Source organism: Oryctolagus cuniculus, chromosome 4 (genome assembly GCF_051225735.1).
Source record: "Oryctolagus cuniculus isolate XC-2025 breed Fujian yellow rabbit chromosome 4, ASM5122573v1, whole genome shotgun sequence".
NCBI classification, from domain to species: domain Eukaryota; kingdom Metazoa; phylum Chordata; class Mammalia; order Lagomorpha; family Leporidae; genus Oryctolagus; species Oryctolagus cuniculus.
In genome coordinates, this window is record NC_142870.1 from 17,731,161 (window position 1) to 17,875,339 (window position 144,179).

At 37.3% G+C, this 144,179-nt stretch overlaps 1 long non-coding RNA gene across 1 annotated transcript; it reads right to left on the reverse strand.

Moving 5' to 3' along the window:
- Positions 1-62,140: 62,140 nt before the first annotated feature.
- On the reverse strand, positions 62,141-120,010 carry LOC127494009 (uncharacterized). Its single transcript, XR_007924776.3, has 2 exons — positions 119,875-120,010; positions 62,141-62,496 (listed from the first exon to the last, which is right to left on the reverse strand). It is a non-coding gene; the product is annotated as an uncharacterized LOC127494009 (long non-coding RNA).
- Positions 120,011-144,179: the final 24,169 nt, after the last annotated feature.

Consider the following 144,179-nt stretch of genomic DNA (forward strand, 5'->3'; position numbering starts at 1 on the left):
TCTACAAAATAAAGTGTCTAAATTTTGTTACTTACCAGCATTACTGTAGCTCTGATTGAGATCATCTCATCTCTGCTTCATCTTGCTCTGTAATTTTGAATGCTGCCCTCTCTGCTCCTTGAAATGGAAGAATTACATAGAGAGTAGCTATTTCCTCACAGACTTCATTCCTTCTACTTCCATAAACTAACCAGCATATTTCCTTTGAGCTTAATCTTTACTTCTACTTCTCTATTCACTAAATATGAACCTTATTCTGAATTAGAGTTTTTTTTCAGGATACCAAAGGCACTTATTTCTTCTACCACCCATGGACTCCAGGGGAACTGACACTCAGGTCACACCAGAGTGATTTCATTGTAGAATATTTATTATTCTCACGGTCTGATTTTTCTTCATCTGCTCTCCAAATTAGTACTACTCACAAAACAGTTTCAAAAACATGTGGTCTACATTGATTTCAAGATACTGTTATTCTTGTCATTCTTACTTTTTTTCTCTTTAAATCATTATCTTGTTCTTTTCATCAGGTGTTTTAAATACACTCTCAAATAACTGTCAGTGCCCCCATTCTCAGAGGAGTCAGTTTCCTTCATCTTCAAGAATACTGAAATAATAAGACAAGAGCTATTTGACATCTGTTGATTCATTGCATAAACATATGTTGAGGTCCTGCCATATGTCAAATGCTAAAGATGGAAAACTCTAATGCATGGGTTCAGTTCACTGTTACAAGTTTCTTTTCTGGGAGGAGAACTATATAAATAGTAATTTTGATTTAGGATGTCAAAGATTACATCTGTAGTTCTTCTTTCTCCATTTTCAAATTCTTTTTACTTTATTTTTCTCCCTGTTTGCTTCCTTCCTAGAAGAAAAAAATAATCTCTCCTTTATGATGATGTCTGCAGAAGTGATAGATAAGCCATTGTCACATAAATACTCTGTTATCTTGATCCAAATGGACATAAAGTCTATCACTGTATCCTCTCTTTCAATCTACACACAATCTACACATACTATTAAGTCTTAGGGTAAAATTTTTCTTGCCTGTAAATGCTTATATCTTGAGCATTTTAAAATAATTCTGTTCACTTTGAGCGTAACGCATTGGCTGTGCAATTAAAATCTAGATTCTATCCTCCTAGTTAGTGAAGCTTTAATCTCCAATTTCCAATTTGATTATCTTTATTCCTTCTTTTAAAAAATAAAAAAAGGTTTATTTATTTATTTGAAAGTCAAAGTTAGAGTGAGAGAGAGGGAGAGACAGAGAGATACCTTCACTATGCTGGTTCACTTCCAGATGGACACATGGGCCAGGGCTGAGCCAGGGTGCTGCCAGGAGCCAAGAGCTTCATCCAAGTCTCCCATGAGGATAGCGGGGATCCAAACACTTGATCCAGCTGCTGCTGCTTTTCCCAGGCCATTAGCAGGGAACTGGATTGGAAATGGAGCAGCCAGAACATTCACTGACGCCCCCTTGGGATGTCAGGTTCACAGCAGCTGCTTTACCTGCTATGTCACAGCACCGGCCCCTCTGTATTCCTTCTTCATCTTCTCTGAATAACTGGTTTCATTAAATTACTTTTTTAAAAAGATATACTTATTTATTTGAAAGGCTGAGTTAAAGAGAGGCAGAGAGAGAGAGAGAGAGAGAATCTTTCATGAGCTGGTTCATTCCCCAAATGGCCACTCTGTCTGGAGCCACACCAATCCAAAGTGAGGAGCCAGGAGCTTCTTCCTGATCATCCTCTTGCATGCAGAAGCTGAGACACTTAAGCCATCCTCTACTGCTTTCCAGGCATAGCAGAGAGCTGGATCAGAAGTGGAGCATCTGGGACTTGAACCGGCGCCCATATGGGATGCTGGCACTGCAAACTGATGCTTTACCTGCTACGCCACAGTGCTGACTCACTTCATGAAATTCTTTTAAATCCTTTTTCTTATTTTGTTCCTGACAGAAAAAAGATACACACCTTTCACTTACTGGTTTTAATGCTTCTTTTCAGTGAAAAAATCTTGACATTTCCAGCCTCCTACAATTAGCCTAATCTTGCTTACTATTTGCATTTAGTGCTACCGCAGATCGTTATAACTTGTTTATATTTTAGAAAAAAAAATATTGTGTTCAAATAGATGATAAATAAAGTTCTAGACTATAATAAGTTGTTGGATTTTACCCTTTGAATTTCAAAGTATGGTGAGGTGAATATGGGAAATGTCCCTTGACAGAACGTAGTTGAGAGGAGTTTCTTTAGACCACATTTAAAATAGGACTCCCATCACCTATACCACAGATCTGATGAGTCACTTCATTGTGGTGGGGATGAGATTATGAAAATAACTTGTTCAGTTAATTGCATAAGTAAATCCACTAAAATCAGGTATTTTTTCCAAAAATAAATCTTTTATTTAAGGAATATAAATTTCATACATTTTGTAAGTACAATTTTAAAAATATAATGATTCTTTCCACCATACCAACCCTCCTAACTATGCTCCCACACCTCCTCCTCCTCCTCCCTCTCCCATTCCCAATCCCATTCTCCACTAAGATCTATTTTTAATAACTTTATACATAGAAGACCAATCTATACTAAGTAAAGAGTTCAATAGTTGCATGAAGAAAAAAAACAAAACAAACAAACAAACAAAAAAACCCTGTTCTTCAAAAGTCAAGACAAGGGCTTTAAAAAGTCACTGCCTGTTGGGGGCTAAAGCTGTGGTGTAGCAGGTAAAGCTGCTGCCTGTAGTTTTGGCATCACATATGGGTGCCGGTTCAACTCCCAGATGCTCCACTTCTGATCTACCTCTCTGCTATGGCCTGGGAAAACAGTAGAAGATGGCCTAAGTGCTTGGGTCCCTGCATCCACGTAGGAGACTCAGAAGCAGCTCCTATCTCCTGGCTTTGGATTGGCATAGCTCCGGCCATTGTGGCCAACTAAGGAGTGAACCAGCGGACAGAAGACACCTCTCTCTCTCTCCCTCTCATTACTAAAAACCATAGTTGGGGCTGCTGCTGTGGCGCAATAGGTTAATCCTCTGCCTGCGGTGCTGGCATCCCATATGGGAGCCGATTCTATCCCACTGCCCCTCTTCAAATCCAGCTCTCCACTGTGGCTTGGGAAAGCAGTAGAAGATGGCCCAAATCCTTGGGCCCCTGCACCCACGTGGGAGATTCAGAAGAAGCTCCTGGCTCCTGGCTTCGAATCGGCACAGCTCCAGCCAGTTGCAGCCATCTAGGGAGTGACCCAACGGAAGGAAGACTTTTCTCTCTGTCTCTCCCTCTCACTGTCTGTAACTGTACCTCTCAAATAAATAAACAAATAACATAGTCAATCTTTATGCATAACGTTCTTTATGCATGTAATATTTAGGCAAATTCTTTCTGGAAAAAGGTATTGGAAACTACTGAATAGATGGCAGAAACCCTCATAAGTCTAAACAAACATATACAGACACAGAAGCTGATATAAACAGAAACAAATACGCAAAATCTGTTCTCTTTAGATTCATAGAAAACTACAATTTGTGGGGTGGCATGAAATCCAAAGGATCAATATGGAGACCTCTAAATGAAATACTAACAAAAAACACATTTTACTAGGCATTGAAATAATTACTACCCACAGTTAAGTAGGAATCACTTATTGGTATATTGTTCGATTTTAGTCTGAGTCATCTCCTTAGATAGTCTCTCTTCCAATAATTCTTCCTAGATCTCCTCAGATCTAAATTAGATGCTTCACTAACGTACTTATACAGCCACCTGCACTACCTTTCTATGCCCATCTGAATACCTAAAATTAAAACAACTAACAATTTCAAGTGTTGGCTATGATGGGAGACACATGGAAATTTCAATTGTTGCTTCTGAGATTAGGATGTGTTACATTTACTTTTGAACGTTTTATACATTTCTTATGGAAATAAAGGCCTCTCCTATAACCATGTAATTCCCACACAAAAGACTGAACAAAAGGGCACACAGCTGCTTTCCACAAAATACTGAAAGCCTGGAAATAACCTTGATGTTCATGAACTAGAGAATTAACAGATTGTGTAACAGTGTTTCATATTGAAGAATGAACTACCAACGCATACAATAACATAGATGGATCTCCTTAGCATTATTATGATAGGGATGAGATATTAACAAGAGAGAGCCTACAATATGATTTCATTTCTATGATATTGTAAAGTAAATCAGAGATTTTTGGGGGCTGGAGGTGACAGCAAAGGTTGAATGCAAAGATTTGATGTCATGTGTCAAAATGCATCAAACTATACTTTTTTAAGATGTATTTATTTATTTGAAAGGCAGAGTTATAGAGAAAGAGAGAGAGAGAGAGAGAGATAGAGAGAGATCTTCCATCTGCTGCTTCACTCCACAAATGGTTACAATGACCCGGCTGGGCCAGGATAAAGCCAGGAGCCTAGAGCTTCTTCCAGGTTCCCCAAGCACTTGTACCATCTTCTGTTGCTTTCCCAGGCACATTAGCAGGAAGCTAGATCAGAAGTGGAGCAGCCTGGAATTGAACAGGTCCATATGGGATGCTGGTGCTGCAGGCTGAGGCTTTAACCCACTGAGCCACAAGGTACACATTTTAAAAGCTTTCATTTTATTATTTGTAAATTATACCAAATTTTATAATTAAAATATTAGAAATAAATTACTATCACTGCATACCAATAATTCTATAGATAAAATCCTTACAATGTTGCAAGGTGTCTGGCGCATAACAAATCTTCCCAGGAAGACGAATCAATTCATTCACAGGCTTTTATTGGGCTTCCGTTCCCGGGCGAGGTTCCCGGTCCCAACAGAGCAGGGGCAGGGGAAGTTGCACATCAGAGATTGGGAGAGCTCCTTTTATAGATTCAGGGCATGGGAGTTAAAGGTTGAGGTGGGTATGATCCTCATTGGTTGACCTTTAGGCACACGCAGTGACCTTGACAAGGACTTTCTTCCCAGAAGGGAAGTAGGCCTCTCCATTCCCGGAAGTGTAGGCCTTCCCTCCTTGCGGGTTCCAAAGCTACCAGATGTGTTACCACAAGTAATAGATGCCAAAAGTACAATAATAGCAGCAGTTGAACTTTAATGTTGGTCTCATTAAAAAGAAACGCAAAAAGTACAAAAAAGGAGAGTTACCTTTTTTTTTTTTTTTTTTTTTTTACAGGCAGAGTGGACAGTGAGAGAGAGAGACAGAGAGAAAGGTCTTCCTTGGCCATTGGTTCACCCTCCAATGGCCACCGCGGCCAGCGCGCTGTGGCCAGCACACCACGCTGATCCAATGGCATGAGCCAGGTGCTTCTCCTGGTCTCCCATGGGGTGCAGTGCCCAAGGACTTGGGCCATCCTCCACTGCACTCCCTGGCCACAGCAGAGAGCTGGCCTGGAAAAGGGGCAACCGGGACAGAATCCGGTGCCCTGACCGGGACTAGAACACAGTGTGCCAGCGCCACAAGGCGGAGGATTAGCCTATTGAGCCGTGGCGCCATCCCAGGAGAGTTACATTTTAAGACACTGTAAAGGATAACTACATGAAATAAATACTCATTGAAAATGTATTTATGATACTGAATTTTTTTTATTAAAATTAGTTTAAAAGAAAAAAATAATTACTGAGATTTTAAATATAATCTAAAGTCATTATTTGAGGATATAGTCATTATTGATATATATTGATATATTGATATATCCAATATAGCTAATTAAAAGCAAAAATCATTACTAAAATTGTTCTGTTAGGATTTAGCAGAAGCATAAACACAGAAAATGCTGAAATTTATTGTATGAATAATAGAAGAAAATATCTGTACTCAAATAAAAGACATAAAATAAGCAAATCTTTATATGACACATAAAAATTTAAACAAAGATAATTATCAGAATTGTGAAGATACTTACATAGATTTTGAGCATATTGAAATAAATTTGAACTATTTCTCGAATGTTTCAATATTACCAAAAGACCCCATTTTCCACTAGATTTATTTGCATTTTTATGGTGGATAGATTAAGAAAAAGAAGATTCTAGTGCGAAAGCTAAAAGGAAGTTATTTTACCAAGAATATAAATGAACTTGGAAAAGAGTTCCTCACACATCAGATAAGCACACAGCCTGCTGTCATGTTGCTTTCATCCTGAAGGGGAGCCCAGCTACATTGGGCTGGACTTCTGACCTACAGAACTGGTATGCAGGGCCAGTGCCGTGGCTCACTTGGTTAATCTTCTGCCTGTGGCGCCGGCATCCCATATGGGTGCAAGTTCTAGTCTCGGTTACTCCTCTTCCAGTCCAGCTCTCTTCTGTGGCCCGGGAGGGCAGTGGAGGATGGCCCCAAGTGTTTGGGCCCCTACACCCGCATGGGAGACCAGGAAGAAGCACCTGGCTTCGGAACGGTGCAGCGCCGGCCACAGCGGCCATTTGGGTAGTGAACCAATGGAAGGAAGACCTTTCTGTCTCTCTCTCACTGTCTATAACTCTACCTGTCCAAAAAAAAAAAAAAAAAAAAAAAAAAAAAAAAAAAAAACAAACAAACCCACCTGGTACATAACTAAACAGCAATAGAAAACAAATGTTCTATTTACTTGTTGCTAGTCATAATCCCAGAGGAATATCTTTATGTCTTAGTACAATAAGGGTATCCATCTGGAAGAATGAATAGTTTAATTTTTTTTTCTTTTATTTACATGTATTTATTTGAGAGACAGAGAAATAGAAATTGGGAGACATAGATTGATGGAGAGTGAGAGAGCAAGAGAGAGCTCTTCCATCTGCTGATTCATTTCCAAAATGCTTGCAACAGCAAGGACTGGGCCAGCCTACACCCAGGAACTGGGATCTCAATCCATGTCTTCCACATAGGCGACAAGGATCTAACTACTTGAGCCATCACCTGCTGGCTCCCATAGTCTGCATTAGCAGGAAGTTTGAATGAGAAACAGAGTTGTGGTTGGAGTCCATGCACTCTGATATGGAAGGGAGCATCCAAGCAATGTCTTAACCAGTTGACCACATTCACAACACAGTTATTTTTTTAAAGTCATGAACAACATGAAGTAAAGTTAGAATAAAAAAAATTACAGACATAAGTGAAGGTATTCTATCATCTCAGTGATTTATAGTTGGATTTTGAATGACTTTAGAAAGTTCATAGACAATTTGATTTATTTATTATTAATGTGTGATTTGAAATTCACCAAAATTCACAAAGCAGAAGTCTCTCAATTTTGAGAATTAGGAAATCAAGTTAACCACACACTAATAAAAGTCACAGTTGGATTGCATATTTTAAAAAAATGTAAGCCACAATAATCAAAAAGACTATAAGCTTTGAACTATCAATGGCATTCTACTTATAAAATATAAGAAAACAATGGGAAAATGAAAATTTCTGCTGCCAAAGCTTTTAAATAAAATTTAAAGATAACTAACAGTAGAAAATATTTACAAAGACTATATCTTTACTCCAAAAAGAATATTAGCAAACTTAAATAAATAGAAAAATGTTGAAGTTCAGGAATAGGGTTCTCAGAACAATAGTAATGGAAATGGGTACAGATAAAATAACAATAAAATAAATAACAGTAGTTATGTTATGGAATTGATAAGCCTATTTGTTACAGTGATAGTATTGAGCTAGTTGCAAGGTATGGAATTTGATTCAATAATATTAAAATTCATATATTTTGATAAAATACTTGAACTTCTAGGAAATCTATCATAAAAAAGTAATCAGAAATGTGAAAATCGTTGATTCATTTATTATATTATTTATATCAAAAAGATGCTGGAAAGAATCTTAATCTTTTTCTGTAGAGAAACAGTCAAATAAGTTATGTTATAACCAAATAGTAGAATATTTTATAGGCCTTAAGGAATGCTGGGAAAAAATCCAGTTACATGGGGGGAAAATACCCATAGTTTATTACATCACAGAATAGATGCAAAATTTGGTAGACAATTAGGCAAAGATAGCCAAAAAAAAAAAAAGGAACTGAAAGGAAATGCCTCACAATATGATATAATCATTTCTAGTGAGAAAGCTAAAGGAAATTTTTTCTTTAAATATTTTTTCCTTAATATTTTCTTTCTTTCCTAGTATTCCTGCAGAACACAACTAATTTTAAAATCAGAAACACCTCTATATAAATCATTATTTCAGGTGTTGCCTCTGCTCTTGTTATTAAATGTGTGATTTAGTCCAGGAGCATTGTCACCACCCAGGGAACCTGTTAGAAACTCAAAACCTAGCCTTTTTTCCTATCTGGCTAAAAAGATGGGATTCAGCGATGAAAGCAACTCTACTTCCAACTCTGCAGCTCTACCATAGGGAAAGCAGGGCAAGTCAATGACGAAGGCAACACTTGAGATTCCGCCATGAAGTGAGTGCAGAGGGATGCTTGGTGGTGTTCAAGACAACCAAACGTTATCAAGAAGATCAAGGAACCTTGGTTCTTTAAGGGTGCTTTGGGGCCAGATTATAGAAGATTGGCTTGAACTGATTAACAGCTTTTCTTTCCCCTATCACTCCAAGAATGATGCTGACATTGATGTAGGTCAATATCAGATGGAAATGATGTGAAACCTTCACCATATAAATGCTGATCATCTGCATGTGGCTGGTGCCAATGCACATCCTATGGCTCGTTTGTCATCTGGGCACTTCTGGATTCTCATGTTGAGTTATCAACATGCCATTGAAGAATCCATCTTCATTTGTGAGTACAAAAATCCTGTCCAAAGGTCTCCCTCACTGCAGGCAAACTGAGAATGATATTTCTCCCAAAGCATTGGAAAAGGCAAATCTCACCTGTGAGCAAATGCTTCACAGAGTGCCGATTGCTGCTAGGAATTCACTTCCAATCAATGTCCTAATGTGGAAGCTTGAGGCAAAGTATACTGTAGCAGACAAACACAAACTTCCCCATCAAGCTAGCAGCATCATTTTGGAACGAATTTACAGTGGCTGATGGAGACTGGATGAAATAAGCCAAGACACAGTTAAATACAATACATGCACCGGGATACCACCAAACAGCAGCTGCAAAAGTTATCAGTATCAGTAGTGTGGCCAGCAGGAGAGCATGCAGGTCCTGGAGGAGGACATGTCAAAGCTCTTCAAACCACTGCAGGCCCTACCAGCGTGGACTTTCTGTTCATTGCAGGCCAGATACTGCCAGAACATCAAGGAGTTTGCTGCCTAGAACTTAGGCAAACTCTTCATGACCCGGGTTCTTCATGAATGCCTTCTTTTATGTATGTATGTATGTATGTATGTATGTATGTATGTATTTTTGACAGGCGGAGTTAGACAGGGGGAGAGAGAGAGACAGAGAGAAAGGTCTTCCTTTTTCCGTTGGTTCATCCCCCCAAGTGGCTGCTACGGTGGACGTGTTGTGGCCGGCGCGCTGCGCTGAGGTGCTTCCTCCTGGTCTCCCATGTGGGTGCAGGGCCCAAGGACCTGGACCATCCTCCACTGTCCTCCCGGGCCACAGCAGAGAGCTGGCCTGGAAGAGGGGCAACCGGGATAGAATCTGGCGCCCGACCAGGACTAGAACCCGGGGTGCCAGTGCCCTTCTAATCCTTTTTCTCTTTCCATGCCTTCAGGAACTCCTAGGACCCATATGTTGGGTTATTTGCTAGTATCTCATAGATCTCCAACCTTGTTTTTTAGTTTTCTAATTTCTTTTTTGGCTCTGACAGTAAAATTTCCAGAGATTTGTCTTCTAGTTTGGGTATTCTTTCTTCTGTCTCACCTACTCTCTTGTTAAGACTTCCCACTGCAATTTTTATTGAATTCTTCATTTCTAGTATTTCATTCTGATTTCTCTTTATTGTCTCAATTTCATGAGAAAAATTTTCATTTAGTTCATGAATATGCTTCTGATTGCTTCTAAGTAATCTGATGATTAATTTTTTGAATTCTATTTCTGGCATATCCTCAATCTCTGCATCTTCATCGTCTACTATTGATGAGATGTAGTGTTCTTTGGGGGACTAATAGTGTCTTCCTTATTCTTAATTTTCTTCTTGTTTTTTGGCATTTGTGTATTTTTTTTAATTGTTTGGTGACTTTTATCTTTGGTTTGTGTCTTTGTGGCTTTGTGCAATGTCTATACTTTCAGTGAGTACCTAGAGGTGTGTGCTGGGTGTGGCCTTGTGCTCCATTCGGTGTTCCAGGGTGGCACAAGTATCCAAAGCCCTGTGGGGCTTTGTAGCTCTTCTCTGGTTATCTGCATGGAGGAGGTTGTTCACTTGTGTTGTTATGACCCTCCCTTCTCCTCACAGCTGCGAGGTGCCCCGGTGTCAGTCCCTGGTGTGTTCAGCACTCGTTTGCACTGCTTAGTGAACTATACCTGTGATCTGTGGAGTCTTTCCTTTGAGTATGATTCCCTCGTTATGAGTTGCTACAGGTCTGCTGTTCATGGGCGGGTGCACAGTGCCCCTGCCTACTGGAACCTAGTTTACATCTCAGTGGTGGTGGGTGGACACAAGCTTTCCATAGGCAGGGCTTCCCTTTGTGATATGACATTTGCCTGCATTCAAAAATATAAAAAGAAGTAGTGGAATGGTTTCCTTTGGCCTGCTGCTGGTCCTTGCAGGGTTGGGGGGGAGGGAGGGAGGTGTGCCACCTCCCTATTTGTTCATTTATTTTTTTCCCCATGTGAAACTTCAAAAGCAGTTCACCAAGCATTCCCTCCAGCTGCTATCCACAGCTTCATGGATCCGTGGATTTCCCTCTCACCTGGTCCACTGGGGCTGGTGTACTCCTCTCCAGATCCAAGCCTCCCCCTCCCTTTTTTTTTCCACATCTCTGCTCTTCTCGCTGGGTTTCCCCCCTTGAATTCTGCATGGTTTTAGCTCAGGCATGTAGTTTCTACCATTTTTAAAAATATTAATATTGCCCCACGTGATTTGGACCATCCTGTCTCTATTTCGCCATCTTGGAACCCCATCCTTGACTTTTATAGAGATGTTAAAATGAATTAATCAGATGACATGCGATCCTTGACGAAGATTATGGAAGAAAATCGTCATCTATGATCAACTATTCCAGTAACATTCACTGATGTTCAATATTTGGTCAGTTTCCTCACAGGAATAAAATCTCATGTCTGCTCTTAGTTCTGATCTCAAACTCAACTGTATCCACAGCAATCTGGCAATGCTTATGATACTATGATACCAACTGGGAGATATAGTCAGTTGTACAAAAAGTATTCAGTAGAGAGTTAGATTAAGCTTGCAACAAAAGACTGGCTCTGCCTGTTTGTCTGCAATCATTTGACTTAATAAAGTATCTTATTCACTACACAGTATGCCAGCCATTGCATTTTAAAGAGATAAATCATGTTCATTGGTGTAGCATGACTTTCTGTGTTCTTGAAATAATAATAAGGAGATTGATACAGCAATAAGACCAAATATATCAGGGGAATTTGTTGGAGTTTGGGATATACTTAAGCATGATAATGAAGTTTTAACTGCTATACTAATATTTTATTTTTGACTTAAATAAAAAGTGACATTCAATTGCTTTGTGAATTAATGCATTTAGTATATGCTGTAGACGTAGAATATGTACTTGCAGGATAGTGATTATATTTGGACCAGATGGAGTTTTTGGGTGGTCTTCAAAGTGAAGCCTAGTATGAGATTCAGAGCAATAAGGGAACTTGAAGTGTTTCATAAAATCCATGAATCAATACTATGTGGTCTATATTATGCTAAAAAAAAAGCTCAATATTTTATAGAGCTATCTAATGCACGTATTATTATTTGGCAGGCAGAAGCTCTGTTTATAAGAATCCTAAATGTACTACTTCAAAATATTTTAGACTGTGAGTTAAAACTTGAGTTTCTAATCAAGCTGTTAAAACTAGAACAAAATGAACTTGAAATTCAATTAACAATAACTTAGATGTGTATGTCAGATTTATTTTTAATCCTGTAAAGAAAAAGTAGCTAAGTTGATATAAAACTTTTCCAACAGTTATTCTATACCCTTTATTCTTAATGTAACATTCATAAGAACATATCCATGCAAGTAGAAATATATATAATGATCACAGAATATTTATTTAATAACTATGGAGCCACACCATAAATTTTTAGCTTAAAGAATGGTAGTAGAAAAATTTATCATCATTGCCAGTTTTGTGTTTAGAATCCATTTGTAAACATGTTTTTAAAAATGTTTTTAAAAATGAATAAGAGGATTATTATTGCCAAAATGTCTGTATTACTTAAAACTATCTATAGATTCAGTGCAATCCTTATCAAAATATCAATATTATTTACAGAATTAGAAAAAACAATTCTAAAATTCATATGGAACCACAGAAGACCCAGAATAGCCAAAATAACCATGATCCAAAACAGTCTAATCACAGTATATGAGTGCAAACATATACAAAGCAATAGTAATTAAAATAATACTCTAATTCATAAAAACTGACACACATTAATGTAGCAGAATGTAGAACCCAGAAATTCATCCACGTTCATACAGCTAACAGGTTTTTGACAAAGGTGCCAAGAATATGCATGGGAGAAGGGCTAAGTTCTTTTAATAAATGGAGTCTGGCAAAACAGGATATACATATGTAGAAAAATGAAATTAGAACCCTACTTCTCACCATATATGCAAAAGAAATCAAATACATAAATGGAAAATATGAAATTGCTAGAAGAAAATAAAAAGAAAACAGTTTAAGATATTGGTGTAGGCAATGATATTTTGGGGATAAAACCCCAGAATCACAGGCAACAAAGTAAAGTAGACAAAGAGATTATATCAGACTAAGAAGCTTTTGCGTAAAAAGGGAAACAATGGATAGGATGAAGGGATATTCCACAGAGTGGGAGAAAATATTGGTAAGCTCCTTATTAACATTCAGGATATATCAAAAATTCAAGAAATCGTTCTCACCCCCCCAAAAAAGTTGCAAAATGAACAAAGGACCTAAATAGTTTTCAAAACTATAAATACAAATAATCAACAAATATATAAAATGCTAAATATTGTTAGTTATCAAGAAAATGCAAATCAAAATTACAAAGAGATATCACTCCTGTCTAATTGGCTATTACAAAAAAAAAAGAGAAAAATACAGAAACTAACAGATGCTGGGAAAGGAATGAAGAAAAGTGAACTCATATACTGTTGGTGAGAATGTAAATTATCACAGCCTTTTAGAAAATAAAATAGAGAATCTTCAGATAATTAGTAACGGAACTGTCATAGGATCCAGGATTCCCACTACTCTGTATTCATATACAAAAGACATGAAATTATTGTCTCAGAAAGATACCTGCTCCCTCTTGTTTCTATCAGCATTGTTAACAATAGCCATGCTGTGGAATTAGCCAAGGCCCAGCATCAGATGAATAAACAAAGATTGAAGTTATATACAAAATGGAATACTATTCATATAGAAAAATAAAGAAATCCTGACATTTGCAGCAAAACGGGCAGAATTGGAGGATATTAGGTTAAATGAAGTATGGCAGATACAGTAAAACAGTATGTGGAAACCAGCCAGCTAAATCCAAACTCAGAATGGCGTTTACTAGAGTCTCTGGTTAGGGGGCAGTAGGGAGGTAGAGAGAAGTGGAGATAATGAGTACGAAAAATCAGAGTTGGCTGAAACAATACATTCCTGGGGTGAAACTCATAGTGGGGAGACTGTAGTTCACAATGCTCTAATATATATTTTATTTTTATTTATTTATTTAAAAGTTTATTTATTTGAAAGTCAGAGTTGGAGAGAGAGGGAGAGATTCAGAAACAGAGAGACAGAGATATTTTCCATGCACTTTTTCACTCCACAGATGGCCACAATGTCTATAGCTAGACCAGACTAAAGCCAGGCTCCTGGAGATTCATCCAGGTCTTCCACATGGGTGCAGGGAGGGGCCAGTACTTGGACCTCTTCCACTGCTTTCCTAGGTGCATTAGCACGGGACTGAATTAAAAGTGGAGCAGCAAGCACTCAAACTGGCCCCCATATGGTATGCTGTCACTGCAGGTGGAAGCTTCAACTTCTAGGCCACAGTTCTGACCCCTGCATTTTCACATATAAAATAAATGATAATATTGTTGTATGTGTATGTGTAATAACACAAATATTAATTGGAACACAAATTATTCAAGTGTTTATATTATAACTAGTGTGAAAATAAGCCATCATATTTTGGCTGTATCTATATTTTTGTAAATATTTTTCTTTTAAGGCTTAAAAACTTGTTCAAAGCTCTCTAAACCACAGTATTAAGAGGGAGAACAACTGAGATTATAATCTTACCATTTCTAATTAGATTAAACTTTTGTAACAATAGCAGCAGCTTTGCAAAACAATTATTTTGAGATAGTATTATCTACAAAAGCTTGAATAATATAGTGTATTCTCTGAAATCATAACCTAACATGTGCTGTTTTAATGTTATAACATTCATTTATAACCCATGAAGAATAATACACATTTTACAAAATGTGCTTTACTTTCTGTATTAGTGTATTTCATTTCCAGCATATTTATTCTGTAGGCTACTTTTCATTGCTTATTTTATTTCCTGAACGTATTATGCATAGTATACACATATGGAGTTATGTAAGTACTCTTCCAGGACTGAACGTTATTTGATCTTCATCAGCTAATCCAGAATGTCTGACTCATGATGCCAAAACTTTCCTGCCCAACAGCAGCTACCAGAGCAAGCAGAATTTTAGAAGAACTAATTAGTTCCAGGAAAAATCTATTAAATGTTAAGTTATCAAAATTCTCTCATTATCCATGCATATTGCTGCATATTTTCTATTTTATTTTTGCCAAGAAATACAATCTGGATGAATTAACTTGTATGTAATAACTTCAGTAAGATGTTTGAAAAATTTAGTTATATAAAACAGACCATTTATGCAAGCTCATGCTTAACAATGTGAGTGTTAAACAAAGACAGTATCAAATAATGTGTCTTAAGCAAAAGTAGTGTGATTTACCAGTTAAATATAATTAATCACTTAACTCAGGTTATGGTGAATATTTTAATAAAGCTTAAACTGAAACCATTGGGAAACACTTATAACAAAAAGTGGTGTTTATTATCAATGGATCATTCATTTTGAAGACATTTGATTATTTTTTCCTCTCTTAAACTTGATATGGACCTAACCTGCTAATTTCGAATAAATACACATAGATTTAATGTGCTTAAAAAAATCTTGAGTAAACTTAAATTGTTCCTTAAATATTTGTATTGAAGAATTCATAAGAAACTATGAATTTGGCTGCCTATGAAGGTGAAGCAGCATTTGAAGTCAGAGGGAAATTACAGAGTTTTTGTTTTGTATCCTGATAATTATAGCTCATCTTTTAATTACATAGAATTTTAAAACATAGAAATTTAATTACATAAAATTGTAAAACTATAACTATTAAATATACCATTCATATTCCATTCATATTTTACTTTGGTCCTTAACTTAAAAAGTCCATTGATTAACCTGGAACAGTGCACAATAACTAGAAAAGGCAGGATGCAGGCAACTACCCTGGTGCTAAAAGCCTCTCCCTTCCTCTCCCTGTTTGCTTGTACCTTGTAGATACCAGGAAACCTTGATATTGGATAATGCCACTCACCATGTAAGTGAAACTGACAATTTGATTCTTTATGTTTTCACACACAAACACACACACACACAAATCATCCTTCAAACAGGAAATTTCAGCACAGGGAAGAATAATAAAGACAAAAAATAACAAATACTAGCTAAGTATACTAGCTAAATACTAGCTAAGTAGAGAAAAAGGAACATGAATACACTATTGATGGGAATGCAAATTAGTACAGCCATTGTGGAAAATGGTAGAAAGATTCCACAAGAAAATAAATACTACTCAGCTATGTGACTCAGGTATAGCATTTCATGGAAAACATATAAAGAAAATGAAATCAACATGTGAAAGAGATATTTACAATGTCATGCTCATTGCAGCAGTATTCATAATAACAAAGATACATAATCAACCTGAAAGTAGAAAATATGGTATATACACACAAAGGGATATTAATCACCCATGATAAAAATGAAATTCTGACAATTTTAACAAAATGAGTGGAATTAGAGATCATATGCTAGGAGAAATAAACCAGACACAGAAAGACAAATACATAAACACCACATGTTTTCTCATATATGGATTTTAAATATATATGTATTAAAATATATATATCACATTATTTGGCAGATTTTATACTTTTTACATAACAATTCTCCCTTCTTTCTTCATTTCATAGCATTTGTCTTGAATTCCACATGTTGTGATATTCCTATATTCACCCATGCTTTCTATGTATTTATATTTTACTGGTGCATATTTAATTTTCTGACTTTCCAAATTTTATATTTCATAAAACATGCAGCTTTGTTTAATCAGGGAAATCAGAGAAAAACCAGGAAGTAAATATGAGAAAACTTTTCCTTCAAAATTTAAGAAGGTAACTATAAGCGGAAGATGTAAACACAGAGAACCAAAAATCCTCCTCATAGCTGGCAGGATTATAAACTAGTAACAGCAAAATAGGAAGTACTTTTTTTAAAGATTTATTTTATTTATTTGAGAGACAGTTACAGAGAGAGGTAGAGACAGAGAGAGAGGTCTTCCATCTGCTGGTTCACTCCCCAGATGGCCACAACAACCAGAGCTTCTCTGATCTGAAGCTAGGATCTAGGAGCTTCTTCCGGGTCTCCCACGTGGGTGCAAGGGCCCAAGCACTTGGGCCATCTTCTACTGCTTTCCCAAGCCATAACAGAGAGCAGGATCAGAAGAGGAGCAACTGGGATTAGAACTGGCACCCATATGGGATGCCGGCGCTTCAGGCCAGGGCTTTAACCCACTGCGCTGCAGCACCGGCCCCAGGAATTACTTTGATAACAAAAATATCAATGCTCCTAGACTTACAGTGGGCTTACATAATGATATATCCATTATAAGTAGAAAATATCATAGGTCAAAAAATGCATTGAACACACCTAACCTACCAAACAACATATCTTAGTTTAGCCTATCTTTAATATGGTCAAACATTACATTTAGCTACCATTGCGAAAACTCATCTAATACAAACCTATTTTATAACAAAGTGTTGAATATTCCAAGTAATTTATTGAGTACACTATTGAAAATGAAAAACAGAATGGTAGTATAGTTATCATTTACATATGGTTTATGTATGATAAAGCATGGTTTCTACAACATGGATATGCTTTCATACTATGTTAAAATGTGAATATCCCAAGCAGAAACATTCTGTCAGCAATCTTCTGTGTGGAGAAAGATCTACAAATACTAAAAGCCAAATACAGTTTTTGTGTTTATAGGCATATAGCTTTGCAAATACATTACTTTTCCATATAAGGTGGTATGCTAAGATTTTAATTGCAACACTTTTGATATAATATAAAATTATAAATTATTGAAATAATTTATATTGCAATAATCATTCAGAGAATATATAAAAATTCTAGTATTTTCATGAAACCATGATTGGTAGTATTTGCTGACTTCTATGGTATAACTTTTCTCAACATGTTCAGAGTTAGACAGTGAGAGGGAGAGACAGAGAGAAAGGTCTTCCCTCCATTGGTTCACCCCCCACAAATGGCCACTACAGCTGGCGTGCTGCACATATCCGAAGTTAGGAGCCAGGTGCCTACTCCTGGTCTCCCATGCAGGTTCAGGGTCCCAAGCACCTGGGCCATCCTCCACTGCCTTCCCAGGCCACAGCAGAGACCTGGATGGGAAGAGGAGCAACTGGGACTAGAACTCGGCACCCATATGTGATGCCGGCTCCGCAGGCAGAGGATTAACCAAGCGAGCCATGGCGCTGGCCCCAACATGTTCATTTTAAAACTACAAACATGATATCACTAAATACAGAATCCAAAAGAGGAACATGGCACCACAGAGATGTAATAGACATAATCCAAGAGTATAATTTTGAAACGAAATAAAACAATTAGAAAGGGATGAACTTAAGTATTCTTTAACTTCTTAAAAAAACAGAATTAATTAATTCTGTTTATATTATTTATTTATATTAGAGAGGGAGTCAGTGACATGAAGTCCCATCAGCTGATTGGCTCCAAAAATATATAGTGACCAAGGGATGGGCTCAAAACTAGAGCTAGGAGTCAAGAATTCAGTTGTTGTCGGCTATGTGCATAGCAGAGACCCAGCTACCCAATCTGTCACCTGTTCTCACCCAGGACACACATTAGGAATCTTGAATTGTGAGCCAGAGCTAGTAATCAAACTCAGGCAGTTTTATACGAGACACGGGCATCTCAAGTGTCTTAATTAGCTCAAATATGCATTTCCTATAATTTACTTTTTAATAATACATTCAACATTTAGCTTGTAACATTTTTGGAAATATAACAATTGGCTCTTTTAAGCCAGTACTGGTTGTCTACAGCACACAACCAATCCATTGCCTCTTTATTTCCCATGGGGATCAAATTCCATCCTCAAGACTCTATCAGCCATAATTAGCTCCCCGGCCAGGGAAGAGGGAGAAACACAAACCCATTCATATCCAACAGCAGGAATCCAAGCAGAGGATAATTTCTGTTTTCTTGTCTCATTGCCATTATTGTGATTTGCTTGATAGCAGGAAAATCAGAGGCATAAATGCTCCATGATTGTGCAATTATATTCATAAGCTGGGGCACAACAGAGCTATCTATCTATCTACCTACCTACCTACGTCCTATATCATCTTTCTATCTATCCTTTTATCATCTGCCAAAGTTGCTGTAATTATTCTGAGTGGCCATTATGTGTTTTGATTATTAGCAAATCAGAGCTTGTATTTCTCATATGTATGTCACATTCCAAGAATTCAAATGGTGTCAATGTAACTTGTAAATTCCTTTGTCCTAACAAACTCTGCTAAGAATATGTCCAACTATAAGTATTTTGTTTGTTTTTATTTGAATCCAACCATTTTCCTTATAGAATTTGTCATGCAAATTTTGGGCATGAGGGCCAGCTCTGTGGTATAGTGTGTAAAGCAGCCGCTTGCAGTACCAGCATCCCATATGGGCATCAGTTCAAGTCCTGGCTGCTCCACTTCCAATCCAGCTCCCTGCTAATGTGCCTGGGAATGCAAGAGGATGGCCCAGGTGGTTGGGCCCCTGCACCCATGTGGGAGACCTGGGGGAAGCTCCTGGTTCCTGGCCTCAGATCAGTCCACCTCTGGCCATAGCAGCCATTTTGGGAATGAACCAGTAGTTTGAAGACCTCTCTCTCTCTCTCTCTCTCTCTCTCTCTCTCTTTCTCTCTTTCTGACTTTCTGCCTCTGCCTCACTGTAACTCTGCCTTTCAAATAAATAAATAAATCTTAAAAAAAATAAAGCTTGGGCATAGGCACAGCCTCTTGACATTATTTGAGTGACATAATTATTTAAGTGGTGATAGAGCTGCCAGTCTTAATGAGAATTGGAAACACCTATTCATCAGGATTTCCATCAATACAGAAAATTGCTAGTAATATTACCAATGTGTTGCTACATAAACCTTTCTTTTTTTTTCAGGATGATTTACTTATTCTATAATTAATTATAATGTAGCTGTGGTAATAACATTTGTTTGATTCATCTGGGTGTTTCCCAGTGATACAATGCAAAGTATCAATGAAAGAAAATTTTTATTTATTTTTTTTAAGATTTATTTTATTTATTTGAAAGACAGAGTTACAGAGAGAGGTAGAGACAGAGAGAGAGAGAGGTCTTGCATCCATTGATCCACTGGTTCACTCCCCAGTTGGCTGCAACAGCTGGAGCTACACCGATCCAAAGCCAAGAGTCAGGAGCTTCTTCCGGGTCTCCCATGTGGGTGAAGGAGCCCAAGGACTTGGGCCATCTTCTACTGCTTCCCAGGCCATAGCAGAGAGCTGGATCAGAAGAGTAGCAGCCGAGACCAGAACTGGTGCCCATATTGGATGCCAGCCCTTCAGGCCAGGGTGTTAACCCACTGCGCCATAGCGCCGGCCCCTGAAACAGAATTTTTAAAAAAATGATTCCTCCAACCACAAAGCAGGAAGTTAAGTCCCTTTAAAGTTTTAGTTTAGGATAAGTGGGCAAAAAGTCCTGACAAGTACCATGCTTTGGATACCATTTAAGCATGGCTTCCAAAAGTTTATGTGTTGGAAGCTTGGTCTTTGCTAGTGACATAGAGGTGATGAAACTTTAAAAGACATAGTGTCTAATACAAAATAATTAGGTCACTGAGAGTTCCATCCTCATAAAGGACTAGTGTAGGTCCCTCAGGATCTCTGTTCCTGTTAGAATGGGTTTAGCCTTGTGATGCCACCCATCATTAGGCCATCACCAGAGTTGAACAGATGTCAATACCATGAACTTAAACCTCTAGAACTATGAGTTAAATAAACTTTTCCTTTATAAAGTATGCATTTCAAGTATTTTGTTATAAAAGTAGAGAATAGACTAACACAACCAGCAAGAGCAAAAGTCCATTTGGTGAAATTATGTCCTTTGTTTCAGTTATAAAATCATCCGAAAATTTGCCTGAGTGGGTTATAAACACACTCAGGAGAGCTCTTTTATTTTCTTTACCTGGTTAAAAAAATGGTCAAAGAGGTAACAACCTTCTTCAGGAAATTTATTTCCTCATCAATTCAAGGAAATTATGCTGTAACTCAGAAGCTGATTTGTGTTTTCCACCGTAATTACAAAAATGAGTGGTCGAATGACCAAATTCGGATACAGTTTAAAGTGCATAATGGGTTTTTTACAATTTGACTCAGAATAAACTGAGAAGCTTTTTATGATGGATTGAACTTAGATCAAAATAAATTGATAAAGAAAAAATCCCTTTAATTTAAAATTAAAGATGTCATGAAGTTCATTTTTTCTTTAATTATAACTAGAGGGAAATGGATCACACAAGTCCTTCAGTTACTGGGATGCACAAGTATTGCTATAGACCAATGGTTCATGAAGTTCAGCATGGAAGGTAATCACACAGATGCTGGCCACCGTCCCTGGACTTTTTGACTTCAAGCATCTGAGGTGGAATCTAAAAATTTGTTGAAAATGCCAATTATAAACAATATCATATTGAGAAGATATATAATCAAACAATATGAACATATAAATACATGAAAATTATCCAATTCAGAACAGTCAGTGTGTGTGTGTGTGTGCTAGGAAAACTGACATGGAAAGATTATATGAAAATTTTAACTCTATTAGGAGAAAACATTTCAAACAATTCAACTGAATTAGTTGACCATTAACTGCTGCATCACTGTTTTTATTTCGTATGTCGTGAAAATTTACTGTTTTTAAAGGGTTTATTTATTTATTTGAAAGTCAGAGAGAGAGAGAGAGAGAGAGAGAGAGAAATATCTTCAATCCATGGTTCAATCCCCAAATGACCAAAATGGACCGAGCTAGGCCAGGCCAAAAACAAGAGCCAGGAGCTTCATCCTGGTCTCCCCCAGAGATGGCATGGGCCCAAGTACTCAGTGATTTTCTGCTGCTGTCCAAGGCCATTAGCAGGGAGCTGTATCACAACTGGAGCAGCCAGAACACAATGAGTGTCCCATGGGATGCCACATAGCAGACGGTAGTTTTACCTGCTGCATCACAACACCCATCCCCATAATCACATTTTAAAGAATAAAACTAATAAATACTAAATTAAGTTTTGTGTAAAATTAAGTACTATTAATCAGGTACATTCTATTAACCAACTATGTTAGTTTTAAACTCATTTTTAATTTTTAAAATTATTTTATATCAAATAATTTAAATTATATATGCTGAAAAACTTAGAAATCCTTCATAAACTATACAAATAATATACTAAAGACAAGCATTGATGGTGACTTTTCTATTTTTATTCATTAGCTTACTCAGCAAATATGTATTGATTAGTTATTATGTGTCATAAACAGCTATAGGCACTGAGTATACAATGATAAAAAAGATACAAATCCTGACTTTAAGAAACATACATTGTATAAAAGTAATTTTCTGTGTGTTTTGTAACAAGAATAACAAGCAAATGGTACCTCTAAAGTTGAGGTCCGTAATAAAAGAGACAAGTAAATTTGAATTAGAATTAAATTTTAATTTGAGCCATGGTGGATGAAGCCACAGCCTGCGATGCCAGCATCCCTATGGATGCCTGGTCGAGTCCCAGCTGCTCCACTTCCAATCCAGCTACCTACTAATGCACCTGGGAAAGCAGTGGAGGATTGCCCAAGTACTTGTGTCCCTGCACTCAGGTAGAAGACATGGAAGAAGTTCCTGGCTCCTGGCTTCAGCCTGGCTCAGCCCTAACCATTGCAGCCACCTTGGGGGTGAACCAGAGGATGTAAAATATCTTCCCGCCCCCCATAGCTCTGTTTTTTCAAGCACCACTACTCTATTTTTTTCTTCCAATTATCTAAATCAGTCATATGTGACATTTTTCTTTCCTCTATGACCTTCTCCTTTACAGATACAACATATTTCCTGTGGCAACACTAAACAGACACAGTGATTTCGTGGTGGTGGGTAAAGTTGCTTATATGGCTGCTTCCTCATCAAACAAATATCTCAAGAAAGTGCACCCTTTTATCCGGGAGTTAATGAGCTAAATAAGTAATAAAATATTGTTTTTACAGATTCCTTAACTACACTGATTTTTTACTTGACAAGTATGTTTTAGAAGTATAATTAGTTGCTAGCATAGTGTGTACCCCCAAAATTAAATAGATCAGGCATGGTCCTGGTTTCAGACAGCTTAGTGGGCGAGGAAATATGGAAATGGAGAAGCTGAATAGAGGGAGGGGCTCTGATAAAAATAACACAATGGAAAAATGCTTGAGAAAGTTCCAGGTCCAGTAGATGAAGCAAGGATTTCGGGAGAATGTGCTGAGCTGAGCCTTCAAAGGCAAAGAATTAGCAAAGCAAGGAAATCAGGGACAAGGTGAGAGGCAAAGACAGCAACAGGGAAGGTCCTGCAATGTTTGCCTTCGTCATATTTGTGACCAGGAATTTTGTGTGGGGTGTGCGTGTGTGTGCGTAGTGTGTAATGTTCCTGGCAGTTTCTATTGAGTCCCAACAACTAAAAACTTAGTTCACAGAAAATTAAATCACTTACTTGGGGTCCAGTACTGCTCTAGTTGTGAGGTATTAGAAGGTGAATGAGACATGGTCTTCTTTTCAATGACTTTATAGTCCCATAGGAGATTTACAATTGCCCTTTGCTTTAGGGGAGCTCAGCAAATAAATTTTACTGGGCAAAACTCATAAAATAGTCCAAGTACTTTTCTTGCTCTTAAATTTTTTGTTTTAGTGTTATGAAAACGCAGTTAAAGATATTACAGTAACTAATGAATACATTTGCTTTTCCTGGCAGGTCAAGTACTTCCTTTTTTTATACTGAGTTTACCTATTAAAAGATTTTGGATAATTTTTTGTAGACTTTTAGTATACTGATTTAACTGGATATTACCTGAAGAGAAATTAAAAACAAAATCAAACCAAACCAAAAAAAAAATAAAATCTCTGTTTTTCTCCAACCAAAAAATCTACCAATGGTCTCCTCTTTCTCACATATAAAATCATATTTCAAAACATACTTGAAACAATATATGTTGGCTATTATTTGTAGTTATTTTAAATTTTTTGGTATTAATAAAGATGATATTAATTAATTATAAATTAATTAATAATATTAATACAGACAAATGGTAAATGACTGAAAGCTAATCTTCCTTTGTTTTTATCTAATTTCATATAACCTAAAAAGTAGTAACAAAAGAAAGATCATTCACCCAAATATGTTATAAATTCATTTATAAGAAAACAAATCATCTATGTTTATGATTTATAACACATACTCCCTCTTTTTAAAAATTGTGTTTTGTCAGACTATTATATTTCACAGAAAAAATACGGGTGATATTTTAAAAATTTTGTTCTAAATCATTGTGTTCTAAACAAATCCTATAACTCCTCCTCCTGGAACAGAGGAGGAGCAGCCAGGACTCGAACTAGCACACATATAGGATGCTGGTGCCACAGGTGAAAGCTTAGCCTACTAACCACAGTGCCCTACTATGTCCACTGATAGCCTGAATTAGATCCTCATCCTCTCTCAGATTATTGTTCACACATGAGCGTTATATCTCCATTCTCTGGCTTACCTAGCTTGTCTTGTTCTGCTTGTTTAGCCAAGGCATGGGAATTAACTCATTAAAATGTAAATGTTTGGGTGGCAGCCTGTGGCCTGGGAAAGCAGTAGAAGATGTCCCAAGTGATTGGGCCCCAGCACCCATGTGAGAGACCTGGAAGAAGCCTCTGTCTCCAGTCTTTGGTCTGCCCACCTCTGGCCTTTGAGGCCATTTGGGAGTGAACCAGAAAATGGAAGACCTTTTTTTTTTTTTTTTTTTTTTTGACAGGCAGAGTGGACAGTGAGAGAGAGAGACAAAGGTCTTCCTTTGCCGTTGGTTCACCCTCCAATGGCCGCCACAGTCGGCGCGCTGCGGCCGGAGCACTGTGCTGATCTGATGGCAGGAGCCAGGTACTTATCCTGGTCTCCCATGGGGTACAGGGCCCAAGGACTTGGGCCATCCTCCACTGCACTCCCTGGCCACAGCAGAGAGCTGGCCTGGAAGAGGGGCAACCAGGACAGAATCCGGCGCCCCGACCGGGACTAGAACCCGGTGTGCCAGCGCCTCAAAGCAGAGGATTAGCCTTGTGAACCGCGGCGCCGGCCCGGAAGACCTTTCTCTCTGTATCTCCCTCCACCCCATAATTCTGCCTCTCAAAATCAATAAATAAAAATCTTTTTAAAGACGGAAATGTTTGAATATTTTAAAGAATAAACTGTGCTTCCTGGGTTGTTTTGCACTTTGTATTTCAAGCAGTGGACTCAGTTATCTTAAGACCTGAAAATGTTGAATCTACATATGGTTAATCCTGTTTCCCTGGTACAACGCTATACATGAAAGTTGTGGGTTTTATAGACTATTCTTTTGTATCTAACTCATTTTCTATCTTTTTCTTCTTTTCTATTTCATGTTTGGGGGATTTTCTGGCTATGATTTAGGGTATATGCTCCTACTGTCATAGCCAATGCTTTGTAACTTTCCCTCATTACAAAATCAATACACCGTAAGTTCGTTGCTTACATATTGGTGAAAATGATACAAGCCTTTTCTCAAATATTTAGAATCTGGGTATGAAAATAAATTTTGTATTATTATTATATCTCTTCATACTTCTTATGTAATATTCATTTGAAAATGGAAGTTTAATATTTTTAAAGAAAAGCATTTGGAACCCACAGAATAATTTTGGATAATAATATGCTGTCATATTTTGCCAAATTTCAAAAAGAAAAGTAATAATATGAGAAATAGATTTATTTTCACTTTGACTCAGTGTTTTGCTTTCATTGTGGTGTAAGGCTAATGCAATTTTCAAGGACTTTAGATATTTATTTTGTGTACCTTCCCTAGACCAAACTGTAACCTCTTTGAATTTTAGTACTTTATAACAGGAAGCAATTTTGCAGCAAAAGGAACTGGCTGGGTTTACAGTTTCTCCTTAGTGCATCCCCTTCCCCACCTCCATCCTTTCTTTCATCAAACATCAATTACCCGGAGTTCACACAATATACTACTTGATTTTTCTTGTTATGATACCTTCTAGGCACAGAAAAATAATGATTTTCCTCCTAAATGTTCTGTTATAGAATTTTCCTTTCACAAAGCATTTATCTATGTTCCCTATTATAGTGATTAAATCAGTTTCATGTGGTGCCAACCAGAGGATCACTTCTCTCTCTCAAAGAACTATTGTAAACACTTAAGCACATTTATTTATATTATTCCTACTGTGGAAGGCCTCTTTTATGATATCTCATGCTAGGGTCACTTTGTCATGTTCCTGATCTTTATAGGTACACAGATTCTTTCATCTTGATCCAATACTTGCTTTAGTCAAGGATGATTTGATTTTTGACTTGGGTTGTTCACACTACAGCAGTAACTGATTTATCAGGATCCAAACACTCTCCCTGTCATCTTCAGAGAGTTGCCCCACATCCAAATTAGACTACATATCAGATTATAAGGTCCTCTATGAATATGTGGATTCAAAATTGAGTTCCCCTGATAGCCTTCAGCTCTTTAAGGAAATCCCAGACACACCGCCTGCTAATCCTTTCTCCCCACTCCCTATAAATTTTATTTAAGCAGATACTTTAAATATATTTTAAAAGCATTTTTCTGAACTTTACACCTTGAACAGAGTACTACAATTAGCAACCATTGTGGCACTGATTTTCTAGCTTATTTTAGGATATCTCAGGGAATACTACCTCCCATTGATCACACAAACAATCCATTCTGTTGAAGTCAATGACTTTCATGAAAGACCTATTTTCTAACCAGATGGAGCTTGCATTATGACTATATTTAATATCACTTTAACATAACAAGCCTACTTAATTAGTAGACACTTATCCTCAATGGATTAAGGATATTGAAAACCAGAGTTCAAGTCTAAGTTTTACTATTTTTAAGTCTGTGACTTCAGGCAATTCTGCTACTTGTTTTCTGTGGCCTCAGTTTCATCATCCTTAAAATTAGGCTAATGCTACATTAATTACATCATGGAGTTGTTATAAGAAGTAAATGTAGGGCAAGCATTCGGTATAGGGGTTAAGACATCGCCTGGGATGCCCACATCCCATATCAGAGTGTCTGGTTCCTATTCCCGTCTCTGCTTACTTTTTCAGCTTCTTGCTTCTGAGCATCCTGTGAGGCAACAAATTATGGCTCAAGCAATTGAGTCCCGGTCGCCAATGTCGGAGATTTGAACTGAGTTCTGGGTTCCTGACTTTGGTCTGACCCAGTCCTCTTTTTTGTGAGTTTTTGGACAGTGAACCAGTAGACAGAAGAGCTCTTCTCAGTCTATCTATCTGTCTCTGACTTTCAAATAAAACAAAGAAAAATAAACAGAACCTTTTTTTAAAAAAAGTAATTGTAAGAAATAGCAGTGTCTGGTGAAAAATGAGGACTCAAGGTTTGTTAAGATATCAATTTTTTTAATATCAGCAAGTGTGAGTTGTTCGGTCCTTTTGTACTCTGAGAAACAGGTTGAATAATTATAGAGCTTTCTGGGGAAATCATAGTTGAAGTGTACTTTGTTAAGGTTCTAATCCAGATATATCTTTAACATTTAATTTTTATTTATATCACAATGCATATTTTTACAGTGTGGAAACAAAAAATATCAATATCCAATATCACATGGAATTTTTATAACATACTCATGCATACTTAGTAATGAGTTCTTTACATTTGATTTTTTTAGATTTATGTATTTATTTGAAAAAGTGACAGTGAGAGAGGAAAAGACAAAAATAAATCTTCCTTATGTTGATTCACTCTTAAATGCCCCAACAGCTGGATCTGGGCTATGCTGAAGTCACAAGCCAAAAACTTCTGGTCTCCCAAGTGGGTGCCAGTGTCTTTTGAGCCATCAGCTACTGCTTCCCAGGCAAATTAACAGAGAGCAGGATAGCAAGCAGAGTAGACAGGGATTGAACTGGCATTCCAATATGGGATAGGGATGGATCATGTGGTGACTTAACCCACTGTACTACAAAGCTCTTCCCTACACTTAAAACTATTACCTAATTGAAGTTAATTATTTTATATTGAGCAGGTGTTTCTGTTAGATAATTTTTGGTGTGGAAGTATGTTTTATAATAGTTAAGGCATGGCTAGAATTGGATTTTGTTTTTTCCTCCTCAAATCAAAGATTTGCAATCTTCACTTTTGTTATCTGAATTTTCACAATCAGTGCAATTTGAAGAATATATTCAGATAATAGTATCGCATTTCAACCTCATTCCTCTATTACACTGTTAACTTTTTTATCTTCAAATTCCCAAGTAATAAAGAATTGTTTCTGACTTTTTTATTAATTTTAGACTCACTTGCAAGCACTATGACTATCCTTGCAGCTGGTCCTTGGATGAGTTGTGTTCCTCCAGTTATGGTTTCCACGGAGTTGTGGTCTTTGATTAGTCATATTTTTATTCTTATATCTCTATAATGTATAACATTATCAACATCCCCTGCTTTGGATATTCCTTTTTCTTAAACTTGTTGACATGAAAAAGTTGCTTTTTTGTGTCAGTTCTCAGGGAGCTCTTCAGCCTTTTGCTCGTTCTCTAAAAATGAGCATTCATCAATGTTCTTTTCTTGGTGGGTTTTCTCCTCGCAAGTCTCCAAATACTCATAATTTTATCTATAATTTTCCAGCTAGTTGTCCATGAAAGGGGAGTTGTAGTTTAAATTCTCATTCCAGCTTTTGATATAATTCCGTGATGTCCAAGATGCCTCAGAGATAGCCCACATTTAAAATAGCATAACAAATCTCATTTGTCTCACAAATCTAGCCTATATATTTTATATTCCTATTTGTATTCATGACATTATCATTCTTCCACTTGCCAGATTTTGAAAACTAGGTCACCACTAACACATGTTATTTCCTCATACTTCCAAAATAATATCCACAATCTATCTCATTCAGTACATTGGCATTCATTGACTCTATGCCTTCATCTTCATCCCAATTTACATCACCCTATATCAGACTCCAATTGTCACTTTGCCTTCTGCTAGGATAATCTCCCAACTAGCTTATCATGTCTCGAAGACTTATAAAATCAAAGATGGGGGGCATTATGTGCAAAGACATACATTTCTTTGGAAATGTAGAGTTCATTTTTGACATTTTTAACCAGGAAATGGTTATGCAGGTAGAATAGTAATAAGATCTGAAAGGTAATTGGGGATAAGGTCTTGAATCCTGGACTACTATTGAGAAGTACTGTGATGCCTGCATCCCATGCCAGAAATCAGTTCCAGTCCTGGCTGCTTAGGTTCCAATCTAATTTCCTGCTAATGCACTTGCACCTGGCACAGCTGCAGATGGTGGACCAGGTATTTTGGGTCCCTGTCATGTGGGAAACCTAGATCCCACCCTGCCCTGGTTGTTGTTGGAATTTATGGAATAGAGCAGTGAACCAGATGATAGAAGACCTTTCTCTCTCTCTCTCTCTCTCTGATGCTTTCAAGTAAATAAATGAATAAATTTTTTTCTTTGTTTTCCCTTTTCAGTATCGGACCCTTTTATTCTTAGCATTCTAACAGCACGTGTAAATTTCCAGTACAAAAATGCTCCACTAAACTCTGCTTTCCAAGGTGGCAGGGGTCACTCCTTGGAGGCTACAGTAGTGGCCACAATCACATAGACTTTGTGGGGGCTCTGAACTGAGTGCATGGCCAGATTCCGTCTCAATCTTTCCACCTATCTAGGAGACCTTGAGACACCAGTTGCAGTAAGTGTTGTTCTGAGGGAGGAAACAGTGTTAACCGAAGACCCCTAAAGATATCCAAACCCCCCTGGAGAAAGCTTTGTCCCTCCAACCCCAGGAGTCCTGGGTGACAAAAGCTGATGTCTGATCATGAGGCAAAGTTGCTGGCTGCCACCTCAGACACCCACTGGGGCAGAAGGGGACCCCCAACCCTGAACCCCCCCACACCAGATTATGGGCACCAGTGAGAGAGGTTACTCACTTGGCTTCTTTTAAAGATCTGATTGGCTGTGGCTGCTGATGGCTGGGGAGCCAGGCTGAGCGCGAGACAGTCCTCAATGCCGGGGACTGAAGGAGGGGGATATAATGTCCGCACCGGCGGCTTAGGAGCCCAGTGCTCTGCTCCTATGAGGCGATGGTGGGCGTGGTGTTGGCGGGCGGGAGTCCTCCCGGTCCTCCAGGGGGGAAAGTCTCTGGACCATGAGGCCTCTGGGTGATGCCAGGCCAGCTTTCCATTCCACCATCTTGATCGAGCTGAAGATGCTGGCCAGGTCGCCTTTCATCTCCACCAGGATCTGCCTGTGGTGCAGGCGGGCACTGAGCCGCATCGCGCTGTTCTGCTCAAAGCGGCCCAGGATATTCTCCTGAGCCAGGATGGTGGCGTTGACATTGTCGGCGTCCACCATTCTCGGAATGAGGCTGAAGACCCTCGAGGCCGAATCCCCGGGGGTCCACGTCTTCAGCCCCCTCCAGGGCCTGCACATCAATCTGGCAGCCTTGCTCATGCTTCCTGCATGTGCCCATTCCACCCTGGATAAATCTTTTAAAAAGTAATATTTGTGAATATTTATCTCCTATGACTATTCTTTCATAGTAACTAGAAAAATGCTTTTCATATTTTACATGTTCAAAACGCTGTATTTCCTTCAACAAAGGAAAAGGTTACTAATATGTTAAATTGCTAAAATGCATTGTCTTTATTTTATAAAGAATCCAGGATATGGAAATGCATATCCTTTTGTTTCTGTAGATCATTTTGTAAGCATTTAAACAAAATGCAAGCTTTATGCTTTTCTTGGTTATCACTAAGTATGTTTATATACATCATTAAATATATTACATACATACATATATATATATATACATATGTAATATATTAAAAGATAACTTATTGATTAATTGAAGGGGCTTATCTGGTGCCAGAGTTTTGCTTTGCTGTTGAATTCTTATTTTTGTCTTTGTTCACTGAACATTCATCTCTGTATATTTGAAAAGCTTTCTGAACCCAAAAACTTCTGGCAACGAACTCAGCTCTCTATAGCCCTATTTTTCATCCTATAGGGCTCATATGTTTATAATGCACTGATTCAAATATATGTGGCTTTTAAATTTAAAAAAAAATAAAGGTCATACATCATAGATGGATATTCTTCCCATGCCTGCCCTCTTGTTTCACCCACAGAGGTCTCTTGTGGTTAGTGATGTTAATCCATTCCTGTGGTTTTGCAGTCAAAAGGATAGTGTGCAGCATGTCTTCTGGTTTACAACAAAACGGCTTATGGTATTCTTTGGCTTTATGCTCCTTGGGCTTTCTCCAGAGAACAGCATCCATGAGAAGGATTTGCTTTGTTTTTCTAATTATCAGCAGCTGGATGAAGCAGAATCCAAAAGTGGGGGGGGGGGACAATATGGAGAACTTCAAGTCATGTTACTAACAGGTGCTTCCAAGGTTCACATTCTTAAGAAACCCCAACAGTAAGATGAGATGAACTTTGAGCTGAGCTCTCCCTAGTGATAGAGGAAAATCATCAGTAATCTGCATACAATAACTAATGTGTCTCTCTTCTCAGCCGATTAACTTGATTCAGTTCTTCAGAAGGCAACTTTGAGTCAAGAGAAGGAAAGCTATGCTAACAGAAAGCCTACAGGGTAATTGCATCCTGGCTGAGTTTGTAAATCCTCTAAGCCTTTCATATCTCTGTCCTCAGCACCCATGCAAACCTCCAAACACATCACTTGTGTATACAACATGTGCACATAGTCACTAATAACAGTGTCTAAATAGTTGTGATGATATGTAAGCTCATTCCTCTGTAACCTGATTACATTACAAATTAAAAAGACTTCACAAAGTGTGCAGAAACATGTCATGAAATAGCTTCTTTGGCTGATCCTGAGTGTTAAGACTCATCACGTTATTTAGAAACTAAGGACCAGCACTGTGGCATAGTAGGTTGTGTATCCGCCTGTAGCATCCCATATGAGCACTGATTCACGTCCTGGTTGATTCACTCCCTGCTGATGGCCTGAGAAGGCAGTGGAAGATGGCCCAGGTGCTTGGGCCCTTACACATGCATGTGAGACTGGAGGAGGCTCCTGACTCCTGGCTTTGGATTGGCTCTGCTCTAGCCATTGGGGTCATCCAGTTCACTTCTTAGTATGACAGATTCATGCAAAAATCAGATATTCTTCAATATGAGATCATTCTTTAATAAATATAAACATGTATCAAATTATAGTAAAATCATGATCCTAAAGCAGTTATTGCTCTCATGAAGCACTATGGTTAAAATTTGGACAATGTTGTATTTGAGTTTATATGAGGTGGGTGGACTAGTCTTCTGGCTTCAGTCCTCAGGAGAGTACTTTTACCAACATGTGAAAATCTGCTACTTTATGGGGACCCAGAGTATGTCAAAGGTTAATGAGTGGGGATAGCATTGTGGCATAGTGAGTAAAGCTGCCACCTACAGTGCCAGCATCCCCATATGGGCACCGGTTTGAGTCCCAGCTATTCCACTTCCAATCCAACTCTCTGCTATGGCCTGGCAAAGCAGTAGAAGATGGCCTAAATCCTTGGGCCCCTGCACCCTCATGGGAGAACTGGAAGAAGCTCTTGGCTCCTGGCTTCGGATCGACGCAGCTCTAGCTGTTGCGGCCAATTGGGGAGTAAACCAGCGGATGGAAGACCTCTCTCTGCCTCTCCTTCTCTCTCTGGGTAACTCTGACTTTCAAACAAAAAAGTAAATCTTAAAAAAAAAAAAAAAAAAAAAAAAAAAAAAAACAAGTTAATGAGCGTTATAGAGAAACAGAGGCAGTTAAGTCGTGACACTCCTCCTGGGTGGATGTTTGGCCTGACCATTAAGATGCCTGCCTTACATATCAGGGTGCCTGGGTTCCATACTCAGCTCCAGTTCCTGACATTGGCTTCCTGACAATGAAGATTCCAGAAATTGATGACTCAAATTATTGGGTTCTTGCCTTTCATGTAGGAGAGACCTGTATGGAGTTCCAGGCTCCCACCTTCAGCTGGGTATTTGCAGGAGTGAATCAGTGTGTAGGACCTCTCTCTTATCTGTTTTGGAAATAATTAATTAATAATAATTATTATTAATATTAATAATAATAATAAATTTCAGAAAGCAAACATTCATCCCTTTGACTCACATTTACCCTTATTCCAGTTCTCTGAAAAGCTATGTCCTAAAGAAAAGGGGAAGAGATAGTTCAGAGCTAGACTTTGCCTCACCTAGTTTCAGAATGTTGTGAACATGTGAGTCTCAGCTCACATCCTGGCAGGTTTAACAGAAGTTGATTTTTTACACCAAATTTGACATTGTTTTAAAGGGTATACATATCAGAAATTAAAAGTCATCGAAACATCTTGGAAACAATCAAGTGTGAGAAAATGATGCAAAAGGAAGAATGGCAAAGCAGAATTGAAGTTAGTAATTGCAGAAAAATAAAACACAACACTGAGGTTTTTGCATCACTTCTCTTTCATTCCAATGACAATGAATTGGCTTTGTATTGACAAAACCTGGTAGAGTCCTGAAAAATTCTTAAAAAGGTCACGTATTTTTTTAAACTTTAGTAGAACTATAAAAAAAAAGACTTAAAAATTGTGTGGCTTTTTTTTTTTGACAAAACACAAAAATCATCATTACTGGAAGATTAGGTCTGAGTCCATTCATCATGCAGATTTTAATATCAGTATTTAAGTCTTGGCCCCTCACATTTTCTGAGTCAGCATCATATGTGAATGCATCCTCAATATAAGCATTATACTTGTTACTGTTATTTTTACTTGCAACTTACAAAGCATAAAAGAAAATATCATGTACTACTCAAAAATGAAATAACTTACGATTGTTGTTTCATGAATTTTCCCTCTTTGGAATGCTTGTTGGGGTTAGGGTGTGATTGCAGTTGGGCACAATATCAAATTATGATTTTTGCTAAGATCCCCATTTAACGTCTGTGGTGAGGGAAATATCATGGGGCAACAGGTGGAATACACCACTCTGGACATCTGCTTCAACTATTAAAGTGTTGGTTTGAGACACAGGTTTCCACTTCTGATCTAGCTGATTGTTACACTCCTGGAGAGCAGAAGACAATGTCTGAAGCACTTGAGTGCCTGCTACCAACATGGTAGACTTGAATGGAGTTCTTGGCTTGGGGCTTTGGCTTGGACCAGCTGTGGCTATCACAGTCACTTGAAAGGTGAACAACCAGATGGAAGATCTCTGTCTCTTCTCTCTCTCTTCTGTCACCCTGCCTTTCAAATGAATAAATAAATCTTTTTGAAAGTCTATACTATATAAATATTGATTAAATAATGTCAACAGTCTCAATAAATATATTTTAAATTTAATCAGGATGATTACTCTATGTATAGATGTCATCAATAGGTAACTCTCATACCAACATGCTATCATCAGTTAGTAGTATCTCCTAGGAATGAAACTCTTCTGTAGGGGCAGGGGTTTGGCTTGACACTACTCAAGATGTCCACGTGTCATATCATAGGATTTGGATTGGATACTCAGCTCTGATCTTGACTCTAGCTTCCTGCTAATGCCACCCCTAGGAGACATCAGGGATGACTCAAATAGTTGGGTCCCTATCACTCATGTGGGATAACTGAATTAAGTTCCCAACTCCTGGTTTTAGGCCCCTGTCTAAAGCTATCATGGGTATTAGGCAAGTGAACCAGTAGATGAATTTTTCTTTCTCTTTCTCTCTATCTGATTCTCCATCAAAAATATGTATTTTTTTAATTTGTAGACTTTTGTCACTCTAGGCCTGATTCATAGAAGCTATTTATTAATACAAATGGTCTTCAAAAAGTTTACAGAAGATAGCCGTATAACTGGTGTAGCAAATTAATCTGTCACTTTATCTCATGTCAAAATGTCAAATTTGAGTCCTGATTCCTCTGCTTCCCATCCAGCTTCCTGCTGATGCATCCTGGGAGGCAATAGATGATGGCTTGAACCCAGGCCACTCATGTAGGAGACCCCAGTGGTGTTCTGGGCTTCTGGGTTCAGCCTGGCCCAGTCCTGGTTATTGCAGGAGCTGAGGGAGTAAACCAGTATATGAAAGATCTCTGTCTCTCTCATCCTGTTCCAGTAGTTCTTCCTTTCAAGTAGCTGAAATAAACATTTTTTAAATGATCATGGAAAACACAGCATGAAAAAAATCATGCATTAATTTCAAAAACTTTCTCCAACCAAATAAACGTCATTTAATTTCACTTTTCACAAACCTTTTAAAAAGTACTTTATACAGGAATTTATCAAAATCTTGAAAAGCTAAACATGTAGTAGTTCAACTGGTCTATATATAACACTTACAGAGATAAAATGCATTTCATTTCATCCAGATTTTGGGAAAGGGAGATCCCTTCACATTTCTCTTGGCTTTGTGGCATCTATATAATCATTTCAGATTCAAAATAGTCTCTATCAGAAATCTAGGACTTCAGGACTTTCTCAATTCAAATTCTTCACACCACCAAAATTACAAATGTAATATGTCTGAATGTAAATGTGTCTAGAAATAAGTCACAGAACTAATTAAGAGTACATACATCAATATACTAGGCTATTTTAAGCTTGTTTACAGGTATAGTGTGTCGTCGTAAACTGTGAGAACCAGCAGCCAACATTTATAGTCCTATCAGCATTTTGATGCACAGGATGGCTTTGAAAATTCTTATTTATCCAACTTTTCCTGCTTTTACACATTTCCAAATCTCTTTTTTCCTGCTATATTTAGGCCATTTCTAGCAGCCATTCCATGTTTTTCATATTCCTCCATCAGCCATTTCCTTTTATCCCAGTTCTTCCTCCTGATTTACAGATTTTTCCACTTATTTCAGCTGTCCTTATCATACTAGCTCTGTCCCTTGAATGACTCTGTTTTTACAGCCTTTTGTTCAGTGGTTAGCTAACCAGGCTCACTACTCCTTGGGCTTTAGGATCTTCTTGGTTAGTGAACTGAATGATCACCATGTTTTCTTTACCTCAGCTCTAATGAACTGTATTTGAACTACAGTTTAGCTCTTCCTTTGGCTGTCACTTCTGTCCTTGAGAAGAGTCTTTATTTGAGGGTTCTGGTTAATCAAAATGTTACTGTGCTTGACAAATGGTCTAATATAAATGAACTTGGCACTTCAAAAGAAACATAATTATACCTTCGATCTGATGTTTGTAGGATTAAAAAAATGCATAAATGAAGGCCAACACTATGTTTTTTTAAAAAATTCAATCAACCAAATCAAGGCTGTGTTTTCTTTTTTTTCGAAGGCTGAGCTCTATAAAACACACATGATTCTTTGCCAAACAATCCTTTTTTTTCCTTAATTTTTAAGCCCATGGGTATTTCAAGGGAAACTGAACCCACATGTTTCTGATTCATTTACACTTAATTCATTAAATTGTTGTTTTGTAAGAGTTATTTGATGTCCAAGGGACTTATGAGTCTTTTTATATGACTTTTTAAAGCCATTTCCCCTCAAAAACAGGAAGTGGTATTTTGCTGAAAGCTCAGACTCCAAAAGGGTTGGATTTCATATGATTCACATAAAGCTCACCAAAATGATTGTATCTCTCCAGGGTCATCTTTGCTCTGGGAGAGTACCTGAAGCAGTTATCTGAATAGACTATGTGTTGTTAATTAAATTCCAGTTTTCTCAAAAGGATTCTAAAATCTCTCAATAGAAACTTCTGAAGTCAATCTTTATGAGGGCACACAAAATGAACCCATTTAAGTCAATATTTATGTGAGTGTAATGTTATTAATTAGGACAGATAAAGTGTTATAGCACAGACATTTAATGTGTGACAGCTTCAGGAAACCACTGGAGTCTGTTTATAAATCCCTCCTTTCCCTCATCTCACCCCACGAAGGGAACTTTGGATGAAATGGGGCAGGAGGAAAGAGATTGCAACATTGCAAACAATTAAGCAACAGAAAACTTGTGTTCATTGACAGTGACACACACTAAAGAATTTCTTGTTCTGGCTTTCTAAATTAAAGGGAAGATTTTTAAACCAAAGACTATTGAGATAACAGGTGTGCAGTCTGTTCTGTGTGACAAAGAAATGTTAAAATACTTGATAAATGAGTTTGCACCTCATTTATCTACCCCTCTGGTGCTGAGCCAAGTGTTGTCCTGTAGTTCCCTTGAGGTCCAGAGCAGCATTGCAGCTTTTAAGAGAAATCAAGTACTGATGCCAAATCAAAGTAGTCTTCTGACTGGCTATTTTCCAGTGAAGCCAAATCTCATAAAGGAATCCAAGTATCACTGAAAATAATCCATGGTACTATCTTGGATCATATCTTCTGCAATCAAAATGGAAGCTATATTGATACAAAAATCTATAGAAAAGTCACTCATACCCAAATGGCTTGATCTATCCAAGCCTGGGTAACAAATATGAGACATTAAAAGGCTTCTAGTATTTACATTAACCAAAAAAAGGAATTTTAACATAGCTTGATTAGTTTAAATTTTGAACACTCCAAAATAGTTACTCAATGATGATAAAATCATCACTGTATGTGCCCGTGCCCACAGTGTCAAGAAATACAAAGAAAATATGACCTTACCCCTAACATATTAATTAGAAAATTAATTAAAAATAACTAATAAAGAGATCCAATGAAAGAATGCTAAGGCTGTTTTTAGTATACGCTTTGAAAGAAAAATTCTTATGCCACATGGTAAAAGAAGGGTTAGGTGAGTAACAGGGTAGACCTCATTAGTGTTACTGACATATGAAAGTATCACATAGGTGGGAAATAGTGCATCATTCAAAGAATTCTGGTGGATATGAGCCAATGTGGATTCTGATGTATTTATGGCTGTGTATCTGTCATTTTATCATTTTTAAATGATGGCATACTCTGACAATGCTTTATAAACACACACCCTGAATGACTATGGTTAAAACAATATGACATCATGATCTCTTACAAATCTAAAGTTCACTGGATGGTTGTTTAGATGGTTTTGTTAATCTGCTTCAGTCTTGATTCATCTCTTCTGGGTTTGTTCCTACATCTAGGTCAGCTGACAGGTTGTCTGAGGGCTAGATGGTCAAGAATGACCTCGGCTGGTATGACTCAATTCTCTGTGTGGTCCTGTAACCTCTAGCAAACTAGCTTGGGCTTGGTCTCTTGGCAAAAGAGGAGATATAAGAAAGGAAACAGAAATTATGAAGGGCTATTTTGATGCTCAGCTTGCATCCCATACTGGCCATGTGAAGTTTCTTGGCCAACTCTGGAGACTAAATGTGAGACATCTATACAAGGAAAAGCAGAAAGGAAGGATTTAAGGAGATATGAATGTAAGCCACCAATACAATGGATTTATCATAATTATCCTAGAAAAATCATTGAAGTGTTTCCCACAAGGAAATCCTTGCCCTGACTTTTTTTTTTGTTGGTTAGCATAGTAGATGGTATGTAATGTCTTTGATTATCATCTTTTTGTGCTCCTCATTAGCATTTATTAGATCACTTTTTTAAGTTACTAGGAAATTATTCCTTTCATAGATCCTTTTTTTAAAAAAGATTTATTTATCTGAAAAGCAGACACAGAGGGAGGGAGCAAAGGAGGGAGGAGGAGGAGAGAGAGAGAGAGAAAGAGAGAGAGAGAGAGGTCTTCCATCTGCTGGTTCACTCCCTATATGGCCAAAATGGCCAGAGCTGAGTCTACTGAAGCCAGGACAGGAACTTCTTCTGGGTCTCGCAAAAGAGTGTGGGGCCCTGCCCAATGACTTGGGCCATCTTCCATTGCTTTCCCAGGCCATAGCAGTGAGCTGGATTGGAAGTGGAGCAGCCAGGACAGAAACTGGCATCCATATGGGATGCGAGCACTGCAGGCAGTGTTTTAAACCCATTACATCACAGTGCCAGCCCCCATAGCTCCTTTTTAAAGACATTTTTCTTGTTTGATCTACATTGCAGCTCACTTTTTTGTCCCATTCTCATTCTCAAAGCTCATTCCTTTACATGAATCACATTAAGCAAATATCCTTATTAGACTGTTGCCTGCTCTCTGAAAGGCAATGTAGCTTTTCATTTTCATTCACATTACTTCAACATTTAACTAAATTAGGGGCACAGAGTAGAGTTAAACTGATACTGGAAAGTATGGTGAGGATTTGAAAGGCATGAAGACCAAAAAGGGAAACTTCAGAGAACGGGAGCTATAAATTGGAATAGAAAAGAATGAGATTAAATAGAGAATCAAGTTGTGAATATATAGAGGGTTGTAGAGAATGAGTAGAAGTGAAAATCCTAGAAAGGGAATAAAATAAAATGCTTGAAGTAGAAGAGGAAATTATAAAAGAGAAAAGAAAGAAATGCAGTGAAGTAGTAGAAGGGAAACAGAGACAAAAATTAAAGCTGAAGTTGTGTTTCCATAAAGCCAGAATACTTGAGTCACTCCTTGGAAATATAAAAATCTCTAACTAAAGTGAATGCATGGATTACAGTAATTAGAGAATCCACAATGTTCTGCCACAGCGAATTATTCACTAGTAGGATTGCATTAAACCTTGGATGTAACTTCAAGTAGCAAGCACTAAAATTAATGTTTTACAGAACATCTCAGCACAAAATTTGCATAGAAAACTGCTAACTGATGTAGATTTCCTGTAAGTGGAGAGGGATTGCCCTTCTGTGCCAACTTTGTTTTTTCTGACATCAACATATGCTCATTATCTGAAAACCATAAATTCACTATATAAACATCAGCATTTGTGTGTGATCTTGTTCTCCACAATATCTTATGGATGTGACTTTAATATTGATCCACAATTTTCATGTGTGAAGAGAAAGTGAACCTTGAAAAAGAGTGAGAATGATGAATACCACATAATTCTTGTAGTGTCATAATAGTTTTACAGTTATAAACATTTATTAATTTCTAACCATAATCAATTTATCTCTAAACTCTGTAATAAATAAGACTACATTTAATAGAAGGCACTTATTGGAGGATTAGAGTTTACTGAAGGTGAGAGGCATTAAAATAACTGTAATCTCAGACAACATATTATATTAAATTTTGTAAAAGGGATACAAATATATTTCAATAGATACCAGATATTTAGAATGATTCAAAGCAGAACTATTAGAGATGACTCTAATATAAGGGTTAGCATGTGAATGATTCAAACAGGTATGAGTGAAAAACAAGAAAAATGAAAGGGTGAACAAAAGCAGACAAGTAGAGAGTGAGGTGAACAAGAGTGGGTAGAAAACAGATCTACCAGGAGATCATCTTTGAAGCAAATTGGAGCCACGCTGCTAAGACCATGAGTGCCAGACCAAGTAATCTGAGTCAGTACAGAGATTAGGTCATGGGAAAATCACAAATCCTTTCAAAAACACTTGGCATGATTGCATATTTATTTTATATGCACATCTCTTCAGTAACACAGAAATTCTTTAACCAAAAACTGTGAGTGTGAAAACTGCAAGATTGTTCAAAAATTTGATGCACATTCTGGGACATGTCTAATACTTTTCATCAATTTTTTCAAAGAAACACAATTCAACAGTTCAATAAGCATTGGGATCTGTTGAGGGACAATGCTCCTGGATAATTCCAAGCTTCTGCAAGATTAGACCTTGCTAGAACAGACAGTGGCACCTAAATTAAAGATAATTGAACAGCAAACACTCCTCAGAAGTTAAAGATATATTTCTGGAGGGATATGGAGATTTATTTCACTGGGTGTCTTTGTTTATATTTCAGGATTTAAAATAGTGATCCTTGCCTCTACTCCTAGAGAAATTGGTTTACATCTGGAACAAAGGTTTCTCTCTCTCTCTCTCTCCCTCTCTGTCTCTATCTTTCTCAGAGAAGGTTAAAACATGCTAGGTTATGCTAGTAAGTCCTATATAAATGCAAATTTTCAGGATATGGAGATCTTTTCCTATAGTGTATATCTCATGCAACATCATCTGCCTGTCATGTGGGTCCCACCACATTTTCTTGAAGCCCCATGGAGAATATATACAAGTTTCTCTATGAGCAAACAATGTTTTCTGCAATCCAGAATACTTGTGATTATGTGCATAAATACACACTTTTTAAAAATGTATATATACATATATTTATTATACCTTATATTTGTGTGTATATTTACACATATTAAACCATGAAACACAAATATATTATCTTGAAAGTTAATGTGTAATTCTTCATTTTTTTTTTTTTTGACAGGCAGAGTGGACAGTGAGAGAGAGAGACAGAGAGAAAGGTCTTCCTTTTGCTGTTGGTTCACCCTCCAATGGCCGCCGCGGCTGGCGCGCGGCGGCCGGCACACCGCGCTGATCCGATGGCAGGAGCCAGGTACTTCTCCTGGTCTCCCATGGGGTGCAGGACCCAAGCACTTGGGCCATCCTCCACTGCACTCCCTGGCCACAGCAGAGAACTGGCCTGGAAGAGGGGCAACCGGGACAGCATCCAGTGCCCTGACCAGGACTAGAACCCAGTGTGCCGGCGCCACAAGGTGGAGGATTAGCGTATTGAGCCACGGCGCAGGCCATTCTTCATTGTTTTAAACTGTGCAGAATCTAGAATAAGTTAGATACCAGAAATATATTGATTACCAAACCCAATTAGGCTATTTCCTTTAAATAAGGATCTATCAATATCATTAAATCTATTTATGTACTTCTTCACATAAATATATTAAAAGAAAAATAACGCAATCCCATCACCCATTGTATTTCAAAACTATTTAATTAAATTTTTATCCACTTAATAAAAAACGCTTATACTACAAAATAAGCTAATTTATTTCTATTATTTCAAGCCACTAGAATACAGTGTTTCTACTGAACACTGTTTAATAAAAATAAACCTAAACCTTTGAATATACTAAAGAGAAAAGGAAGATTAGCTAACACCAATAGAATCTCACTCCAAACATGTATAATAAGTTAGTAGAAATAATTTCACTATGTGTATAGTAAAACATGAATACTTGCTAAGACTGGCACTTATTTTTAAATAATATACTGTGATCCTAGCTAATTCTGATGGTAAAATATGCATTATTTGCAAATTAAGTAATTACTATACAAAAGAGTTATTTTTAAAGTGTCTTCCCTAGACCAGTGGAATCAGCATGTCCTGGGAACTTATTAAAGTTGCATGACTCACTTGGCTAATCCTCTGCCTGCGTTGCCGGCATCCCATATGGGCGCCGGTTCTAGTCCCAGTTGCTCCTCTTCCAGTCCAGCTCTCTGGTGTGGCCTGGGAAGGCAGTGGAGGTTGGCCCAAGTGCTTGGGCCCTGCACCTGCATGGGAGACCAGGAGGCAGCACCTGGCTCCTGGCTTTGGATAAGCTCAGTGTGCTGGCTGTGGCAGCCATTTGGGGGGTGAACCAACGGAAGGAAGACCTTTCTCTCTGTCTGTCTCTCTCTCACTGTCTAACTCTGCCTGTCAAATAAAAAAAAAATAAAGTTGCATTGTTTCAGGCTCTATATCATAGAACTGCTCAACTCAGCTACCCATGCCTTCTAAAAGAGTATGTATTTATTTTATTCATTTGAAAAGCAGAAAGATATATTTACAAAAAATGACTGAGACAGAAATAGTGAGATATTCCATCTACTGGTTCACTCCAAAAATGCCCACAACAGCTGGGGATGGGCCTAGCCGAGGTTAGGAGCCAGGCACTGATTCAGGGTTTCCCACATGGGTGGCAGAAACTCAATTGCTTGAGCTATCACCCACTGCCTCCCAGAGTATGTGTTAGCAGACAGTTGGAATCCAGAGTGAATCTGAATGTGTCACCTGTGACTCCTGTGAATCCAAGCTTCCCAGCATTTTTCTTAACAGGAAACAAATTGGGTCAATATACCACAATATCTGGAGCGGATGCTCCCTCTCAAACCAAAGCCCACGAGCAAAGTCAAGAACATAAAATTGATAAGTGACACTGGAAACAGAAATGTTCCCTTTCTCAAATTGGTTGTACGATTCTTTTCCTTTTTACAAATACACCGTTGTGATTATTCCTGTCTGACCCTTTTTCTCCAAATTTATTGCAGGATTTCAGTCTCTTGTTTTTAAAGATTTATTTATATTTATTTAAAGTCAGAGTCACACAGAGAGAGGGAGAAACATTGAGAGATCTGTTCCATTCCCCAGGGAGCCACAATGGCCAGGGATGAGTCAGGCTGAGCCAGGCTGTGCCAGGAGCTGGAAGCTTTAATGGGGGTCTGCCATGTGGGTGGCAGGGGACCAAGCCATTGGGTCATCCTCAATTGCTTTTCCCACCTATTCTCATTAGCAAGGAGGTAGAATGGCACGTTGTGCTTTACGTGCTATGCCACAACATAGACCAGTTATTTCACTCATAGACCCTTGAGGTTGTTGCTATATTTTGCTTTCACTAAATACTGCTTTGATGAACAGACATGTATTTCACCTTTATACATATGTAGAAGGATTCTTATGGAACAGAATCTTAGAAGTATAAATTTTGGGCCAAAGAACAAATATAGCATTAATTTTGTAGAGTAGTGTTAAATTTTTGTACCAAAATGTACCCTCATATGTGTGGAAGTTATTTGATATTTAAATGTGATATCACAACAATATATTTTGCCTGTTTTCTATTGTCTCAACAATGAATGTGATATTCACTGGAATTTAGAATTATCTTAATTCTGAAACACTGTCAGGAAGTTGATTGGTAGTAGTTGGTTATTAGCTTGTCTTGGCAGTCATAAATTTGACAAAGGGAGTACTTTTTTTATATACACATTTCTCTTTAAAAATTGTTTACAGGGGCTGGCGCTGTGACACAGTGGGTTAACACCCTGGCCTGAAGTGTAGGCATCCCATATGGGTGCCGGTTCTAGTCCCGGCTGCTCCTCTTCCAATCCATCTCTCTGCTGTGGCCTGGGGAAACAGTAGAAGATGGCCCAAGTCTTTGGACCCCTGCACCCACGTGGGAGGCCCAGAAGAGGCTCCTGGCTCCTGGCTTCTGATTGGCACAGCTCCAGCAGTTGCTGCCAACTGGGGAGTGAACCATTAGATGGAAGGCCCCTCTTTCTCTCTCTGCCTCTCCTCTCTCTGTGTGACTCTAGCTTTCAAATAAATAAATAAATCTTTTAAAAATTATTTACAAAAGTTTTATTGAGATACAATTCACAGATTAGAATTTACAAATTCAAAGGTTACAATTCACTGATTTTTGTATATTCACAAAACTGCACAACTAGCAACACAATCAATCTTAGAATATCTTCAAAATCCCCAAAGAAACCTTGTATCATTTAGTGTGATATCTTTTTTATTTTCTTTATATTCACTATCCCTGCCTGAGAAAATACCAATCTGCTTTCCCTATTCACCTATATTTCTATACATTTCATATAAATGGGATTATACAAAACGTGGTCTTTTCTAACCAACTTCCTTCACTTTGCATCCTATTTTTAAGGTTTATGTTATAACATGCATCAGCACGCAGTTATTCCATTACTTTTCATTGCTCTATAATATCCCTTTGAATGAATACATGACATTTTATTTATGCATTTGTCAATGTTGACACATTGGAATTATTTTCAACATTTGGCTGTTTTGAGTGAGTTGGTTGAGTATTTCTTTTGAAATCTATTTTCACTGGAAGTATATAACAACTCCAATTTTTTCACGTCCTCACAGTATGAGCTTCGTTTTTTTTTTAAAAAAATGGGTATAAAGAGGTATTTCATTGTGTGTTGTTGTAAGCTGAAGTCCTTTTGAGAATAGTTTTATTTGAAGGACAAAGAGACATGAAAGAAATAGATAAAGAAAAATATTCCATCTGCTGATTCACTATCCAAATCTCCACAACAGACAGGGCTGGACCAGATCAAAATCAGCATCCCGGAGACTTGAGTACTTAAAATATCACCTTTTTTATTTTGCCAATCATTTTTTATTTATATAAATGAAATACGTTTCATGTATTTCATATATACAGATTTAAGAGGACGATGGTACTTAACCACCCTACCATCTCTTCTTCTCCTTCCAGTCTTCCTTCTTTGTCCTTTTCTTATATTTCTTTTAATTTTTATAAGGAAATACTTTCAATTTTATTTATAAACACAAGCTTAAACCTCCATTAAATAAAGAATACAACACGTAGTAAGTAGAAAAACTACTGTTCCTCAATAGTATAAATAATATATAAATAATATAAATAGGTACAAGTAAATAAGTATAATAATATAAAAAAATTAATCAAATCTCAAAATGTCAATTTCACTTTTATACATTGCATTTATTGTACCCTGTATAGTAGTTACCAAACATACAATATTTGTCTTTTTGGGACTGGCTAATTTCACTAAGTGTAATTGTCTCTACTAGCAATGCTTATGTTGCAAGACAGGATCTCATTCTTTTTTATGGATGAGTAATATTCCACTGTATGTGTCTATATATATATATATATATATATATATACATACATATATATATATATATATGTGAAATACATGAGATAGTTCTCTATATACATTTTTTTTATCTAGTTACCAGTTGATGGACTTCTGGGTTGATTGCATATCTTAAGTATTGTGAGTTGAGTTGCTGTAACATGGGGGCACAGATAACTCTTTCATATGCTGATTTTATTTCCTTTGAGTAAATTCCTAGAGTGGAATGGCTGAGTCATACAACAGACCTATTTTCAGATTCCTGAAGAATCTCCATATAGGCTTCCATAAAGGTTGTACTAGTTTACATCCCCACTAACAGTGCATTAGAGTACCCTTTTTCCTGCATTCTCAGCAGCAATGGCATTTGCTATGTTGGGTTTTGGGATTATAGCTATCCTAATTTGTGTGAGGTAAAACCTCATTATGTTGTTTTATTTGCATTTGTCTGATGGCTAGTGATTCTGATAAGCATTTCATGTGTCTGTAGGTCATTTGTATTTCATCCTGTGAAAAACGCCTGGTCATTTACTTGACTGGATCACTTGTTTTTTTGTTGCTGAGTTTCTTGAGCTCCTTGTACTCTTTTATCAGATTACAATTTGCACATATTTGTTCCCACTCTGTCAGCTATCTTTTAACTTTGCTGGGTGTTTCCTTTGCTATGCAGAAGCTTCTTAGCTTGAAGAAATCTGATTTGTCTGTTTTTGCCTTTATTGCCTCTGCTTTTGGGGGTCTTATCCAAGCAGTCTTTCAATGTCTTGCAGTGTTCCCCATGTTTTCCTCTAGTAATTTGATGGTTTCTAATCCTATATTTAGATCCCTGATCCATTGTTAGTTGATTTTGTATAGGGTATAGGGTATAAGGTAGGAGTCTTATTTCATACTTCTGCATGCAGAGACCAAATTTTCCCAAAACCATTTGTTAAAGAGACTGTCTCTGAAGGTGCATAATTGCAGGAAACTGAAACTAGAAGTAGAACCAAGACTTGAGCCCATGTACTCTGATATGTGATGCATATGTCCTAAGTGTGTTTTACTGTTCAAATGTTTACTTACCTCATTATAGTTTTGATTTGCATTTTCCTAACATCTATGTTGAGCAATTTTAATTTGTTTATCATGTATTTGCATATTTTCTATGGAAAACATGCCTTTTCTGATCTTTTCTTTGTTTTATTTGGGTTAATTTTCTCTATTCTTGTGTTGTAAGAGTTATTTGTATATTATATAAATAAAGCCATTAACAAATATTTGATCTGCAAATGTTTTCTACCATTCAGTAAGTTATGCTGTCATTTTCTTGATTGTGTCATTTGAAGTACATAGTTTGTAGTTTCAAGAAGTCCGATATGTCTAACATTATCTTTTGTTTATGTTTTTGTGTCATATCTGAGACAGTATTGCATAAACTTAGATTACCAAAATTTATAACTATATCTTGTAAGAATTATATTGGATTAACATTGCTGTTCCTTGCTTTTGGGAACCTCATTCATCCTTGTTGATTTCCTCTAGGCTTGCTCAGATAATCTTCCTATGATAGAAAGCCTTTTTCTTTTCTTTTTTTTTTTTTTTTTTTTTGACAGGCAGAGTGAACAGTGAGAGAGAGAGACAGAAAGGTCTTCCTTTGCCTTGGTTCACCTTCCAATGTCCTCCGCGGCCGATGCACTGCAGCTGGCGCACCGCGCTTATCCGAAGCCAGGAGCCAGGTGCTTCTCCTGGTCTCCCATGGGGTGCAGGGCCCAAGCACTTGGGCCATCCTCCACTGCACTCCCAGGCCACAGCAGAGAGCTGGCCTGGAAGAGGGGCAACCGGGACAGAATCTGGCACCCTGAGCGGGACTAGAACCCGGTGTGCCACGTTGCAGGCAGAGGATTAGCCTATTGAGCAGCAGCGCTGGCCACAATGTCTTTTATAATGTATTTTTAATAAATTATCCTATTAATCTAAATAAAGAGAATTATCTCAGGTATTTCATATATACAGTTTTAAGAACATAATTCCCACCTTCCCTTATCCCTCACATCTTTCCTCCTTCCTTATTTTCTTTTAATTTTGTGGTAACATACTTACAATTTACATAAGAGCCAAAAATTTGTTAAATACAAAAGAATCAAGAAAATAATATAAAATAAGAAGCGAATCAACATTGTTCAATATTATATTACTTTTTCTAATAATAATCATGGGAAAATGTAAATACCTGAGACTCTAATTCCAAACCATTGCTAATTTGCCTTTTCCTTTAGAGATTCAAAATTATGCACAAAAAGCATAATTAAAATAAGAATGTAATATTGGAGCAGTGCATTAGGAAGCACTTCTTTGAGAAATTCTCTAAGATCAATAAAATTAGAAATGCAGAATGTATTCAGACATTACAAAGTGTGGTGCATTTGTCTTTCAATAGTTGGTTATGCATTTTAGGCTAATTCAGCAACCAGCTTTAGAATCATAGCAACCTATTCTTGCAAATTACATGTTAGTTGCAATTCAAATGAATCTGTATGTCTTAATTTTAGTCAACACACAAAATGCTAGTGTTTAGTATTACTTATACTTCAATATTCCCCAAAAATCAGTGAATTTTACAACAGCTTGTGTTGAAATTCTTCATAAATTTTAAAGAAAATCAGGGACCAAGTAATTATTCTTTCCTATGATGGTGTTTAGTGTCTTGGACAATACCCCTTGAGAAAGACAGGTTTTGTAAGAATAAAAGAAGCCATTGTAATGCAACTCCTTAGTGAGGAGAGTTACAGATTTTGATTTGAAAATGTAAAGTTTATGTTTCAAATCCTTATATTTTACAATTTAACATTCTAAAAATATTAACAACAGTGCATTTGAGAATAGTATGAATAGTATTTTTCTTTGAAACATACTTAAGTCTATACTCAATAGGAAGATATTTTTCCATATAAGGTGAATATGCTCCTTCCATCTGCTGCTTTTGTGCAACTCCTTATAGGAAACTCAGACTTTGAAGCACTTGTCTGCTTTACAGAATTTACTATATTTTCCACTATTCAATTTATAGTCCGTTTCATTCCATCTTTACCGTAATTCAGCCTGCAAAGATGAGTTACTGGTCTGTGGAATGTTATCCTTTGACATTCGCAGCCGATTGTACAGGGTCAGTATCCTTGTTGCTTTGATCTTTCCAAGCTAAAAGATTGCCAATGCCATTATGGGAGATCACTTTGGAAAGGTCTTAAATCAAAGGTAATTCCATCTTTTTCATGAAGAGTGATTGTCAACAGAAACTAAGAAGGTGAGAACATGTAAAATCCCTGGGCCCACATATGTTTATCATAAGAAGGTTATAGGGTCTGAACACCCATATTAATTTATGTCCGCAGATAATAATGAGTACGGATCATTTTATGCTTCCAAATATGTTCCAAATACATAATTTTACACCATATTCATGATCTTCATTTAAGGAACAAAGATATAGTTGTAAAACTTCCACTAAAACTTTTGCATACCCTTACATTCTAAAAACTATTCATAACTTGCTGAGGGATGACCTACAGTATTCTAAAGACATTAGTTCATTTCCTGTTATATAAGAAAAATGATTTGGGAAGGAGAGGAAAACAGGAGATATAAAGAGAGAAAGTTCATTTTGAGGGAATAGTTAGTGTTACTGACCTTCCACTCATCCATAACCACACAGGGGGAAAGGAAGAGAAAATTTTCCCTTTAGTCTAAATCAAGTGAGGAGGAAAATTTTGGAAGAAGAAAATCGAAACACAATGCAACTAAACAAAGCAAATTTCTGAGACCTTGATTTGGCCTCTGAATTTCATGAGACGCTGGGCATGTTGTAGCTTATTGATCAAGACAAAAGTGAGCATTTCTTTTAGTATAATGAAAAGGCAAAAAATGTTGGATTCCCCAGGGACTGGATGTAAGAACAGTTGACCAAGTTATTGTAAATGAGACCTTGGTCCTAATAATCATTAAGAGAAGAATGGTGACCCCAACAGAAAGAATAATGGCCTGAATTCTTAGGGCCCACTACAAAGTTGCAGAAAGATCCCATAAATAATCTTTGCAAAACCTTAAATAACATTATTCTAGAGGGCAACTCCACTTCCAACAGTTACTGAGCCCAGGGAACACCAGCAGTCTTGCAGTTTTACCATACCCCCAAGCCTGCATGCATTATTATGTCAATCTACCTGGAGCTTACCTAACAGCCTCTCAGCAGAGGAGACAGGAAGATAAGGCAAGGTCATTGGACATCTCCTAGTTCCTAAGCCTGGAGCAGTCCCAAGTTAGGAGGCAATAAAATCAAATGGACAATTGTCAGCACTTTTTTTTTTTTTTTTACACTGGATAACACTGGAGTTGTTGGATAGATTGAATCTAATTTTATGCCAGTGTAAGTAACAGGGATAATGTGTTATGTTAAAAATTTCATTTAGTGGGACAGAAGGAAAAAAGCATCTTCTACCCACTAGTGAACTCAGAATATATTATTTTTATCTGATAGAAAAAACTTTCATGTCCAGGTGTTCTGACAAACCCATATTAACCTTTCTCTCATAGTATAAAATGTATATGTGTTTTGGCACTTAGAGACTCCGAAGAGGAGCAATTTCCTTTTCCTTTTCCTCTGGCATATTTTATTGATATTTCAGTCTGTCCCTGATTAATTGATCCGTGCCAAAAATGCAAAGCATAAGCATTGGCTCAGTCCAGGTTTATTGCAACTGCAGTTTTCCAAAAGCTGAACACATAATGAGACGGATCTAATAAAATAAGGAAACTTTCTATTACGTTGAAGTTTTCATATGTTGAAAAGCACATTGTATTGAAGACATTGGGGATTTAATCTTATATATATAGTAGTTTTAAATTAAAATGTTATTGTAAATACAATAAAGTGGAATATATGTATATATAAAGAAAATTATAATAAAATGCATTGTACATGATAAGAAGACAGGAAAATATTTTAGTTAAAAGGTACTCATTATGTCCTGAAATATCTAATCCTACTACAGATTGAGTATCCCTAATCTGAAATCTATAAATCTGAAATGTTCTCACATCTTACACTTTTGGAGTACCGATGTATCACCATAGTAAATAATTTTACACAATGAAACTTTGCACAAGCACAAATTTATTGAATATACTGTATAAAATTATCATCAAGCTGCATGTATTAGATGAACATGAAACAAAAAAAGATCTCATTATATATTTATATATGTATGTGTGTGTGTGTGTGTGTGTGTGTATCAAAATCTAAAAACCCTCAAAGTCCAAAGCAATTCTGGTCCCAAGTATTTCAAAGATGGGATTTTCAATTTGTAATGTGTTATAGCTTGTTTTGAAGACAGAAAACTCAAGATACTTCCTGTTTTAGATTCTTAGGAGAAGAAAAAAGAAAGCAGCAGAAATTAAAAGGAAGAAGCTGGTAAAAAGATAGGCAGCACAGAGATAAAATTATGTCACAAATTATTTTTAAATTTTTAATTCTCCCCAAAGCAAAGATTCTCCTATTTTTAGAATTATCAATCAAAAATATTTATTGAGAAAGTGTCATATGAGCCAGGTACTATATTTAGGTTATAACTCTTTCAGTATTTGAAATAAGCTTTAACCAGAAAGTTTACATGGAGTTAAAAAGTGACCAAATATTTAAAATGACTCAAACTGAATATGCTTTGTTTAGTTCAGGTCTGTTAAATATCAAGGGCGGACATGCCAACCTTGCATAAGTTCAACACTTAAATCAGTCAGCTATCTCATGCTGATAAGTAACAAAGAAGCAAAGATGACATTTCAAACTTAATGATCTTGAGAAGTAGAAGGTTGAGCTCTCCTGAAGCACATCCATAAACAGATGAGTGTGCTCACACACACACACACACACCCTTTGTCTGCCTTTCTCAAGTGTGAGCACCTGCACTTCTGCACACATACACATGCGTGCACACACATACATACATATCCCAGATCACTTCTAAGGAAATAATTTCAACTACTTATAAACTCATTTTGGGGAGATAGGAGTCAAAGAGTCGATTTTAGTTGTAATAAAAAATGCCTATACTTCTTGGCTCTTCTTTAATAGGATACTTGGGTTAGGAACAAAGACTCTGTTGGAAATGGAGTTCGGTAATCACCAACCTTCTCAAAGCCGGGGACAAAACAACCACTGTGGGATTTCAAGGCCGTCAGCAATCTCTCTTGCAGTTCACTCATCACAAGGCCCCTGGATTTAACAAGCACTCAGACGGGCCCACTTCAAAGACCACAGGGAAACCCACCTCTTCAACAAAAGTCTTCTTTGAGCCTATGTGGAGTGATGTCTTTTTTCTTACTCTTCAACCCTGAGGTTAATTCCAGGGTTTGCTGATACAATTATCTTAAACAATAGAACCTGCAACCCTAAGCACACTCTGCCCATTTTTTTCCCATTTAAAATGCATAGGAAAAGTTAATGTGAGTCAAATTTTGTCGTAGGTGTTGCTTTTTTATAAAAGACTATAATTCAAGAGATACAATTTTTGGTTCATGTTGTGGCTAAACAGTACCCTAACGCATTAAACAGTGGTATTTCTTAGTAATTGTCATTTTTCAAGGACCTCGGTTGCACCTGAACTACACAGATCACCGCAACGTATGTAATTAATCAGTTTTTGAATTCCCTTGGTGTCAAGAATAAGATATTTATTTATTATTTTTGTTTTGGCTCACTTCCCTTTGTACATTCTTGGGAACACTTGTAAATTAGTAACCTTTTTATTCATGTATAATAAAATGGACGGGTAATTTTCACATGGTAAGCAGTATGCTTTTTCACATGCTATGCAATATTCCATTGATGAGATGAAGAAATTAAAACTTTAACTTGTTAAATTCTTCGCCCAGGTTGCACATAGAAAAGCAGGGACCCATGATTCTCTGCTGCCTCTTCTGCTATCCTCTCAACTGCCACTCATTCCAGAGTCATCTTCCTCACCCATTGATTTCCTGATCTCTTGGACTTCCATTCCTTCCCTGCAGCCCTAAGGCACTGGCTGTATCATATACTTGGGTTACACCATGCACCATTTTCCATGATCCCAATTCTTTATCACCATGGACCTAGCCCAGAGTTATAAGTTACAAGAGTAACTCAAATCTTAGCTATTGCTTGATTTTAGAAGGATCAAATTTCATATATATGTATGTATATATATATATATATACACACACAAAAGAGATTTAAAATATAGTTTTAGATTACAGGATGGTAGATTTTAATATCATTATATTTTATGCATAGATACATTCAGAATGTTAAACATTACAAAGAGTATAAGAACACTAAAAGCGTTTATGCTGTTTTGCATCTGATAATGATTACCCAAGTCATATCATTCAAAAGTGGGTACTGATTACAGACAAATAAGGTTTCAGAAGCTCCAGTGAGCACATATGGCTTAACATAGAGGCAGATTCTTATTCTCTGGCACATACACTAAGAAACAAAAATGACTAGGAATGTTGTCCCACCCCCTTGTGAGGTGCAAAATCTGTGTGTCACTTGGCTTTGACGCTACCTAGCAATAAGGACTCCAGACCAACAAAGTTTTTTTTTTTTTTTTTTTTTTGGACACTCAATGTTTGAACATAATTTTCTCAAAATTTCCAATTCCAACCACTAGATGTCATCCAGAGACCACAAAGTAAAGTATCATGGCCTCTTTTTTAATTTATCTTCAGGAATTTTTAGAACTTCAACATTTAAGGTGGTTTGGGAAAATTTTAAGAGTCAGTCATCAAAAATGTGGGTATAATCTATGTTTCAGGATGTGTGCACACATTTAACTGTAGAACAAATAGAACAAAAATGTGTCCCCTCAACCACTGTGAAATGTGTTTGAAGAATCAGAAAAATTAATACAAAGGGTTCTTGAGAATGAGAGCCTAAGTCCCTTTCCCATCTGTAATCATGCATTTACCCTCGTGGAGGAAACCTGAAATTCCATCAGCTAGAGAGATAAAGTCACCACTGGAAAAAAAATCAAAGGATTGGATCCAGGCGGGTTTGTGACTGAGTATTAGCGTAGTCATGTGCTCATCGAGTAAGCATGATACAATACTTCTCAGGGCCACTGTTGTGGTGCACCAGGTTAAGCCACCACTTGTTAAGCACCACATATTAGAGTGTCAGTTTGAGTCCCTGCTACTCTGCTTCTGATCCAGCTTCCAGATAATGAACCTGCACACCCAAGAAAATGATGCTTTACTTGGGATCCCCCATGCTCACAAAAGAGTAGGATGGAGTTCCTTGTTCCTGGTTTCAGCCTAAGCCAACCCTGGCAGCTGCAGCCATGTGTGGAGAGAGCCAGCAGATGGAGGATCTCTCTCTGAGTGTGTGCATGTGCTCTGCCTTTCAAATATGCAAATGAATCTTTTAAACATATTTAAATTCTCTAAATATCTCTTTTCTGAATAGTAAAATGAGAAAATCTAATACACAATGTGAAGTTTCAGTAAGATACTGAGTATAGAACACTTCAAAGAATTTTTGATATATTGTGGGAATTCAATGAATTTAATTCATTATTTTAATGCAGTGTCATCATTATAAAATATGACTTTAAAATCTTATAGTAGAATTATAGAACTCATACAGGGAATTCATAATTTAGAAGAAGAAGCAAAATTTATTTAGAATGTAGAAGGCAAAATTGATTCATATATAAAGACAATACTGAGTACTGTTGTAAAAGATAGGAATTCTTTAGAAAAACAAAGAAGGGGATTCCAGACCATGGTCTCAGTGTAGGCTTACTTGAGCAGAAATAAGCACCTTTCTTTTCATAAATGGCAATACAAGTTTGTTAGGTCTGAAATAGGAGTGGATGGTAGATGAGCACTATGAGTAGCAGAATTCCTTTGTCAAAAGGTTTATTTATTTGAAAGTCAGAGATACAGAGAGAGAAGATGAAAGAGAGAGAGACAGAAATAGAAAGAGAGACTGCAATTGCCAGGATTACGCCAGGCTGAAGCTAGGAACCAGAAAATCCATCCAGGTGTCCTACATGGGTGGTAGAGGCCCAAGGACTTGGGCCAACTTTATTACTTCCCAGGCATATTATCGAAAAGCTGGATCAGAAGTAGAGCAGCCAGAACACGAACCACACTCATATGGAATGCAGGCATCGCAAGTGGCAGCTTAACCCACTGCAACAAAATGTTGACCCTGAGTAGTAGAATTCTTCTCTAGTCAGGGCTAAAATTATAACAGCTCAGGTAGGCTATTTTAAATAATTTAGAATTGCTTTTGGTGCATGCAATAGTGTGTTTTACAATCTACAAGTACATGAGACATATGTTTTATAAAAGAGTCCATTGCTTTCAGTGTACAAGTTGTATTATTATTCTAAAATAAGGTAGTATCAATAATGATTAAAAAATGTGAGCGTGAATTCATGAGAACCAGAGATCAAACGCTTAAAGAAAATGATGAGTATTTGATACAGAACTCAAAAATATTTTTGATTAGGGAGCAAGTGAGAAAAATATTAATTAAGATGGTGAAGAAAATGAGATCCCACCTTAAACTGTTAAGAATTGTCAACATGTATATCAGGATCCCAGAAGAGAGTTGAATAAAGCTGCTGACTTGAGAATAAGGTACAAGAGATTTGAAGTCTTTGGAAGAAACTGTCAAAAAGATTCCATCAAAATTAAAAGACAAAAGCATCTGGTTTGGGACACAGGAACATTTAGAAGGAAGATAAAGTGTCTGCAAAAACATGGAGTCTTTGGCTGGCGCCGCGGCTCACTTGGCTAATCCTCCACCTGCGGCGCCGGCACTCACTCAGGGTTCTAGTCCCGGTCGGGGCGCCAGATTCTGTCCCTGTTGCTCCTCTTCCAGTCCAGCTCTCTGCTGTGGCCCGGGAGTGCAGTGGAGGATGGCCCAAGTGCTTAGGCCCCTGCACCCGCATGGGAGACCAGGAGGAAGCGCCTGGCTCCTGGCTTCAGATCGGTGCAGCGCGGTGTGCCTGCCATAGCAGCCATTTCGGGGGTGAACCAATGGAAAAAGGAAGACCTTTCTGTCTGCCTCTCTCTCTCACTGTCTAACTCTGCCTGTCAAAAAAAATAAAAAATAAAAACACAAACAAAAAAACAACATGGAGTCTTCAACAAGCTCAACGAAAATGCCTATTATGAAAAGAAGTCATGTTTTTTAAAATTTTAGCACTAAATAAATTTACTTTCATTTTTTCCATGGGCATTTTGATGTACCCTCGTTCTTTTTTTTGTCATAGAAATAAGAATTTCAAATTTATTTATTTGTGGGAACGGAGAGTAAAGGAAGGAAGGAAGGAAGGAAGGAAGGAAGGAAGGAAGGAAGGAAGGAAGGAAGGAAGGGAAAATGGAGGAAACTGACCTATAAAAATTCTCTCAAGGAGGGGGAAGAGATATGAACCAGACTGGACAGGGCTGATTGGAAAAGTTGATTCTCCTTCCAAACATTTAATCAAACACAAACAATAATAACCCAAAACAAGTATAAGAAAGGCCTGTAAATTGTATAGAATTAACAAATAAAATATTTCACTCATCATCCTACAAAGCCAATTTTTAAAAAACAAAAAATTTGTAAATTAGTAGTCATAGTGTTTATTACTAAGAACTGCGCTAGATATTAAAACCTCTCTAAAAACATACTTTGTTTATTTGACATGGTTAGATCAAGCATTTTTATGTAGAAATTTAGGAATAATTTATAAGCTTATCATGAATTCTCTTATTAAAATAATATTTAGATGAATATTCAAGAAAAAGTTGAAATTATAAACACGACATTTACATACCACTAAAACATGAAAAATTGTGATTTTCAGTTTGTGATGCACCACGTTGGTTAGGGTAAGGAATTTTTTTCAGCATGAAAGAGCAAACTATGAAGAAAAATAATGTATTACCAATAAAGGGGATATTGAGTTATGAAAGTTACTTTTTAAGTCTTCAAACTTCCTTAGTTTCCAAGACTCATTCCAAATCATAAACACATTTGATGGTTTTTATAATCCACTGAAGTAACTGGAGTATTTGATAGGATTATTTATAATGACCACATTGACCATGTATTTCTTAGCAATGTTTTACTACTCAAAAGGTATATGCTTACACCTTAAACTTCTGTTAATAAGCAGTCTTGTGTTAGTCTTTTAAAAGGTAAAAGGAGACAGAGAGAACTGATTTTATTTCTACTCAGTGCTTGATTTCAAACATGCACAACCCAGCTACGTAATCCTGTACACAGGGATCTCATTGTTTATTTTCATAGTTGCTGCTTTATTTAAAATTTTGTCCCTAAAGTTTATATTTGGCAAGACCAATAATGAAAATAAGCCAGTTTATATTTTTCTTATTCCAAGGTGTGCACGTGTATGCGAGTTTGTATGTTTTAATGTCTAGTGGCCCGTCCAGATGAGGCTATCAGTCTTGGAGCCCTGGCAGCCCATGTGGAGTGTTTATACACTCTGGGGCGGGGAAGATCAAGCATTCTCAATTCCTAATTTAAATCACTTTCACCTTGGTAATGGTAAAAGTGTATGAGTTTTCCTTTTCTCTACTGACTTTTCTCCTAACTCTTGCTTAGAAAAGCTTGTGAGTTCAACTCAGGTGTATTTATTAATAACATTCTTCAGTTTAAAGTTTTTTAAAGCCCTTGAAAGCAGAGCCTGTTTCCTTATAAATTTCCACAATAAAACATTTACTTTTGAGAGCTATGTGTATCTAGATGATGATGTTATTGTCAAGGAAAAAAAATTCAGAGCTCTTGGTAACTATGGCAACAATGATGTTTCAAAAGAAATATGAACTCCTTTCCCTTGAAGAAGTTAGATATTTTCCTTGACTGGTACTTACAGATCCAAGTCTACAGGAGAAATGTGAGTTTTTAAAAGATTATTTTAGTCTTTTTTTTTTTTTTTTTAGAAATTATCCATGCAGTCACATCTGACAAAATAAGATTAAATGTGAGTTTTAAGAAATAAAATTGCTGTGGTAATTTGCCAGCACTAGTCCATATGAGGGTAAACAAACACAGTTGATTCCCATTTATCTGGAATTTAAGCAATGACAATGCTCAAAAAGAGAAGTTTTCTTTTCTCTATTTTTTTCCCCAAAAGATACATAGAATGTGAATATGCAGCCAACAGCCTGTAAGAGACCTCTTGTGAACTCAGGGAAGAGGTGAACACAGTGAAGCTTAGATGTGGGTGCAAAGTGATGTCTGTTGCAAGGAAGAACTTAAATAGAACAAAGGCCTAAAACTCAATTTGACAAAAAGGAGTCAGAAGCAGGACAAAAAATATTCTGCTAATACACACTAAGGTATTAGATCCAAACTTAAGTATGAATATGATACAGAGATAGCTAAGAAGCCGTGTGCATTCTAGCAAACATGATCTAGCGGCAAGATGAGGAATAGACCAGTAATTTTATATATTGTAATTACTTTTTCAAAGGTTTGATTTTCTGAACATCTCACGGGATGTATGTAATATTCAGTTTGTTAGGATAATTAATTGATATAAAGCAACTATTTTCAACTCATTAAACATGAACTGAATGTTAATACTTAGATAATTTTAATGGGTAGATGGATACAAAAACAGACGCTAGTATATAGATAAATTGATGAGTGATAATTTTTGTCATATACATGCAACTGTTCTACTACAATAGAAATTGCAGTACAGATGAGGAAGCACATGTAATGTTTTGGACATGCCAAAAATAGAATCTATGAGTGCTTCTTTAAGTGAAAAGATTAAATTACTGTCTCATATTTCGAGAGAGAAAGTTGGAGACCTCATTCATACAACTTTTAATGCAGAATTTTGTTATAATTGTTATAATTATTCTGTTTTATTTCTATTTGTTAATTTCTTACCCTAAGTTACAGAGTTTTTCATAAATATTGTATGTAGGATTTAGTGCTATCTGTGATTTCAGGCATTCATTAGATATCTTGGCATATACCCTTTGAGATAACTTAGACCTACTGTACCTGCTTTCTGAATATATTCAGAGGCTGTAGTTAATTGCTTCTTTTTATGTTGAGCATATGAAGACATGATGGCTTCCCAAAAACAAAATCAACTCCTTTACAATTTGCATACTTCATTCAGTGTGTGTTACTTTTAAATAAAATTTATTTTTAAAACATTACAAAAATTGGTATAGATAATAGAGTTCCCATATATTCCACCTATGATTTCCCTAGGATCAACAACTGATATTTCTATGGTGCCTTTCTTGCAACCAAATACTGGTACTAAAATATCACAATTAACTAAGGTTCATAATTTGTTGCAGTTATCTTAATTTTTTTTTTATCCTAATGATCTTTCCAACTCAGGGTATAAACTTACATTTATTTGTCAAAAAATATTCTTTTCTTTTTGCTCTTTTCTAGTTGTTAATTTCTTGAGTTTTGAGGACTATCAAGTAATTTTCTAGAACAACCCCTTTTGAAAGTTATTTGATATTTTTCTAATGTATAGACTGATTATGGATTTTGCAAAGGAAGGTCACAGAGTTAAAGTGCTGTTTTCATGGCATACCACCAAGCTCATGTAACTATCACTGCGACTCATATCTCTTGATCTTGACCTCTTAGCTGGGGTAATAGTTTTTCAGATCTCTCCAAGGCAAAATATTCTGTATTGCCTCCTCCTATACTGTGCTATTTGTAGAGAGCCATATGAACAACCCAAACGTAAGGGGTAAGGGGTTTTGCAGCCAGTTCCTTTGGGAGCATTTGGAACTTTTTTGAAAGGGAGATTTGACTCTTTCTCTTCATGTATATGTTTATTCAATGATTTATTTATTGCTGTGTGGACTCCTAGGCATTTTTTTGCACTTTTGTTTATAATTTGATAGAAGTTTATTTATTGTTTTAGGCAAATTGAGATCTTTGACCACCAGGGTCTTATTCCGTTGGCTTCTGTGTCCTTTGACATACTCTTGTCAATTTTTTTTAGCCCCTTCACACTTCCTGTCGCTATTTGATGTTTCAGGCCCACTTGTATATCCCTTGCCCATGTCATAGTTTCCTTTATTTGAGGATGGCTTTCAAAACTGTGACTTGAATGATAGGAGTGTTTGTTTCTTTTTTTTTTTTATATATAGTCTTTTTTTTTGAGATTTTTTGACACCTTTATTTGCAAGTAGCAAAGACAGAATATGAATATAAATTTCCAAAGTACAGAATATGGACTACAATGGCTTCCCCCCCATAAACTCCCTCCAACGCGCAACCCTCCCCTTATCCACTCCCTCTCCCCTTCCATTCATATCAAGATTCATTTTCGATTATCTTTATATACAGAAGATCAGTTTAGCATACATTAAGTAAAGATTTCAACAGTTTGTTCCACACAGAAAAATAAAGTGAAAAATACTGTTTGAGTATTAGTTATAGCATTAAATCTCAATGTACAGCACACTAAGGACAGAGATCCTACATGAGGAGTAAGTGCACAGTGACTCCTGCTGTTGACTTAACCAATTGACACTCTTGTTTATGGCATCAGTAATCACCCTAGGTTCTTGTCATGAGCTGCCAAGACTATGGAAGCCCCTTGAGTTCACTGATTCTGATCATATTTAGACAAGGCCATGGTCAAAGTGGAAGTTCTCTCCTCCCTTCAGAGAAAGGTACCTCCTTCTTTGATGACCCGTTCTTTCCACTGGGATCTCACTAGCGGAGATCTTTCATTTAGGTCGCCCCCCCCCCCCCCGAGTGTCTTGGCTTTCCATGCCTGAAATACTCTCATGGGCTTTTCAGCCGGATCCGCATGCCTTAAGGCTGATTATGAGGCCAGAGTGCTGTTAGGACATTTGCCATTCTATGGGTCTGCTGTGTATCTCACTTCCCATGTTGGATCATTCTCTCCCTTTTTGATTCTATCAGCTAGTATTTGTAGACACTATTCTTGTTTGTTTCTTCTGAGATATCCTTTCTCCTAGGCACACTTAGATGACAAAGAAATGTATGTATATGTATTAACCTATGTGTTCATATAAGTTATAAGCATTTCTATATGTAAATCTTATATTTATATAAAGCTTTTCATGAGTTCATACTGATGTCTTCCACCCTAATTCATTGCCAAATGGATAATTTCATTTACTTTCATTCCTTTGATTATCTTACAACTCCAATAGTGATAAACATTGCTCCCAACATCTGTACTACGTTTACTAAATTGTTCAGTTCCAGAACATAATCATTTTAGCTCAGAATTGTTGATCTGCTCCTTCTACCTGGAAAACAACATTACGGACTCATGTGTAGTTCCATGATACAGACAGAATTCACTGGTAAACAAAACGACTCGCGTCAGCACATTTTCTACTTGTACTTCCTTCAGTTGCTTCACACATTTTTAACACAGATTTATTTTGGTCATAGTAAGCATTTCATTCTGGAACGTTCAGATCTAAATCAGTTTTTAATTTTCATACATTATTTGTGTACTCTTTCTTCTGTAGAGTTCTATGATTTTGACAAATGCACGAATTGTGTGGTATAATTTTATTGATCTAAAAAAACCTTTGTGTTTCTATTATTCTTCCCTCCTCCTCCTGCCATGACGGCAACTGATTGTTGTGTGTTTGTGTGTTGGGAATGTAATTTAACTGGACTCATATATTATTTAGGCTTTTCAGACTGCTTTCTTTCACACAACACTGACTGGTGTGATTGATCCTTACAGAAGGGAAATTGAACTTGATAATGGAGGCAAGAAATGGTATGTTCTGAGTACAGGCAATCCCTTAGGCTATCTCTTCATATTACTATACTCAGTGATTAAAATTAATGGGAAACATGGGGCTGGCATTGTGGAGCAGCAGATTAAGCTGTGGCCCACAACTAGCATCCAATATGGGTACCAGTTTGGAGCCCAGCTGCCCCATTCAGACCCAGCTCCGTTTCTCCCGCTCCTGGGAAAGCAGCAGGAGATGCCAGTTCTTTGGGACACTGCAACCCTGTGGAAACCTGTATAGAGTTCCAGGCTACTGGCTTTAGCCTGAACAGTCCTGCTTGTTGAGGGCATTTGCAGAATAAACCAGCAGATGGAAAGTATCTATTTCCACCTATCTAGCTAGTATCTCTATCTCCTGTTTCTCCCTCTAGCTGTAACGTGACCTTTCAAATAAATAAGTAAATTTTTAAAAAGTGCAAAACTGAAACAACACAAAACAGGCAGTGTTGCTATGACCCATACTTTTACAGAATGAAGGATTGACTCATTCCCCCAGGCAGACAATCGTGAAAGGTTACTGAGATGCTTGCTGAAGACAAAGTCAATATAGAATGGATAGTGGAAGAAGGCATTTACAGATAACAGCTATCATTGCATGACCAGTCACAGAAATGGGGACTAACTGCCATGAGTATTTCTTCCTTATTTGTTATGAATATACTGTATGTACAACTGTATACACATACATGAGAGAGGAGAAAGGCAAGGCGTTCCCTCTCTTATTCATTTATAATAATACATAAGATGTGCAGGTTTTAATGGGATCAGTCCATTTTATTGTACCTCACTTTATCACAGTTTATAGATACTGCATTTTTTAGAATAAAGGTTTGTGACAACTTGCAGTTCCACTTTTCCAATAAATTCAATGATCATTAGCTATTTTAGCAATAAGTATATATTAAGGTGCATTTATTGATTTTAGTATAATGTTTTCACCCACTTAGTAAACTGGTATAGTGAAAAAATAACTTTCAGACAAACTTGGAAACTATTATATATTAGCTTTATTTTGGTGGACTGAAACTTAATCAACAATGCCTCTAACGTCTTCATATTAAATATTATCCTATTATTAAATTCATATCAAAATATTTGTTATGCATATCAAAATTAAGAATAAACATCACTGAAGGATATAATTGATAATGGGTAATTTTTTAATATTTTATTTATTTGTTTGAAAGTTAGAGTTACAGACAGTGAGGAGGAGAGACAGAGAGAAAGATTTTCTATCCGTTGGTTCACTCCCCAATTGGCCACAATGGCTGGAGCTGCGCTGATCCGAAGCCAGGAGTTTCTTCCAGGTCTCCCATGCAAGTGCAGGAGCCCAAGGACTTTTGGCCATCCTCTACTCTTTCCCAGGCCATAACAGAGAGCTGGATCACAAGTGGAGCTGACAGGACTTGAATCAGTGCCCATATGGGAGCTGGTACTGCAGGCGACAGCTTCACTGGCTACGCCACAGTGCCAGCCGCTCGATGTGAATTTTAAGGCCCTAGAACCAGGAAAACCAAGGAGTAATTAATGTCCCATCTCAAGCATTCAGGCAAACAGAGAATGTATCCTTCTTTCCTGATTTTCTCTTTTTGTTATTCTATTCAGACCCTCAAAGGACTGGGTAATGCTGACCCATATTGGTAAGAGCAATATAGCTTACCAACTCCACTGCTTATAATGCTAATCTCTTCTGGAAACACCCTCACAGACAATCTCAAAAATAATGTTTGGATATTCAATGCTCCACTCAAAATGACTTAAAATTAAGCTTTATAACTATACCCATTATCTGGGACTGGTGCTATGGCGCAATAGGTTAATCCGCCTGCAGTGCTGGCATCCCATATGGGTGCCGGTTCTAGTCCCTGCTGCTCCTCTTCCAATCCAGCTCTCTGCTATAGCCTGGAAAAGCAGTAGAAGATGGCCCAAGTGCTTGGGCCCCTGCACCCGTGTGGGAGACCTGGAGGAAGCTCCTGGCGTCTGGCTTTGGATCGGCACAGCTCTCTGCCTCTGCTTCTCTCTCTGTGTAACTCTGACTTTCAAATAAATGAATGAATAAATCTTTAAAAAAATTCACACTGAAACCTACACCATCAGCTTCAAATTCTAAGTTTTTAAACAACATCACCAGCCTTTCTAGATTTTCAGCTATAAGAGGAAACATCTAGAGAATACTTAGTCTCCATAAATCCATGATTTAAAACCTTGTAATAAGTCCATAAATCAGGTAATAATCCATAAATCAAGTAAATCAGTAATAAATCAAATTTCTTGTTAGTTCAAGAGAATCTTGACTAATAAATTGATTTGTTTCATAGATTTAGACCTGGTCAGTTTATTTGTCTTTGTGTTTGAGAAATTTGTGTCTTTCAATTGTTTATTTCATCTAAGTTATCAGACTTTTTGTCATCGAGTTTGTGTTAATCGATGTCATGTCACTGTAACAGGATACCTGAGACTGAGTATGGTCTAAAGAATAATTGTTCATTCCTTACAACCCTAGAAGTTGAGAAGTCCAAGACTGAGGAGCCTCCAGTTGGTGAGGAAGTTAATGTTGTTTCATGTCATGTTGGAAGAAAGAAGACAAGAAGGGTATTTGTGTGAGACACCAAGGGAGAGAAGGAAGGGAAGTGATTACATCTTTTTATCTTTTTATCAGGATCACACGATTGCAATAATAGCACCCATTCATTAATGAGAGTAAAGCCCTCATGACGTAATAACCTCTTATAGGTTCCACCTCCCACCTCTATTGTTTTACGAATTAATTTTCTGGTACATATAATTTGGAGGGGGGTACATTCAAGCTATAGAATTCTGCCACAATCCATCAAACTCATGTCTTTCTTGTATGCACAACTCATTCCATTCCAAAAGTCCCAAAATTTTTGTTTCAACATCCGCTCAAAAACCAAGGCCCAATATCTCATGTAGTTAAGATATCGCTGAGACTAAAATCACAATTCATTCTGAGTCAATTACCCTCCAGCTGTGAGCCTGTAAGAACAAAATGCGTATGTGCTTCCAAAACACAATTCTAGGACAGACATGGGAGATATATTTTCATTCCAAAAGAGAGAAGTAGACAAAAAAGAAAGGAATAAAGGTCCCAAATGAGTCTAAAACCCAATATAGAAAACAGGTCTTGAAGCTAGCGAACAGTCTCCACTGAGTCCATGTACCGCATCCTTGCACACAGGAGTAGGGTTGGAGCCCCCAGCCCTCAAGCAACCCCGCCTCTATAACTTTGCTGTGTGCAGTCCAGACAGCTGCTCCCAGGGACTGGCATCTCATGCCTGCAGTCTTCCAAGGCTGGAGTTGTATGCTGCTGGCTGAGAGTTCTAGGGTCTCTAAAGTGGCTTTGTCCCCATGGCTCCATTAGGCATTGTCCTGGTGGGGACACTGTAGTGGGGCTGATCACACACTTCTGTCCAGCATTGCCCCAGTACCGGCTTTCTCCAGTCAGAAATGTGTTTGTCTCTTGGCTCTCAGACTGACTGAAAAATCTTTTGAAATCTAGGTGGAGTCCACCATGTCCCCCACAGCTCTGCTCAGCCACAGAGACACAACCATATGCTACACCAATGTTTATGACTTGTACCTTCTGGAGTATCATACTGAGCCACACTGGAGCTTTATTGGAGCTATTCCTGCTGTAAACAAGAGGTCCTGCACCAGAATCCAGGGAAGAGTCTTCAGACAGCAGAGAGTTGTGAATGCTGAGGTACCTGGGCACCTCTCTGTAAATTTCGCACTAAAAGTCCTAGCACGCCTTAAGATCCCTGAAATTTCTTTGCAGTCATTCTTTCATTTTCCTGATGAAAAGAATCTGGCTTTCTTCTATCCATAGTGATCTTGTTAGCAGAAGATCACTTGGTCACACCCTTAGTATTTTCTCCCAAGCATCTCTTTTTGCTTTTTGTTTGTTTGTTTGCTTTGTTTAATTCTAAATTCTCTCATTAAATCATTCCTCTCTGCTCTCATTTTATTCTAAGAGACCAAAGAAAGCCTCACAACACCTTCAATACATTTTTGCTTAGATTTTTTCTTTTCTTTTTTTTTTTTTTTTTTTTTTGGCTGCCAGATATCCTACATTACCCTTCTTACGTTCTGTCTTTCATGAAGTCTTAAGTCATTGACGCAGTTCTTTAGAGCTCCTTGAAACTGGACAACAAAGATAACTTTTACTCGAATTTCTAATACCCTGTTTTTTGTTTTCTTTTAAGATCTATTCAAAATTTTTTCACTGTCTGTATTTCCATTCACATTCTGATCACAACCCCTAAGAATATTTATGTTTCCCTTGCAGCTCTCTTTTTTGAGTCCTGCTAAAGAATAAAATGTTTTGTCATTTTGTTACACCCTCCTTTATCTTTGCAGTTGTTTTTTGTTATGATGTCATCGTTATTTGAAACATAGCTGTTACAGCCTTTTCAACTCCTTTTGACTGATGGCGTGTTGTGTTGTTCTCCGTATCTTGGCATTTAACCAGAGTTTTTTACACTGAAAGTGGGTTTCTTATAGAAAACATATAGTTTGATCATTACAATCCATTATGACTGTCTCATTTTAGTTGGTAAATGTAGATAAACCATATTTAATATTATCATGATTCATGTGGAATAATGTCTACTAGGTCTGTATTTTTAAAAATTTGTTGTATTTGTTCTTTGTTTCATTTCATCTACTTTGACATTTCTTGAATACTTTACATAATTTTATTTTATATCCTTTTTTAACATATCATATACATTTCTTTTTAGCACGTTCATTGATGGTTGCCCTACCTTCAAATAATGCTACCTAATTAATGCTACCCACCTTCAAATAATGCTATGTAATTTCAGTGATGGTGAAAGCATTTTCATAAAGGGTAGTATCAGTTTTTCTTTCCTATCGCTTATGATATTTCTATAATTCCTTTAATTTTGTCTTATGGTAACATAATTCAAGATGATGTTACCATTGTTACTTTAAATCTAGATATTTTAAATCAACTAGCAATGACCAAAATAAAAGATTTATTTTGCCCTCATCTATATACTGTTTGACTCCCTTCTATTTTTAAGGTAGAGTCGGGTTTTTGACCCAATTTTTTTGCTGTTTTAACCACAATGAATTATAATCCTTATTGGTTTTGGGAGTTGGAAGCCCCAAATGGATCTTAAGCTAATTCTAGGAGTCAGCAGGCTGATGTCCTTCTGAAGGCCCCATGAGAAGATTTACTTCTTTGTTTATACCGTCCTAGAACTTTCCCCTGCCTCTCTGGTTACACCTCTTTCAATAACACCTCCAACTCTTTTTTAGAATGACCTTTACTATTTCATTGGATCTATCTGTATATTATAGGCTAATTTCTCTCTGAAGATTCATCTTGTTTGAAGATTTATTAAATTTAAAAGACAGAATTATAGAGACAGAGGGAGAGACAGAAAGAGAAACAGATCTTCCATCTGCTGGTTCATTCCCCAACTGCACACAGGGGCCACAGCTAGGTCAGGCCCAAGCCAGGATCCAGGAATTCTACCTGAGTCTCCTGTGTGGGTGGCAGGGACCCAGGTATTTGGACCAGCTACCATTGCTTTCCCTAGGCACATTAACAGGTAGCTGGATTGCAAGTGGAGCAGCTGAGACCCCAACCACTGCTCCATTATGGGATGCTGGCATCATAGATAGCAGCTTACCCACTGTTCCACAGCACCAGTCTCAAGCATTATTTTTTCATATACTTCATATATACATTTTAGGAATATAGTATAACTTAATTTTTTAAACATTTATTTAGCAATTATAATTTTCCAAAGTACAGTTTATAGATTACAATGGCGTTTTCACCCCCATAACTTCCCTCCCACCCGCACCCCTCCCATCTCCCGCTCCCACTCCCATTCCATTCGCATCAAGATTCATTTTCAATTATCTTTATATACGGAAGATCAATTTAGTGTACATTAAGTAAAGATTTCATTAGTTTGCACCCACACAGAACATGAAGTGTAAAATACTGTTTCAGTACTAGTTATAGCATTAATTCACATTGGACAACACATTAAGGACAGAGACCCTACATGAGGAGTAATTACACAGTGTCTTCTGTTGTTGACTTAACCAATTGACACTCTTGTTTATGGCATCAGTAATCACCCTAGGCTCTTGTCATGAGTTGCCAAGGCTATGGAAGCCTCTTGAGTTCACTGACTTCGATCTTATTTAGACAAGGCCATAGTCAAAGTGGAAGTTCTCTCCTCCCTGCAGAGAAAGGTACCTCCTCCTTTGATGGCCTATTCTTTCTACTGGGATCTCCCTTGCAGAGATCTTTCATTTAGGGTTTTTTTTTTTTTTTTCCACAGTGTCTTGGCTTTCCATGCCTGAAATACTCTCATGGGATTTTCAGCCAGATCTGAATGTGTTAAGGGCTGATTCGGAGGCCAGAGTGCTATTTAGGACATCTGCCATTTTATGAGTCTGCTGTGTATCCCACTTACCATGTTGGATTGTTCTCCCCCCCCCCTTTTTTTTTTTTGTGACAGGCAGAGTGGACAGTGAGATAGAGAGAGACATAGAGAAAGGTCTTCCTTTGCCGTTGGTTCACCCTAAATGGCCACTGCGGCCAGAGCTGATCCGAAGGCAGGAGCCAGGTGCTTCACCTGGTCTCCCATGGAATGCAGGGCCCAGGGACTTGGGCCATCCTCCACTGCACTCCCTGGCCACAGCAGAGAGCTGGCCTGGAAGAGTGGCAACTGGGACAGAATCCGGCACCCCGACCGGCACTAGAACCCGGTGTGCTGGCGCCACTAGGCAGAGGATTATCCTATTGAGCCGTGGCACTGGCAATTCTCTCCCTTTTTGATTCTATCAGTTAGTATTAGCAGACACAAGTCTTGTTTGTGTGATCCCTTTGACTCTTAGATCAATCAGTGTGATCAATTGTGAACTGAAATTGATCACTTGGACTAGTGAAATGGCATTGGTACATGCCATCTTGATGGGATTGTATTGGAATCCCCTGGAACATTTGTAACTCCACCATTAGGGGCAAGTCTGATTGAGCATGTCCCAAATTGTACCTCTCCTCCCTCTCTTATTCCCACTCTTCTATTTAACAGGGATCACTTTTCAATTAAATTTCAACACCTAAGAATAACTGTGTATTAATTACAGAGTTCAACTAATAGTATTAAGTAGAACAAAAAATACTAAAATGGATAAAGTATTAAATTGTACATCAACAGTCAGGACAAGGGCTGATCAAGTCATTGTTTCTCAAAGTGTCCCTTTCACTTCAACAAGTCCTTTTTTTGTGGTTGGTTAGTTGTCACTGATCAGGGAGAACATATGATATTTGTCCCTTTGGGACTGGCTTAATTCACTCAGTATGATGTTTTACATATTCATCCATTTTGTTGCAAATGACCGGGTTTCATTGTTTTTGACTGCTATATGGTATTCTATAGAGTACATGTTCCATAATTTCTTTATCCAGTTTACTGTTGATGAGCATTTGTGTTGGTTCCAGGTCTTAGCTATTGTGAATTGAGCTGCAATAAACATTAGGGTGCAGACAGCTTGTTTGTTTGCCAATTTCATTTCCTCTGGGTAAATTCCAAGGAGTGAAATGTCTGGGTTGAATGGTAGGGTTATATTCAGGTTTCTGAGGAATCACCAGACTGACTTCCATAGTGGCTTAACCAGTTTGCATTCCCACCAACAGTGGGTTAGTGTCCCTTTTTCCCCACATCTTCGCCAGCATCTGTTGTTGGTAGATTTCTGAATGTAAGCCATTCTAACTGGGGTGAGGTGAAACCTCATTGTAGTTTTGATTTGCATTTCCCTGATTGCTAGTGATCTTGAGCATTTTTTCATGTGTCTGTTTTCCATTTGGATTTCCTCTTTTGAAAAATGTCTATTGAGGTCCTTGGCCCATCTCTCAAGTGGGTTGTTGGTTTTGTTGTTGTGGAGTTTCTTGATCTCATTGTAGATTCTGGTTATTAATCCTTTATCTGTTGTGTAGTTTGCAAATATTTTTTCCCATTCTGTCAGTTGCCTCTTCACTCCTCTGTTTCTTTTGCAGTACAGAAACTTCTCAATTTGATGCAATCCAAATGTTAATTTTGACTTTGACTGCATGTGCTTCCGGAGTCTTTTCCAAGAAGTCTTTTTTAAATTTTTTTAAAAATGGAGATAACATTAAAATCTTTTATGAAAAATGATTTATTTTTTAACCATATGTCCAAAGTAACTTTTCCATGTTGGTTTTACATTCATTGGTACCATCTGCCTGAAGAGTGTATTTAAACTTTTTCTGAAGGTTAGGTCTACTGATGATAGATACAATTTTATTCTGTCTCTAAAATGTGTAATTTAAACTTTCAAAGGGCCATCTCACAAGACATCAGATTAGAAGCTACTGTTTTTATCTTTCACATTGTATTTTTTTCATTCCCTTCTTGCTTACATGGTTTCTGGTGTTGATTCTGTTGTAAGTCTTATCCTTGTTGCTCTAGATACAGTGTTTTTGTTTATTACTTTTTTTTCTTATTCCGGGATTTTCTCTTTGTCCTTGCTTTTATGCAGTTTGAATGTGATGTCTCTATGTGCAGATTATTGATTTTACTCCATGTTTTCTGTGCTTATCAGTTCTGTTATGGTGTCTGTCATTAATTTTGGAAGATTCTTGACTTCAAATATACTTTCTGCTGCATTCTTTCTTCTCTTTCTGCTCTTCCAATTGTGCATATCCTACATTTCTTGAAACTTTCTCATGGCTATTTCATGGCTATTTAATGTTCTGTTGTGTTTTGAAGTATTATTTTCTCTTTGAAATATTTTTTGACATATCTTCAACTTTTCTCATTGTTTTCTCCATCATGTCTAATTTACTCTTGAGTTAATGGAAAGCATTCTTAATCTGTGTTATAGAATTTTCAAATTCTCCTATATTATTTTGATTTTTTTCCTGTACTTTCCATCTTTCTGCTTATGTTGCCCATTTTCTCTCATCCATGATTAATTTTTTTTAAGAGCTCTTTTTTTTTTTTTTTTTCCCACAGGCAGAGTGGACAGTGAGAGTGAAAGAGAGACAGAGAGGAAGGTCTTCCTTTGTCTTGGTTCACCCTCCAATGGCTTCTGCAGCCAGTGCACTTTGGCAGGCACACCGTGCTGATCCGAAGCCAGGAGCCAGGTGCTTCTCCTGGTCTCCCATGAGGGTGCAGGGCCCAAGGACTTGGGCCATCCTCCTCTGCACTCCTGGGCCACAGCAGAGAGCTGGCCTGGAAGAGGGGCAACTGGGACAAAATCTGGAGCCCCGACCGGGACTATAACCCGGTGTGCCGGCGCCGCAAGGTGGAGGATTAGCCTATTGAGCCACGGCACCGGCCTTCAAGAGCTCTTAATATATTAATCATAGTTATTTTTAATTCTATGATAATAATTCTAAAATGTGTGTTTTATCTCAGTCTAGTTCTGATGCTTCATTTTTCTCTTCTGACTATATCTATTTTTTAATTTGGGGAATTTATTTTAATTTTTTATAATAAGCAAGAGTGACATGTAGGATATACAAATTGAGGTAAAAAGCATTAGGCATAATGTTTTCTGGTATTATAGTTAGGATTTGATATTTATTTGGTGTTTCTTGTAGCTGAAGATATCAGACTTCAAATTTTTCTACATTCCTCATGTGATATCATCTGCTTTCTTTGTGCTTCACTAAAAAATTATCCTTGGATATATTCTGTGTCTCTATACTTTCATCTTTAATTCTTTATTATGCCGGAATCGTGTTTCTGTGAAATCAGATGTGTGAGAGATGACATTTCTATAATCTCGTGATTAAGTCTAGTGGTTTAGTGGAGTGAGTCTGTTCCTCTGGGCTCTGACTTCATGTGTATATCTTGGTTGGTTGTCAGCTTGAGTCAAAATCAACAAAGAAGATTGGGATGAGGAAGTAAACTTGTGTGTCAAGTCATCTCCCCCAGACAATAGACATTTATAATGACAAATGCTCTGGACATATTTCCCCATGTTTACTTTCCCCATCACTGCATGTGAGCCACCAAGAGATATTTCTTGGCTCTTTAAAATGAGGACATGGTGAGACTACTAGACAAAATCCCATGCAGGTGAGGGCCTATCTCCCTAATAGTTTTGCTCACTGGATTTTCTTAATAATGTTAAACCCAAATTCCAAGAATTCATCAAAGTTATCATTAAAGTGCATCTAGCAATTTATCGCTCCAGTGACTTCTGCACCAAGTACAAAATCTCTACTCTTGACTTCAGTGCTTGTCCCATCAGACATTAGGGAGGTTATTTGTCCAGTGATCTCAACTCATTGATGGATCCAAGAAAAATCATCTATTTTTGTTTTTTCATTTTTTTCTGGTTATAATTGTAAGAGTGAACAAAAGATAAATGTTTCAGTATACAAACAAAACTAACATTGAAAGAGAAAGACATGTTTGGAATACATAAAACAGAAATAGAGGAAAGGTTGTATGACCTCATTTTTTGGAAGTGAATTTTAAGGTGGACTAAATAGATAACTCTTTGAAACACTCCTGATCTAACTTCACTTATCAGGCAGTTCTATAGTGTGAGGAGCTATTTTATCCAATGCATTTGATAGTATATATTTTGATGGATATCACTGAGGAGAGTTGAAAGAGAAACTTTAAGTTAAAAGAGATAAAATATTCCTCATAATGTTAAAATATTTTGTAAATGACTTATTATAGCATTGATATCTAGGTATCTAGAAGCTTGTCTCCACCATATCTATAGCTCCAAGGTCCAATTCTCCATTCAAGTCACTGACACATACAGTTGATTTTTTTTCTATTATTCCACAGGCATTTTGGAATACCAAAATGTGAATAGAATACCTACTTCCATTTCTGCAATGAAGACTTATGGGGGAATCCAACAGCTCTCAGACAAGTTGAGGAAGGATCAATAAAAATCTTTCTTGTCCATGACAGAATGATTAAAGTTCCTTAAGTCTGGAAGAGCTGAATGGAGAAACTTTAAAATTAAGTAAACAGAGAACTAGAGTGACACCATTGCAGATATAATTAAGTAGAAGTCATGAGAACAGATTAGATCATGTAGAAAATAAGATTAGCCACAGAGAAAGCTATGAGGAAGTCTCAGTGAAATGGAGGGGGATGAAAGCAAAGTAACCAGAAAGGTGTTAATGGCTGTCCTATACAAGAAATGTTGGTCCAAAATCAAGATAAATGGCACACAAGAAGTGAACACCCAACAAATAGAGTTTAAAAATAAGTACGTAACAGCAGACAATATTCCTTGAATTAAAAATAATATCCATAAATCTAAAAACATACTGTTCTCAAGAAATTCATTGGAAGAACCACCTTCTTGACATTCTGGTAAAGTGATTGAATTTCAAGGATAAAGAAAGAATTTATCAGGTATCCAAGAACTCACAAAGGGGATAAATCTGGCTGAGCTCAAATGCCTCTGTGGAAAAATGAAGTGCCAGGAGATAATAGAACAATATTTACAAGATTCTAAGGGAACGAGTATGTCCCAGGAATATTATAACCATGCATGTTGTTATCCAAGTACAAAATAACAGTACTGGCAATTAATCATGTAAAACTCAGAGAATATGTCATGCCCCATCCTGTGTTAGAATGAAACTATGAGACAATCGAAACCAAACATTGATGAACACTGAATCCACATCTACATAAAACAGAATAAATAATGGTGAGAAATGTTTTTATAAAAGGTAAGCTATCCATGAATTAAAACAAAACTATTAAAAAGAATAAAATCATTTAATGTTTTAGATTGTTTTTATATGCCATAGTTTTAAAGACTTTGATTACATACGTTATATTATAGCAGGACTTTAAATGAATTCAATTTTTGTTTACAATGCAAATTTTTTTATAATCTGAAGAATATGATGATATAAGTATTAAGAAATATAGAAGGCATTTATATTTCTATATGAAATATCAAAAGTGGAGCTCATTATAACACCTTGAATTTTAGGAGAAATATGCATATGGTTTTATAAAGATTCTGATGATCCCAGATACCTTAGAGAATGGCAGAAATGAAGTTCTAGAAAATTTTTAAATTAATGTGGTGACCATGTTACCCATGGGGTTAGCCATTAATCCAGAGGCTATTTATTTGGCCTCAGAAATGCAAGGTCATATGCTTGGCATTTCAGTTACCTGTCCTCTAAAAACCAACATTTCACATTGGATTTTAGGACTTTCATATAAATGGCTTTAACTCAAGGCACTCTGTTTATCTCCTTAAAGATAGCACAGATATAAAGTATTGTCAAATTCTGATGAAGTCTCACATTTCTTTTAAGGGTAATACACTGGTCAAACATTGAAGAAGTGATGGAACTTGAGTTGCACTGAGATGCATGATTTGAGTCCAGAGAGGTAGAGGTGAATGTGAATTATAAATTTAGAAACAACTTAAGAAATGTCACAAAGAAGCAGAATGAGGCATACTCAAATGCTAGAATTAGGGATTAATAAAAGAAGTGATAGCACATGGTAGTGGAAAGTAAGAACTGCATCCAATAGTCAAAAGAGTTGAAGTGCCTGTTAAATAGTTTATACTTCTTACACAGGCAAAACAGTCATTGAATATATATATATATATATATACACATACATATACATATATATATAATGTTAGGATTGAGGGAAGAATAATGTTTTGAGTAAATTAATCTACTAGAAATGGGTGAGGTTGGTAAATTACCTTATTAATTAATTCAGAGTCTGGATATAGCTATTTCTCTGAATAGAAGATTGTTTTCCATTGTATACCAGTTTCCTATGAAAGAAACAGAGATTTGCCTTTCATTTTCTTTTTATATTTAATATTTACTTTTTTTTGACAGAGTGGATAGTGAGAGAGAGACAGAGAGAAAGGTCTTCCTTTACCGTTGCTTCACCTGCCAATGGCCGCTGCGGCCGGCGCACCACGCTGATCCGAAGCCAGGAGCCAGGTGCTTCTCCTGGTCTCCCATGCGGGTGCAGGTCCCAAGGACTTGGGCCATCCTCCACTGCACTCCTGGGCCACAGCAGAGAGCTGGACTGGAACAGGGGCAAAAAGGACAGAATCCGGTGCCCCAACCGGGACTAGAACCTGGTGTGCCGGTGCCGCAGGTGGAGGATTAGCCTAGTGAGCCAAGGCGCCTGCCAATATTTACTTTTAATTTTACTTTCTAACATTTGTCTAATTTTGTTATCTCAGCTGTAATTTCTTGACTAAAAATGGAATACTTTCTGATTTCCCCAGTTTACTTCTAACTAAAAATGCATTTTATCTCTAGATGCATTGAGCATTGATTATACTTTATTTTTATTTGACAGGTAGAAACACAGACAGTGAGGGAGAGAGACAGAGAGAAAGGGGTTCCTTCCATTGATTCACTCCCCAAATGGCCGCTATGGCCAGCACTGTGGTGATCCGAAGCCAGGAACCAGGTGCTTCCTCCTGGTCTCCCATGTGGGTACAGACGCCCAAGCACTTGGGCCATCCTCCACTGCCCTCCTGGGCCACAGCAGGGAGCTGGACTGGAAGATTAGCAACCCAGACTAGAACCTGGTGCCCATATGGGATGCTGGTGCCGCAGGCTGAGGACTAACCAAATGAGCCATGGAGCTGGCCCCAATTATACTTTTTACATTGTTTGATGATTAACACTTATGTTTGGGTATCTACTCTGTCAGAAGTGTGTTTTTGTCAAATAGTTGTAAATGAATATGTGGTTTTTTTTTGTTGTTGTTTTTTTTTTTTTTTTTGCTATTGTAACATACTTAGTGAATTCCCCTACCTTTTCCCATTTACTTTTGATAAAAATTTTAAATTCATGGCATTTTCACATGAGAAGACCTATTTCCAGGACGTGCTTTCCTTTCCCTATGTCTAACCCTGGTCTTTCTTACTAGAAAAACAAATGTATTCATTTGATAAATATCATAAATTTATTTACAAATGTTTTTATTTTGTCAATATCTTTATCCGTTACAAATGTCCTAACAAAATACTCAAGAAAACTTTTGGAAAACTCATCATTAAACAACAAGTTACTAAAAGTTAATGGGAGCATTGCTGGCATTTGTGCCAATGGCCTGCAGAACTTGGGGAACACATGTTTCATGAACGCCATCCTCCAATCACTCAGTATCACTGAGCAGTTTTGTTGTTACTTCCAAGAACTGCCAGCTGTGGAGTTAAGGAATAGGGAAACAGCATTTTATTACTTGATCCTCAAAACAATGTAAGCTAAGATGTTTTTACTGATAACCCCAAACATATGCAAGAGCAGGTAAATAATCCATATGAAGTAAAGACCAAACTCTAAATTTAAAACCATTTCTGTTGCACAATAAGGTCCAGTATTTGGTAACTAAACTGGAAGCCAAATGAGTCATTCATTCTGAAAAAAAAATAAATAAATAAAGTGAAAGATAACAGTGCTTGGTTTCTTAGGATAGATGCTCTGTTGCAAAACAATGACAATAAATAATCCTTTCAGATAAATCACAGGGACCACATTGAGGCATAATGGGTGGGCCATCACCTGGATTCTATATGGATATCAAGTTTGTGTCCCAGCTGCTCCAGTTCCAATACAGCACCCTGCTGATGGCCTAGGAAACGTAGCAGAAGGTGGCCCAAGAGTTTGAGCCCCTGCTCCCAAATGGGTGCTCCTGATGAAGCTCTAGCTCCTGGCTTCAGCCTGGCCTAGTCCTGGCCTTTGTGGCTCCTCGGGGAATGAACTAGCTGATACAAGATCTCTCTCTCCTTCTCTCTCTCTCTCTCTCTCTGTAACTCTGGCATTCAAATAAATAAATCACCAACTTATTACAAAATCTACTTCTATTGACTTCTTAGCTTCCTGATGTGAACCATGGTATTCTTATAGAGTAAAAACAAAGTGCAATGAACAAGAGACAGTGAGATAAATTTAATGTTAGTTTTATAGCAAAAGGTAGTTGGAAATGTTAACTGTTCTCATGTTTAGATATTTGCTTATGTTAAAATTCCACAAAAACTACTTATCAGATTAGTAGGTACAGACTCCATAAAACCATATATCTGAGTTGGCGTGTGCCTGTTTCATGGAATCAAAAATATTCTTAATTTTTAATACTTCCTATTTCAATAAAAATTTGGGGATATAATACTGCAGTGAATGCAGATATCTTCCATTTTATAGAAATCTTACCAAAAATATAGAAGTTCATTCTGCTCCGGCATGAAAATGTCCAAGTCAACCAGGAATACGTTTGTTCTTTGCAAAGAATCCTCTGCCCATTTGTCCATTTCAGTGTATCACTGAGACAGCACTGCCAGTGCTCAATAAAGATAGCATTGACATCACCATCATGGCTGCACAAATTGACTCCTTATGTGCAGAAAAAATCCCCAAGTGACTGAAAGGCAATTTCGAATCTTAGTTCCCATATTATTTCCCTGAATTCTAGTTTAGTCAGGACATGGTTCATTGTCAAAATATGACTAAGGATTTTGCTATATCCTTTTCTCACTGCATGAATAAGTTGGTCAGAAGCAATGATCCTAAATTACATTATTTTCACCATTGTCGCCAACATGAAGAGATTTTCAGCTTCCAGTAATTGGATACACAACCTAGAGTGGACATTTATTGCACCAGAGAACACAAAGTACAGATACAGGGTGGTTCCATGGCTAGTTCAGCAGCTCCATGATACTATCCATGTGCTGGGAGTTTTCCATTCATGTATTCTGCTAGATTTAGTCAATCAGCCAAGTGTAAGTCCTTATTTCCAAAGAGGCTGCCATTTCAGGCATTGCAGGGAGACATGAACTTGACCACATCCTCTGATGGGGAATAAGGAAAATTCCTCCCATGTTTTTCATTTTCTTAAAGAAGAAAATGTTTCTACATGCTTGGCTGTCACCCTGGAAACCTTTATATTTCTTATTTTTCAATAGCAAATAATTTTGTTTGTTTAGCAATAATTTATGGGAAAATACAGAAATATGTTGAAGAAAATATCAGAATTATGCCTGGATTTCATATCTAATATTGCAGAAAATTATTTTATCAACTAATTTATAAAGTAATGAAAGAAAGATAATCTCTCCACATGTGACCACTTTAAGGTATTTAGTGAAGAAACCATAAATTATGTAGTATTTTTCATGAACTGATGGTTAGAAAAGAAATGGTAAAATATATTTTCTCCTATGAGATTTAGTTTTAGTGATAATTAATTTGAAGGACACATATAGAATTAATGTGAACACAAGAAACAATTTTTGTATAATCCTTTTGAGTACAATATTTTAATTGAATTAATTTTAATTCATTTTCCTGATGCATTTTTTCTTGCTGCTTTTGTAACAAATTGCCAAAGACTTAGTGGTTTCAACAGAAATATGTCCTCTCACAATCTGGAGTCTTGAAATCTAAAACCAATGTCACTAGACCAAACTCAAGGTTTCTAGTGTGCTGTAGCCCCTAGGAATACTAAAGAGTACATTCCTTATCTCTTCTTGTTTCTGGTACCTGCTGCATCCATTGGCTTATTGCACATCACCCTGATGTCTGCCTCCCTCATGTCATCACCTCGATTCTTCTGTCTATATGGCCCAGCTTCTCTGTTTCCCTCTCATAAGGATCATTTGATTGTATTTAGGGCCTATCTGGCTGATCGTGGATACTCTTTCAAGTCAAGATTCTAACTCAATCACACATGCAAAAAATCCATTTTTCATATAAGGTAACAGCTGCAGGAGACTAGGATAGGTGCATCTTTTCTGGACAATTCTTGGCATACTACAATCTATCATGCATTCATTTATTCATTTAAATATTTAAAATATTTATTGAATGCCTACAATGGGCAAGGTGCTATTATATTTTTGGAGATATAACAATAAACTAAACAGGCAAAGCTTTTATATCCGTGAGTTTGTGTCCCATTGGAGGGTTTGGAAAATTACTGAAGTTAAAGATGTTAAAGATCAGTTAGTAAATTATGTCTACAGAGCATGCAATCTCTGTTGCAACTACTGAACTATGCTGTTGTAGCATAAAAATTGCTTCCCTCAATATGCACAAGTGGAGATTTGTAGCCATATTCCAATAGAAAGTATATATGTTAGTATTTGCAGACACTAGTCTTGTTTATATGATCCCTTTGACTCTTAGACCTATCATTATGATCAATTGTGAACTGAAACTGATCACTTGGACTAATGAGATGGCATTGGTATATGTCAACTTGATGGCATTGAATTGGAATCCCCTGGCACATTTCTAACTCCACCATTAGGGGCAAGTCAGCTTGAGCATGTTCCAAATTGTACATCTCTTCCCTCTCTTATTCCCACTCTTATATTTAACAGGGATCACTTTTCAGTTAAGTTTCAACACTTAAGAATAATTGTGTAATAATTACAGAGTTCAACCAATAGTATTAAGTAGAACAAAAAAAAAAATACTAAGAGGGATAATGTATTAAGTTGTTCATCAACAGTCAGGGCAAGGACTGATCAAGTCACCGTTTCTCATAGTGTCCATTTCACTTCAACAGGTTTCCTTTTTGGTGCTTGGGTAGTTGAATACTTACTGTTAGAATAAAAAAAGAGAGAGAATGATCCAACATGGGAAGCGAGATACACAGCAGACTCATAGAATGGCAGATGTCCTCAACAGCACTCTGGCCTCAGAATCAGCCCTTAACACATTCAGATCTGGCTGAAAATCCCATGAGAGTATTTCAGGCATGGAAAGCCAAGACACTGTGGCAAAAAAAAATAAAAGAAGAAGAAGGAGAAGGAGAAGAAGGAGAAGATGAAGAAGAAGGAGGAGGAGGAGAAAAAGAAGGAGGAGGAGGAGAAGAAGAAGGAGGAGGAGGAGGAGGAGGAGGAGGAGGAGGAGAAGAAGAAGAAGAAGATTACCTAAATGAAAGATCTCTGCGAGGGAGATCCCAGTAGAAAGAATGGGCCATGAAAGAAGGAGGTACCTTTCTCTGAAGGGAGGAGAGAACTTCCACTTTGAATATGACCTTGTCTAAATAAGATCGAAGTCGGCAAACTCAAAAGGCTTCCCTAGCCTTGGCAACTCATGACAAGAGCCTAGGGAGCTTACTGGCGCCATAAACAAGAGTGTCAATTGGTTAAGTCAACAACAGGAGTCACTGTGTACTTACTCCTCATGTAGGATCTCTGTCCTTAATATGGTGTACATAATGGTGTACATAAATAATGGTATAATTCACAAATTCTATGTCACAGAGGGTTAGGGAAAATGTAAATGTATGTGTGCAACTTACATTTATTTGAGACTGATTTTCTTCAAAGGTAAAACAGTAACATGTTAGGGATCATTGCAAATATTACGCAAACTTAGTTCAATGCCTGACATGTAGGGAGTGCTCATTATTCTCTGTCATCACATTATAGAGCAAGATGTATTATTTTCACTTCAATTCCTTGACTTGAAAAATTTGTTGGCATCATATATGCTTAGGTGTCTCTCTATATTATTGTTTAAATGATGCTTTTATGTCTAAAATAAAAGTTAGCTTATTAAATTGAAAAGTAAAACCAGCTAAGTACAGTTTCGGGAGATTTCCAGAAACATCAGAGTTATTTTAACATGTAAATCTCATACTTGAATAAAACTACCCTCTAAAATGTTAGCGTTCTGTAGTACAAAAAAACCCTCCTGGAAGTTTCTCTTCCGGTTTGTGGATGTTTATGAAACTGTGTCTGCAAGTGCTATGGACCATAGCTAACCACAGTGGTTGACAGCATCAGCTTTAGTAGAATGGATTGGATTCCATGTAACTAATACAGATCATTGTGAGATGTGCAGAATGATTAGTGCTGGGCACATACATAAGGAACCTGTGTTCTTCAGCTTCTCCTGCTCGTTTTCTCTCTCTCTATCATTCACTTTTAATTAAAAGATTAGTGGATAGTTTTGGAGAAGAAAAGCAAAGAAGTTCCTGTCTCCTTCTATGGTTTCAAGTAGTGCGGCTATTGAAAGACAGACTTGGACAAAGTACAGATTCCATCTTTTCATACATGTAGCCTTTTAAAAATCTGCTTTATTTGAAGTTTAGTTTAGCATAAACAGTAATAAATATTATGAGAATGGCACTACATTCATTGTTTAAATGCAAGTAGCATGCTAACTTTTCTGTGGATTTGTTTTTATGGATATGTTTGTATTTAATGAAGAAAACTTATTGCAAACAATATTTTAAAGTTAGGAGGGTTATAAAAATTCTTTTAGAATCCATTTTTTAATTAATTAATTTATTTGAGAGATAGAGTTACAGAAAGGGACAGGGAAAGACAAAGAGAGAGGCCTTCCATACTCTGGTTCACTCGCCAAATGGCCACAACAGCTGGAGCTGAGCCAATCTGGAGCCAGAGGCTTCTTCTGGCTCTTCCACGTGCGTGCAGGGACTCAAGGACTTGGGCCATCTTCTGCTTTTTTTCCCAGGCCATAGCAGAGCACTGGATCAGAAGAAGAGCAGCTAGGACGCAAACTAGCTCCCAAATGGGATTCCAGCACAGCAAGTGGAGGCTTAACTTACTACCCCACAGCGTCGGCCCATAGAATTCATTTTTAAGCATCAAGACAAAAAAAAAGTTACAAAAGGAAAAGTGATGCAAAAAAGAATAATTTGCTTCAAATGTCCCCAAGAGTGAAAAAAAGGACAATGCCAACATACTCGACTGTAAAGTTAGAGTTTAAAAATAATTTAATGTAAAAATACAAGAAAAGGATATACATACTTAAAAGAGAAATCAGGAACAGAAATGCAGTCCGGGAAATCCTTCAATAAAAGCAGAGAAGGGAGGGGGGAATTTTTCCTTTGTATATGCAAATACCTAGAGAGATTTGGATGTGTACAAGTTTCACAAAAGGCCATCACAGTTCTATTGACAAATTTTGCATCTATAAATCATGAACATGATCAACATAACCATGTTTGCTTCCATGTTTCATTTCAAATATCTTTATATGAAGAGGTGATATTAAAATTTTAAGTTTTTTTATACCATGCTGCAAATTTCAGCACTTTTAAGGTATTGCAAGGAATCCCAGTCCTCTGATGTCTGATCATGGATCAATCAATACTGCAGTATGAAGAAAGGTATGTGCTGGCTCCAACCTATGGATAAGTTAATATGTTACCCTTCCTGCACAGACTAATAATAGATCAAGGACTATAATCAAAGAATACTGTGAGTTTTAGAGATGACAAAGTGAAATATTAAATGATAAAGGAAGATAGAACATTATTTTAATGTTATTCATTCAATCCTCAATAGGACAGTGACATTGCATATTGATTGCTAAATAGAAAATACAGAAATTATATACAGCTTTGGCACAGTAAGATTTTGATTATGAGTGCTTCATATTTGCTACAGTTTTTCATCACCATTGTCACATTTCAACTGAAATAATAGGAATAATGAGATATGTGATTTAATATAATTAAATATTTAATTTAAAAAGATAAAATTTAAACATGCAGCTTCTACATCTGAGTAAGAATCATGTTTTGTTGTCTTAGAACTCAATATTTTTCGGCCGGCACCACAGCTCACAAGGCTAATACTCTGCCTGTGGCGCCAGCACCCCGAGGTCTAGTCCCAGTTGGGGTGCTGGATTCTGTCCTGGTTGCTCCTCTTCCAGTCCAGCTCTCTGCTGTGGCCCGGGAGTGCAGTGGAGGATGGCCCAAATCCTTGGGCCCTGTACCCGCATGGGAGACCAGGAGAAGCACCTGGCTCCTGGCTTCATATCAGCGCAGCCCGCTGGCCGCAACACGCCGGCTGCAGCCGCCACTTAGGGGGTGAACCAATGGAAAAAGGAAGACCTTTCTCTCCTTTCTCTCTTTCTCTCTCTCTCTCACTATTTCTGCCTGTCCAAAAAAAAAAAAAAAAAAAAAAAAGAACTCAATATTTTTCAAAATCAATTATAAGTAGTGTAATAGCAATTTTACTTTTTTTTAACATTTATTTAATGAATATAAATTTCCAAAGTACAGCTTATGGATTACAATGGCTTCACTCCCATAACCTCCCTCACACCCGCAACCCTCCCTTTTCCCATTCCTTCTCCCCTTCCATTCACATCAAGATTCATTTTCGATTCTCTTTATATACAGAAGATCAGTTTAGCATACATTAAGTAAAGATTTCAACAGTTTGCTCCCACACAGAAACATAAAGTGAAAAATACTGTTTGAGTCCTAGTTATAGCATTAAATCTCAATGTAAGCACACTAAGGACAGAGATCCTACATGAGGAGTAAGTGCACAGTGACTCCTGTTGTTGAATTAACCAATTGACACTCTTGTTTATGGCATCAGTAACCACCCTAGGCTCTTGTCATGAGCTGCCAAGGCTATGGAAGCCCCCTGCGTTCACCGACTCTGATCATATTTAGACAAGGCCATGGTCAAAGTGGAAGTTCTCTCCTCCCTTCAGAGAAAGGTACCTCCTTCTTTGATGACCCATTCTTTCCACTGGGATCTCACTCACAGAGATCTTTCTTTTAGGTGTTTGTTTGTTTGTTTGTTTTTTCCCAGAGTGTCTTGGCTTTCCATGCCTGGAATACTCTCATGGGCTTTTCAGCCAGATCTGCATGCCTTAAGGGCTGATTCTGAGGGCAGAGTGCTGTTTAGGACATCTGCCATTCTATGGGTCTGCTGTGTATCTCACTTCGCATGTTGGATCGTTCTCTCCCTTTTTTATTCTATCAGCTAGTATTAGCAGACACTAGTCTTGTTTGTGTGATCCCTTTGACTCTCAGTCCTATCATTATGATCAACTGTGAACAGAAATTGATCACTGGGACTAGTGAGATGGCATTGGTACATGCCACCTTGATGGGATTGAATTGGAATCCCCTGGTATGTTTCTAACTCTACCGTTGTAAACGGTAAAGTTAGAATGATCCTTCTATATCCAATTTGCTTAAGGTTTATATCATGAAAGAATGCTGTATTTTATTAAATGGTTTCTATGCATGTATTGGGAATATCATATGGCTTTTATTCTTCATTTTGTTAATGTGATGCATTAAATTAATTGGTTTACATATGGTGAACCATCCTTGCATATCAGGGATAAATCCCACTTGTTCCAGGTGAATGATCTTTCTGATGTCTTGTTGGATTCAATTAGTTAGTATTTTGTTGAGGATTTTTGTATCTACGTTCATCAGTGATATTACTTTACAGTTCTCTTTCTTATGTTGCATCCTTTTCTGTTTTTGGGATTAAGGTGATGCCTGTCCCATAGAAGGAGTTCAAAACTATTCAATTGTTTTGAATAGCTTGAGAAGAATTGGAAATATTTATTGAAAAGTTTGGTAGAATTGAATAGTGAAGCTATTTGGTCTTGAGTTTTTCCTTTATGGAGGAAAATACTGACTCAATTTCCAACTTGGTTATTGCTCTCTTTAGGTTTTCTCTATCTTCTTGACTCAATACTGGTAGGTTGTTTGTGTCCAGAAGTCTATCTATTGCATCTAGATTTTCCAATTAGTTATCATATAGCTGTTTGTAGTATAATTCCTGATCATTCTTCTTATTTCTGTCTGATCTGTTGTAACATCTCTTTTTTCATCTCTGATTTTATTAACGTGGTCCTCTCCCTTTTTTTTTTTTTTTGGTAATTTGGGTCCCCCCCTCTCTGTTTGATTAATTGGGCAATAATGTATCAATTTTGATTATTTTTCCCAAAAAACCCAACTCTTCATTTCACTGACATTTTGTATGGGTTTTTTGGTGTCCGTGTATTTCAGTTTTGTTTATTACTTCTCTAATTTTATTTATTTCTTTCCCTCTATTAACTTTGTTTTTGGTTTGTCCTTATTTTTCTAAGTCCTTGAGATACATTGTTGACCACTTATTTGATACCACAAATTGCTATACATGTGGCAGGAACCCTGTCTCAGGCAGAAAAAAAAAAAAAAAAAAAAACTGACTAAGGCAGAAAAGGTAGGGCAGCATGGGCTTACTTTCCCTCTACATGAAATTTCCAGTTAACTCTGTTTTTGCTGTATCTGATAAGTTTTGATATATTGTAGTGTCATCTTCATTCATTTTTTGGAATGCTTTAATTTCCCTTTTGATTTCTTCTATGACCCACTGTTCATTCGGGATCAGGTTGTTCAGTCTCCATGTGTTTGCATATTTCCTAAAGTTTCTTAATTTGTTAATTTCAAGCTTCATCCTGTTGTGGTCAGAAAAGATACATGGTATGATTTCAATTTTTTTAAAGTTGTTGAAACTAGCCTTATGATATCGTATGTGGTCTATCCTAGAAAACGTTCCACACACTGATGAAAATAATCTGTATGTGGCAGCTGTGGCATGAAATGTTCTATAGATATCAATTAGATTTTAATGGTAAATATTTACTATTTATTTTTAAATACAGAAAATCAGCTTCCAAACTGATTTAAATGTCAAAATAAGGATTCACATTTACAGGTCTCAAGACACAAATCACTCTAAATTTCAAATTAGGACCACTTTCAGATTCATTATATTCTGATCATAATAAATTATACTTTTGCCATGTTAGAGTGAATGCAGTTTATCATACAAAGATGATTTGTGTATTCTGAGAAGAAATTAGATTTAGGGAAATTACATGAATTTATTCTTGCATTATCAGTGTAACAAGAAAATCCAGCACTTATTTAACTATTAAAGAATTTTGAGAAATCTAAGAAATAGGAAAACTGAGTAAATTATACCAATTGTGAGAAATTAAATACCACTGCGCTGTTAAAAACTGACATTGGCTGTAAAAGAATATTTGAGGTTGTCATCAAGCTGAAACATAATGCAACAGGAAAAGGAGATGATAGTCCATTTACCTATACCAATAGCCAAGAGCAAATGTTAAACTCATATTTCTTTACTTCATAGTCCAACTGAATAATGGTAGAACACTTACTAGTAGAACTATGTATGCATTTTTATAATTTTAATAAAAATAGCATCATTCACTCATTTTTTACTTTTATATCATCTTAGTATCTCTGATTTGAATCATTTAAAATGTGCTGAAAATTTAATTTTTCACTGAATAAAGCTTATTTATGGTAAGATGATTCCATTTGCCTTATATTAGTTAACACCAAATGTATTTCACTATATTGGAGAAAAGGATTCTTATTGTATATATTTAAAGTATTTTTTTTTTTTGACAGGCAGAGTTAGACAGTGAGAGAGAGAGAGAGAGAAACAGAGAAAAAGATTTTCCTTTTCTGTAGGTTCACCACCCAAGTGGCCGCTATGGCCGGCGCGCTGTGCCGATCTGAAGCCAGGAGCTAGGTGCTTCCTCCTGGTCTCCCATAAGGGTGCAAGGCCCAGGGACTTGGGCCATCCTCCACTGCCCTCCCGGGCCACAACAGAGAGCTGGACTGGAAGAGGAGCAACAGAGTCAGTATCCAGCGCCCCGACTGGGACTAGAACCCGGGGTGCTGGCGCCACAGGTGGAGGATTGACCTAGTGAGCTGCGACGCCAGCCAAGGTATAGAATTAAAAAAAAAATTTCACTTGTGGCCAGTGCTGTGGCGTAGCAGGTAAAGCCGCCGCCTGCATTGCCGGCTTCCCATATGGGCGTTGGTTCAAGTCCTATCTGCTTCACTTTTGTTCCAGCTCTCTATTATGGCCTGGGAAAGCAGAAGTAGATGACCCAAGTCCTTGAGCCCCTGCATCAACATGGGAGAAGAGGAAGAAGCTCCTGGCTCCTGGCTACCGATGGGTGCAGCTCTTGCCACTGTGGCCAATTGGAGAGTGAACCAGTGGATGGAAGATTTCTCTCTCTCTCTCTCTCTCTCTCTCTCTCTCTGCCTCTGCTTTTCTCTCTGTGTAACTCTGACTTTCAAATAAATAAATAAATCTTTAAAAATAATAATAAAAGAATTCAATTTACTTGAAAGACAAAGAAAAGAGAGAGAAAGAGGAGAGAGAGAGAGAGAGAGAGAGAGAGAGATCTTATGCATTCATTCATTCCTGAATGCCCACAAAAGCTAGGTCTGTATCCAATCTAGGTCTCTCACATTGGTGATGGGGACACAAGTGCTTGAGTCTTCACCTTCTGCTTCCCAAAATTGTTCACCAACAAGAAACTGGATTGGAAGTGGACCATAAGGCCGGCGCCGCAGCTCACTAGGCTAATCCTCCGTCTTGCGGCGCCGGCACACTGGGTTCTAGTCCCTGTCGGGGCGCCGGATTCTGTCCCGGTTGCCCCTCTTCCAGGCCAGCTCTCTGCTGTGGCCAGGGAGTGCAGTGGAGGATGGCCCAAGTCCTTGGGCCCTGCACCCCATGGGAGACCAGGAGAAGCACCTGGCTCGTGCCTTCGGATCAGCGCGGTGCGCTGGCCGCAGCACTCCAGCCACGGCGGCCATTGGAGGGTGAATCAACGGCAAAGGAAGACCTTTCTCTCTGTCTCTCTCTCTCACTTTCCACTCTGCCTGTCAAAAAAAAAGAAAAAAAAAAAAAAAGAAAAAGAAGTGGACCATAGAAGTCTACTAAGAGACTATTGGAACTCATAGAAGAGTTTAGCAAAGTAGCAGGATATGAAATCAATGCACAAAAATCAACAGCCTTTGTATACACAGGCAATGCCATGGCAGAGAAAGAACTTCTAAGAACAATCCAATTCACAATAGCTACAAAAACAATCAAATACCTTGGAATAAACTTAACCAAGGACATTAAAGATCTCTACGATGAAAATTACAAAACCTTAAAGAAAGAAATAGAAGAGGATACCAAAAAATGAAAAACCTTCCATGCTCATGGATTGGAAGAATCAGTATCATCAAAATGTCCATTCTCCCAAAAGCAATTTATAGATTCAATGCAATAGCAATCAAAATACCAAAGACATTCTTCTCTGATCTTGAAAAAATGATGCTGAAATTCATATGGAGACAGAGGAGACCTCGAAGAGCTAAAGTAATTCTGTACAACAAAAACAAAGCCGGAGGCATAACAATACCAAATTTCAGGACAACTACCGGGCAGTTATTATCAAAACAGCATGGTACTGGTACAGAAACAGATGGATAGACCAATGGAACAGAATAGAAACACCAGAAATCAATCCAAACATCTACAGCAAACTTACATTTGATCAAGGATCTAAAACTTATATTTGATGAAGGATCCAAAACCAATCCCTGGAGTAAGGACAGTCTATTCAATAAATCGTGCTGGGAAAATTGGATTTCCACGTTCAGAAGCATAAAGCAAGACGCCTACCTTTCACCTTACACAAAAACCACTCAACATGAATTAAAGACTTAAGTCTATAACCCAACATAATTAAATTATTAGGGAACCTTGGAGAAACCCTGCAAGATATAGGTACCAGCAAAGAGTTCTTGGAAAAGACCCTGGAAGTACAGGCAGTCAAAGCCAAAATTAACATTTGGGATTGCATCAAATTGAGAAGTTTCTGTACTGCAAAAGAAACAGTCAGACGAGTGAAGAGGCAACCGACAGAATGGGAAAATATATTTGCAAACTATGCAACTGATAAAGGGTTGATAACCAGAACCTACAAAGAAATCAAGAAACTCCACAACATCAAAACAAACAACCCACTTAAGAGATGGACCAAGGACCTCAATAGACATTTTTCAAAAGAGGAAATCCAAATGGCCAACAGACACATGAAAAATTGGTCTGGATAACTAGCAATCAGGGAAATGCAAATCAAAACTACAATGAGGTTTGACCTCACCCCAGTTAGATTGGCTCACATTCAGAAATCTACCAACAACAGATGCTGGAAAAGATGTGGGGAAAAGGGGACACTAACCCACTGTTGGTGGGAATGCAAACTGGTTAAGCCACTATGGAAGTCAGTCTGGTGATTCCTCAGAAACCTGAATATAACCCTACCATACAAGCCAGCCATCCCACTCCTTGGAATTTACCCAGAGGAAATGAAATTGGCAAACAAACAAGCTGTCTGCACCTTAATGTTTATTGCAGTTCAATTCACAATAGCTAAGACCTGGAACCAACACAAATGCTCATCAACAGTAGATTGGATAAAGAAATTATGGGACATATACTCTATAGAATACTATACAGCAGTCAAAAACAATGAAACCCGGTCATTTGCAACTAAATGGAGGAATCTGGAAAACATTATGCTGAGTGAATTAAGCCAGTCCCAAAGGAACAAATATCATATGTTCTCCCTGTTCAGTGACAACTAATCAACCGCAAAAAAGGAAACTTGTTGAAGTGAAAAGGACTATGAGAAACAGTGAGTTGATCATCCCTTGTCCTGACTGTTGATGTACAATTTAATACTTTATCCCTTTTAGTATTTTTTTGTTCTACTTAACACTATTGGTTGAACTCTGTAATTAATACACATTTATTCTTAGGTGTTGCAATTTAACTGAAAAGTGATCCCTGCTAAATATAAGAGTGGGAATAAGAAAGGGAGGAGATTTGGGACATGCTCAATCGGACTTGCCCCAAATGGTGGAGTTAGAAACCTGCCAGGGAATTCCAATACAATCTCATCAAGATTGCATGTACCAATGCCATCTCACTAGTCCAAGTGATCAATTTCAGTTCGCATTTGATCACACTGACCGGTCTAAGAGTTAAAGGGATCACACAAACAAGACTAGTGTCTGCTAATACTAACTGATAGAACCTAAAGTGAGAGAATGATCCAACATGGGAAGTGGGATACACAGCAGACCCATAGAATGGCAGATGTCCTAAACAGCACTTTGGCCTCAGAATCAACCTTTAAGGCATTCGGATCTGGCTGAAGAGCCCATGAGAGTATTTCAGGCATGGAAAACCAAGACACTCTGGCAAAAAAAAAAAAAAAAATGACCTAAATGAAAGATCTCTGTGAGTGAGATCCCAGTGGAAAGAAAGGGCCATAAAAGGATTTACCTTTCTCTGAATGGAGGAGAGAACTTCCACTTTGACCATGGCCTTATCTAAAAATTATCAGAGTCAGTGAACTCAAAAGGCTTCCATAGCCTTGGCAACTCATGACTCAAGCCTAGGGAGATTACTGATGCCATAATCAAGAGTGTCAAATTGTTAAGTCAACAACAGGAGTCACTGTGTACTTACTTCTCATGTGGGATCTGTCCTTAATATGTTGTCCAATATGAAGTAATGCTATAACTAGTACTGAAACAGTATTTTACACTTTGTGTTTCTGTTTGGGTGCAAACTGATGAAATTTTTACTTAATATATACTAAATCGATCTTCTGTATATCAAGATATTTGAAAATGTATCTTGATGTGACTGGAATGGGAGAGGGAGTGGGAGATGCGAGGGGTGCGAGTGGGAGGGAAGTTATCGGGGGGAGCCATTGTAATCCATAAACTGTACTTTGGAAATTTATATTTACTAACTAAAAGTTTTTTTAAAAAAAGAAGTGGAGTCATGACTCTAATCAAGTGTTCAGAGTTAGGACATAGGTGTGTTTAGTAATATCTTAAATGCTGAGCCAAATGCTTATCTCCAATATGATGTTTTGATATATGATACACATAGGAAAATGATTGTTATTATTGAGGCCAATTAATATATGGATCATGTGACAATGTTAGCTTTATTTTGTGCAGTAACTATGCCTGAAATCTACATTTTGTAGCATATTTTCAGGACACAATATAATATTATTGAGAACAGTTCACATGTTGTACATTAGATCTTCAGACTCTCATACTACACAACTGCAACTTTGTACTATGATTCTACATCCCTTCACCCACTTGCCTCCACATCTGGTAATCACTGTTTTACTTCCAATTTCTATGTTTTTGTTTGTGTTTTAGATTCTGCATATAAAATAGAACATATGCCAGTTGTGTGCATGAGTGAATGTGTTTGCAGTTTAGTGCACTTAGCCTAGTGTTCTCAAATTCATCCAGGTTGTCACAAATTACAGGATCATTTATTTTTTTTATTTTTATTTTTTTTTACAAGCAGAGTGGACAGTGAGAGAGAGAGAGACAGAGAGAAAGGTATTCCTTTTTTGCAGTTGGTTCACCCTTCAATGGCCGCTGCGGCCTGCGCACCGCGCTGATCTGAAGGCAGGAGCCAGGTGCTTATCCTGGTCTCCCATGGGGTGCAGGGCCCAAGGACTTGGGACATTCTCCACTGCACTCCCGGGCCACAGCAGAGAGCTGGCCTGGAAGAGGGGTAATGGGGACAGAATCCGGCGCCCCGACTGGGACTAGAACACCGTGTGCCAGCGCCGCAAGGCGGAGGATTAGCCTAGTGAGCCGTGGCCCTGGCCCAGGATCATTCATTGTTAAAGCTGAATAGTACTCTTTTCTTATTACTTTAACCAGTCATCTATTGACAGGCACTTATTTTCCATGTCTTGGCTTTTGTGAAGATAGCAGTACACATAGAAATGTGGATATCAATATGAAGTGATTATTACATTGTCTTTGGGTATACACTCAGAAGATGCATTTCTTGGTCTTATAGTGGTTCTTTTTTTATTTATTGAGAAATCCTTAAATACATTTCCATAATAGCTTTATCAATTTTCATACATACCAACAATGTAAATGGTTGCCTGATCCAGGATTTGTGTGTGAAAATAATAGACATTAGTTTAAAAGAATAGTAGCATTGGCCGGCGCTGCGGCTCACTAGGCTAATCCTCCACCTGCGGCACAGGCACCCAGGGTTCTAGTCCCGGTCAGGGCGCCAGATTCTGTCCCGGTTGCTCCTCTTCCAGGCCAGCTCTCTGCTGTGGCCCGGGAGAGTAGTGGAGGATGGCCCAAGTGCTTGGGCCCTGCACCCGCATGGGAGACCAGGAGAAGCACCTGGCTCCTGGCTTCAGATCAGCACAGTGTGCTGGCCACAGTGAGCCAGCTGCAGAGGCCATTGGGGGTGAACCAACGGACAAGGAAGACCTTTCTCTCTGTCTCTCTCTCTCACTGTCCACTCTGCCTGCCAAAAAAAAAAAGAATAGTAGCTTTAACAAGGAAAGCATTGCAGGATATTCCAACAGTCTTCTTTACAAATCCATAAAGTATAGGGACAGATGATTCACATGATGATCAAGACTCTGATTAAGATGCCCACATCCCATATCTAAATGCCTTTAGTACTATTTTGTGTTTAATTCCAGTATCCTGCTGATGTGTGTTCTGGGGGCCAGCAGGGGATGGGGCCCTGCTACCATGTAGCTGACCTGGATGGGGTTTCCAGCTCCTGGCTCAAGGATATCCTAATCCCAACTGTTACAGTTATTTGGGGAGTAAATGAGTAGATGAGAGCTGAGTGTGTGTGTGTATGTGTATGTGCCCCTGTCTGCTTCCCTGTCTCTCAAATAAATAATTTTAAATATGGAACAGATATCTTGTATTCATTTATCATAATTAGTTATTAAAGACTCAGAATTACATTTTAATTTTTCTGAGAAACTAATTTGAATGAGAAATTATGATGCCCTGTAAGAGCCTCTGAGAGTTAGTTCAAGGCATATTCATAGCATCTGCCAAACTTCTGCATCTTGACTTGATTTTGCGGTACTCTACCCTGTCCACATTTTATGGAACAAATTATATGCTCAGCTAATGTTAGATTTTAAAAGGTCATTGGATACCTTCTAAATGTCCAAATCTTGCTTTATTATAGGTTTTGATATTCTGGGCAATTTTATGAATAGTGATATATTTGATTTTTAATATAAACTGAAATAATATGGAAAAATGTGGCACAAAGGGCATGTATTATTAAGCATTTTTCTTTCCTGTTTTGCAGGGGAATAGGTGGTACAGAAAAACCCAATTAGAAAACATGCCCATCTGTGTTTGTGTTGTGTGTAACTACGTGTTACATCACTTCCACAATGTCAATTTGCAACTTTATTAAACAGATTCAGGCATGAAAGCACAGAAGTTCCACCAAAATTCAAATGTATACACTCTTTCTTAAGATTGAAACACGATTCCATTTTCTATTTCCACAAAGTTTTTTACATTGAAAGTGTTCATCTTAGAAGATTGACTTTAAAAATGGAGAGAAAGAGGAAAATCAAGCAAATCTGGAAATGATAACCAAACCTCTATAACGTGTTTAGGATAACATTAGTTCACACTTAAATACATTTTACACATGAAACATATTGCAATTTGAAGGCAAATTTTCTACAGTGGCCTGTGCAATTAGAGCTGCCTTACTGAACCTAATAAGGCCCTGGCCCGTTTGCACTGGCTATCTTATTTCTTCTGCCTCCCATCCCCCAAATGCTGAGTCATTTTATTCTGATGTGCAGGCTCTCCTATCGTCTTCTCTGAGATGCACTATTTTGCTTCCAGGAATCATGCAATGGTTTATTAAATCAACCCCATTAATGGTGTGTGTTTGACTTTATGCCTCGACCTTTGTAATTAAGCTTCTGCCTTGCCCAATAGCGGTGTAACTACTATCGCCCTTTTTTAGGAAGAGTCCCCACTTCCACCTGTGTCCTCTCTGCCTGAAATCCTGACGGAGCATTCTTGTGGCCAGCTCTTCGAACCATGACTATTCCTGTTACTCCTTTGTGATGTTGGTAGGAGTTTTATCCCCTGGATATATGACTTGAATTGTATCACCTGTTTGATTTGCAAGCAGTACTTTTTTCTACCCCTATAATTTTCTGTCTATCTCTTGAGACGATACTTATTCTGTTGTGTTTTTTTTTTTTGAGCTTTTTTTTTACCTAGAAACTTTTTATTTAAAGTATTCAAACTTCAAACTTCATACATTTTATATACACAAATTTAGGATCATAGTGAATCTTACCCCCAAACCTCCTTCCCACCTGCAAACTCTTCTCAGGCATTTTTGATGTTACTCCTTGTTACCATTTATAATCTCCATGATGTATTCCAGCCAACAATGTTCTTTTCTATAAAGCAGAATAACTACTTTTCGACAGAACCTCAAATCTTAAGATGTCCCTGAGATGCGTGACATTATGCATATGGCAAAATTGTACTTAACCTATATAGTACTGGCTTTACCATCATTTTTCCAATAGCAGAGTTTTCTGAGAGAACTTATCTTTGTTCCTGAAGTCCGTGCTTCCATAACATTTCATATATTGCATTTCTCATGTTCTTTTTTAAACGAAAGCCAAAGAAATGGAAAACTGATGGAACTCTGTCTTAAGATTCTAGGTGGAAGCTGTATAAAAATCTTAGAAAAAAAGAAGAAAGTCATTGCGCTAAAGTAATTGTTGTCTGTTGGAAATGTGTGAAATGCTAAAATGTGCTAGGCTAATTAATATTCAGGATTTGTTTTCATTATGTTTCTCCTCAGGTCCTTCACAAGCCTTGATTCTTCTGTCTTCCTCGAACAAGGCCTCAGTAGCCTGTCACTAGATGTCCAGTGTGCTCCCTTAAGTGAAGCAATCCGTACCTGGGTGCCGTGGAGGTTCCCTGGCCATCACTACCATGTATAATCCTCAGCCTGGGTCAGAGAGGCCACAACTGGAGAGAGGAGCAGCCTTGTCACTGAAGTCTGGCCGCAGCTGATCAAGGTGTGCAGCAATCCTTCCACAGGACTCTGAAGACATCCGGGCTCAACGGCAGCAAAGTTCTCTCTTCCATGCTGAATCCAAACCCAGTGCCATTATTTTTTATTTGTTTTCATTTTTGTTGCTTTAGGAAAATATGCAGATTTTTTTTTTTTTATTTCCTTGCTGATGTTGTTACAGAACACTTCAAGGACAAAGATTCGAACAATCACCATTTCAAATTAATTGAGGGTTGTCATTTCCTCTTGCTCAAAACACTGTGAAGGGGGAGATTAGGAGACAGGTAAGGCACAGTAATCAGTAGCAATGATGCGACATCTGCTATGTCCAGAGATCCTGGAATGCGAGCTTTCCAGGATTCATTTCCTGCAGACGTTATTAGACCTTAGATCTTCATTAGAAGATATGCATTTCCTGTAGAACTCTTAGATTTCCCTGCCTCCATCACTCCTAGAACATTTAGGTAATTCTCATTGTTTTACACACTGGGGGAAAAAAAAACAGACATTATCAAGAAACTTCCTTTATCCTCTTTCATATTCCAGCCTTATATTTTATTTTTTTTCTTAATTTTTATTTATTTGAAAGAGTTACACAGAGAGAGAAGAGGCAGAGAAAGAGAGAGAGAGAGATAGAGAGAGAGAGAGAGAAAGAGGTCTTCCTTCCACTGGTTTACTCCCCAATTGTCCACAACGGCCAGAGCTGTGCCGATCCAAAGCCAGAAGCCAGAAGCTTCTTCCAGGTCTCCCACGTAGGTGCAGGGGCCCAAGGACTTGTGCCATATTCTACTACTTTCCCAGGCCATAGCAGAGAGCTGGATTGGAAGAGGAGCAGCTGAGACTAAAATCGGCACCCATATGGGATGCCAGCGCTCCAGGCCAGGGTGTTAACCCACTGTGCCACAGTGCCAGCCCCCTATTCCAGTGTTCTCAAAATCAATTAATCTTTTACTTAGTCAAACAAGCTACAAATCCCCTTATAATAAAATGCTTTCAAAGGCATTGTGTGTGTGAAAAATAAAAGTCAGTCACGAATTTAGTTGTGTAAGGTAGTTTCAGTCATTTTGTTGAGCTGATGAAGAAAGAGCGTTTTAATGTTTTCCTGGATATAACTATAGGAAGAAAAGACAGTTAGAGGCATTATGACATCAAGCAAAGAGGTGGACATGAAATATGAGGTAGAATTTTCTTCATATTTTACTCTGATCTCTTGCTAGACAACATTCAAATGCACATGTTTGTTGCTGGTAGAAACAGGTCTCTGAAATTCAGATTTATAGTTTCCTTGGAATGAATTGTAATGCTTTCTTCCAAATATCACAGAAAACATAACTCATCCTTATAAACTTGAGTTACCAATCCAGCTGGCCTTTGAAATTCTCTTTGTGAAGTATCATGTAGGAGCAATGTTCCTTTGTTCCAGACTATACATAATTATCTACACTATAGAATCCTCTTAAATCCTATCCTAGTGAAACTGGCTCGTGAGATCCAACAACAGGCGAGGGAACATTACCTAAACTCTAGTTTCATTTCATTCTGATTTACAAAAGGGGTTATCCTTATGTGCTACCAGGTGTGCTGTTTAATTTTGTCAACTTGACTAAGCTACCACATACAGATGTTTGACCAAATATATTCTAGATGTTTAAAGAAAGAAAACTTTTGGTGAGATTAAAATTTAAATCAGTGGAGTTTAAGTAGATTACTCTCCATAATTTGGGTGGGCTTCATCCAACTAGTTGAGGGCCTCAGTAGAAAGAGTGGGCTCCCACAAACAAGAGGGTATTCTGCATGCAGACTGCCTTCAAACAGACAGCATCCACTTCTCCCTGGGACACCAAGCTGCCAGCCTATTCTGAAGATTTTGGATTTAACTGACCTCAAAATCTGCCTCTGCCTCTCTCTCTCTCACTCCCACTCTCTCTTTCTGCCTGTCTCTGAAATTCTATATAAGCCAAATGGTTCTTTAGGCTGGAGCATTCTGACTATACTAAAAAGGTATCTGCCTTGTAGGAGTGGGAATTTAGCCTAGTGTTTAAGATGCCTACATCCCAAATTAAAGTGCCTGGTTTTGAGGCCCAGTTCTAGGTCCTGACTCCAGCTTCATGTCAAAATAGACCCTGGGAGGCAGTGGCAGCACTTAATATAATTGGGTTCCTGCATCCCTTGTTGGAGATCTGGAGTGGATTTCAGGCTCCAGGGTTCCACTCTGGCCCAGATTTGGCCTTGGTGGACATCTGAATAGTGTACTAGTAGTGTTTCTCTCTCTCTCTCTCCCCCCTCCATCTCTCTCTTACTTAAATAAATAACCACATATGTATTTTAAGAAGCTAACTCCCTTATAAATGGTTCTAAATGGCTGTTTTCACCAAAATTGTCACCACCCAGTGGCTGCATTATCTTACGTATTCGCTATGAACGCTCACTTCTCAATAAAGTTGGAGAAGTGTAACACTTTAATCCCTTTCTGCTCATTAGCAGCTTAGTGTAAATTAACATCATGGAACTTGGATTCATGAGGTTGGTCAAGAGGATCAGCTTAACTACTGCTAAGTTACTATAGACATTTGGATGTATAAAGTCATTCCTGAGGAAAAGGGAACCTCTTCAGAGCATCATGCCCAGATAATGAAGGGGCCGGGCTTGGGAAAGGAATACAGACCCTTACCTTGCTCAGCTGAGCTTCACTGGGGAAGTAAACCCACAAGTGAAAACAAAGTGCCCCATAGAATTTGGAGGTACACACATGTTCTTTTCTTTGTTAAAGAAACCCACGCTCATCTTCTCTTGATAGAGTGTTCAGTTCATTGCTGAACTTGTTTCCCCACTCTGCAGACTTTCAGGAAAATATCAGATTGTTGGTCAAGTTTAGTGTCGTAAAACATATTTCAGAACACAGTCTATTGAGAAACTGGTAAACAGATAAACGGAAAATTCGTTTCATCAAAGTCAATTTTGTTGTAGTGAAAAGCAATATAAAATTCTGGTGAAATAAGTCAAAAGAGCTGCAGTATGTCAAACAAACAGAAAAATCCTTATCTAAGCCTTAGCAATACCTTAGGAAGTAGACAGCCTTGCAAACATAATATCTGGAGCTGAACCTACCAGAAGTAAGATTTTCCAGGATCTAACAATAACTTACATTTGAGAAGTACCAGAATGGCCAGTTTGCCTCCTGTCCTGGAAATCCCAAGTCTTAGAAAATTTGTAGTCACCCTGAGTTATATCAGACTTGCCTCAATCGTGTTTGTCACCCCGAAAGAATTTAACGTACTCTCTTCCTTGTTAGAGAAACTCAAGTTCATCTTCCCTAGAAGTGTTTGCTCAGTCTTTACCTGATCTTGAGTTTCCCAGGTTCTGTATCTGAGTAAAACAAGACATGGTTTTGCCTTGTTTTGTGATTTCTGGGTCTACACTCATGTTTCCAGAGTAGACATGAGTTCAAATTTAATAAACTTAAGCAATTAAATCTGTGTCCGTTATTTTTTATGTTATTATCAAGGTCACGAGACTTTAGGGAAATTTGGCAAGTAAAATATTCAATAGTTTGAAAATCCAGCTATGTAGCAATCCTTAAAAAAGTCCATGGAGTTCTTCTATAGTGTATATCTGGGACTTTATCCCAGATATGCTGAATTAGAATTTTTGATGTGTAGTACCCCAAACATATATATGGAAAACTGTCTCCAGGCGATAATGATGCAGTTATTGCAGGATCTGTCTTGGAGTTTGATTGAACTCTGAAGTTTCCTCTCTATTAAATGACCTAGAGAAAATGCTCCAAGGCTAGAATGAAACTGGGTGTTACAGTAAGATAGTATGCCTGACACTCCCATTTACTCATTATGTTATTATTTAACCTGTTCCTGGGGTTAGATTAATTTAAGGGACCAGTTTGACATTTTATTCACCTTCATTCCCTAAATTCAATCTGTCATGAAATTGTCTTTTTTTAAAAAAATATTGTGACTACACTGTTTCTTTTCTATTTCCACTTAATTATTAAGCCAAATCTCTATTAACTTGTACTTAGACTACTATAAAAGTTTCTTGTGATTTTCTTGAATTGTCATTGTTTTAGCAGCACAATTTAACTTGAAATTTTATTCCAAATTAATTTTCAATTAAATTATCCAATCAGCATTAATTAAATTTCTACCATAGACAGCATTCTGTGCTTGATACTGCATGAAATACAGAGCGAAATGACACAGTGAGAGATTTATCCTTTATGCTTAAAATATATTAAGAGTAATATTAATTCATATCTACTATACAACAAAATGGAATGCATAAAATATCATAAAATATATGTAGACATAAATTTCTAAAAATGTTATAGGAGGTGTATGCAGAAAGAGGAAGGAAGTGTTGATTTTCACAAGATTTCAAAATATGTGCAATATACAAGATGGAGGAATTTGGAAAACATCATGCTGAGTGAGTTAAGCCAGTCCCAAAGGAACAAATATCATATGTTCCCCCTGATCGGCAACAACTAACTGAGCACCAAAGGGGAAACTTCTTGAAGTAAATGGACACTATGAGAAACAGTGACTTGATCAGCTCTTGTCCTGACAGTTGATGTACAATGTAATACTTTATCCATTTTAGCATTTTTTGGTTCAAGTATCATTGGTTGAACTCTGTAATTAACACACAATTATTCTTAGGTGTTTAAATGTTAACTGAAAAGTGATCCCTGTTAGGAATTTGGAAAACATTATGCTGAGTGAAATAAGCCAATCCCAAAGGGACAAATACCACTTGTTCTCCTTGATAGGTGACAACTAACTGAGCACCAAAAAGGAAACCTGTTAAAGTGAAAAAAACACTATGAGAAATGGTGACTTGATCAGCCCTCACTCTGACTGTTGATGAGCAACTTAATATGTTATCCCTCTTAGTATTTTTTTGTTTGTTTGTTCTACTTAATACTTTTGGTTGAATACTGTAATCAATACACAAAACTTCTTAAGTGCTGAAACTTAACAGAAAAGTGATCGCTGTTAAATATAAGAGTGGGAATAAGAGAGGGAAGAGATGTGCAACTTGGGACATGCTCAAGCTGACTTACCTCAAATGGTAGAGTTAGAAACATACCAGGGGATTCCAATTCAATCCCATCAAGGTGGCATGTACCAATGCCATCTCACTAGTCCCAGTGATCAATTTCTGTTCACAATTGATCATAATGATAGGACTAAGAACCAAAGGGATCACATAAACAAGAATAGTGTCTGCAAATACTAGCTGATAGAATCAAAAAGGGAGAGAATGATCCAACATGGGAAGTGAGATACACAGCAGACTCATAGAATGGCAGATGTCCTAAACAGCACTCTGGCCTCAGAATCAGCCCTTAAGTCATGCAGATCTGGCTGAAAATCCCATGAGAGTATTCCAGGCATGGAAAGCCAAGGCACTCTGGGAAAAAAAAAAAAAAAACCTAAATGAAAGATCTCCGTGAGTGAGATCTCAGTGGAAAGAACGGGTCATCAAAGAAGGAGGTACCTTTCTCTGAAGGGAGGAGAGAACTTCCACTTTGACCATGGCCTTGTCTAAATATGATCAGAGTCGGTGAACTCAGGGGGCTTCCATAGCCTTGGCAGCTCATGACAAGAGCCTAGGGTGATTTCTGATGCCATAAACAAGAGTGTCAATTGGTTAAGTCAACAACAGGAGTCACTGTGCACTTACTCCTCGTGTAGGATCTTTGTCCTTAGTGTGCTGTGCATTTATAACTAGTACTCAAACAGTATTTTTCACTTTATGTTTCTGTGTGGGAGCAAACTGTTGAAATCTTTACTTAATGTATGCTAAACTGATCTTCTGTATATGAAGAGCATCGAAAATGAATCTTGATGTGAATGGAAGGGGAGAGGGAGTGGGAAAGGGGAGGGTTGCGGGATGTTATGGGGGGGAAGCCATTGTAATCCATAAGCTGTACTTTGGAAATTTATATTCATTAAATAAAAGTTAAAAAAAAAACTTACAGATAAAAAAAAATATGTGCAATATGTGAACTGGCAAGATTCTTAGGATAAATATTCATGTGTTGGGGTCATAAATAAAGCAATTGTAGGAAATTGTGCTTCATAGTTTAAAAGTCTTTGAGTAAGTTTATTGTGGATTTTAAATAAGCTATAAATAGAGCAACAAAGATTGAAAATCATCACCAACCCAGAATATTGACTAAACATAGGTAGATGAATGCAAGCCCAAAAGCTGTATGGAGATTAGATAGAAGGTAGACAAGCAGACAGAAATACAGAATGACACCAATAGTAAGAACATTTTGTAGGGCTCGCATTGTTGTTTGTGCAGCAGCTTAAATTGTGATCTGCAATAACAGCATCACAATATGAGTGCCAGCTCATGTCCTGGCTGCTTTACTGCCAATCCAATTCTCTCGTAATACACCTGAGAAGCTGTAGAAGATGGCCCAAGTGCCATCCATGTGGGAAACCTATATGGAGTTCTAGGCTCCTGGATTTAGCTCAGCCTATCCCTGGCCATTGAGCCATTTGGGGAGTGAACAATAGACAAGAGTCTCTCTCTCTCTCTCTCTCTCTCTCTCTCTCTCTCTCTCTCTCTTTCTCTCTCATGTTTGTGTGTGTGTGTGTGTCTATCTCCTCCCCAACCCCCTGTGACTCTGCCTCTCAAATAAATATAAATCTTCAAAATAAAATTCTGCACAAAAATTCAGAAACATGAAGGCATCTAAGGAAGATGTTTAAAAATGTGGGGCCAGCACTGTGATGCAGTGGGTTAAGCTGCTACCTGTGATGCCGGAGTCCCATATGGGCAGCAGTTCACATCCTACCTATGTCATTTTTAGCTCCCTGCTAATGCACCTAGGAAAGGAGCAGATGATGACACAATACTTGACCCCCTGCATGTATATGGGAGATCAGAAGAAGCATCTGGCTGTGGCTCTAGCTTCAGCCTGGCCATTGCTGCCATCTGAGGAGTAAACTCGCAGATGGAAGATCTGGCTCTGTTTCTCCTTCTTTCTCTCTTTGTATTTCTGCCTGTCAAATAAATAAATAAAATCTTTAAAAAAGAGAGAATGATGAGGCTGATGATTTCCCCAGACATTACTATTTAAATGACCATAGTTAGGATGTGAAAGGGAGTCAAGATGAATCTAAGAAATGCAAGAGAGCAATAAAAGTCCAATTGAGATTAAGTAGCACCATGGTGGATTTTATTATTACATTTAAATGCTTCGCTATCACACTTCTTCCAGAAAGAGATGATAGTTGTGGTTACCAGGTATTCATTAAGACACACTCAGCAAGAAGGAAAGAGGATGTGGGAAATTATGAAGGGTATGAATCAGTTGACTCAACAGCAAGAGATATGTAGGCACATTTTTATATAAATGAAGAACTCTCCCTTACTGCTAATCCCATTTTACCATCTACCTAATGCCTTTTTATCTTCCAAGGCTTTTATTTCAGTTTCTGTATTTTTTTTATTTTTTTTTAACTTTTATTTAATGAATATAAATTTCCAAAGAACAGCTTATGGATTACAGTGGCTTCCCCCCCATAACATCCCTCCCACCCGCAACCCTCCCCTTTCCCACTCCCTCTCCCCTTCCATTCACATCAAGATTCATTTTCGATGCTCTTTATATACAGAAGATCAGTTTAGCATACATTAAGTAAAGATTTCAACAGTTTGCTCCCACACAGAAACATAAAGTGAAAAATACTGGTTGAGTACTAGTTATAGCATTAAATCTCAATGCACAGCACACTAAGGACAGAGATCCTACATGAGGAGTAAGTGCACAGTGACTCCTGTTGTTGACTTAACCAATTGACACTCTTGTTTATGGCATCAGTAATCACCCTAGGCTCTTGTCATGAGCTGCCAAGGCTATGGAAGCCCCCTGAGTTCACCAACTCTGATCATATTTAGACAAGGCCATGGTCAAAGTGGAAGTTCTCTCCTCCCTTCAGAGAAAGGTACCTCCTTCTTTGATGACCCATTCTTTCCACTGGGATCTCACTCACGGAGATCTTTCATTTAGGTGTTTTTTTTTTTTTTTTTTTTTTTTCCCCAGAGTGTCTTGGCTTTCCATGCCTGGAATACTCTCATGGGATTTTCAGCCAGATCTGCATGACTTAAGGGCTGATTCTGAGGCCAGAGTGCTGTTTAGGACATCTGCCATTCTATGAGTCTGCTGTGTATCTCACTTCCCATGTTGGATCGTTCTCTCCCTTTTTGATTCTATCAGCTGATATTTGCAGACACCATTCTTGTTTATGAGATTCCTTTGGTTCTCATTCCTATCATTATGATCAATTGTGAACAGAAATTGATCACTGGGACTAGTGAGATGGCATTGGTACATGCCACCTTGATGGGATTGAATTGGAATCCCCTGGTATGTTTCTAACTCTACTATTTGTGGTAAGTCAGCTTGAGCATGTCCCAAATTGCACATCTCTTCCCTCTCTTATTCCCACTCTTATATTTAACAGCGATCACTTTTCAGTTAAGTTTCAGCACTTAAGAAGAATTGTGTATTGATTACAGTATTCAACCAAAAGTATTAAGTAGAACAAACAAAAAAATTAAAATCTAAAATGTAAATTTTTGCATAAATATAAAAGGAAAAGACTGCTAATTTGAAAATAAAAGAGCAATTTTGAAAATGTATATATCGTTTATGACTAGAATTCACCCTTGAGGTAGAGATTCTAGAGAAAATATTATGTGCACACATAAGAAGATATTCCTAAGAATGATCTTTTTGGGGATGCACTGTGGTGTAGTGGGTAAAACTGCAGCCTGCAGTGCCAGCATCCCATATGGGCACCAGTTCAAGTCTCAATTGCTCCACTTCCAGTCCAGCTCTCCTCTGTAGCTTGGGAAAGCAGTGGAGGATGGCCCAAGTCCTTGGATTCCTGCACCTGTGTGGGAGATCCAGAAGACTCTCCTGGCTCCTGGCTTTAGAGCAGCACAGCTCCACCCTTTGTAGCCAACTGGGGCGTGAACCAGCAGATGGAAGACCTCTCTCTCTCTCTTCCTCTCCTTCTCTCTCTGTGTAACTCTGACTTTCAAATTAATAAATAAATCCTTAAAAAAAGAATTATCGGTATACCACTCCTTTGACAGTCAGAATAACTTTCAAAAATCCTAAAATCTGACCAGTAAAGGAATGAAGAAATACAGTTTACTACATTTATATAATGTACTCCCATTATATATGTACTCTCATATAAATTATATATATATGGAAAAACAAATCCCAGGTTCTATAGTGGTATTTCTTCTAAGATTTTTTTTTATTTATTTGAAAGCCAGAGTTTTTTATATAGAGAGACACAGAGATCATCCATCCTCTGGTTCACTCCCCAGATAGTCACGATGCCTGAGGCTAGGCCAGGCCAAAGCCAGGTTATATGAGCTTTATTCAGGTCTCCCATGTGGGTGGCAAGGGCCCAATTACTTAGACCGTCCTCCACCGCTTTTCCCAGGCACATTAGCAGGGAGCTGTATCAGCAGTGGTGCAGCCAGGACATGAACCCATAAGAGATGCTATACCAGCCCCCTATATTTTTAAATATGATTAATATCCATAAAAGGTTCTTAAGTAGGCAAAGGAATGATGAAAAAAGTCACTGAATGACAAATCAGTATAATTCTATTAATAAAATCTTGAAAAGCTCACCACGTTATGCAAATGTTCACATGCATGTGCACGCATACAGGGGTACTTCAAAGCATTTAAGGAAAATGGAACTTAAATATAAGTTTCAAAGTTGCTTCAAAAAATATTAGAATCCCCATATAGTTTTTTCATAATACACCTTTTCCATGAACTTTTCAAAGAACCCCCGTGTGTGTGTGTGTGTGTGTGTATACAGTTTATTATTCCATGTATATGATAAAGAATAGAAACACAGCTATGAATATTACCAGTTCTAATCAAACCTGGAGAAGGAGGAAAGGTAAAACTAAAGAGAGTTCAAAATGCATTTTGTAGCATTATATTTTTAAAAGCACATTTATAAATCTTCATAAAAGATTTTATTAAAATATTTGCTACATTACTCTCTGTTTAATTAGGCATTTTTAAGTATTTCAAAATTTTAAAAAGTTGGAACATCAAAGAAAGTGTTTCTTCTGTGTCAGTAGTAGATGAGTACTAAGAGTGAGTTTCCACTGCAAGTTTTCAAGTTAGGTAACAGAATGAATGTGAGATAATTTTATTCATAGGTAAACTATTGAGCAGCTGAGAGCATTCCCTAAGGAGAATCTGTAGTTCACAGATTGTAAAGTAGTAACCAATTTCACTTTGGAAAACATCACAAAATTTAATTTACTTTTTTATAATTTCATAATTTATTTTCTTAAATAAATCATTATTTGGTCATATCTCATACTTCAATACTCAGAAATATATACAAAGTGCAACACTTTTAGTTTGCATTGTTAATATTTTAGTGATTGAATGCAGGGATTATTTAGACTCATTTCTGCTTATTCTCTGTATATAGCAAAGTCTTCAACAGGAAACACAGCAAAGCAAATCCTCCAAAACATAAAATTAATATTAATTATGCAGAAACATTCCTCAAAGTAATTTATTTTTAATGTTAATTCTAAGGATTGATAGATAAATGGTTAACATGGGCTAACCAGCTGACCATTTTAGGGCAATATTTGCACATGACTAAACAAACATTTCTTTGCAGAGGATAATGAGATATGTGTCTGCTCTCTGCTTCTTCACTGATTTGGATCACTGTACAATCATTAAGCTGAGGTTTATCTGGAAGAGCAGAAAGGGCAACTGGAAGGGAGCCACTTTGGCAGGCTGTTCCATGTTGTGGTCTGTTTGGTTCACCAACAGAGACATGGATTAAGGTAGAATTATAGGAAATCCTATTGAGTAAAGGCCTACTGGATGAGAAAAGGGAAAATTAATTTAAGCCTCTCTACTCCTTCAACATAACCTTTTAAAATACTAGGTTACAGTGTGTTCATTTCACTTGCAATTCTGATATAAGATACTAATGGAAATGACATTTGAAAAAGGACTGACTTTTATGTATAAACTGTCACTGGCATGTCGTAGAAGTACCTCTTTCCATGTGTGCCTTAAAAATGATAACATTTTCCAGGTTGTGAGCACAGATTAGAAGCTATTAAGATCTACGCTTCAAAAGATAAGTATGCTCAATCTATCTCTTAGAGAGTAAAGAGTTCAGAAATGCTGATCACTGAAACAAATATTAACCCAAATCATTGTTATTGATATTATTCATTTTTTGTTGCTGTTGTTTCAATCTTGAGATACAGGCTTAAGAGACGTTGTTGTTTTTATTTGGCCTTTAAAAACCTCATTGTAATATAATCTTAGAGTAATGAATTGAATCTCTTGGTTCATGTGCCTCACTTCATGGATCTTGGTCAGTCATAAAGGAGGAAGAGTCTTATCTCATAGTAACATGAACACATTGCATAGGCAAAAGTGCAGCGATTTCAAATCTCTCCCACCACAGCAGTGTTTTCCTATCACACTATCCTGTAACAAGGTTCATCTTGTAGATAAGGCTGCAGAGGCTGAAAGATTTAAGTGACTTCTCTAACATCAAACAAGTAGAGATGAAGTTAGAAGATGAAATAAGCCCTTTCTAATTTACTTTTATTGGTGTGTTTGTTTTAGAAATATCAGATATTGAAAATCAGATATATGTGTAACTTGTCTTGCCCTCATAAAGTTTTTTTTTTTTTTTTTTTTTTTTTTTTTTTTTTTTTTTAAGGTGGAGGGTTAAGCATTTGACCTGGTGACTAAGCCACTCCTTGAGTTGCCAGCATTCCGTATCATAGTATCTTGGTTCAAGTCACAGCTTTGCTTCTGATTCCAGCTTTCCAGTAATATGTACCTTAGGAGGCAGTGGTTTATGGCTCAAATTATTTGGTCCCTACCACCCATGAGGTAACCTGAACTGAGTTCCCAGCTCTCAACTTTGATCCCAGTTAGGGCTATTGTGGGCATTTGGAGAATGAAACAGGGATGGAAACTCTGTCTGTCTGTTTTTCTACTGCCTCTCAAATAAAATGTAAAATAAATAAATAAATGAACATTTAGGAAAAGAGAGAAAAGGAAAAATAAAAATAGAGGGACAAAGGAAAAAACAGAGAATGAACAATTTTTGGAGTTGTGGCAGAAATATACCCTACATTCTGAAAGGAAGGCGAGGGCTTGAAATTCCAAGGGCGTGTGTGGCATTCAGTGAAAGGGCCACCAGGCAGATCACCAAGTCCCCATCCAGGAAATTCTACTTTCTTGTGTGAGGAGAATAAAATGGGGGAGGGGCACTAGATGACCAGTGTGCCCAATAAAACGAAAAGGCCAAAATGTTGCTTACTCAGCTTAGCTTAATTTAACCAAACTTTTGGAAACTGTAGCTCATAAAAATATCTAAAAAACGTTTGAGCAGTTGCTGTAAAAAGTGAGCTGGAAAATGAGAAAGGAAAGACAAACAGAAGGAATGATTTTGTGGGTGTATTTGTCTTTTGTGCTGCAATAAGATAGCTCACCTAGAAACTAGAAACTTCCAGGGAAGATGGTCACTTCTCAGGAGCGATTGTCCAGGATTTATTTCCAGATGTTTTGTACATTGAGAAGTCTGACTATTTTAGTCATGAAGGAGGCAAAAAGGCACAGAAATGTAGTATAGAAAAATCAAGGGCACACATCCTACTTCACTGGTGCATTTTTTTTTTTTTTGACAGGCAGAGTGGAGAGTGAGAGAGAGAGACGGAGAGAAAGGTCTTCCTTTGCCGTTGGTTCACCCTCCAATGGTCGCCGTAGCCGGCGTGCTGCGGCCGGCGCATCGCGCTGATCCAAAGGCAGGAGCCAGGTGCTTCTCCTGGTCTCCCATGGGGTGCAGGACACAAGTACTTGGGCCATCCTCCACTGCCTTCCCTGGCCACAGCATAGAGCTGGCCTGGAAGAGGGGCAACTGGGACAGAATCCGGGGTTTTAGCTTTTCATTACAACTAATTTCTTAAGAGAAACTACTTTTGAAGAAAGAAGTTAAGTTTTGGCTCACAGTTTTGGAAGTTCACAGCCCAGGACCAGATGGGCTACATGGTTCATGTCTTTAATGAGGCTAAAAGTTGTCAACTGTAGGGCACACATACAGGAAGAACCACTTGCAAACCAGGGACCAAACAGAGAGAGCAGCTAGACTTGATTTGGGCTTGTACAATCAACTCTCCATCAAGAACTGCTTTCCAAGGGCAAAGCCCCATGACCTAAGGTCCTCACTCTAGGCCCACTTCCTAAACACAATCATTGGATCAAATCTTAACCTTCCTTGTACAATTCACTTACGACCTTGAGGATTAAAGATCTTGATGAGTTGTGGAGCCAAATCAAGTTAAAACAATAGCAGGATGTCAATATTTCCTTCTTTGAAGAGAGTTGTGTGTCTAGTAGGATGTGGGAAAGAATTGGCACTTCTTCCTCCCTAATCACATCCTGATAAGGCCATGTAACTAAAGTTTTGACAATCACACTGAAAGGATTATTTAGAAAAATGACCATGCACCCTTGCAGTCTAGGAAACAGAAACTAGTGCCTAACTAGTAAGGAATTATCTGAATAAGACATTCAGTTCTGATGCTGTATAGGTGATGGAATTTGTGGGAGAAGTCAGGGGAAAGCCTTCTCTATTAAGTCAACTCCCAAGGAGGGCAAACTACTTGCAGTAAGGAGCTGTGTGATGATATACACATGGAGTAGAAGGCCAGTGTGAGGAAACATGCTGGGCAGGGTATTATGTTCCTCAGACAACTCCAGGACTGAAGAGCCTACAGGGAAATTTGCTAAGACACCTCCAAAGAGAGCTTCATAGCCAGCATTTGAAACAGTGGCATCTTGTTAAAAATGCACCAGTGTGGCTGATGCTGCGGCTCAATAGGCTAATCCTCCACCTTGCGGCACCGGCACACCGGGTTCTCGTCCTGGTCGGGGTGCCGGATTCTGTCCCGGTTGCCCCTCTTCCAGGCCAGCTCTCTGCTGTGGCCCGGGAGTGCAGTGGAGGATGGCCCAAGTGCTTGGGCCCTGCACCCCATGGGAGACCAGGAGAAGCACCTGGCTCCTGCCTTTGGATCAGCACGGTGCGCCGGCCGCAGCGTGCCGGCCACGGTGGCCATTGGAGGGTGAACCAACGGCAAAGGAAGACCTTTCTTTCTGTCTCTCTCTCTCACTGTCCACTCTGCCTGTCCACTCTGCCTGTCAAAAAAAATGCACCAGTGAAGTAGGATGTGTGCCCTTGATTTTCATCCCTTCCCTCCTGAACCATAAAGAGTGCATAAAAAGAACAGCAATGAGAAAAAAAAGTAATAAACACAAAAGGAAAGTAGCACAAAGACACATACATATGCATGCATGTACAAATGTGTCCCCAAGTTCCAACCCTCTTGACTAATGCAGAATATCAAGTAGGAGTCAGAAACCTGGGATATGAGTGTGGGCGGAGAGGGGGTAATTTGGGAAGAAGTTTAAAATCTTTGAAATGGATATAATATTAAAACTTGATTGGAAGTTTGACCTTAGCAAACTTTAAGGTCATTTAAGAAAAGTCAGCAAATGTTTTCATCAATATAATTTATATCATCACACAAACACATACACACATGTACTTATATGCATTTATGGAATTGGCCTAAACCATTTAGATGCCCAAATCTGTTTATGTTTAGAAAAACATTCTGATATATGCATAGGACAAAGTTTCCTGCAACAATTGTTAGGCTTTTTATAATTTGTTGAAATCTGTTATTAAACTTTGCTGTTTAACTTTAAAATTTACTGAGAATTTTCAAATCCCCTTACTCTTTCTTTTATTGAAGGAACCCATTGTATGAGATTTGCTATGTGATCATCAAAGAAATTTTTTTTACAAATAAAATAGAAAATTGACTTGTAAACAATTTTTACTCAATTGACATTTTTACTTTATAATATTAGTGTCTGTCTGGAGATTCTTCAGAAACCTGAATATAACCCTACCATACAACCCAGCCATCCCACTCTTTGGAATTTACCCAAAGGAAATTAAATTGGGAAACAAAAAAAACGGTCTGCACATTAATGTTTATTGCAGCTCAATTCACAATAGCTAAGACCTGGAATCAACCTAAATGCCCATCAACAGTAGAATGGATAAAGAAAATATGGGATATGTACTCTATAGAATACTATACTGCAATCAAAAACAAGAAATCCGGTCATTTGTGACAAAATCGAGGAATATGGAAAACATTATACTGAGTGATTTAAGCCAGTCCCAAAGGGACAAATATATGTTCTCCCTGATCGGTGACAACTAACTGAGCACCAAAAAGGAAACCTGTTAAAGTGTAATGAACACTATGAAAAACAGTGACTTGATCAGCCCTTGCCCTGACTGTTGATGAACAACTTAATATGCTATCCCTCTTAGTATTTGTTTGTTTCTTCTACTTAATACTATTGGTTGAATTCTGTAATCAATACACAGTTATTCTTAAGTGCTGAAACTTAACTGAAAAGTGATTGCTGTTAAATATGAGTGGGAATAAGAGAGGGAAGAGATGTGCAATTTGGGACATGCTCGTGATGACTTGCCCCAAACGGTAGAGTTAGAAACATACCAGGGGATTCCAATTCAATCCCATCAATGTGGCATGTACCAATGCCATCTCACTAGTCCCAGTGATCAATTTCTGTTCACAATTGATCATAATGATAGGACTAAGAGCCAAAGGGATCACACAAAAAAGACTAGTGTCTGCAAATACTAACTGATAGAATAAAAAAGGGAGAGAACGATCCAACATGGGAAGCAAGATGCACAGCAGACTCATAGAATGGCAGATTCCTAAACAGCACTCTGGCCTCAGAATCAGCCCTTAAGGCACGCAGAACTTGCTGAAAATCCCATGAGAGTATTTCAGGCATGGAAAGCCAAGACACTCTGGAAAAAAAAAAAAAAAAAAAAAGAAGACGACGACGACGTAAATGCGGGTTGAAGGTAAGGTAAGGTGGGGAGAATCACTATGTTCCTAAATTTGTATTTATGAAATGCATAAAGTTTATATACCCTAAATAAAATTTTTTTAAAAATTAAGAAAAATAAATTTAAACAAATTTCTCATCTGTGCTCTGTATAATTTCATATGAAATATTTCCATGTATTACTCCAATACAAAGCTTAATAGATTTATTCTTGGATCATAACTGCAATTGCAATCTAGTTTTTTTTAATAAGATTTATTTGTTATTTATTTGAAAGACAGAGTTAGATAGAGAGAGAGGGAGAGACAGAGAGACAGAAATCTCCATCTGCTGGATTGCTCCCCAAATGGCTGCAATGGCCAGAGCTGGGCCACACCAAATCCAAGCGTCTGGAGCTTCACCTGGCCCTCCCACATGTGGGTGCAGGTCCCCAGTTACCTGGACCATCTTCTGCTACTTTCCAAGGCACATTAGCAGGAAGCTGAATTGGAAGTGGAGCAGCAGTTTCTCAAATGTTTCCCATATGAGATTCTGATGTTGCATATGGCAGCTTAACCCATTATACCACAATGTCAACCTCGATTGGGTTTTCTTAAAGGTAAATGGGTAACTTTTAAATAAGCTTTTCTTAAATTTTTTTTGACAGGCAGAGTTAGACAATGAGAAAGAGAGAGAGAGTTAGAGAGAAAGGTCTTCCTTTTTCCGTTGGTTCACCCCTAAATGGCTGCTATGGCTGGGGCGCTGCACCGGTCTAAAGCCAGGAGCCAGGTGCTTCTTCTGGTCTCTCATGTGGGTGCAGGGCCCAAGCACTTGGGCCATCCTCCACTGCACTCCCGGGCCACAACAGAGAGCTGGCCTGGAAGAGGAGCAACTGGGACAGAATCTGGTGCCCCAACCAGGACTAGAATCCTGGGTGCAGGCAGAGGATTAGTCAAGTGAGCCATGGTGCCGGCAGCTTTTCTTAAATTTGATGAGTAACTGGTATGTGAATTTTAGAGCTAGGTGGACAATAGACATGACAATTTAGGGGAGATAAAAGAAAATAACTTGAGAATATATACATGTAACTTTCTCACTAAATAAGAGCTATTCAATCCACAGATGACTCGTAAGTCAATTACAAGGTGAGTAATTTTAGGAATGACTATATATATATATACACACACACATATATCTAGGGAGTGAATCAGTGAATGAAATCTCTCTCTCTTTCTCTCAGTCTCTCCCTCTCTATAACTCCAGCTTTCAAATAAATAAATCTTTAAAAAAAAAAAAAACCTTATATTTTCCTTCTTAATCCAATGAGCTATTGAATTCTAAGCTGTTATTTTTGATTATTTTATAATTTAACATTTTTGATAAATATGTAATACTCATAGTTTTTATACAATACTTCAACACACACCCACAGCATACACTGACCATACACTGAAGCCAGGAGCTGGATGATTCCTACCAGTCTCCCATGTGGGTGCAGGGACCCAAGCACTTTTGCCATCCTCTGCTGCCCTCCTGGGCCACAGCAGAGAGCTGGATTGGAAGAGGAGCAACCGGGACCAGCACCTGGCACCCCAACTAGGACCAGAAGCTGGGGTGCCGGCACCGCAGGCAGAGGATTAGCCAAGTGAGCCACGGCGCCAGCCCCAACCTCCTTCTAACCCTCATCAATTATTCAATCATTTATTATTTCCTATGAGAAACCTTTGAGTGAATTTTATTTTCATTTATGTTTGATATTGCCCAGCAAAAACACACTTGGAAAAGTTCAAAATATATCATTTAAAATTTCTTGGCTTTTCTCTTTTATCTAACTCAATAATAGTAATTTTTTACAAGTTAAATATTTTCTTTCATGCATGGATCAGATTCCCATGTAGCATGCATGGATGTCCCTGGTGTAAAGTTGACCATTATTATACCCTCTTGTTCTTAGTTTTTGGTCTTAGTTTCAATTATTTTTTCTAATGAAAATGTGGACAAGGTCTCCAGAATTTCATTTTAGGCAGCTAGAAGGATGGCTCTTGAAGCAGACAGGAGAGATATCAGAGACTGGCTGCTGGTGGTGAGGAGTCACCAGCAGCAGGTGATAAGACATCTGGGGCTGACAGGTGGTGAGAGATTATTGCTGTTTTGCAAAGCGAGCTGTCAGGAGGTATCCTTAGCCATTTGTCAGATGACACATAATTTGGAGATATTTGTGGAAGAATGGTCATTCCCATTCCCATTCACACCTCCCTCTAAGTGAGGGGTAAGTGTTATCCTATAGATAAACACAGGAATAGAGCTTGCAAGGGAAGTAACTCAGGCGATCTTGTAGAGAGGCATATTTGTTAGCTACAGATTTTCCTTTCATTAATTATCTGAAATGATTTGAGAAGTGATAAATTATAAATACTGCCTGGATTGAAGATCAGAAAGGGGAGTGCAATGAGGAGGACTTTGGAGTTGCCCTTGCTGTTTTCTCCAAATATGCATTATCTGAATTTAAGAATTCCTAAAAGATCCCATGAACCTATTAAATAAAATCCTTGTGGGTTTTCCTCACCCTTTTTTCTTTTGCTTTCTTTTGCCCCTAGGATAATGCTAATATTGCTTAAGCATTTGGTGTGAAAGTACAAAAAGGGACTCTCAGACCAATGTTAGGAGTGAGAAGACTACTTGAAGTGGTGTTTTCTTACAAAGCTGGCTCAAGATATTCAACTATGAAAACAATTAAGATTAGACTACAAAAGTCTGTATAAGCGTTCCTGGTATGAATAGAAAGTAGCTGAAAGTATATAAGTAGATGGGTAGAAACGGAAGGTTAACATACCCAAGATAATGTATTAAACTATTAAAAAAAAAAAAAAAAAACAAGGAGTCATACAGAAAGTTGAGAAGAGAGGATTATATTTGTATGGAAGTCCGCTGGGAAATTAAGATCACATTTTGGTTTAAAGCATGATTTTTAACTGCAATATAAAAGGCCCCATTGAATAACTTTCATGATGGAATTGCTTCCTAGTTATAACAGTGTTCAAATTTCTGAATGGAAATCATTCATAAATTTTGGTTGAGTTGCCATATATATTCTCTTTCATAGTAAGGCAGAACAGCCTTCTTGGATATTTATTTCCATCCCCACTTAAAAATATATGCAACAGCTCCTGCCTTATAGAAATAATTCTGTCCTGCATGATTACCATAGATGACTGTCACTTGTTTAACTGACTCCTATATATGATAACAAATTTAAAAGTTGGTACCAATAGATATGTACAATACTTTTCTCAATAAACTTAAAATATAAAGACTTCATTTAAGTGTTGTAGACTTTTTTTTTCTCTAACTCAGACTGGAGATTTGTGCTCTATTTGTTGATATAGAAGCTATATCTGGTTTGAAAAATGGCAAAATCCCTTTACATGAAGCCCATGTACGTCACTAGTCACACACTGCCTCTTTCTAACATCTAGGAGCAGTCAAATCATAATGTTTACATAGACGTGTTCATTTACTTCAAAACACCCACAGAAAGAAATGTGACAAAATTTGAACAGCAATACTACTATGTAGGTATTTTTTTCCATGAAAATCAAACTAAGTTATTTTTCCCAAAAATATCCCCCTATGAAAACAGAGCTTTACCTTATTGTGGGAACTTGGGAATTTTCCATGAAAGAGCCTAAATTCCATGTAGGGTTTAAAAGGTGTATTACAGTATATTACTTATCAAAAATTGCCTTTAAAACTGTTTTAAAACTCCAGTGTTGCACCTGAAAACTCTAAGTAACACTCTTAATTGCCTTACAACTCCTCTATAATTCTGCCTTGGAAAAAAATGGCAACAGTGTAACAAGAAGACCCAAAATCCATTCCTTTATATTATCCATAAGTACAAAATCATAATTAAGTCATTACAAATTTTTCTGTGATTTAATTTACCAAAAAATGGGTTCAATTTTCTTTCATTCTTAGTAGCTTCAATTTAAGGAGAATATAATAGCGATATCCATTCAACAAAATTACTAAATGGTCCACTTGTAATTTCTACATTAATGCAATCCTCAGTATTTGAAATCAAATACAGTTAAATAATTAGTTTACAGGGAAACTATTTTAAGTGAACTTTAATAGAGAATAATAAGAATTAACAAGACATCTGATGATTTTTATCCTGAATTATTTGTTCTGAAATATTGATAAATAAATGCTCTGTATTTTTTCTGAACACTATTTACTGGAGTATAAATACTAGCAGAATTTGGGATCACAATTTATTGAGGTCATGAGAAATTTGTAATTGTTTATACTGCAATCTATTCTTCTCCTTTTTTCCTCTTTACTTTGCCTGCAAGTACGTGCATTTGAATTTTGAGTTGGTGACAATAAAGAAAGTAAGAACACCTAGATTCCTTCATGTGTACAGGAAACAAGATGGACTGAATCATGCTATGTAGACATACTTTCATGCTCTTACTCTTCATACAAATTACTTGAGCAATATTTTAAGTGCAAGCAATAAATAATATCATAAATATATTATGTTTGATATTTAAATGAAAGGGATAAAAACTATGGTATGGATTTTTTCTTTGTTTTAGGTAATAAGGAATATCTTCAGCTATAGCTGAAGTGTTTTTCTTTTCTTTTCTGGCTCTTTTCTTTGTTTTCCTCCTTTATGTGGCTCTTAAGAAATATCACCCAGGTTTTCTTCTTTTCTTCTGTCTTTTGCTGTTATATCCCACCTGATCCCCAGTACCCTCAAGTTCTAGAGCAGGTGCAATTATTCATATTCCCCATTTTCTGGTTGCCTCCAAGGAAAATCATCTTGTCTATTTGCTTTGTAAGATTTTACTGTTTAGCACCATAGGGAAACACATAAATAATAAAATATTTAAAATATGAAAAAAATTAAAGTGCTTATGAAATGTATCCTGAGATTCAATAGTAGTATCTTGGAGTCAGGTTGCTAAAATTAGATTATCAGATTTACTATTTAGTATTTAGCTTTGTTACCTTGATCAAGATATTAACCATCAAGAGATGCAGAGAAGGGTTTTGTTAAAATTCAATATTCCTTCATGATAAAGATTGTGAAGAAATTAGGTGTAGAAGGGATATACTTCAACATAATGAAAGCCATATATAACAAACCAGTATCTAACATATTATTGAATGAAGAAAAGCTGAAGGCTGTCTCTGTAAGATCTAGAATGAAATAAGGTGCCCACTTGCATTCTTTTATTCAGTACTAAAAGTCTTAGCTAGAGTAATTAGACAAGAGAAAAGGTCATCCAAATTGGAAAGCAGAGAGTAAAATTACCTGTTTGCAGATGACATATTCTTATATATAGAGAAAAATCCAAAGACGCCACATAAAAGCTGTTAGAACTAATAAACAAATTCAGCAAAGTTGCAGAATATAAACTCAATGTACAAAAATCAGTAGCATTGTTCTATACCAGTAGTGAATTACTTGCAAACTAACTAAGAATGCAATATGAATTGCAATAGGTACAAAAATAAGAACGGGTCATCAAAGAAGGAGGTACCTTTCTCTGAAGGGAGGTGAGAACTTCCACTTTGACCATGGCCTTATCTAAAAATTATCAGAGTCAGTGAACTCAGGGGGCTTCCATAGCCTTGGCAGCTCATGACAAGAGCCTAGGGTGATTACTGATGCCATAAACAAGAGTGTCAATTGGTTAAGTCAACAACAGGAGTCACTGTGCACTTACTCCTCGTGTAGGATCTTTGTCCTTAGTGTGCTTACATTGAGATTTAATGCTATAACTAGTACTCAAACAGTATTTTTCACTTTATGTTTCTGTGTGGGAGCAAACTGTTGAAATCTTTACTTAATGTATGCTAAACTGATCTTCTGTACATAAAGAGAATCGAAAATGAATCTTGATGTGAATGGAAGGGGAGAGGGAGTGGGAAAGGGGAGGGTTGCGAGTGGGAGGGAGGTTATGGGGGGAAGCCATTGTAATCCATAAGCTGTACTTTGGAAATTTATATTCATTAAATAAAAGTTTAAAAAAAAAGGTACAAAAATAAAATACCTAGAAGTAAATTTAACCAAAGAGGTGAAAAGACCTCTATAATAAGCACTATAAACCATGAAAGAAACTGAAGATGACATAAAGGAATGTAAAGACACATCCATGTTCATTGAGTGAAAGGATCAATATCATTCAGAAAGGCATACTACTCAAAGCACTGTACAGATTCAACACAATGGCTACTGAAATTCCAATGCCACTTTTCACAAAACTAAAAAAAAAAAAAAAAAAAAAAAAAAAAAAAAAAAAAAAAACTACAAACACTTGGATGGAACAAACTACAAAAACTTGGATGAGTTACAAAAGCAATCTTAAACAAAAATAACAAAACCGGAGAAATTATACAGCAGAACTATATAATATATTGCAAAGCTCCAGTAATTAAGACAGTATAGTATTAGCATAAAGGGCAGATCTATAGTTGAAAGGAACAGAAGTGAGACTCTAAAAGTAAAACCACAAATCTACAGTCAACTTATCTTTGACAAATGTGCTAAGATCATGAACTGGAAAAAATATTTTTTTTAATGAATGGTGCTGGGACAACTGGATATCTATATCCAGAAGAATGAAACTATATCCCTATAGTTCATTATGCATAAAAATCAACTCAAAATGGGAGACGTGGAACTTTGACACTACTAGGAGAAAACGTAGGGAAAACACTTCAGGACATTGGAATGTACAACCATTTTCTAAATCAGATCCCAAAAATATGGTAAATAAAAGCAAACATAGATGCATGGGATTTCACCAAACTAGCAAGCTTTTGAATATCAAGTGGAATAATCAACAGAGTTAAGAGACAACTTGCAGAATGGGGAATTTATTTGTAAGATATGGATCTGTCAAGGTGTTAATATCTAGAATAGTACAGGAACTCAGACCAAAACCAGATTAAAAGAATGAAGAAAGAAAAATCCAATTAAAAATGAACTAGTGGTGTGGTAGGGTGGGTTAAGCATCCTCCTGCAGCACCAGTGTCCTATATGGGCACTGGTTTGAGTCCCAGCTGCTCCACTTCCTGTCTAGCTACCTGCTGATGGCCTGGGAAAGTATTGAAAGATGGCCCAAGTGCTTGGGTCCCTGCACCTGCTTGGGAGACCCAGAATAAGCTCCAGGCTCCTGGCTTCCACTGGCCTGCCTGGTCATTTGGAGCATGACCCAGCAGATGGAAGACCTGTCTCTCTGTCTCTCCCTCTCTCAGTCTGTAACTCTGCTTCTCAAGTACATAAATAAATCTTTTTTTAAAAAAAAGGCAGCAGATGTAAGCAGTCATTTTTATTAAGGTAAAACATACAAGAAGAAATAAGAATATGAAAAACCACTCAATGTATCTAATCATCAGGGAAATACAAATATAAACCTTAATGAGGTATAACCTTATTTCAGTAAAAATTTTTTTTTATTTTTATTTTTTGACAGGCAGAGTGGACAGTGAGAGAGAGAGAGACAAAGAGAAAGGTCTTCCTTTGCCGTTGGTTCACCCTCCAATGGCCGCCGCGGCCAGCGCGATGCGACCGGCGCACCGCGCTGATCCGATGGCAGGAGCCAGGAGCCAGGTGCTTTTCCTGGTCTCCCATGGGGTGCAGGGCCCAAGCACCTGGGCCATCCTCCACTGCACTCTCGGGCCACAGCAGAGAGCTGGCCTGGAAGAGGGGCAACCGGGACAGAATCCGGCGCCCCGACCGGGACTAGAACCCGGTGTGCCGGCGCCGCTAGGCGGAGGATTAGCCTAGTGAGCCGCGGCGCCGGCCATTATTTCAGTAAAATTTTTTATTAATAAAAAAGCAAAAGATAACAAGTACTGGTGAGGTTGTGTAGAAAAGGGACCACTTGCATGATTGTTCATGGTGATTTAAATCACTACAGCCATTATGAAAACAGTATGTAGGTTCTAAAAATAGAACTCCTGTGTGATCCAGCAATCTGCCTCCCGTGTGGGTATCTCAAGGAAAATGAAATCCATTTGTACAAGATCTATCTGTACTCCTATGATTATTGCAGCATTATTCACTATAGTCAGGGAATAGAGACAACCTGTGGGTCCATTCACTGATGAGTAAGCAAAGACAATGTGGTACATATACACACCAAAACATTACTGAGTCAATAAGAGAGGAGAAATCTTGCCATTGTAAACAGCATGGATGGAGCTGGAGGTAAATATGTTAAGTGATATAAGCAAAGAACTGAAAGATAAATATCACATGCTCTCACTCCTTATGTGGAGTCTACAAAAGTGAATGATCTCATAAGTTAAAAAATTGTGATGCTGGTTACCAAGGCTGGGGAGGAAAGGGAGGAGGGAGTATTGGAAGAAAGTTGATTGACAGGTATAAGAATATATCTAGATATGAATAAGAAGTTCTGGGGCTCTATTGCACAGTAGTATAACTATAGATAATGATAATGTACAAAATATCCTAGAAAATATTTTGGATGCTTTCATTATAAGGAAATAGTAAATGATTGAATGAATAATATATTTACCTTTACTGGATATTATACAATATACACACGTAGGAAAGAAAATATCACCCAATAGCCCATAAATATACACAATTTTGTCTATTATTTCTTAAAAAATAATAAATATATATTTAACTGACTCTTTTCATATTTATTTACTTATTGCTATAATTAGACAAAACATGGAAACTGTGTGTGACAGAAATTACTTAGCTAACAAATAAGATTTTTTGACTGTCCATAATGATTTATTTATTTATTTGAAAGAGAGACAGAGAGAGAGTGAGAGAGAGAGAAAGATCTTCTATCTACTTGTTCAGTCCCCAAATGGGCACATCAGCCGGCTCTGGGCAAACTTTCAGAGCCAGGAGTTTCATTGTGGCATCCCAATGAGTGCAAGGTCCCAAGCACTTTGCCATATTCTCCTGGTTTCTCAAATTTATTAGCAGAGAACTAGATCAGAAGTGGAGCATCCGGGACTCAAACCAGTGCCCATATTGGATGTCAGCATCGCAGGAAGTGGTTAACCTACTGTGACACAGCAATGGACCCTGCACATTGTGTTTTTTTCTTTCACCTTCAAAAAAAAAAAAAAAGGAACAAAACAAAGCAAACCTCAACAACAACAAACAAAAAACACACAGTACTTTTATAGGCTAGAAATTCTGACATATTTAAAAGTAAAAATTTTTCATAAAGAAGATGTTTTTTGATAATTCACGGTAAACATTTAAGTAATCTGTACAGGGAAACAATTGCACAGGCATGCAATGAAGTTCCAGGAGTAGATGGCATCTGTTATTTGGAAAAAGATGTTTGATTAATTTTGTGACCCTTGCATTGGAAAGAATTCAACCAGGAATTTCATTAGATGAAAGGGTAGGAAGGAGGAGAAGCAAAGAGCAGTTAGGAAGGAGGAGAGGAAAAAAAAAAAAAAAAGATTTGTTGGGCAGTCTGTTGTACAAGAGTGCATCCCTTGGAGTGGTATTGATCTTGCTGAAGCTTTGTTTTTTTTTTTTTTTTTGGTAAAACAAAAGTCATCCCTACCTTTCACAAGCATGTAATAATGGAATATGGAATGTGTGACAACAATTACACTGTCGTGACATTCATTCGTTCATTCATTCATCTTATAGACAATTATTGAGTACTTATATGTCAGTGTTTTTCTGTTCTGTGAGTAGTCGTGAACATTATCAACAAAAATTCCTATCCTCATGTAGTTTTCTTTCTGTCAGGTGAGACAAACATTAAAACGCGAACTATCTTTATCTCCATCTCATATTTTTATTTCGATATTATGCTACAAGGAAGAAGTGCTGTACAAAAAATAAAAATAAAGAAAACCATAAAGAATGACAAAGAATGCTAGAAAGAGGTGAAACAAATAGGGAAGATCTCCCTAAGAATGCAATATGGAAATCAATTCCTATGAGAAATGAGAGAATGAGCCAGGTAAATAATTACAAGAAGAATGTCTTCAGGCTGAAGGAAACAGTAAGTTCCAAGACTTGTATTGCAAATCAGCTTGGCATCGTTAAGCAATGATGCACAATCCAGCATGATTCTAGCAGAGTGGAAAAGGAAGAGTGGTAGGAGGCAGATTGAGCAGAAAGAGAAAGGATATCCAAGTTAACAGAGTACAATTTTTCATTGTAGTTTAATCACAGTTTAATCACATTGAAATACATTGAATTACAAAAAATCCTACCCCTTTCCTTTCTCCCTTGCTTAGCAGATACTTGACTTATCATTCATTCTTCTAGCGCACCAGAAAGTCACCAGCTGCACTGAAGACTTGTGCAGGCAACAGAAGCTCAGAAGACAGGAAAGCTGTTATCTATTTGACTGGAGATTTTTTGAGCTCCACTAAGTTTCTAATCCGAGTAGGTGATACAGTGAGTTAGCAAAGGCCAGCCAAGAAGCTGTGGCAATAAACTAAGTGACAGATGATGAAGACGGGGACCAAATTTGTTGTGGTGACAATGGTGTGAAGGGATTTGATCCAGAAATATGTGTATTGAAGTTAGAGCTTGAAGAAGGATAAAGCTGTGGATAATTGGAATGGGAAGAGCAACAAAATAATACTTTGGCCCAACAACGACAACAAAAAATTGGTTTGGACACGTCCAATTTGAAATACCTATTATTAGTCTATCAGTACTATTGAAAATATGCATGCCATTGATTGATGTGCAATTGATTCAAGATTGATAGTTTTGTACTGCTCATTAGTTAATACAACATGTATTTGTTGAAGGTTACTATGTGACCAACATCATGGTTGGTGAAGGTATGTATGAAGAGTAATACAGATACTAGTGTGAACTCTCTAATTTAATTAGTAGAAATAGATATAAAGTTCATAATTAAGATAAATAAAATGCATAATATTCATTCATTGTAGTTTGATGTTTAGTAATTTGAGCAATTATATACTCTCCTACCTGAATGATATACATTACAAAAGCTGAATAGCAAATAGAAAGAGATTATCCATTTCTAGCTTCATTTCTCATTACCTGTTTTTATAAATATTCACTAAACTCAAGAGTGTTGCTCAAGCTATGTGAATAACCTGCCTGAAACTTTCAGTTTAAGCACTTTCTTCTTCCATCTTTATAGGATTCTCGGTCAAGATCTTATTTCCTTCCTGAAGAACAGTTGTAAATTCACATAATGCACCTTTCCCAAGTTCAAGTTAGTGCCTCTTCCTACTTTGCATGTTCTTTCTCTAAATTTCTCCATGTAATCGATGTATTTAGCTTAATATACTTTCAGAAATTTAATATTTAAATGTGAAACATGCACAAAAGTCTGAGAAATATAAACATCATTTTTAGAATAAACATTATTGTTTCAAAAACAGTAACATTTATTGTTTTAAGATGTAAACCAATGGTTATAGTTGCATTATCTAAAGGCATGAAGCAGACACAGCAGTTTAAACAACTTAGGAATCTACAGATAAAAAAGTGTTTGTTATGTAAGCAGGTACTGAAATGTTTTAACAAGTTGTTTCTGATGATAAAGTGGCTAAAAGAAATGGAAACAATTTGACAGCAGTTGTAAACAATGACCTAATTTATTGCTCCTGACAAGAGTCATTTTATTGAGGTGTATATTAGATTACTATTTGATGGAATTCTTGAGTGATCATTGAGGGTTTGATGAATGCTTACAACATTCAAAATCTTACTAATTTGTTAGCAGGTATATATAATTCTTATATTTTCCTTAAAAGGAAACTGTTATACCACTGCATAAACAACTAATCTAGTTAGAATAATAATTTATAGATATATTAACAGCAGTGAGCTCATGGGAAAATTGGAAAGTTTTTGCAAGGCTCACACAGAGGGAAATAATTTGGAAGTTTATATAATCCTTTAAAAGTTTATTTTGAATTTAAGAAAAAGAATAACTACAGAGATTGGTATTAGTAATATAATAAAAATTATTTTGTATCTAATTTGCATTTTGTGTTAAATACATAGTTCAATATGGGTTCACAAAGTAATTACCCAATTTTGTTGCCTCTGAAGTCTAGGGAATTGTGATTCCAAACTGCAGTAAATAAGTTTCTATCCTTGCTAAATATTTTATGCCTATGAATGAGCGATATCAGGGTTATTGTAGAGGTGTATGGTGCTCCTCTAAGAATTAAATGGAATGATCATAAGATTAATATTAAGAGGTGTTCAGGAAATATTTATCAATATTTTTTTCATTGAGGCTTGAGGGAAAACTTAGAAGGCTGAAAAGCAAACAGATTCAGTGAGTTCCACGGAGCACAGAAACCCATGAAGGTAACCTTGTCAGTGATCAAGGGATGACCATGCATACATCAAGTTTAAGGAGCTCTGACAATTTCACGGGATGAGACTTCCAGTTGACTTCAGGGTTGTAATTAGAAACAAACTGGAGAAGAAATCAGGAACAGATTCATTATGCATTATATAAAATAACTAAATAATTTATGATATTTTCTGAGTAATGTGTGTATGTGTGTACGTATACATACACTTATGCATGGGGAATGTATGATGTTGAAGTTGAGGACTGGAAAGAAAATAATGCTCGTATTGACACTTCAGAAATGCTCTTGGATGCAGTATAGAGAACGGCATGGGTGAGTGCAAAATAAACAGAGGTAGAAGAGGAGTAATCTAGTTCTCACCTGATACAGAAGTGGTAAGAAGAGAAATTGATATTATTAATAACTAAGAAGATATTAGAAATCACAACTCAAATTATGTAAAACATATGCATTTAAGAATGTATATCCTAGATACAGGATTTATTTGGAAAAAGCAGTGAGAAGCAGTCAGTGGGACACACTAGATCTCTATTGAACTGCAGAGCAGGTAGGGCATGCCAGTGGTGGAGAATAAATGCATGGATATTTCAAATAGGGGGCATGGAGGACATGTTTTACCTCCTTCAAAATCTGGCCTCATGATGGCTCCAAGTATATTATCACATGTGGAATATGGGACAAAAAAACACTTCAACAACATTCATGATTTTCAATTCATTTAATAAATAGTTAATAACAGAAGTTATTGCAGTTACCCATTACATTGTAGCACTTCCTCTCTGAAAAAGAAAACTTCAATAGACTGAAATAGACACAATCATTATGATTATGAATCTATAGCTTGAGTGAGGTTAAGTAAAGGTGTTTCATAACTGACCCCCTATATGTTTGGGACCTGAACTGGGATGACTCAAATCCCTTAGGGTAGAATATTTGAAAGTGCCTTAAGGCTGGAATAGCAAAGGATAATTTTCTCTTTCCTAGAAGTCTTTGCATCTTCCAAGTGTTTTCATCACTAGCAGGATTTCAGGATCATTTAACTTCTCATTTGTCATTTAAATGATCTGAAAATCAATAATCAAATAAACAAAAGACTTGCCGGCAAGATGGCGGAATAGAAAGGGAGCACACTGAGTCCGGGAAGAGACAGTTTAATAAAAGTGGAGATACTGCAGGTTCAAGGAAGAGTTGGGGAAGAAACAGCAGAGGAAACTCTTCCGGAAATAGTGAATCCTGGTGGACTGGTGTGGAGGGTGTGGGAGCCCATGGCTCGGGACACCAGCCACGGAATCTATGCACCAGTGCTGGAACGCAAGGTGAGCCAACGAGACACCGGAGGGAAAGTGGAAGGAGGAGCCTAAAGAGAATGAGGCTTGAAGCCCTGTTGGGGAAAGTTCACCAGGCTAACAGGAGGAGAGAGGGAAAAAAAAGGGACTGTTACAGACGCGAGTCTCTCTCTGCTCGCCCCTCAAAGGCGAGCAAGACAAAGAGCAGGTGCCATTTTGGACATACGTAAAAGCTGTGTGACCTCAGGGCTGCTCCCGCCCTCAGCCAAGCAGAAAAACCTGACTATGGGTGTGTGTGTGTGTGTGTGAAATAACAGGAGGTTAGGACCTAGTGAATGTGTGGAGCTAATGAACTGAGATGGTAAAAAAAGAGACGGTGGGTGAGAGAATCACAGAATTCACGTGAGTACTCTCCAGAGACTCTACAATTTGGTAACCTTGGCAACCCAGTGGGAGACTGCAGGAGATATTTAGCCCACACTGAGGGCAGAACAGATTCTTTGTGTGGTCGTTGGAAAAGAGCAGACAAATATTATACCCACAGGAGCCAGAGACTGGAAGCTAACTACCTTCAATTCCGCTCAGTTGTGCAGAATTGCTTCCCTTCTGAATCAAAAAAAGAGAGAGAGAGAGAGAGATTTACCATGCTTAACCTGGGTGTGTCACCTTTGGCACACCCTTAACCCTGACAAACCAGAGCTCTCTAGCCACACCCATCTCAAGCCTCTAATGCTCCATAAAAGCAGACAGTCCACTTAATACAGTCATAGTATAACTAGAAAAAAACACCACAGTGAGGGAATAAGAATCGAAAGAATAGCTCCACAGTGCCAAGCAACAAATGCAGAAACCGAGGAAACAAGAGCAAGGAAGACATTATAATGCCCCAAATGAACAAGAGACCCCAAGCCAAGATTATGAAGATGATGAGATAGAAGAAATGCAAGATACGGATTTCAAAAAATTTATGATAAGATAATTTAGAAGTTTTCGATAAAGAAATTATGGGACATTTACTCTATAGAATACTATACAGCAGTCAAAAACAATAAAATCCAGTCATTTACAACAAAATTGAGGAATCTAGAAAACATCATGCTGAGTGAATTAAGCCAGTCCCAAAGGGACAAATATCATATGTTCTCCCTGATCAGTGACAACTAACTGAGCACCAAAGGGGAAACCTGTTGAAGTGAAATGGACACTATGAGAAACAGTGAGTTGATCAGCCCTTGTCCTGACTGTTGATGTACATTTAATACTTTATCCCTTTTAGTATTTTTTTGTTCTACTTAATACTATTGGTTAAACTCTGTAATTAACACATAGTTATTCTTAGGTGTTGAAATTTAACTGAAAAATGATCCCTGTTAAATATAAGAGTGGGAATAAGAGAGGGAGGAGATGTACAATTTGGGACATGCTCAAGCTGGCTTGCCCCAAATGGTGGAGTTTGAAACGTGCCAAGGGATTCCAATACAATCCCATCAAGGTGGCATGTACCAATGCAATCTCACTAGACCAAGTGATCGATTTCAGTTCACAATTGATCATAATGTTAGGACTAAGAGCCAAAGGGATCACACAAACAAGACTAGTGTCTGCGAATACTAACTGATAGAATAAAAAAGGGAGAGAATGATCCAACATGGGAAGCGGGATACACAGCAGACTCACAGAATGGCAGATGTCTTAAATAGCACTCTGGCCTCAGAATCAGCCCTTAAGGCATTCGGATCTGGCTGAAGAGCCCATGAGAGTATTTCAGGCATGGAAACCCAAGACACTCTGGAAAAAGAAGAAGAAGAAGAAGAAGAAGAAGGAGGAGGAGGAGGAGGAGGAGGAGGAGGAGGAAGAGGAAGAGGAAGAGAAAGAGGAAGAGGAAGAGGAAGAGGAAGAGAAGAGGAAGAAGAAGAAGAAGAAGAAGAAGAAGACCTAAATGAAAGATCTCCATGAGTGAGATCCCAGTGGAAAGAACAGGTCATCAAAGAAGGATGTACCTTTCTCTGAAGGGAGGAGAAAACTTCCACTTTGACTATGACCCTGTTGGAATAAGATTTAAGTCGCCAACTCAAAAGGATTCCACATCCTTGGCAACTCATGAGTAGAGCCTAAACAGATTACTGACGCCATAAACAAGAGTGTCAAATTGTTAAGTCAACAACAGGATTCTCTGTGTATGTACTTCTTATGTGGGATCTCTGTCCTTAATGTGTTGTCCAATGTGAAATAATGCTATAACTAGTACTGAAACAGTATTTTACACTTTGTGTTTCTGTGTGGGTGCAAACTGATGAAATCTTTACTTAATATACACTAAAGCCATCTTCTGTATATAAAGATAATAGAAAATGAATCTTGATTTGAATGGAATGCGAGAGTGAGCGGGAGATGGTAGGGTTATGGGTGGGAGGGAAATTATGGGGGGGCATTGTAATTCATAAACTATACTTTGGAAATTTATATTTACTAAATAAAAGTTAAAAAAAAGAACATTTAGTTTTCAAAAACAAATTCTTGAATTACAGACATCCTTACTGGACAGGATAGAAAATCTCACTCACAGTGGACTTCTCATCAGAAACCCTACAGGCTAGGAGGGAATGGCAAGACATAGCCCAGGTACTAAGAGAGAAAAACTGCTAGCCCAGAGTATTACCTCCTGCAAAGCTCTCATTTGTGAATGAAGGTGAAATAAAGACTTTTAGTAGCAAAAAGAAATTGAAAGAATTTGTCACCACTCGTCCAGCCCTGCAAAAGATGCTTAAAGATATGTTATACACAGAAACACAGAAACATGGTCATCAATAGGAAAGAAGGTAAAGGAAGGAATCCTCATAGCAAAAGATCACAGGAAATTCAAAGCATATATTAGAAAATATCTTTGGGAAAATGGCAGAGCAAAGTTAGTACTTAAAATAGTCATATTGAACGTTAATGGCCTCAACTCTCCAGTTAAAAGACACATATTGGCTGAATGGGATAAGGAACAAAACCCATCTATTTGCTGCTTACAAGAAACACATCTTTCCAACAAAGATGCATACAGACTGAAAGCGAAAGGCTGGAAAAAGATATTCCATGCCAACAAAAATGAAAAAAGAGCAGGAGCAGGTGTAGTCATCTTAATATCAGACAAAATAAGCTTTAACACAAAAACTGTTAAGAGACACAAAGAGGGGCACTGTATAATGATTAAGGGATCAATTGAACAGGAAGACATAACGATTATCAATGTATATGCACCTAATTACAGGGCACTGGTTTATTTAAAAGATATGTTAAGGGACTTAAATGGAGACTTAGATTCGAATACAATAGTACTGGGGAACTTCAATACTCCACTCTCAGAAATAGACAGATCAATAGGACAGAAGATCAACAAGGATACAGTAGATTTAAACAACATGATAGCCCAAATGGATCTAACAGATATCTACAGAACTTTTCATCCTACACATAAAGAATTTACATTCTTCTCAGCAGTACATGGAACTTTTTCTAGGATTGACCACATACTAGGCCATAAAGCAAGTCTCAGCAAATTCAAAAGAATTAGAATCATATGATGCAGCTTCTCAGACCATAGGGTAACGAAGTTGGAAATTAGCAACTCAGGAATCCCTAGAGCATACTCAAACACATGGAGATTGAACAACATGCTCCTGAATGAACAATGGGTCATAGAAGAAATCAAAAGAGAAATCAAAAACTTTCTGGAAGTAAATGAAGTAACAGCACAACATACCAAAACTTATGGGATACAGCCAAAGCAGCAGTGTTAAGAGGAAAGTTTATAGCAATAGGTGCCTACATCAAGAAATTGAAAAGGCACCAATTAAATGATCTTTCAATGCATCTCAAGGATCTAGAAAAACTGCAGCTAACAAGACCCAAATCTAGTAGGAGAAAAGAAATAATTAAAATCAGAGAAGAAATCAACAGGATTGAATCCAAAAAAAAATTACAAAAAATCAGCCAAACGAGGAGCTAGTTTTTTTCAAAAAATAAACAAAATTGACACCTCATTGGCCTAACTAACTAAAAAAGAAGAGAAAAGACACAAATCAATAAAATCAGAGATGAAAAAAGGAAACGTTAACAACAGACACCACAGAAATAAAAAAGAATCATCAGAAATTACTGCAAGGACTTGTATGCCAGCAAACAGGGAAATCTATCATAAATAGATAGATTCCTGTACACATACAACCTACCTAAATTGAACCAGAAAGACATAGAAAACCTAAATAGACCCATAATTGAGACAGAAATTGAAACAGTAATAAAGGCCCTCCCAAAAAAGAAAAGCGCAGGACCAGATGGATTCACTGCTAAATTCTACCAGACTTTAAAGAAAAACTAACTTCAATTCTTCTCAAACTATTCAGAACAATCAAAAAAGAGGGAATCCTCCCAGAAACAGAGGATAGACCAATGGAACAGAATAGAAACACCAGAAATCAATCCAAACATCTACAGCCAACTTATATTTGATCAAGGATCTAAAACCAATTCCTGGAGCAAGGACAGTCTATTCAATAAACAGTTCTGGAAAAATTGGATTTCCACATGCAGAAACATGAAGCAAGACCCCTACCTTTCACCTTACACAAAAATCCACTCAACATGGATTAAAGACTTAAGTCTACAACCCGACATCATCAAATTATTAGAGAACATTTGAGAAACCCTGCAAGCAAAGACTTCTTGGAAAATACCCTGGAAGTACAGGCAATCAAAGCCAAAATTAATATTTGGGATTACATCAAATTGAGAAGTTTCTGTACTTCAAAAGAAATAGTCAGGAAAGTGAAGATGCAATCTACAGAAAGGGAAAAAATATTTGCAAACTATGCAACAGATAAAGGGTTGATAACCAGAATCTACAAAGAAATCAAGAAACTCCACAACATCAAAAAAAAGAAAACAACCTGCTTAAGAGATGGGCCAAGGACCTCAATAGACATTTTTCAAAAGAGGAAATCCAAAGGGCCAACAGGCACATAAAAAAATGGTCTGGATCACTAGCAATCAGGGAAATGCAAATCAAAACCACAATGAGGTTTCACCTCACCCCAGTTAGAATGGCTTACATTCAGAAATCTACCAACAATAGGTGGGGAAAAAGGGACACTAACCCACTGTTGGTGGGAATGCAAACTGGTTAAGCCACTATGGAAGTCAGTCTGGAGACTCCTCAGAAACCTGAATATAACCCTACCATACAAGCCAGCCATCCCACTCCTTGGAATTAACCCAAAGGAAATTAAATTGGCAAACAAAAAAGCTGTCTGCACATTAATGTTTATTGTAGCTCAATTCACAATAGCTAAGACCTGGAATCAACCTAAATGCCCATCAACAGTAGACTGGATAAAGAAATTATGGGACTTGTACTCTATAGAATACTATACAGCAGTCAAAAACAATGAAACCCGGTCATTTGCAACAAAATGGAGGAATATGGAAAACATTATGCTGAGTGATTTAAGCCAGTCCCAAAGGGACAAATATCGTATGTTCTTCCTGATCTGTGACAACTAACCGAACATCAAAAAGGAAACTTGTTGAAGTGAAAGGGACACTATGAAAAACAGTGAGTTGATCAGCCCTTGTCCTGACTGTTGATGTGCATTTAATACTTTATCCCTTTTAGTATTTTTTTTGTTCTACTTAATACTATTGTTTGAACTCTGTAATTAACACACAGTTATTCTTAGGTGTTGAAATTTAACTGAAAAGTGATCCCTGTTAAATATAAGAGTGGGAATAAGAGAGGGAGGAGATGTACAATTTGGGACATGCTCAAGCTGGCTTGCCCCAAATGGTGGAGTTAGAAATGTGCCAGGGGATTCCAATTCAATCCCATGAAGGTGGCATATACTAATGCCATCTCACTAGCCCAAGTGAGCAATTTCAAATCACAACTGATCACACTGAAAGGTCTAAGAGTCAAAGGGATCACACAAACAAGAATAGTATCTGCAAATACTAACTGATAGAATAAAAAAGGGGAGAACAATCCAACATGGCAAGTGGGATACACAGCAGACTCCTAGAATGGCAGATGTCCTAAACAGCACTCTGGCCTCAGAATCAGCCCTTAAGGCATTCGGATCTGGCTGAAGAGCCCATGAGAGTATTTTAGGCATGGAAAGCCAAGACACTGTGGCAAAAAAAAGGACCTAAATGAAAGATCTCTGTAAGTGAGATCCCAGTGGAAAGAATGGTCCATCAAAGAAGGAGGTACCTTTCTCTGAAGAGAGGAGAGAACTTCCACTTTGACTATGATCTTGTCTGAATAAGATTGAAGTTGGTGAACTCAAAAGACCTCCATAGCTTTGGCAACTCATGACTAGAGCCTAAAGAGATTACTGATGCCTTAAACAAGAGTGTCAAATTCTTTAGTCAACAACAGGTGTCACCATTTACTTATTCTTCATGTAGGATCTCTGTCCTTAATGTGTTGTTCAATGTGAATTAATGTTATAACTAGTATTGAAACGGTATTTTATACTTTATGTTCTGTGTGGATTCAAGCCGATGAAATCTTTACTTTATATATAGTAAGTTGATCTTCTGTATATAAAGATAATAGAAAATGAATCTTGATGGGAATGTAATGGGAAAGGGAGCGGGAGATGGGAATGTTGTGGGTGGGAGGAAGTTATGGGGGGAGCCATTGTAATCCATAAACTGTATTTTTGAAATTTATATTTACTAAATAAAAGTTTAAAAAAATACAAAAAAAAAAGCTATGCAACTTTATTTGTGGTGGTCTCAGAAGTTTAAGGTAACTTTTACCTTTTATTAGTCACAAGTCACTGAGACCAGCTCAGATTTAAGGAATGGAGGGAAATATACTACATTTCTCCATATACAGTGAACAGAAATAATTTTAACCATCTTTTATCTACCAGAAAGAGTGACAGTTCATTACAGTAGATTACTTGAAATCCTGATTTGTAACAATTTCCCTTAAAAGAAAAGTATTTACCATTATCAACCTTGGAAGATACTAAAGTTTAGCATAACACAGTCACAGATTTATTCATCATTACCCATGAAGTAGTACTGACCTATGCTCATTTTAATAAAGGAATAAAATTTTCTCACAAATCATGACAAAATTAAAAGCTAAGGGTTTATGAGGAACATTGTGAAATTATTATTAATTATTGCTAAAGAAAAGCTATCCAATACACTGTAAGAAATTTAAGCATTGTTAAAGTTACCTTAACATGGTTAATAGAAATGATCATGATGGTATAGGGGAAATATGTGAAAAGTTTGATTCCAAGACAGAAGGGTTAAGAGCAGATCTTTGTATATTAAGATAATCGAAAATGAATCTTGATGTGAATGGAAAGGGAGAGGGAGTGGGAGGGGGGAGGGTTGTGGGTGGGAGGGACGGTATGGGGGGGAAGCAATTGTAATCCATAGGTCGTACTTTGGAAATTTATATTCATTAAATAAAAGTAAAAAAAAAAAAGAATTTGCCATTAGCAAAATGAGGTAAGAAGACTTAGCTTCCTGGTTTTGAACAAATGATAGAGGACAGCCCTGGGTGACTAGTGATGACCTGGAGACAAGAATTGTTCTCTTGAGGCCGGCACCACAGCTCATAGGCTTATCCTCTGCTTGCAGCACTGGCATACCTGGTTCTAGTCCCGGTCAGGGCGCCAGATTCTGTCCCAGTTGCCCCTCTTCCAGTCCAGCTTTCTGCTCTGGCCCAGGAAGGCAGTGGAGGATGGCCCAAGTGCTTGGGCCCTGCACCCGTATGGGAAACCAGGAGAAGCACCTGGCTCCTGGTTTAGCATCAGCGCAGTGTGCTGGCCACAGCGGCCATTGGAGGGTGAACCAACAGTGAAAGAAGACCTTTTTCTCTCTCTCTCACTCTCACTGTCCACTCTGCCTGTTAAAAAAAAATTGTTCTCTTGAAATGCAATGCTGTTAGGATTTTCAGTAATATAGCAGAAGCAATATTCTAAGGGAGCACATTGAGTTTTCAGGAGTCCTTGGCCAAGTAATTGGCAAGGTTTGGGATCATTGTTGCAAGCTGTATACTTCTGCCATGCATGTGTCCACTTCCTGCAGTGGAGGGAAAGAAATTTTCCCAATAGTAAGCAGGGTATGATGTTGGAATGTTCTATTACAGTATTCTATTTATTAAAAAGAATAAATGCTCAATGTCAGTTGTCATCTTGTTTGAAAACCAGAATCAAAGACAAGTATCTTTGTTCTCCTTGATCTGTGACAACTAACTGAGCACCTAAAAGGAAACCTGTAGAAGTGAAGTGGACACTATGAGAAACAATGTCTTGATCAGCCCTTGTCCTGACTGTTGAGGAACAACTTACTACTTTATTCCTTTAAGTATTTTTTTTGTTCTACTTAATACCATTGGTTGAATGCTTTAATTAACACACAATTATTATTAGGCATTTAAATTTAACTGAAAAGTGATCTCTGTTAAATATAAGAGTGGGAATAAGAGAGGGAGGAGATGTGCAGTTCGGCACATGCTCATTTGGACTTACCCCTAATGGTAGAGCTAGAAATGTGCCAGGGGATTCCAATTCAATCCCATCAAGGTGGCATGTACCAATGCAATCTCACTAGACCAAGTGATCAATTTCAGTTCACAATTGATCATAATGTTAGGATTAAGGGTCAAAGGGATCATATAAACAAGACTAGTCTCTGCTAATACTAACTGATAGAATAAAAAAGGGAGAGAACGATCCATCATGGGAAGCGGGATACACAGCAGACTCATAGAATGGCAGATGTCCTAAACAGCACTCTGGCCTCAGAATCAGCCCTTAAGGCACTGGGATCTGGCTGAAGAGCCCATGAGAGTATTTTAGGCATGGAAAGCCAAGACACTGTGGCAAAAAAAATGACCTAAATGAAAGATTTCTGTGAGATCCCAGTAGAAAGAAAGTGCCATCAAAGAAGGAGGTACCTTTCTCTGAAGGGAGGGGAGAACTTCCACTTTGACTATGATCCTGTTGGAATAAGATCGAAGTCGGCGAACTCAAGAGGTTTCCATAGTCTTGGCAACTCATGACAAGAGCCTAGGGTGATTACTGACGTCATAAATAAGAGTGTCAATTGTTAAATCAACAGCAGGAGTCCCGCGGCACCAGCACCCCGGGGTTCTAGTCCCAGTTGGGGTGCCAGGTACTAGTCCCAGTTGCTCCTCTTCCAGTCCAGCTCTCTGATGTGGCCCGGGAGGGCAGTGGAGGAAAGCCCAAGTGCTTGGGTCCTGCACCCACATGGGAGACCAGGAGGAAGCACCCGGCTTCTGGCTTTGGATCAGTGCAGTGCCGGCCATAGCGGCCATTATGGGAGTGAACCAATGGAAGGAAGACATTTCTGTCTCTCACTGTCTATAACTCTACCTGTCAAATAAAAATTTAAAAAAAAAAAAAAAACAAAAAACAAGATGCTAGTAATGTTTTCTGCCAGCATTCTAAATCTTGAATTTTAAAGAGAAAGAAACTGCATATGTAGTTTTAATAAAAGCTAAACATTTCATACAGCTTTTTGTTTTTTATTTATTTTGTAATTGTTTTTTATTTATTTTGTAATGAGTAGTGAGATTACTCGTGAAAACTCTCCCAAAAAAGAAAAGCCCATTAAAACTGTCATTCTGGCAAAATTTGAAAAATAAATGACTTTATCATTTTGATTTTAAAAATGCATTTTCTCTCCACCTCTGAACACCATATGACAGGCAGCAAGAGAAGAATGCCCACACCTGGCCCTATGTCCATTTTCCAACTTGAGAAGATCCAGAAGACAGACCTTTACCCATTCGACCACAGAAGATTATGTGTTAATTCTCTTGAGGGAGCAAAGTTAGGTAGCAAGGTAGACATTGACTTATGTGTGTAAAAACGACTGAAGGAAATGATAAATTTTTAAAATGGTGTTTTTTCTATGGTTGCAGGAGGAACATACGTAAAAGCAAGCCTTGGAAAAATAAATAAAAGAAAGTATTTGCACATCAAAAGTCTTGCCTTTGTTTCATAACCTTGTAAAGTACACCTTGGTTGTCTTTGGAGTGGAGTGGGATAGCTAAGCAGAATCTTCTCCACCCTGCCCCAAGGGGGCTATTATGTCTAATAACACTGTGCTGATGAAGGCCTCTGAGAAATGTCAGGAAATCCATGCCCAGAAAGTCCTCTGTCATGCAATATCCCATAAGAGAAAGAGGAGGGAGAAATGCTGGACCCAAACCCATTTCTAGAAAAGCTCCAGTCCCATGCATCCTGGGCTCTCAGTTCCTTGCTGAAATATCCACCTAGTCTGTCAGGTGTATTCTTTTCATGAAAGTTGTCTAGCCTGCTTATTGCTTAAAAGGAAGAAAGGAAGGAGGGGAGGAAGGAAGGAAGGAAGGAAGGAAGGAAGGAAGGAAGGAAGGAAGGAAGGAAGGGAGGAAGGAAGGAAGGAAGGAAGAGGGAGGGGAAGGGAGGAAGGAAGGAAGGAAGGAAGGAAGGAAGGAAGGAAGGAAGGAAAGGAGGGGGGAGGGAGGGGGGAAGGGAGGAAGAAAGAAAGTAGAGAAAAAACACTAAACTCTTATCATTGAGAAAAAATAATTTTATTTTGTAAGAAATGGGTAAAATCCAAATAGCATGTAACTCCCCAACTTATATACTGCAATTGAAATGTTTTAATGTATTTCTTTTCAGTCTCTCTAGAAATACATGTATGGGTTGGGGACCTGCAAATGTACATAGAAAGGGTACATTATCTTTAATTCCATTTTTCTAGGAGTTTTTAATAGACTCTCATATAATCTACACATCAGTTATTTAAATATTCTTAAATCATATAAATTGGTACATGAGACTACTATTACCCTGTTACTACTCTTTATGTGTGTTTAGTGAACTTTCTTTTACTGCGTAACTTTCCATGGCTTCATACACGCTGTTTTATGAGTATTCCACCATCTGTCTCACCATTGCCCTATGATTGAAGATTAAAACCACTGGAATATTTCAGTATAACAAATAATATATCAATAAACAATCTATTAATAAATATTCATATTTATCTTGATAATGCATTTAATATAAATTGAGAGGAAAAGATATACTGAATTCAAAAATACAAATATTTAAAGATTTAAAGTATGCTATCAAATTATTCCTTATTATGTTTCAATCATATATTTCATGTTCTGATAGCACATTTCTATGAGAGTATTTTAAAAAGTTTGACAAAAATTAAAATTAAGGTAAGATCATTTTGATGCAAATGTTTTGGAAATCATTCATCATATTTCCATAATCTGCATTTCCATAAATGTTTTGAAAGCCCCCGGTGTGCATACACACATTTACATGCATATACCTTTTTAATATGGATTTGTGTATGTGGGACCTGGTTTTATACCTCATCTAACTCAAGACCAGAAGTGGACATCTGGCTCAGACAGGCCCAGGCAGGCCAGCTGTTTCAGATGGTTGCTTTGGCTCCTACCTTGACCCTTTCTGCAAATACTTCTCAAGGTCTAATAATCCTCTGGTCATGAACTCCATGGAAGATTATTGCAAAGCTCTCCAGCTAAAAAAGAATTCAGGTTAATTAGCTTTCATTTTAATTCTATCCATTGTGCAATGCTTTAAAGGGTTTACTGCTTTAATTTAAAATCCCTTACAAAAGCAACTGGGAATTTGCCATTTTTTTATCTTCCATTCTGATCCTTTAAACTCTGTCCAACAGCTTTACATAGCACATGATTCTAGTTAAAAAGCTTCAACTAATGCTTGACGGTATTACTTTCACCACTGATTATATCAAAATAAACTGATTGCTCCTTTCATATAAAAATATATTAAAGATTAAAAATGCTGATTTATGTATCTCCCCACATCTTTATATAGGTACGAGTTATCTTTAGAAGCAACCATGTGATTTATTCACATATATCTAGTAAATGCTTAATACTTCGTTATTAATGAAAGTAACATTTCCAAGATCAGTGTATAGATTTATAGTAAGGGAAATAATTCTACACTACTCAAGACCCTTATAATTTTTTACCAGGACACTTTCAATTGTTCAAATGACTCCTCTTACCCCATGGATAGGGAGAAAGAATGCGTGCAAGAGAGAGGGAGAGCGAGAGCTATAACATGGGCCTTTATTTATTTTAAATGTTCCAATTATTTGCAACTTTTGTCTTTAAACTTACTATCTTAACACAGTATAGCATTTTGGAAAAAAATAAGGTTTAGGCCAATGAAATCATAACTCAGATTTGTCATTTACATAATGCTGGGGCATTTATTTTGACCATTTTATCCTTAGTTACATTGTTTATCAAAAAATAATAATGATAGATGACTTAATAGCATTTTATGGTGGCTATGGTAATTATATCAGATAATAATATATTCAGGAAGCTTGGCATAGAGAAATGTTTCTTCAAAGTTTCTATTAAAATGTCCATAAAGGCACAGAAATAAAATATCTGGCTATTCCCAGATAATCAGTTGAGAAATATCTGGCATTCTTACTGCTTAGCATCCTTTCACAAATATCTGAGTTCTCATCCCAGTTTTTCACTCTGTGGATGTGCTTTATGACATTTGTTAACTTGCAAATGTTGAACCACACTTGCATCTATGGGATAAATCCCACTTGATTGTGATGTATCATCATTTTTATGTGGCATTGTATTTGGCTCACTAGCGTTTTACTGAGAATTTTTGTAAATATGTTCATCAGGGATTGTAAGTCAATAGTTTTCTTTCTGGCTTGTGTCTTTGTTCAGTTTTGGTATCAGAGTGATGTTGGCCTTGTAAAAAGAGTCTGGCATAGTTACGCCCTGTTTAGTGTTTTAGAACAGTTTGAAGAGTTTTTTAATTACTTTTTCTTTAAATGTTCTGTAAAATGCAGTAATAAAATCATCAGGACTTGACCTTTTCCTTGATGGGAGACTTCTAATTACTGCTTCAATCTCATTGCTTGTTTAGATTGTCTGTTTAGATTTTCTGTATGCTATTGGTTTTATCTTGGTAGGTTGTATGTTTCCAGGAATTTACCCATTTCATTAGTGTTTTCTAATTGATTGGTATATGATTGTTTACAGTAGTTTCTTATGATCCTTTAGTGTTAATGGTTGTAATGTCCCCTTTTTAAAATTTTTTTAAAGATTTATTTATTTTATTTGAAAGTCAGAGTTACACAGAGAGAAGAGAGGCAGAGAGAAAGAGAGGTCTTCCATCCAATGGTTCACTCCCCAAATGGCCTCAATGGCCGGAGCTGTGCCAATCTGAAGCCAGGAGCCAGGAGCTTCCTCCGGGTCTCCCATGAGAGTGCAGGGGCCCAAGCACTTGGGCCGTCCTCCACTGCTTTCCCAGGCCTCAGAGAGCTGGATTGGAAGCGGAGCACTGGGTCTCAAACCAGAGCGCGTATGGGATGCTGGCGCTCCAGGCCACAGCGTTAACCCACTGTGCCACAGCACTGGTCCTTTTAACTTTAATTTTATTTATTCTGAGCTTTTCCTTTCTAAGTCTGGCTAAAGGTTTGTCTAATTTGTTTATATTCACAAAAAACAACTTTGTGTTTTATTTTTTAGTGTCAATTTCATTTATTTTTGTTCTAATTCTTATTATTTCTTGCATCTTGCTAATTTGTGGTTGGATTTGTTCTTATTTTTCTAAGCCTTTGAGATGCAGAATTAGATAATTTATTTGAGATCTTTCTCTTGTGTTTTTTTAACCTTTATTTAATAAATATAAATGTAAATACTTAATGCTATATAATTCTCTCTTTATACTTCTCTGGCTGTATTCCACAGGTTTTCATATGTTTTATTTTCATTTGCCTTTATTTCAAGAAACTTATTGATTCCCTTTATAATTTCTTCATTGATACATTGGCCACTCAGTAGCATGTTGTTTAATTTCTATGTATTTTTAAATGTGCTATTTTTCTTATTGATTCTATATTTATTCCTTTGTGCTCTGAGAATATACATGGTAAGATTTCAATCTTACTAAATTTACTGAGACTTTAGTTGTGGCCTAGTATATGTTCTATTCTATCTGAAGCAATGTTCCATGTGTGGCCGGCCTTGTGGCACAGTGGGTTAATCCTCCACCTATGGTGCCGGCATCCCTAATGACTGCCGATTCTAGTCCCAGCTGATCCACTTCCAATCCAGCTCTCTGCTATGGCCTGGGAAGGCAGTAGAAGATGAGACAAGTCCTTGGGCCCCTGCACCTATGTGGGAGACCTAGAAGAAGTTCCTGGCTTCGGATCAGCACAGCTCTGACCGTTGTAGTCATTTGGGGAGTTGAACCAACGGAAGGAAGACCTTTCTCTGTCTCTCCCTCTCGCTGTCTGTAACTCTACCTCTCAAATAAATAAATAAAATCTTTAAAAGAAATTTCCATGTGCTGATGAGAAGGATGTGCATTCTTCAGCTGTTGGATGAAATGTTATGTAAATGTCTATTAGGTACATTTGTTATATAGTATAGTTCAACTCTGATGTATTTTTGTTGATTTTCTATGTAGATAATCTGTCCATTAATAACAGTGGTGTATTGAAGTCACCCACTATTATTGAATTGGAATCTGTCTTTAGGCATCATATAGTATTTGCCATAAATATCTGGATGGTCTTGTGTTCGGTGCATATTTATTTATGATTTTTATATCTTCCTGCTGAAATGATCCTTTTATCAACATATAAAATCCTTCTTTTTCCCTTTTTGCAGTTTTTTTGTTTAAATTCTTTTACCTGATTTGGGTGTGACTATAACTGTTCATTAATCTAATTATTTTCATACAAATTATACAAAGAGCATGTATTTGTTACTCTGACATCCCCATTCTCAAATCTTAGAGTGAAATAAATATTCCAGGATTGATCATCCTGTTTTGTTCATTTAAATTCTCATAGGTCATCCATTATTATTTAATACACAAATGATTGTTATTAAAGATGTGGCCCTCACTTTTAAATCCTAGTCTCTGTTGTTCTTGCCTCATTACCTATTCATGCAATAGGCCTGTTTTCTCAAAATATTCATCACTCTTATGCCCTTACTCAATATAGGCCACACAGTACTCAGCACAGTAGTACCCTGCCCTTCAAAACCTTTGGGAAATCCTCTTCTTGGAAAATTCATACTCGGCCTTTGACTAGTTTGGTTTAATATTTATCTTATTACTTTTAAAACACAAGGATACTTGTGGAATAAAAGATATCTCAATGTGAATTAAAGATTTTGCTCTTGTTGCAGGCTGAAGTTTATAACTTTAGTAGCAATAGAAAGCTTTATGGAATTTGATATTTTCACCTAATGTGTTTTCTATATTATGAGGGAAAAATAAAAGATAGTAAGAGGAATTAACCCACTTTGAAGCAAGACTATTTATTCTTATGAATCCTTTAAAGTCATTATTACATCCAAGAGATAAATATTATTAAATAGTAATCAAGATCTATAGATACTAGATTTCAATTTCAGAGATGTTAATTCATTTTTTCATGATAAAATGACTATTTGACAGTAGAATTCAAAGCTCTTGGATCTTAAGGTTAATCTTCTTGTTCTATTTTTCTTCTACCTTGATTGAATTGAGGATATTCCAATTGCTCTTTCTTGTTTCCAGTATTATCATAAGAGAGGCACAGAGAGGTGGTTATGTAGCTACACATGAAGCTTTTCCCAGGACTCCTTATATTTCAATTCTTGATGTTGGTATAATTTGTTTTTAATAACCCTATTATATTAATAAATAAAAATAGCAAAGTGCATTATTAGATAATTTTCAATTCAGTGGAATCTATCAAGAATGACTCATCAAAATCTCCCACTTATTGACTGGGATAAACTAAACTGTAATTATTCCCAAACATATTTGGAAGAGGGCACCATTCGTAAGTGAAATATTATAGTCTATGGCTCTCTCTTTCTCTCTCTCTCTTTCTATATATATACACACACACGTATACATATGTATATATACATATCATACATATATACATATCCTAAGATATACATATATATGCATATATGTGTATATACATATATACATAAACATATACATATACATACATATATACATAACCTAAGATATTATGAATATATAGAACATGCCAAGTTATGAAGTTTTATAAATATGTACTGAAATTTTCTTTTTTGTGCTTTTATTTCACATATTGACTGATAAGTCTTGAAAAATATTTTGAGTAATGTTCAGTTAATATTGAGTGGAAAAAGACTAAAATATTCTGAGTTAATTTAGTAGCCTTAGAAATTATAATTTTTTGATAAGTTCTACTAGCAGGAAAATGGGGAAGAAATATAATTTTATGATTTACAAAGGTGGATAGTTATATTTCTTGAATTAAAAATCAAGAACAAATTCTACTCTCCACTATAGTTTTAGTGGTTGGTAATAGAATGATATGTAGTAATTCCAATGAACAACACAATATGATTTGATTTTTTGATAAAACTCATGATGTTTATTAGTAGGTGTGAGGTGTGTTGTCTTTCATCAGTAGTTGCATTGCTAAATGAATATATGTAAAATACTTAGAATAGTAACTAGCACACTGTAAGCATCTATAAAAGCTAACAATTGTTATTACATTAAATAAAATCCATTTGCTGCTATTGACAGAAGTATCACCTGCGTGTAGTTTAGTTTTATTACCTCATTTATTTGGAAATCCAGTTCTGGGGAGGTGATAGTGACCATCAATACCAATCAAACTGTAGCAGCTTTCCATCTTTTGTTCTATCAGCTTCAGAGTATAAATTTTGTTGTCACCAATGATAGCTAAGTGACTTTAGTATTTCCTCCCGTTGCAGGACATCATGATACTAAGTAATGAAGAATAATTACTCTACATGTTTAATTTTAATTTTTTGTAAATGTTTAACTTTCTTTTCATTATAATGGAACATCTGGACAGGTGTTGTTCCTGAAATGCCTTTGGACAAGATTAAGTTCCTCGTCCAGGCCTAAACCAACACTGTCAAGGAAAGTTCCATTTAAATTAGAATTAAAACAACTTATGATACCACCAGTAGAGCTTGGAAGTGAACATGTAAAACTGAAACTAACAACATCAAGCTTTGTCGGCAAGAGATAATAGAGATAGTGGTGGTGGTGGTGGTGGAGGCTAGGGTTATTGATAATAGTGTTGAATAGTTTGGGGATGGGTGGCTTGCAGTGTCTGTCCTATTATTACTAGCAATTCTTAATATTATAGATTAAAATTCAACATGTATCCAAGAGTAGATAATGTTGGCACCTCATTCCAAAACTTGCATCCCTTTTTTGGGAAATGATTGCTGCATTCTTGAAGTCTACATCGTGAGGCCGGCACTGTGGCATAGTAGGCTAAGCATCTGCCTGCAACACTGGCATCCCATATGGGTGCCGGTTCATGTCCTGGCTGCTCCTCTTCTGATCCAGTTCTACGCTAATAGCCTCAGAAAGCATTGGAAGATGGCCCAAGTGGTTGGGCATCTGAACCTGTGTGGGAGTTCTGAAAGAAGCTCCTGGCTTCTGGCTTTGGATCAGCCCAGCTCCAGCTGTTGTGGCCATTTGGAGAGTGAACTAGAGGATGGAAGACCTTTCTTTCTGTCTCTCCCTCTCTCTGTAACTGTACCTCTCACATAAATAAATAAAATCTTTTACAAAATTCTACATACTTTGCTTAGAATGATTCAGAGAGACAAATTTCAGAGGTGCAGTTTTGCATAATCTAAGCTGAATTATCTGTACAGATAGTGGCTCATGAGTAATCAGGCTGGCATGGTACAAAGTGCAGCTTCCCTGATTCCAGTGGCACAAATTCTGAGGTACAGTTTAACCTCTATAGCTTCCCGCTGGCTCAGGCCAAGACCAGTGCTTCCCCTGAAATCACAACCTTCCTTCTCTCATTCTCTTCCCTAGCCTTCTCACATTTCTCAACTGGCTTTTCTTGGGAGCGCTTCCTTATTAAACTACTTGCTCTCAAATCTTGGCCTTAAAGTCTACTTCTGTGAGATCTTGAACAAACGCTAACAAATGGAATATTTCCTATCACATTCAATATTTGTTATTTTAAAGTATTAATCAATTATGCAACAATCATATTTACAGTATAGGCATGTGGTGTATAATGACTTTTCCATCGAAAATGAGTCCGATGAACTACAAGTAGTCCATATATACTACCTAGTGATGTTATAGTCACCTAAGTTTGTGGAAGAACACTCTTGGAATTTGCACAATAGCAAAATATAAAGATGCATTTCTCAGAACACATCTCTGTCATTAAGTGATACATGGTTACAGTCACAATTTAATATCAGGATAAAGAAGCTGATCCAATTTAAATTTAAATGATTTAAATGATCACTTCCTGAACTCAATTTCTTGATTTAAAACCTTTGCAACTATTATTTTCATGATTGGTATAACTTATTTCAAATTATTTACTTACATATTTATCTGATTTGTTGTGCTTACTGACAGTTCAATAAGCCTTTTTCAAGCCTAGGACACTATAAATCAGATATAAATTATTAAAAAGCTAAGGTAACATGATGGAGATTTTAAAAATATAGCCCCATTCCTCTGTGATCACTATGAGTTAATCTTATGAAATATATTGTGAAATTTTGAATAAATTATTTCACAAACTTGTACTGACTGATTTATAGAAAATCTTTGTTCTATTTGATCTCATTGAAGTCCTTCAGTGAATTGAACTGGCATATTTTATTGACAAAGTTTTTTTTTTCTACTCCACATGCATTATACTTTTGTAGTCTTAAGTTTCTAAAACAGATATAGTTTTATCCATGTGATAATTCTCAATCACTAAAATACTATTTTGGAATATATGCATTTATAAAATACATTGAAATATTATACTTTTGTAGATTCCACTTATATAAAGCACAGTTACACATTCATGAAGCACCTAAGTACATTGAAATTCTTTGGAAAGAGTTTTCATTGGCAAATAGCTGTTGCTTGTACTTCCTGTTCAAGAGAGTCGGATCTAACAAGTTCTATACTCTGAAATTCTAAGATCTCCAAAGTCTGCAGTTACTCTTGAAATAAGACATTTCCTTTGGTGATGACCTCATTTGAAAGGTCAAGGAGTGAATAGGAAATTCTTACAGATGAAGATGGCATTGCCAAGAGAAGAACGGAAATTACTTACTTCATTATTTTCAAAGGACTTTTTTGTTTGAAGGTCAGAGTAGGGCTTTCCATCCTGTTTTTCCCCTCATTAAATCTTTCACAAGAAAAAAATTTGTTTCTTCCTTGCTTCCCCTCTAATAAAGATAGATTCCTACACTCTGTGTGCATTTTTCAATAAATTAGGGCAATAGGTATCTGAATTAAAGAACATGAAATGAAATTTTCTCAAAGTTATCATTGCTTAGTATGTGTATATACAGTATCAAATGTGCCTTATGTAAACACATTATTTGATAATGATAAGATACCTTATTTTGAAATATTATTTTATTTGATACTGTGTATATAAAATACCAAGATGAGTAGATGTTTTTACTCATCTATTAATTTTGATACTATAGGAAAGAAAGTCAAGGAATATTTTATTGTAAAAATGTTTGACAAGTTCAAATGTACTTTTCACTTCTTCTTTAGTTATAATGACCTGCATTTCTGAAGGCAACATGCATTTCAAAAATATTATAATGTGTAAATGGAAAGGAATATACAAATGTTTTCAATGCAAGGAAACATAACATACATTAAAAGGAACACATGGGGCAGGCACCTGGCCTTGCAGTTAAGATGTCCCTTGGGATTCCCAAAACGCTTACCGAAAGCCAGTGTTCCCATCCAGACTCCACTTTACAATTCCAGCACCCTGCTCTTGTGCGATGATTCAAGCAGTTGTTTCCCTACCACCCACGAGAAAGATCTGTATTGAATTCCCAGCTCCTGGTTTCAGTCTTTTCCAGCCTTGTTGGCAGGCATTTGAGGAGCAAACCAGAAGATGGATGTTCTCTCTCTCCCTCTCAAATAAATAAATAAAAACAAACAAAAATGGCCGGTGTCGCGGCTCACTAGGCTAATCCTCTGCCTTGCGGCGCCAGCACACCAGGCTCTAGTCCCAGTCGGAGCGCCGGATTCTGTCCCGGTTGCCCCTCTTCCAGGCCAGCTCTCTGCTGTGACCAGGGAGTGCAGTGGAGGATGGCCCAAGTGCTTGGGCCCTGCACCCCATGGGAGACCAGGATAAGTACCTGGCTCCTGGCTTCGGATCAGTGCGGTGCGCTGGCCGCAGCTCGCCAGCCGTGGCGGCCATTGGAGAGTGAACCAACGGCAAAAGGAAGACTTTTCTCTCTGTCTGTCTCTCTCACTGTCCACTCTGCCTGTCCAAAAAAAAAAAAAAATGAACAAAAAAATGTAAAACATAGGTGTATAGAAAATTCATGGAAGAATTAGTAACTAGGGAAATCAGAAAATTCTTGAAAACAGTATGCCACTTGATCTATGGTAGAGACTTCTGAGAAAATACAATTACATTTCGTAATTCTGAGAGACAGTTAAGTTGTAATCTGTGCTTAAAAATAGATAATCCAGCTCATCATTACACTGCACAGTATATGGAAAAATTGTGAGTTTTATTCTTGATAGTAAATGTGACTCTTCATTATTACCTAATTCATTAAGTGGAAGAATGCAGGCTTTTGATATGAGTTTTACATAACCAAAACTATTTTAGAAAGATAGAACTATCAGGAGTGATACATATGTCAGATTGGAGACTTTGAGGCATAATACAAAGTCAGATTAAGATTGTAATAGATCAGAAATGCCAAGCCACTATGACTAACAAGATTAATCACAGTGACTCAATAGATCAGATTGGCACTGCTGTTGA